This window comes from Microcebus murinus, chromosome 5, assembly GCF_040939455.1.
Source record: "Microcebus murinus isolate Inina chromosome 5, M.murinus_Inina_mat1.0, whole genome shotgun sequence".
NCBI classification, from domain to species: domain Eukaryota; kingdom Metazoa; phylum Chordata; class Mammalia; order Primates; family Cheirogaleidae; genus Microcebus; species Microcebus murinus.
The window spans coordinates 108,139,563-108,270,566 of record NC_134108.1 but is presented as its reverse complement, the minus strand read 5'-3'; the positions used below and the strand labels follow the sequence as shown (position 1 = coordinate 108,270,566).

Below are 131,004 nucleotides of genomic sequence, written 5' to 3'. Positions count from 1 at the left end.
ACGCTCCTGCCCTCTGACACACTCCTCCCCTCTGACACACTCCTCCCCTCTGGCACGCTCCTCCCCTCTGACACGCTCCTGCCCTCTGACACGCTCCTCCCCTCTGACACGCTCCTCCCCTCTGACACGCTCCTCCCCTCTGACACGCTCCTGCCCTCTGACACGCTCCTCCCCTCTGACACGCTCCTCCCCTCTGACACACTCCTCCCCTCTGACACACTCCTCCCCTCTGGCACGCTCCTCCCCTCTGACACGCTCCTGCCCTCTGACACGCTCCTCCCCTCTGACACGCTCCTCCCCTCTGACACGCTCCTGCCCTCTGACACGCTCCTGCCCTCTGACACACTCCTCCCCTCTGACACGCTCCTCCCCTCTGGCACGCTCCTCCCCTCTGACACGCTCCTCCCCTCTGACACGCTCCTCCCCTCTGACACGCTCCTGCCCTCTGACACGCTCCTGCCCTCTGACACGCTCCTCCCCTCTGACACACTCCTCCCCTCTGACACGCTCCTGCCCTCTGACACGCTCTTCCCCTCTGACACACTCCTCCCCTCTGACACGCTCCTGCCCTCTGACACGCTCTTCCCCTCTGACACACTCCTCCCCTCTGACACGCTCCTGCCCTCTGACACGCTCTTCCCCTCTGACACGCTCCTGTCCTCTGACGCACTCCTCCCCTCTGACACGCTCCTCCCCTCTGACACGCTCCTCCCCTCCGACACACTCCTCCCCTCCGACACGCTCCTCCCCTCTGACACGCTCCTCCCCTCTGACACGCTCCTCCCCTCCGACACGCTCCTGTCCTCTGACACGCTCCTGCCCTCTGACACGCTCCTCCCCTCCGACACACTCCTCCCCTCTGACACGCTCCTGTCCTCTGACACGCTCCTCCCCTCTGACACGCTCCTCCCCTCTGACACGCTCCTCCCCTCTGACACGCTCCTGCCCTCTGACACGCTCCTGCCCTCTGACACACTCTTCCCCTCTGACACACTCCTCCCCTCTGACACGCTCCTCCCCTCCGACATACTCCTGTCCTCTGACACGCTCCTGCCCTCTGACACGCTCCTCCCCTCTGACACGCTCCTCCCCTCTGACACGCTCCTCCCCTCTGACACGCTCCTGCCCTCTGACACGCTCCTGCCCTCTGACACACTCTTCCCCTCTGACACACTCCTCCCCTCTGACACGCTCCTCCCCTCTGACACGCTCCTCCCCTCTGACACGCTCCTCCCCTCTGACATGCTCCTGTCCTCTGACACGCTCCTCCCCTCCGACACACTCCTGTCCTCTGACATGCTCCTGCCCTCTGACACGCTCCTGCCCTCTGACACACTCTTCCCCTCTGACACACTCCTCCCCTCTGACACGCTCCTCCCCTCTGACACGCTCCTCCCCTCTGACACGCTCCTGCCCTCTGACACGCTCCTCCCCTCTGACATGCTCCTGTCCTCTGACACACTCCTCCCCTCTGACACGCTCCTGCCCTCTGACACACTCTTCCCCTCTGACACACTCCTCCCCTCTGACACGCTCCTCCCCTCTGACACGCTCCTCCCCTCTGACACGCTCCTGCCCTCTGACACACTCTTGCGGTAGTTCTCCACGGGTCCAGTGTCCACACAGGTGGCCCTGCCCACCCCTGGCCTCTCAGTCCCTCCCCCCATGGCCTTGCCCTTCCCCTGACCCCAGCACTGTTCCCTGTGGTCAAAGCAGAGGCTTCGCTGACGCCAAGGGCAGGCCTGGCAGCCGCGGCCACGCTAGGCCGGCTCCACCCGCCACCTGCGCTGCGGGCTCCTGCCCACGCCCCCCCGTCCCCTGCTCTCCATTGCTTTGGGCCCCTTTACCCGTCTTGTAGTTTGGGGTTTAGCAATCTCCTAGTTTCATCAAACATGGCTTTTCTGTCGCCGTCCTGATACATCGGTGTGAGGTCACTTGCCAGGGACTCTGGGGCGAAGCGCATGGGTCACCCGCTGCCGTGTGCTCGGTGGCGTGGAGCACTTCACTTGCTCATGGTTCTCTGGGCCGTGACTGGGCTTGGCTCAGTGGGCAAGTTTTCTGGTCTCACCTGCAGTCACTCACATGGTGACAGCCATCTGGTGGCTCAACTGGGGCTGGATGAATGACCCAAGACAGCTCGTTGGTGCTGGCCGTTGGTGGGCACTGTTTCTCCATGTGACCTTCTGTCTTCCAGGAGATCAGCCCGGCTTCTCCCCCGGCAGTCTCAGGGCGGAGAGAGGAGGAACGTGGAAGCTACAGGGCCTCTGGAGAGCTGGCCCAGAGCACCCACAAAGTCACTTCTGCCACGTTCTGTAGGTCACAGCACACTGTCACAAGGCCAACTCTGGTGAAGTGGGTGAGGTAGACCCTCATCTCTTGATGGGCGTTGCAGTCAAGTCTCACTGGACAGGCGTTGCAGACCGAGAGGACGGGCGTTTGTGGGTGTTACCTGCTGTCTGTCACAGGATGTTAGCTCGTGCGGCTGGGAGAGGAGTGAGCAGTTTGCTTGGTGGACTGACTGTCACTTGGACTTGATATGGCCTCCCTCCAGTGAAGCTGCGATGCTAGCACTTTCCTGGAAGAAGGTAGAAGTAAGGAATCCAAAAGGAACAGGGAAATGCGAAGTGGATTTATTGAATGTGACCTGCACGTCCCCTCCCCATTGCGTCTCCTGGAATGTCGCAGAGGGCACACCCAGCCCCAGGCGCTAGAAACACCTGGTGAGAGGCGCCGTCACCCTCGTTCGGCCCTGTGCCGGCCGGGGTAATGCGGGCAGGCCGCCGCTGAGATGGCCCCACATTTCAGCAGGAAGCCTGCGTTCTGGAGTAGCAAAGGCCAAGTGTCTGCGTTTAGTCACCAGCCACACATGGACGCTGGGGAATGGTGATCAGAATGTTTGACCGACAGGTGGTGGCCAACTGATCGTGCTATCCCTAGGAATAAAACAGATGAGCAGCCTATTAAAATATGGCTTGGGGCCCTATAGAACAGAAAAATTCCATGTCTGGTGGCCAGAAACCTTAGTTTCCATGATAATGGTCACAGTCTCTCACCCAGTTTTTGGACCTAAGGCCCTTAATTGGACTGTGGCCAGGGACCCTTTGAGATAGGATCTTGCAAAGTGTCATAAGCATGTACTGCACATCTTCTCTCAAAGGACCCTGCAGCCGTTTACTAGGGCAACTGTCTCCTGTGGAAAGTGACAGTCTCAGGCTCTTTGGAGGTTACTAGACACTGGCTTTGAATTGTCCTTGATTCCTGGAAACTGAGCAAGCCAACAGGGGCTTATAGTGGTCAGATGATAAGTGAAATTTTGGCTAAAGTCTAAAGCACAGTGAGCGCAGTAGGACCACAGCCCCCACCCCCCCCCCCGTGGTTATGTCCCTTGTTCTCGAGTGGGTACTTGGCAGTGATGGAATCCTCACACTGGCTCTCAGATCCATCGACAAAGGCTACTGTGGTATGGAGGATCCCAACAAAGGATCCAAGAACTTTCTCTCCCCTCTCTGGATAGCAAACTAAAAGCAATGGGCCCACCCAGGGAAACGCCAGGGATGAGGCTACGTGTCACACCCCATTTATCTCACTGGCTTGGTTTGTGCAGAAGGCAGGTGGCTTTTTAGAGAATATAATTTACTGTAAACATGGTCAGACAGGGACTTCAACAGCAGCTGCTGTGCCAGGTGTGACATCTTTCTGAAGCAAATCAGCAGAGCCCTGGTCCTCCAATACACCACCATAGAGCTGTCACGTGATTCTTTTCTCTGTAATAATTTGCGATTATTACCAAAGCAGTTTAATTTCACCTGGTATGCCCAACAGTTTACCTTCACAGTCTTGCCTTCAGCCTGAAAACCCTCTTGTTCTCTCATAATCTAGTCTGCAGGGTTCTAATCATCTTACTGTGTCACAGAGCGTCCTTGCATTACCATATATTGTTCTGACTGCAGCTGGTGAGCAGGTAGTGGCTAGGCCCCTGCAGGTGAGAGGGTGAAAATGAGCCTGGCCTGTCATTAATACAATATTCTGGAGCAATAGAGCCATCATTATGGGGGACGGAGTGTTCTGCTGATTTCAGGGTGGACCAACACAGCCATTTGGCTTAGAGCAGGGCTACGCAAACTATATCCCTTGGGCCAGATCTGGTCCACCATCTGATTTTTCTTTAAATTGTATTTGTTGGATAGGTATTATATGCACATGGTAGAACATTCGAAAGGGAACAACAAATATAGAGTGGGAAATAATTCTCCCTCTTTTCTTCTCCCAGCTGTCCAGTTTCCCTCCTCAGTTACACTTACTCTTACCAGATTCTGGTTACCCTCCAGAGATGGCGAGATTCAATTTATTATGCGTGTTTATTGCCTAATCCAAGGTCATGAAGGTTTACTCCTGTGTTTTCTTTAACAGGTTTAAAAGGGCCAGGTGTGGTGGCTCACACCCTCACACCTGTAATCCTAGCACTCTGGGAGGCCAAGGGAGGATTGCTTGAGGTCAGGAGTTCGAGACTAGCCAGAGTAAGCGAGAGATCCCCTCTCTACTGAAAATAGAAAAAATTAGCCGGGCATGGTGGTGCATGCCCATTGTCCCACCTACTCGGGAGGCTGAGGTAGGAGGCTCGTTTGAGCCCAGGAGTTTAAGGTTGCTGTGAGCTAGGCTGATGCCACGGCACTTTAGCCCAGCAACAGAGTGAGACTCTGTCTCAGAAAAAAAAAAATAGGTTTAAAAGAAAAACATTTACCATCTGGCCCTTTACATGAAAATATCTGCTCTCCAATTTAGGTCTTTAATTAATTTTCAGTGAATTTTTATATACGGTATGATGTAGGGGTCCAACTTCATTCTTTTGCATGTGGACATCTAGTTATCCTAGCACTATTTGTTGAAAAGATTGTTTTTTTCCCTAATGAATTGTCTTGGCACCCTTGTCAAAAATCAGATATATGGATTATTTCCGGGCACTCAGTGGTATTTGATCTACATGCCTATCCCTATGTTAGTACCACACAGCCTTGCTTGCTACAGCTTTGTAGCAAGTTTTGAAAGCAGAAGTGCGAGTTCTCAAACTTTGTTTTCTTTTTCACTATTGTTTTAGCTATTTAGGGTCCCTTGCATTTCCACGTGACTTTTTTTTTTTTCTCCCTGAGACAGAGTCTCACTCTGTTGCCCAGGCTAGAGTGAGTGCCGTGGCATCAGCCTAGCTCACAGCAACCTCAAACTCCTGGGCTCATGTGATCCTCCTGTCTCAGCCTCCTGAGTATCTGGGACTACAGGCATGCACCACCATGCCCGGCTAATTTTTATATATATTTTTAGTTGGCCGATTAATTTCTTTCTATTTTTAGTAGAGACGGGGTCTCAATCTTGCTCAGGCTGGTTTAGAACTCCTGACCTTGAGCAATCCTCCCGCCTTGGCCTCCTGGAGTGCTAGGATTACAGGCGTTTGCATTACAGGTGTGAGCCACCATGCCAGGTCTCCACGTGACTTTTATTAATAGGAGCAGCTTGTCCATTTTCACACACACACCAAAGCAGTTGAAATTTTGATAGAGACTGCATTGAATTGTAGACTAATTTGGGCAGTATCGACACCTTACTATTAAGTCTTTCACTCCATGAACACAAGATTTTTAAATTTATTTAGGTCTTATTTTAATTTTTGGGGGTGATGTTTTGTGGTTTTCAGTGCACATGTCTTGCACTTCTTCTGTTAAATTTACTCCTAAGTATTTCACCCTCTTGGATGCTATTGTGAATGGAATTGTTTTCTTAATTTTATTTTCATTTTGGATTGCCCATTGCTAGTGTATAGAAATACAACTGATTTTTGCATATTGATCTTGTATCCTGCAACTTTGCTGAACTTGTTTATTAGCTCTAATAGTTTCTGTGTGGCAAAGACCTAATTTTTGACAGGCACATGGCTGCTCATAGTATAGCTCACACTTCCAGCTTCCCTCGCAGTTCGATATGGATTAAATTCCAAAGAATTAAGTTCCGGCCACTGAACATGAGTAAAAGTGGCGTGCGCAACTCCAAGTTGTGCGGGCACATCCCTTCCTTCCTCTCCTTCTTGACTGGGACGGAGTCAGCGTGTCGGCCTGCCTTCCAAAGATCTGCCATCTGTTTTTGCAGATAGGGTTCCCTGGGATACAGGCACACCCGCTTGGTTACGTACTGTCTGTGGCTGCTCTCATGCCACAATGGACGTGCTGAGAATTTGCGACAGAGACCCTACGGCCTGCACAGCCTAAAATGCTCACCACCTGACACTTTCTAAGCCCTGGGCTCGAGGACCTCTCTGCAAATAGGATTTCATGAGCTTGTCTTTCCAGCACTGGTTCTGCAGTCAGTGGTGTTGGAAGCATCACTCACGCTCATTTCCGCTCCGGCTGCCGCGCACGGCTCCTCTCCTGCAGGCGCTCCTCGGCGCGGGGCAGCGCGCGCTGGCCGGGCTCTAATCGTGGAGAACAGCTGCCTCCTGTAACACTCCGCTGCGTTTTTTGCTTCCGAGCAGCTGAGAGCTCCGTGCTCTCCTCTCGTGTGCTCTCTGTCTGCTGATGCAGGACTCGCGGGTCTGTGCTCTGCTGCCAGGGGCCGAGCCCGTCCCCACACCGGGCAGGCGGCAGCTGCTGCCCAGCTCACCTCTCGCTCGGTTTGCATTAGAAATGGTCTTTTCTGGAAGCACAATATATGGTTTTAAATTGAATGTAGTTTACATGCAACAAAACACACTGCTATGAAGTTCCCGTTGATGAATTTTGACAATCATATACACCTGAGTGACCACCGCTCCACAGGAGCTAGGGACCGTGCCGTCTTGCGGCTCTGCAGGCAGTTCCCTCCTCCCCTCGTGGAGCCGCGCCCTCCTCAGCTGGGGAGTGCCATTTCTTGGCCGTATTCTGCAGCGTTGTGCCCTCAGCTTGTGCGGGGACCCTCGCAGCCCATGACGGGTGGGATCCCTTGACCCTCATGTCCTTATTCACGGTTGTCTTCAGTTCCAGTGTCTCCCGGGCTTCGTTGCTGGCTCCTGCGTGCATCTCAGGAGTGGCCATGCACATGTGTCCACGCCTGTCTGCACCGGGCCTCTCCTCGCCGCCCCCCCCCCCCAGCCTCTCTGGAGCAGGCAAGTTCCAGGCCGGTAACGAGGGCAGAAGCCAGGTGGAGGCCCAGGGACATTCCATGGCAGAGGGTGTGAAGCGAGAGAGATTGGGAGGAGGGAGGAGGAGCTGGGACCCCACCTGCATCGCCAAGACTGGGTGCTGTCATTATCTGGTTCTGGCCATCAGGCAAGTCTTTACTCAGTCACCTGCCTGCCTGGACTGCTCCCGTCGCTCTTCCTCTCCCCGCAGGGCAGAGCCAGGCCTGTGACTCCCAGGGTAAGGGTGGCCCCTCACCCTCTGCCCCCATTCCACTCCATCCCTCTCCCTAGCTTTAGGCCACCTGCAGGCCTGCCCCATGACTATGGTTTTTTATAGTTTTAGCTTAGCCAAGAGATCTCATCACCCAAAAAGGTTATAGAAAACTTTTTTTTTTGAGATGGGGTGGGTGGATCTCTCCACAGTCCGGTAACACTGGTTAATAGTTGTGGGGATATGTGAGCCCAGCAACGTTCTTTCCTTCTTATAGGTGATTTGGCCTGTTTGCCTGTCACTTCGAGGGAGTCTTTTTTTTTGAGACAGAGTTGCTCTGTTGCCCGGGCTAGAGTGCTGTGGCATCAGCCTAGCTCACAGCAACCTCAAACTCCTGGGCTCAAGGGATCCTCCTGCCTCAGCCTCCGCCACCATGCCCGGCTAATATTTCTATTTTTAGTAGACATGGGTCTTACTCTGGCTGGTCTTGAACTCCTGAGCTCAAGTGATCCTCCCACCTTGACCTCTTAGAGTGGTAGGATTACAGGCATGAGCCAGGGTTTCTAACCCTTATCTTAAAGTCTGGTTACTTGGCTAGTATTTGGAAGTGTTGACCATTTACACTCACTTTTACTGGGACATGGCCCTCCAAGACATAGTACACTGTATTCTCTCTTCAGAGAGAACTGCTGGAAACGGTTTCAAGGTTCTGTCTTTTAAGTCCGTTCTTTTGCTTTGCTTCCTCAGGACCTACAATCATGTATCTATTAGCTCTCTTGCTCTTTTGCTGTGTATGTCATTTCCTTTGAACTATTTGGGAAAAATAGTTTAACAGTTAAACATCCTGTTTAACTATTTTCTTTTCATTTGCCCATTCTCTCCTTTCAGTCCTCCGAATTCCCTTCTGCGTTTTCAGTGGTGTCTGTATTCCCTGTGCTACTTGCAATTTTGTCTCTCTTCTGTGTTGCTTTAACTTTTTCTCCCACTTATTTCCTGGGTTTTGCCAGCTCCCTTTTTGCTTTCTTTTCTTGTCTTGCCATTCTCATTAGTCGTTCTTACTTTCTTCTTTGTGCTCTGGTTTTATGAGAGTTTCTTTTTTTTTTCTGTTTAAAATGAAATATTTGATAGAATTTTTCACCTGCTCAGTGGTAACAATTTTCTAGTAAGTGTTCTTCAGCTTTTGTTTTGGTTTTCTTTTTTAAATCTAGAATGTGTGGTTAGAAGGTTTCTAGGTTTAGCTTGTTCCGTTCCTCTTTTTTCTTCTAGCATCTCTACCTAGACCCCCTACTGATTCCTCTTTGACTATTCACCTCTGACAGAAGTGAGTGGAGTAAGAGCCAGGGCTCTTCTCCAAGGAGAAAGTAAACACTAGGGCAGTCGTCAGATCTCAGGCTGGCTGCTGGAGCGTGCCCCAGCATGCACATGGAACCCCCTGGCGAAGACTGGGAGGCTCACTGGTTCCAGGTGATTAAGGAAAACTGTGCAATCATTAGCTGCCCACCAAGCTAACCAAGAAAAGAGTTCATGGGTCATACACAACACGGAATACAGACTTTACAGAATTAGTTCAGAAAAGTCACTAAGCAAACAACAATTATAACAAATAGCAATCATAACAAACCCTGGAGAGGGAGAAGAATCTTATTTCTAGCATTGCCATGTTATATTATTTAATATGTTCATTTTTCAACAAAAATTATAAGACACAAAAAATAATAAGAAAGTAAGGCCCACACACAGGGGGAAAAAAGCAACCAATGGAAACTATTCCTCAGGCCAGGCGTGGTGGCTCACGCCTATAATCCTAGCATTCTGGGAGGCCAAGGCTGGAGGATTGCTGAAGGTCAGGAGTTTGAGACCAGCCTGAGTAAGAGCAAGACCCCATCTCTACTAAAAATAGAAAGAAATTAATTGGCCAACTGAAAATATATAGAAAAAATTAGCCGGGCATAGTGGCGCATGCCTGTAGTCCCAGCCACTCGAGAGGCTGAGGCAGGAGGATCACTTGAGCCCAGAAGTTTGAGGTTGCTGTGAGCTAGGCTGACGCCATGACACCCTAGCCCGGGCAACAGAAGTGAGACTCTGTCTCAAAAAAAAAAAAAAAAAGAAACTATTCCTCAGGAAGTCTAGACATTGAATCTACCTACCAGAAAAAAATACTTCAAATAAGCTATTTTAAATATGTTTAGCAGGGCTCAGCGGTATGTGCCTATAATTCCAGCTACTCAGAAGTCTGAGGCAAGAGGATTGTTTGAGCTCAGGAGTTTGAGACCAGCCTGGGCAAGATAGTGAGATTCTATCTCTCCCCACTCTGTCCCCCCCAAAACAAGAAAAGAAAAAAATTTGTTTAGAGAACTAAAGAAAAACATATCTAAAAAAAGTAAATGAAAGTAAGAGAATGATGATTCACCAAATAGAGAATATCAACATAGATAGAAATTATAATAAATAATCAAATAGAAATTCTGGAATTGAAAAATATAATAACTGACATGAAAAATTCATTAAGGGGAGCTAATCAATAGATTTCAACAGACAAAAGAGAGAATGAGTGAACTTGAAGATAAGTCAATTGAGATTATTAGTTTGAGGAACAGAAAGAGGACAGAATGAAGAAAAATGAACAGAGACTTAGATCTGTAGGATATCATCAAACATACTAACATACTACACCAAATGGCAGTCCTTGAAGGAGAGGAGAGGGGGAAAGGTGCAGAAAGACTATTTGAAGAAATAATGGCCAAAAATATCCCCAATTTTTGTAAAAGACATTAATCTTTTACTTTAAGCAAGATAAACTTCAAGAGTTCCACACCTAGACACATCATTATCAAATTGTTGAAAGTCAGAGCCAAAGAGAATTTTTAAAGTAGCAAGAGAGAAGCTACTCATTACATGCAGGGATCTGCAATAAGATTCATTGCTCATTTCTCATCAGAGACTATGGCAGCCAGAAGGCAGAGGGATAATATATTCAAAATGCTGAAAGAGGGCTGAGCACAGTGGCTCACCCCTGTAATCCTAGCACTTTGGGAGGCTGAGGCATGAGATTGCTTGAGGCTAAGAGTTCAAGAGCAGCTCAGCAACATAGCAAGATCTTGTCTCTGTAAAAAATTTAAAAAATTATCCAGGCCTGGTGGCATGTGTCTATAGTCCCAGCTATTCAGGAGGTTGAGGCAGGAGGATCAATTGAGTTCAGGAGTTTGAGGTTGCAGTGGGCTAAGATGATGCCACTGCACTCTACTTGGGGCAACAGAGTGGGACTCTGTCTCAAAAAAATTAAGTTGATATTAATCCAAAGTATATAGTTATAAATTAAGATGTTAATTATAGTCCTCAAGGCAACCACTAAATACATAACTAAAAAACAAACAAGGGGCCGGGCGCGGTGGCTCACACCTGTAATCCTAGCACTCTGGGAGGCCGAGGCAAGCGGATTGCTCGAGGTCAGCAGTTCGAAACCAGCCTGAGCAAGAGCGAGACCCCGTCTCTACTATAAATAGAAAGAAATTAATTGGCCAACTAATATGTATAGAAAAAATTAGCCAGGCATGGTGGTGCATGCCTGTAGTCCCAGCTACTCAAGAGGCTGAGGCAGGAGGATTGCTTAAGCCCAGGAGTTTGAGGTTGCTGTGAGCTAGGCTGACGCCACGGCACTCACTATAGCCTGGGCAACAAAGTGAGACTCTGTCTCACTAAAAGTGAAAGAAAACATCACTGTTTGAGAGAAAGGACATTTTATAATGATAAAGAGGGTCATTCCATCAAGAAGACATAACAATTATAAACATATATGCACCAGAGAGAGAGACCCAAAATACATGAGGCAAAACTGATAGAATTGAAGGTAGAAATAGACAATTCAAAAATAATTGCTAGAGACATCAATACCATATTTTCTTTTTCTTTTTCGTTTTCTTTTTTTTTTTTGAGACAGAGTCTTGCTTTGTTGCTCAGGCTAGAGTGAGTGCCGTGGTATCAGCCTAGCTCACAGCAACCTCAAACTCCTGGGCTCAAGCAATCCTACTGCCTCAGCCTCCGGAGTAGCTGGGACTACAGGCATATGCCACCATGCCCGGCTAATTTTTTTTTCTATATATATTAGTTGGCCAATTAATTTCTTTCTATTTATAGTAGAGACAGGGTCTCGCTCTTGCTCAGGCTGGTTTTGAACTCCTGACCTCGAGCTATCCTCCCGCTTTGGCCTCCCAGAGTGCTAGGATTACAGGCGTGAGCCACCGCACCCAGCCTCATATTTTCAATAATAGAATAACTAGAAGGCCAACAAAGAAATCCACCTTGGGGGAAGGAATGGCAGGGGCAATATATGTAAGCCTAACAATATTTGTACCCCCATAATATGATAAAATTAAAAAAATTAAAAAAAATCCACCTAACAGCAGCATGTACACATTGTGTACATGAAACATTCTTCAGGATAGTCCACATATTAGGCCATAAAACAAGTGTCAATACATTTAAAATGACTTAACTCATACAAAGAATCATACAAAGTAAGTTTTCCAACCACAATGGAATGAAACTAGAAATTAATAACAAGGAAATTTGGAAAATTCACAAATATGTGGAAATTAATTAACCAACACGTTCCTAAATAACCTATAGGTCAAAGAAGAAATCACAAGGCATATTAGAAAATACTTTGAGATGAATGAAAACAAAAATGCAACATACCAAAGTATGTGGGATGCAGTGAAAATAAGCTATGAAAATAATTCATAGCTCTAAATAATTTAGAGCTATGAATGCCTATGGGTGAAAAGGAAGGTCTGAGCTGGAGCAGTGGCGCTCGCCTGTGGTCCCAGCTACTGCGGGACTGGGGATCGCTGGAGCCCAGGAGTGTGAGGCTGCGGTGAGGTATGATTGCATCTGTGAGTGGCCACTGCACTCCAGCAGCCTGGGCAACGTGGAACCTGTCTCTAAGAAAACCAAACAAAGCAATTAACCTTCTACCTTAAGAAACTAGAAAAGGAAGATCAAACTAACCTAAAGCAAACAGAAGAAATGAAGTAATAAATACCAGAGTGGAATTAAATAAAATAGACTATAGAAAAACAATATAGTATATCAATGAAGCCAGCAGTTGGGTTTTGAAAAGATCAACAGAATTGACACTGCTAAGTTACTCTTCTCTGATCACACAATCTGGTGTCTGCAAATATGGTGTTTCACTAGTGTATTGCTGTATGACAAACCACCCCAAAACTTAGTGGCTTAAACAGCAGCAACCATTTATTTGTTCAAAATTCTGTATTTCAGGCAGGGTTCAGAGGGTATGACTCAGCTCTGCCCTCCCTGGTGGGGGCTGGGATTGCAGTCGTCCAGAAGCTCAGCTGGGCCTGGGACTTCCAGGATGGCCAGTCACAGGGCTGGCAGCTGGTGCTGTTAGCTGGGGCTGCAGTTCTGGGCGGTTCCTCGTGTGGGCTCAGGCTTCCTTACAGCGTGGCAACGGGTTCCAGGAAGCAGCGAAAGTGGAAGCCCTGGTGTCTTGAAAACTAGCCTTGAGTGTCACATAGCAGCATCTCGACACAGCCTCCTGAGCATTACTTGCCACAGAGCCAGTCCAGATTCAAGGAGAGGGGACAGGCTCCAATTCTTCATGGGAGGAGTGGCAGAGAAACTGTAGCCGCCTTACTGCATCGCGTATGGCTCACCTGTGTGACTCCTCAATCGGCCCCTTCCCCTTTGTCCCCAGACCAAAGCAGATCGGGGATGTCCCTGCAGCAGCCTGTGACCTGCTCCAGTGCTGCAAGCCAGGTGTTGTTTTTATGCATTAGGGTGTGCCCCTCACCCTCAGGGCGTGGGCTGTGCTGCTGCTCGTGTGTGTATGTGTGTGCACGTGCGTGTACATGTGTGCATGCGTGTGTGTGCATGTGTGTACGTGTGTGAGTGCGTGTACGTGCGTATGTGTGCGTGTGTGTGTGTAGGGGGATGGGAAACCAGGTGGCACAGGACAGAGAGATTATGAGCACAGACTCTGAGACGAGAGATGGCCTGGGTTTGAATCCTGCCTTTGCCACCTCCTGCTGTGCGGCCTTGGGCAGCCATCACCTCCCGAGCCCCGCTTCACTGCCAGTGCTGTCACCGCCAGTGCTGTTGCCGCCAGTGCTGTCACTGTCACTGCCAGTGCTGTTGCTGTCACCGCCAGTGCCGTCACTGTCGCTGCCAGTGCTGTCGCCGCCAGTGCCGTCACCGCCAGTGCCGTTGCCGTCACCGCCAGTGCTGTCGCCGCCAGTGCTGTCGCCGCCAGTGATGTCGCCGCCAGTGCTGTCGCCGCCAGTGATGTCGCCGCCAGTGCCGTCGCTGCCAGTGCTGTCGCTGTTGCTGCCAGTGCTGTCGCTGCCAGTGCTGTCACTGTCACTGCCAGTGCTGTTGCCATCACTGCCAGTGCTGTCGCTGCCAGTGCTGTCACTGTCACTGCCAGTGCTGTCGCCGTCACTGCCAGTGCTGTCGCTGCCAGTGCCGTCGCTGTCGCCGCCAGTGTTGTCGCTGTCGCTGCCAGTGCTGTCGCTGCCAGTGCTGTCACTGCCAGTGCTGTCGCTGTCGCTGCCAGTGCTGTCGCTGTCGCCGCCAGTGCTGTCGCTGTCGCCGCCAGTGCTGTCGCTGTCACCGCCAGTGCTGTCGCTGTCAGTGCTGTCACTGCTGCTGCCAGTGCTGTCGCCGCCAGTGCTGTCGCTGCCAGTGCTGTCGCTGTCGCCGCCAGTGCTGTCGCTGTTGCTGCCAGTGCTGTCGCTGCCAGTGCTGTCTCCGCCAGTGCTGTCGCTGTTGCCGCCAGTGCTGTCGCTGTCTCCGCCAGTGCTGTCGCTGTCGCTGCCAGTGCTGTCGCTGCCAGTGCTGTCACTGCCAGTGCTGTTGCCAGCAGTGCTGTCACTGTCGCTGCCAGTGCTGTCACTGTCACTGCCAGTGCTGTCACTGTCACTGCCAGTGCTGTCGCTGCCAGTGCTGTCGCCGGCAGTGCTGTCGCTGTCACTGCCAGTGCTACGGGAGAGTTGCTGCTGCTGCCACCACAGCTGGAGCCGAGGCGCCCCGCCCTCCTGCAGTGCCTGTGACCTCTGTGCTTTCGGCAGTCACCTGTCTTAGTCCACCTCGGGATCTCAGGCAGCTTTTAGTTTATCGGAAATGGACTTTATGTTTCTGTGTCTCATGTTCCATGTTGTTTCTGGGTGATTTTTGAGATCAAGGACGAAAATGATTTTTGAGATCAGGGATGTTAATTTTATTCCGCAATGTGCATACCAGAAGTCCAACAAGAACAATTTTTGTTTTTTATTTTTATTAAAAAAATGTTCTCTGTTGGCCAGGCGCGGTGGCTCACGCCTGTAATCCTAACACTCTGGGAGGCCGAGGTGAGTGGATTGCTCGAAGTCAGGAGTTCGAAACCAGCCTGAGCAAGAGCGAGAGCCCATCTATACTAAAAATAGAAAGAAATTAATTGGCCAACTGATATATATATAAAAAATTAGCCGGGCATGGTGATGCATGCCTGTAGTCCCAGCTACTCAGGAGGCTGAGGCAGGAGGATTGCTTGAGCCCAGGAGTTTGAGGTTGCTGTGAGCTAGGCTGATGCCACGCACTCACTCTAGCCTGGGCAACAAAGCGAGACTCTGTCTCAAAAAAACCAAAAAAACAAAAAAAAAGTTCTTTGGAGATGGGATCTTATTCAGGGTGAAGTGCAGTGAGATAATCATAGCTCACTGTAGCCTTGAACTCCTGGGCTCCAGCGATCCTCTTGCCTCAGCCTCCTGAGTAGCTGGGACTACAGGTAAGTGCCACCACACCTGGACCACAAGAACAATTTTGAAGAAGAGTCATCTTGTTTCACCAGCTATCAAGACTTACTCTCAAGCTGTGGTGATTAAAACCATGGTCTCGGCACAGGGATAACTTTGTCTCTCTCTCCATCCTTCTCCCCTAATTGAACAGAACTGGCAGCCTGGAAAGAAATCCAAGAAGCTTGGCCATGGCAGAGGTGGCGTAATAGACCAGGAAGGAAAGGATGGACTAAGCAATCAGTGATGCTGAAAAGGCTAATATCAGATCCTTACCTCCCACCATACAAGGTGTATTCTAGGATTAAACACCTAAATAGCGGCCATTTAAAAATGGTGGGCTGAACATACACTCTTCCCCGTTTTGGAGCCCCTCTAAAATGACAATAAAGGAATTTTATTTATTTATTTTTTGAGACAGAGTCTCACTCTCTTGCCCAGGCTAGAGTGAGTGCCGTGGCGTCAGCCTAGCTCACAGCAACCTCAAACTCCTGGGCTCAAGCGATCCTCCTGCCTCAGCCTCCCGAGTAGCTGGGACTACAGGCACGCGCCACCACGCCTGGCTAATTTCTTTCGATTTTTAGTAGAGACGGGGTCTCTCTCTTGCTCAGGCTGGTCTCCAACTCCTGAGCACAAGCAATCCTCCCACCTTGGCCTCCCATCGTGCTAGGATCACAGGTGTGCGCCACCGCGCCTGGCCGACAGTAAAGGAATTTTAACCACTTGGGTGCGGCGACACCTGGCCGCGACACCTGGCCCACCGCCGCACTCGCAGTCCGCACGGCAGTGTGTGCCGCGCGTTGACCACGAGCCCGTGTTGCTCTTGTGTGATGAGGAAAGCTTGGAAGCACTGAAAGTGTGTTTTGCTTTACAGGCAGCTTTCCTTGTAAATCAGAACAGGTAACATAGACATATATGTTTTCATTACTTTATTTTTAAATGTTCACAATTTTATTTTGATAAATTAAAAATTAGAAAGATCATATCACGGCTGCCGGCTAAAGTCGCTGTGCGTGCCCACTGTGGCTGTCGCCTACTGCGGCCGCTGGTCGGGAAGCGGTTAGGGAAGCGTGAGGCGGGGGGTGGGGGGTGGGGTGTGTGTGTGTGTGTGTGTAAAGGATCGCGCAGGACAGGAGAAAGCGGGCGCGACGCGGCGCAGTTCGTTCTGGAAGGCGCAGGCGGAGGGCTGAGTGTAAGAGTCAGAGCAGGGAGAAGCGGCCCCTAAAGGCGAAGAGGGCTAAGCCAGCGAGAGGACAGGGTCTGTAAGGCAGGTCCCCGCGAGGCGGGAGGGGTCTGCGGGGCGTCAGGACGAGGCTGAAGGAGAAGGATTAGCTGAAGTCTCCAGGAGAGCTTCCCCGCCCCGCAGCCGGGCGGCCCCTCCGACTCCTAATGGAGCGCTGGGCTCTTTCCGGCCGCTGTGCCCACCGCTCCGGCCTGGGGACCTGGGCCGGCTCCACCGGCTGCGGAGGGAGCGGGCGCGAGTGAGCGCGGGGGGCAGGCCAGCCGGGCTTCCGCTTTCCAGACGGAGCCGGAACATTCCTCTCTGGGGAAGTGGACGGCTCAAGAGGAAAGAGCCAGAGACTCACGTGGGCTTCCCAGTGACCTTTCATAGGACAAGATGGTCAGCTTTGCCCACACGCGGGAACGTGCCAAGCAAAACGACAGCGAGATGTAGTGTCTCATAAGATGGGGCAAAATTAATAGATTTGCTAAAACCACATGGTGGTGATTCTGTGGGAAACCTGGACTCGCAGGCACGCGGGGCTGGGTGATCCGGTGCCGCTACCCGGGAGTCTGTTGCCACCTAGTGAAGCTGCAGACGCTCGAACCCCGTAGACACCTTCACACGTGGACACAGGAGGCAGGCATACAGGACAGCTACTGTGGCACTGCTTCTAAGAATGGAATATAGTTTACCAACTGGTATAGTGTGAACAGTATAATAAATGAACTATATCCATTTGAATCTAAAAAAACAATGTCGAATAAAGAAAAGTTGCAAAAGTATCACTTTTCAGCAAGGTTCTTAATTGGTCTCGAACTCCTGGCCTGAGGCGACTCTCCTGCCTTGGGCTCCGAAGCACTGGGATTACAGGTGTGGGCCACCGCGCCCGGCCCGCGGCCCTTCACGGTAAGCAACAGAAAGTGCTCTGACGTAAGCAGCGCAAGCATTCGTTGGGAGCATGTTGGGTAGTCAGAGTCACTGAGAGAGCTGAAGACCCAAGACCCGCCATCCAGGCAGTCGGGACCCAGGCCTCGGGCTGGCGTGGCCATCGCTTGCTGTTTCTGGACAGTGGCAGCAGACGCTGCCTCTGCTACCCTGGAAGCCGGCCCCACGCTGCTCCCGCCTCGGGCGCCTGCTGTTCTGCGGCGCTGGCCCGACCCAAGTCAAGGCGGGAGGGCGAGTCAGCCGGGCAGAGCCTCGGACTCGCGCCTGCCCCTCACGGCAGGCAGGCAGCCAGCGGCCTCTCAGCCACCGAGCCGCCAAAAGACGGCAAGTGGCCACACAGCTACCGCGTTTGGGAAACTTACGGATCCGCAAAGCAATACAGTGGATTGTGGATAAACACGCAGGTAGCGCAAGCACAGACCTGTCCACGGGGCTGAGACGCGCCACCTCCGGGACAGCAGGCATCTCCGGGGACTGGGGTGAAGGGAAAAGATGTGGGACTTTAGTTGTGTCCGTAATATTTATTTTCTTAAAAATAAAACCTCTGAACAAAGGTGGCTAAAATGTTCACATCTGTTTATGCTTGCTGATGGGTGCATGGGCGTCACTGTTTTCTATGTGTATCTGTATGGTAGAAATATTTCCCAATTTCAAATGCAAAAAAAATCATTTCCGTAAATGAAGAGCATGTGCCAGGTAACTCAGGTCTCTGCAGGTGTCTCCTTCTGTAACTGTTGAAATGTAAATTAACCCTGTGTCCACAAAAGGAAGTGGAGAGCCTCGCTTGCCAGCACCCACCTATCTTTCCGGTGGTTTCCAACACTCATGTGCAGTCTCTGTTAACTGAGAGCTGGCAAGGACACTCGGCTGAAACTGTGAGACTGATTAATGCTTGGCCCGGTGCTGTTTACTGGGAAGGAGTGATTCATTTCATTATCAAAATTCCAAGCCCCTTAACATGTCTCCTGAGAAGTTATCTGGTTTGGAAAATCAGAGACAAAAATGGAAGAGAGAGAGGCCGGGTGCTGTGGCTCAAGCCTGTGTAATCCTAGCGCTCTGGGAGGCTGGGGGATTGCTTGAGGTTAGGGGTTTGAGATTAGCCTGAGCAAGAGTGAGACGCCATCTCTACTAAAAATAGAAAAATCGGCAGGTCATGGTGGCGCATGCCTGTAATCCCTGCTACTCAGGTGGCTGAGGCAGGAGGATCCCTTGAGTCCAGGAATTTGAGGCTGCAGTGAGCTAAAATGATGCCACTGCACTCTACCCAGGGCAAGAGTGTGAGACTTTGTTATAAACAAACAAAAAAGGAAGCGAGAACAAGAATCTCAGAAAAGTGGGAAAGATTTTATCCACAAAAGCTTTTGTTCAGACATTGACTCTACTGTGGCCAGTAGAAGTAAATTAGTGAATCTGTTTCTATACATAATAGAATTTCTAACAATAGGAAATCAGTTGCCCCTGTCCATCCCCCCCCCCCCCAGTAAATGTTTAGCAAGTATTTAAAGACTGTGGGTTTGAAAAGTTACCAAATTGTTAGCCTGCCAGGGTTAGCAGTCTCAGTTTGGTCGTTAGCATACTTTCTGGAATATACTCTGAACTTAATCTACATTAGCTATGATTACTCAATGACCAAAAAACAAAACAAAACCCAAAAAACAAAATCCCAAATAAAGAATGGACAAAAGACTTGAACACACATTTTCCCAGAGATGATACACAAATGGTCAGTCAACAAGCACAAGAAAAGACATTCAGCACTCCTAACCGCCCGGGAAACGCAAGTCAGAAGCACAACGAGATGCCACCTCACCCCTGTTAGGATGGCCACTATGAAAACACACTGAAAAAGACAAGTGCTGGTGAGGGCGTGGAGAAGCCGGGCCTGGCACCGTTGGAGGGAGGGTCAAATGATGCAGCTGCTACAGAAACAGTGTGGTGGACCCTCAAAAAAATTAGAAGTAGAATTACCATGTGATCCAGCAATTCTACTTCTGGGGATACACCCAAAAGAATTGAAAACAGGGTCTTAAGGTGATATCTGTACACTTGTGCTCATAGCAGCATTATTCCCAATGCCAAAAGGTGGAAACACCCAAGTAGCCACCAACAACAGATGAATAGATACACAAAAGGTGATATGTACTTACAATGGATTATTCAGCCTTCAAAAATGAATTTTTCTTTTTGGTATAAACATCCTACAGTGCATTAAAAAGGAGATTCTAACAGATGCTCGAATATGCATGAACCTTGAGGACGTTATGCTAAGTGAAACAATCCACTTGGTCACAAAAGACAGCCCTGTCCGAGCGCGCTTCCGTGAGCTCCCTGGAGCAGTCCGATTCAGGGACAGCGGGACGGCGGTTGCCAGGCGGGGGAGGGCGATGGGTGCGGCTTGGCGTACAGAGTTTCAGTTTGCAGGATGAGAAACTTTTGGAGGTTAGTTGCACAATAATGTGAATACACTTAATACTGCACATTGAAATGTTAAGATGGTAAATTTTATTGTGTTTTTTATGATTAAAAATGTATAAAGCTATTTAAATAGTGGCTATTATTTTACAGGTGCGGAAACTGAGACCCCAGCGTGGAGCTGGGCCTAAGCCCATGCCCTCGTCAAATGTCAGGGGCCCCTGGCTTCCCTGGATTGAGGCGGCGGCGTTGGGGCGGGTGAGGTCACGCACGGGCGTGTGCGGCGCCGCCCGCACCAGGTCTGCGCTCGCCACGTCCGGCCACCTCGGCTGGTCGCTGGGTTCTGAGGCCCAGACTGACAGCCCGAAGGTGGCATGGTCTGTTTGTTTACTTCCTGTCATGTTTGCTAGCAACTGAAGGGCGCACAGTCTCTGTCCAGTCTCATTACAGTCTGCCCTTGTCCACAAGACATGGCTGGGGTCAGGGAAAGCTCGGGCGCCCGCACACGAGCCCTGGGTGTGTGACAGCCACAAGCTCACGCGGTGCGGCTTTCTCTGCAGGGACCAGTGCCGCAGAGGCCTGGGGCTCCCCAGAACAGTCAGGAAGTCACACCTTTCTAAGAGTGGAGTAGTTCTAATTAAGACAGACAAAAGCACAGCTTCCTTGAAACTCAATACTTCCTAGCGGCCATGCAGTAAACAAAGCGGGGCATGGCGTATCTGTCCAGCTGCCTTCTAAGTAAAAGAAACTGGGTTTTTCGCAGCTGCAGTGCAGGGGCAGTAACTGAAAAATAGACCTAAGGGCATAGCTCCCTGCTTGCTCCCCGACTTCCGCCCAGAGCGCCTCATAAGAGGGAGGCTCTGCTCCAAGGGGACTGCAGTCCTGCCACCAGAAGAAACCGTCTGGCTGGGCCCAGGGCAAGAGGGCCAGTGTAGCTCAGGGTGGGGCTGGGGACAGTCAAAACATCAGGGCATTTTTGCAGCCCAGAAGCCAGGAGAGGAGCGCAGAGGGGGAATGGTGGCCGGCAGGAGGGAAGGGCTCTGGCGGCAGAGCTGGTCCGGCTGCCGGCGCGGGTGGGCTCCAGCTCCACTCAGCCCTCCAGCAAGGCTCTGAGTGGGCAGCAAGGTGAAGAGGCAGAATTGGGTTTCCTGCCATTCCCAAAGTCCTGTCGCGGGCAGCAGCAGGTGGCAGAGGCTCTGCAGGGGCGCAGCCATTGCACGCCTCGCCACGCAGGCCCACGGAGCCCTGCCCTTCGCCTCAGTGGACACCTGGTTCCCGACAGGCCATGAATGTTAGGGGCACCAGGACCAGGAGGTGGTCCTAGAAACACTTCTAAGGAAAATGCTCCACATTTGATTAACTCTGAGTTTTAGATTTAGATCTAGATTTTTTTTTTTGAGACACAGCCTTGCTCTGTCACCTAGGCCGGAATGCAGTGGCACAACCATAGTTCACTGTGACCCCAAATTTCTGTCTTCAAGCAATCTTCCTGCCTCAGCCTCCGAGTACCTGGGACTAAAGGAGCAGATCACTATGCCCTGCTAATTTTTAAATTTTCTTTTGTAGAGACAGGGTCTCACTATGTTGCCGAGGCTGGCCTTAAACTCCTGACTTTACATGCTCTCTCACCTCAGCCTCTCAAAGTGCTGGAATTACAGGGGTGAGTCACTGTGCCTGGCCTACATCTAGATTTAAGATCAATGTAGTCTGAAGACCATGGTCTCATTTTATAGTTATGGGTTCCCAAAAGTGAAGTTGCTGCTCGTTCATCATTTGGAAAATTCAGAACACAAAATCAGGTTGCAGGGATAGCTAGAGTATCATGTGGCCTGGCCTCCATGTCTCAAGAAAAGTTACAGGATTGAAGGGATGCTGAGAGAGGAGAGGCTGCCTTAAGAGGAGGCTTACTGTCATAAGCCAATTTATTGAGCAACTAGAATGTTCTAGATTGGGCTGGTGTACGAGGTGTCAAGGGTGGTGATGAGTAAGGCAACAAATGAGTTCCTGGATCCCTCAGTGGGGGGATTGTCATGTTTTACTCACCACATTTGCTGGTGTCACCTTTAGCAAGACTTTGGTATCTACAGAGGGCGATAGTATATATACGGGTTTAAGTTTTTATTTATTTTTTCCACAACAACTCATGACATGTAAGGGGGTTAAGTTTTTAGACCAAAAAACTCAGGATTCCTTAGTGTGGACACCTGGCTGTGAGCAGACCTAATGCAAAGTCATCAAATCATTTAGTAGGATTATAGTAACCGCAACTCATCAGCACGTCGCCAAATATTCACACTAATCATTACCTTCTTGTTCTTCCCGCTTTCTGTCCTTGGTCAGAAACTTTAAGGAGATAACTTTAAGCCAAGTCACAGGCCTATACTAAGATAATGAAAGCACATTGTCCCAAAGCAGACCCAGGCTGGAATTATTATCTAATTATTTATTATTTATGTGATTCTTCAGCTGAAACAGAAGGTGATTTATTGTATACTTGCTACACTCGGCCACAACTGAGAGGACTAGTTCAGAATGTCAGGTCCAGGGCAAAGGACTAATGGGGACTGTTTTGGTAAGAGCAGGATGGGTCTCTCAGAGGTGGCCCTGGTGACGGGACGGTGTGACGAAGTTCTACATCCACTGAGAGGCAGGTTCTAGACAGTGGCGTGCAGTCCAGCAACTTGCACCAGCGTCCCCAGACTCCGGCCTTCCATGTTTCTGCTCTCGTGACCTTCACATGTGCACAAGCGAGCGGTTCACTCGGACCTCTGCTTCACCTTTCTCCTTTTGCACTTTAGTCTGCACACTCGCTTCTTCTTCCACTTGGCTCTCATGGCGTGGAGGTTTCTAGAAAGATGGCACTTAGGGTCGAGAGCCAGGCTGGAAATATTTAATACCTCAAGAAAGGACTGGACACTTGGTGTATTTGTAATGTGTCTACAAAGCCACGTTAGAAATACATGCTCCAGAATTCCTTCCCTGCATAGTTCTGTTAGCAAAGGCCACGTGACTTTGTGTCCACACAACTTTGTGGAAGACAGTGGCTCTTCACAGACGTGATCACAGTGCAGTACAGCCTTGAACTTCTGGCCTCAAGGAATCCTCCTGAGCAGCTAGAACTATTGGTGTGCACCACCATGCCCGGCCTTTGGCCTTTCCGTATTCAGGTCAGTGGAAGGAGGGTTAAGTGCCCAGCATGTGGGAGCACCATTCTGGGTCCTCCCCATTCTTAGTTCTCCAAGGCTCCCTCACCCCTAGAAGATGAATGAGTCCCAGCACCACGGACTGTGCTCTGTGCCCTTCCCCGACCTCCCACAGAAACCTCCACACCAGACGGGGAGGAGAGAAAACTCTGAAGGGAGGCACTGGGGGGTCTCCCAAAACCTTTCAAGCCATCAGAGAAGGTCCTTTTGGGTACTTTTGTCAGGCATTGCTATTCAAACACATAAGTAGTCGGTTGACGGAAAAAATATACAGCTGAGAAGTGCTGAGTTTCAGGATTTTGACTAACCAGCTCAAATCCAACAGATTTTGCCACTAATGCTGGTGACAGTCTCCCACAGTGCCAGTCCCAGGGAATACAGGGTTCTAATGCACCACGCTAAGAGGGAGGAGTTCAATGTGCTGCCAAGAAGGCCAAGTAAGTCTGGGCGAAGCTCTTCAGTGACACCCCTCAGGCTTTGGAGGGGTGCGGCTGCCTCTGCATTACCGAGATCCCAAGTTCACGGCTGGGAATCTGTCTCCGGCTCATCCTCAAGATCCCTAGAGTGATTGCTATTTGCTTAGGAAAAAAGCATGCAAATAAAGGGAATTATTTCATTACCAAATAATTTCCCAGCAGAGATGGAGGATATAATTCAAATCCAGAGATGAGGCAAAGCATTCAGAGGGAATAAAGGGCGCTGGGGCCTGTGCCAGTCTGTCTGTAGACCTCAGAGGTCCTGCTGGAGGAAGGGCGTCGTCGTCCCAACGCCGCGCCCCCTGCATCTGCAGCGTGAAAATCAGGATTCGCAGTATGCGAGACATCATCTCCTTAGGCCTTTGGAGTCTGTGATGATGAGTATCCAATGAAATATTGTGCTTAAGAAAGGAAAAGGATGCTCAATACAGAACATTGCGTGGGATATGCTTAGTTATGTTTGACATAGTTATGTTTGACATATTAAAGGACACCATTAAATTTTGTTTTATTTTTGAGACTGAGTCTCACTCTGTTGCCCTGGCTAGAGTGAGTGCCATGGCGTCAGCCTAGCTCACAGCAACCTCAATCTCCTGGGCTCAAGCAATCCTCCTGCCTCAGCCTCCCAAGTAGCTGGGACTACAGGCATGTACCACCATGCCCGGCTAATTTTTTTTTTTCTTTTTTGAGACAAGGTCTCACATTGTTGTCCAGGCTAAGAGTGAGTGCCATGGCGTCAGCCTAGCTTACAGCAACCTCAAACTCCTGGGCTCAAGCGATCCTCCTGCCTCAGCCTCCCGAGTAGCTGGGACTACAGGCATGTACCACCATGCCAGGCTAAGGTGTTTTTTTTTTTTTTTTGAGACACGGTCTCACTTTGTTGTCCAGGCTAGAGTGAGTGCCGTGGCGTCAGCCTAGCTCACAGCAACCTCAAACTCCTGGGCTCAAATGATCCTTCTGCCTCAGCCTCCCGAGTAGCTAGGACTACAAACATGTGCCACCATGCCTGGCTAATTTTTTTTCTCTCTCTCTATATATATTTTAGTTAGCCAATTAATTGCTTTCTATTTTTAGTAGAGATGGGGTCTCGCTCTTGCTCAGGCTGGTTTTGAACTCCTGATCTTGAGCAATCCTCCCACCTCGGCCTCCCAGAGTGCTAGGATTACAGGCATAAGCCACCTCGCTTGGCCCTAAATTTTATCTTATTTTTTTTTTGAGACAGAGTCTCGCTTTGTTGCCCAGGCTAGAGTGAGTGCCATGGCGTCAGCCTCGCTCACAGCAACCGCAAACTCCTGGGCTCAAGCGATCCTCCTGCCTCAGCCTCCCAAGTAGCTGGGACTACAGGCATGCACCACCATGCCCGGCTAGTTTTTTCTATATATATTAGTTGGCCAATTAATTTCTATTTATAGTAGAGACGGGGTCTCGCTCTTGCTCAGGCTGGTCTCGAACTCCTGACCTCGAGCAATCCGCCCGCCTCGGCCTCCCAGAGTGCTAGGATTACAGGCGTGAGCCACCGCGCCCGGCCCTAAATTTTATTTAACTACCTTAAAATTAAAAAGGTAAAATATCCACTGGTTTATGAAACAACAAAACTCTTTTATTTTTTGGATTATGTGGTTCATTTTAACAAAGATGCACCATTCTATTACCTTTACCCCAGTGTCAATTTTGAGTTGTATGTTAGAGCAAAGAACGCAATATTGTCTCTTGCCAATTTTCTGATGTCTCATTTCTTCAAGCTGGCCTCTACTATAGGTTTTTAACCAAAACATCTTTCCCGGCCGGGCACTGTGGCTCACGCCTGTAATCCTAGCTCTTGGGAGGCCAAGGCGGGCGGATTGCTCAAGGTCAGGAGTTCAAAACCAGCCTGAGCAAGAGCGAGACCCCGTCTCTACTATAAATAGAAAGAAATTAATTGGCCAACTGATATATATATATAAAAATTAGCTGGGCATGGTGGCGCATGCCTGTAGTCCCAGCTACTCGGGAGGCTGAGGCAGAAGGATCACTCAAGCCCAGGAGATTAAGGTTGCTGTGAGCTAGGCTGACGCCACGGCACTCACTCTAGCCTGGACAACAAAGTGAGACTCTGTCTCAAAAAAAAAAAAAAAAAAAACATCTTTCCCTGAAAATTACTTAAGTAAAACAAAAAACAATGGGAAATCACGTTTTTTTTTTTTGATTTATTTAAGGAACACAAAAAAATTGCATCTAAATGATTTTTTAAAAAAACAATTTGTTTTTAATTCATCATATACTGATTCGCCAACCCATATGCAGTCTAAAAGGTGGGTCAAAGACATCTGATTTCAACATGAATTGTTTAACATTACTGAATTTGATACAAGAACATGTGAAGTCTCTTTCTGGATGATGACAGACACCTGGATCTCATCTGCTTGGAGCCACTCACACGCTCGTCCCCGCTCCCACACACTCCTGCCAGTTCCCGGTGACCTGTGACACCCACTGGAGACAGCTGGGATCATATGAGTTTTGGAATAGTTTTGTTTGTTACCTGCAAAAATCTAACTGGCCTTTTTAGGATCAAATTTCAATCTTGGACTTATTGGAATAGTGCTCTAGTCAACAGAGCTTCAAATACCAAACAGTTTAGCAAATAAGCTTTTTTTGCTTTTCATATATCCTAGGTGAGATTAGGGCATTTTAAAGAAATAGTTCATGAAAAAAGACAAAAGTATAAATGAGAAATTAGAGAGGTTTTGGTGATCACAAAAGGAAAAAACTCACAATTTGATTCCATTTGTTCCAGGGAAAAGAAAACTGGTATGAAAGAAAATGACTTGATTTTTTCGGTTTTAAGGTGGATCCTAACCTAACAAAAGTGTTTGTTAAAACTACCATGCAAATTAAAACTAATCTAAAACATAATGCCAGTGTTCTTTAGGATTTAAAAAAGTGAGATGTTCCAGGTTTAAGCGATTGGTTCCTAGGCCTGCCAAACGCATTCCCAGAGTCCCCTAGGCTGCGGAACAGAGCGCCACGCTCAATCTCATTTACCCGTAAGGACTAAGATTCAACTACATGCACATATTTATTTTAAGACTTGACCTAGTTCAATGCTCAAGCACTGGGGATTTAGGCCAGATGTACGTGCGCGGGAAGCCGTTTTCAACTCTTTCAACTCACACCAGAACAGAGAAGGCATCAGGGCAGGAAAGAAAGCGACTGTATGTCAAACCTGCAGATAAAACCCTTAATGTAGAAGAGCAACTACTTATTTGTCAACCCTACAGATTTTGTTTTTAAAAATTAGGCTGCTTAGTAGTAAAAAGTCAAAATTTCTTTTTGCATGATAGAGGAGTGTAAATAAAGTTCCATAAACCAGTATATATATGCTTATGAGCCAGTAATTTAAAAAAAGAAGATAAAAAAGCTGCATCAGTCCTAAATGGATATGTAAGTAAATCCACTCCAGGTCAAAAATATTATAAGAACAAGTCTTATATTCTTAACAGCAAGGATTAGAATGGAAGTAAGCTGAGCAGCAGCAATGCTAGCAGGAAGTACTATGTATTTTAACATTATTTTCTAGAAGGAATAGAGGGGAAAAGCATAATTCTGATTGTTCTTTTTGCATTTCAGCATCTCAGAACTTCATCCAAAACAGGACAGGCTAATCCAGAAACTCCAGCCTGTTCACTATCATCGCTGCAGGTATTTTAGGAATGATGGATTGCCCCCCAGGGACAGGCTGGGCGTGGGGATCCCACTCTCCCGAGCAGGCTGCTAAGGAGGGAGTCTGGGAGGTGGCAAAGTCAGCAAGCAAGTGGCCTCTGAGGTTCTGGCTTTCAAGTCTGTGACACTGCTGTGGAGAGGGGGTGGACCCCTCTACTGTGGTTTCTGTTGGTTAAAAATACGACAGGTTGCATTCACAGCACTTCAGTCATTTAAAAAAAACACAACTTCATCCTCCTTGCCCACCCCACCCGCCTGTAGGAAAGGAGAAATTCATTAAGCATTTTAAAAAAGATTTCTGTAGTGCTATTAAAGTTAAAATGTAAAACCTAACAGAAGCCCCAATTGTTAGGATTATCTCAAGGGACCCTGAATTGGATGTTTAAAGTTGACATAAACTGAAATGAGCTGGACCTAAGCTGTTGGCTCAATCTCTGCACACCAACAGTCACTTCTGTGTTGTTCCACTTGGAGTGGTCCCACGCCACCCCTCAATGAACCTATTGGGCAGCAGCAGGGTGGCTGTTTTGGGGAAGCTACTGGTTTTGCCATTTGCTTCCAGAATCACATAGACTATAACAAACTTTACATTAAACACTGTTTAGTCCTGAGTTGGGTGAAAGCCCGTTGAGGAGGGGCCGAGTTCATTAGGACTCTCTTCCCTCCATGGCGTGGCGTCATACATGGCCTTCAGGTTTCTCTTCTTCCATTGCTTGATTCTCTGTTTCTTTTTCATTGGTGACCCCTTCTAAAGTCTTCTTGCCCATGGCTCTATTGGCCTCTTCCTAAGAAAGAAATAGGAAATCAAGAGGCTTAGGGAAGAAAGAACTGAAACAATTCCTGGCTCCTCCAGACTGTCTGTCAGGTCTAGGACAAGAGGATATTACAATGATTCTATTTTGGCTGCCCAGTTGGGTAGGTCAGGGCCCTGCTATCAACAGAGTGTGAAGCTGAACTTTGCTTTGGTTAAAATTACTAGCTTGCTCCACGGGACAGCTGTTGAATAATTAAGTCCATATGCTATGGGGCGTGGGGAGTGGGGTATGCCAGAGCCGAGCAGAATGAAGCTGTGGAGGCCGACTCTCTCTGAGGATAGACTGTCACCGTCCCTAGGCCAGCTCCCGCCCCAGAAGGGCACCATAGTGGGGCCCTTATAATACCCTGTTTCCTGGGGAAATCATAAGTTTCAACAAGGAAGTATTACTGGAAAAAACCCCTGATGGATTTCTAATTTTTTAAAAATAACAAAAGCTTCTGTATGTCTCAAGGAATTTACTTTTCTCATCTCTCACATGGACTTGCCAGGGCCTCACACCTTGTACCTTTGGCCAGTGACCTGCCCTACTCAACCTTTGGATCCAAACCAGCCTCCAGCCAGACTGAAAATCACGTTCCCTATTCTTCTATCTCGGGCTGTCGAACTGTCCCTGTTCCTCATGCCTAATCCTCCTTAGAACAAAAACCAAAGGGGCGAGGTCAGTTCTTGATCTAGCAGAAGGCAGTGGGTTCTGCACACACCTTTGCGTCCTGCTCTGCAAACTTCTTGAACATGTTGGCGTATATCTTGCGGTCCCGCTCGTTGTGCTCTTTGGCCTTTTTCTGGCACATGGAGATCTGCAGTCTTGCAGCCTTATTCTGGGGATTTACTTCCAACACTTTCTCGAAGTCACCCTTGGCTGACTCAAACTCATTCATGAGCAGCTGGGCTTCACCCCTCCTGTACAAGCCTTTCTCGTTGGCACTGTCCAGTCCCAGCGCCTAGGAACAGATGGTCTATAGTTTAGAAGGGATGAGTTTTAATAAGAAATTCAGTAAATAGTTTACCAAGGCTCTCTTGCCAAGGGAGATGGTAAAGGTATATTAAAAAAGTGGGGCTCAAGATAATTATATGCTACTGATCAAAATATACTACTCAAATTAATTTCTGTATTTAATGTAATTTCTAGAAAGATCCCAAGGAGGCTGGGTGTGGTGTCTCACGCCTGTAAATTCTGTAAAAGCATTTTGGGAAGCCAAGTGGGAGGATCGTTTGAGGCCAGAAGTTTGTAACTTGCCTGAGCAACATTGCAAGACCCCATGTTACCAGCTTAAAAAAATAAGCTGCATGTGGCCTAAGTGTCTTAAGGCAGCAGGTGCACCTCTCATTCTGAGTACTGTTCCAGTGCTGCTGCTAAGCGCAAGTCAATGGAATTGTTAGGACTTATTCTTCCTTCCAGTGTTTTGTGGTAGGCTGGGGATTAAGAGTATGGTGTAGTAAACTCTTAAGTAAGACTTAAGTGAATCTTATCACCACCGCTTTGTGATACTGGACAAGATATTTAGTTTCTCTAAGCCTCAGTTTTCTCATCTATAATATGGGGGAGGGACAAGATTAATACCTACTTCAAGGTTGTTGTGAGGATTAAATGAAACAATACATGTAGAGCACTTAGGTCAGCACCTGGTATGTACCTTTGATAAATATTAAATACTATCATAGTTTCATTAATAAGCACTGCTGTATTCCAGATATTTAGTAAGTTCTGTTAGGCTTTAAGTAGTGTTATAAAAATAAATAGGATATGATCCTGCTCTCTGAAAAGATAGAACATGGCTGGCCATGGTGGCTTAGGCTTGTAATCCTAGCACTTTGGGAGGCCAGGTGTGCTTATGCATGCCTGTAGTCCCAGCTACTCAGGAGGCTGAGGCAAGAGGATCGCTTGAGTCCAGGAGTTTGAGCCCACTGAGCTAGGATGATGCCACTGCACTCTAGCTCAGGCAATAGAGCAGGACCCTGTCTCAAAAAAACAAAAGAAAATAAAAAACTCATGACTAGAAAGATGACCTAAACAAATAAATAAAATAAAAACAATGAGGGAAAGCTATATGATAGACTGATAAGATGGAAAAGATATCCTTGTTTTACAAAACTATGTGTCTAAATCTATATATTCTCATTTAAAAATATGTAATTGCATGTTACTCTATGTATGGAAAAAAGGAAGAAATATGAGCCAGGTGTAGTGGCACATGCCTGTAGTCCCAGCTACCCAGGAGGCTGAGGCAGGAGGATCGCTTGAGCCCAGGAGTTTGAGGTTGCTGTGAGCTATGATGCCACTACTGCACTCCAGCATGGGTGACAGTACAAGACCCATCTCTTAAAAAAGATGAAGAAATATGTATAAAATGAAACTGACTGGTTCTGGGAGGGAGGGTCAATGAGAATTTTATGAATATACTTTCACTTTCTTGTATATTTCCACAATGTTTGAATTTTGAATTAACTATACTACTTCTACAATAAAAAAGCAGAAAGTTTAAAAACGTAATTAACCATAACATCCCTTTCTCAGGCAAAAATTTAGTGGGTTGTGATAGGAAACACTAACCCACAAAACTAAAAAAAAACCTTACAAAGAATATGCAAAATAGTTGCCGTTTATTTTTTTATTCCTTTATGTCTATGTTTAAGATGTATCAATGATAAGGTTTTACCCATCGTGTAAAATATACTGTTCACTCTAAGACAGATATCTGAAATAAAAGCATCAGGTGTTATATAAAAATATGGGAACAGTATATATGATAAAGAGTCTAGGTATCAGACAAATTTGACTAATTAGAATTTTCTGAATTTCCCAATTCACACTGAGAAACAAATAATCCCAAACATACAAGTAAACAATGCAAAGCCAAATGAAAACCCTCCAACCTGTGGCTGACAGGAAGAAAAAAGAAGAGTAAATGTGGGAGGAGAAAAGACCTGGAATGTTGACATTCTCCCTGGCAGGAGACAGCTTACCTTATCGCAGCATTCCACGGCTTTGGTGTATTCTCTGAGCTTCAGGTAGCACATGGCCAGGTTGAGAAAGGCAGCGAGCAGGAACGATTCTGAAGCCTTGGACTCCTTTTCTGACAAACCATACTCCATCTCTAGCCAGGACACTATCTTCCCATACTGAATCACTGCCTGCATGTACTTGCCTCCCTAGAAGAAAAAAGTGAGTAATTGCTTGTACTTGGCTCTGGAGGGGCACAAAAGACAACCAGACCCTTCACTGAAACAACCCCTCCCACGAACCGGCAAGGATGGTCTCTTTTTGTTCTCGGGGGCCGCTCTCCAGGCACCTCGCCCCACGCCTCTGGCAGCGCGGAGGCTGCGACTGGCTGGGGACTGGGCACCAGCACTGTCCCGTGCTGGTCTCCAAGCACCTCCGTCCTGTCCTGCTGGCACGTGTGCATCAAGGCTTCTGGGCCACATTCTTTGGTGCTAATACTCATCAGTCTTTCAAAAGGACTGTGAGCAGTGTTAGACCATGCCACTAGTGTAAGCAAGCGGGAAGTCGCTTTTCTCTTTTCTTCTGATGTTCAGCATTGCACAGTGAAGACTGTATTCTAGCAAGTGCCAGTCCCAAGCACAGCAAATCTTATCTAAACCAATCTCTATTGCAACGAATAAACTCTGTCATTTGTGGTACAAAAGCAGCTCTAGACAATATGTAAGTAAATGGGTGTGACTGTGTCTCAGTAAAACTTTACTTACAAAACAGGCAGTGGGCCACATTTGGCTCACATGCTGTGGTTTGCTGACACCTGATCTATAGCAATGGGAATATGAATAGTTGAATGGCAAAATCCAACATAAATAGTAACTATAAAACAACATAAATCACACAGGTGTCAGTTAACTATGTGAGAACAACCTTTTTCCTATTCATATTTTTGCTCCTATCTGATTAGTAGGGCTCTGACAATTGTGACGATCACATGAATGACGTATGAGCGTGTGTACATGCATGCTCTATACAAGAAACTCTGGAGTCGAAGCAGTGTGTTTACTGCCATTTTAGGTGAATGGAAGAGCTGAGTGCCAGCTGGTAAATACACAAATAAAATGGGAGTGCCGCGAGGGCTCCCTCTGCAGCAGGCGATGAGCTCAGACACAGACGGCGCGTCCTACCACATGGCAGAAGAGCAGCCAGCCCATAAGGACATTCAATTCAATGTCTAATCAACGAGCAGTGTTCAGACCGTGTCACCAGTATTTGTCACACAGCAGGGACTAGACTCACTGTAGAGCTGTCTCTCCCCACACACACTCCAACACGCACCCGGTGACTTTAAGAAGAGAAAAATCAAGGAGCAGATCTAAGAGAATGTCCCATTCTATAGACTGTCAAGGAGGTGGCATAAGAAACGAAGTCTGCCTGCAGAAAGGAGGCCATGACGTGGATTTTCTGGTGATGAAGATGCAGTAGGCCTGTTCCCACTGGAGGGCCGGGCGGAGAGAGGACTGGGACTGGGGAGGGCTACGCTGCCTCCTCCGAACAGCCTTCTCCACCAGGCACTTGTTTAGGAAAGGGCGACTCACAGAGTCCATCAGTTCTGCTGCAGGAAGGCAATGCAAAAGGATTCTGGGGTGTTAGGAAGGAGAAGGGCATTAAAATAAAAATCTGTTACGCTCTGCCTCAGGAATTTGTGACACGGGTTATTTATAAGAATATGAAAGCAGGCCCCTTCATTATACATGTCGCCCGAGCTAGAGTGCCGTGACGTCCGTCAGCCTAGCTCACAGCAGCCTCAAGCTCCTGGGCTCAAGCAATCCTCCTGCCTCAGCCTCCCGAGTAGCTGGGACTACAGGCATGCGCCACCATGCCTGGCTAATTTTTTCCATATATTTTTTAGTTGTCCAGCTAATTTTCTTTTTATTTTTAATAGAGACGGGGGTCTTGCTCTTGCTCAGGCTGGTCTCGAACTCCTGAGCTCAAACAATCCACCCGCCTCAGCCTCCCAGAGTGCTAGGATTACAGGTGTGAGCCACTGCACCTGGCCTTTTTTTTTTTTTTTTTTCCGGATAAGGTCTCACTCTGTCACGCAGGCTGGAGTGTAGTGGCATGATTGTACTTCACTGCAGCCTCCAACTCCTGGGCTCAAGCGATCCTCCTGCCTCAGCCTTCTGACTAGCTAGAACTGCCGGCGTGCGCCACCACGCCCAGCTCAGTGCTGAAATTCTTGAGGAAATTATACTTACTATGGACTGAACTGTGCTCCCCACACCAAATACATATGTTGAAGTCCTAACCCCAATGTGATGATATTTAAAGATGGGGCCTTTCTTGAGGCAATGAGGTTCAGATGAGGTCATGGGGGCCTCATGATGAGAATGGGATTAGAGCCCTTACGAGAAGAGACACCAGAGAGCTTGCTCCCCCTCCACCTGCATGTACCTCAGGAAAGGCCCTGTGAGGACGTAGCAAGAAGGGGCTACAAGCAACCCAAACAGAGGCCCTCACAAGACACTGATCCTGCTGACACCTTGATCTTAGACTTTGGTCTCCAAAGATAAATTCTGTTAGAAATAAATTCCTGTTGTTTAAGCCACCCAGTCTAAGGTATTTTGCTATGTATGGCAGCCTGAGCTGACTAAGACAATAACTTACTTTCTGTCAGTCTCAGGCCTACCATCCTTTTTTGGGCACTACAAAAAAATAAGAAAGTCCTCACCAGTTTCAGGGGTCAGCATTTTCTGTCACTGTCTTTTCTCTTGCTGGTTCGTGAGCTCTTTGAGGACAGGCAGCATATCCTATCCCTTTTGGAATATCCAGGATTTAACACAAAGAGGCTCTTAATAAAGGTTTGCTGAGTAAATATTAAAGTCAAAAGAATATAATTATGGCATCAAAACTTTTTCTATCATTTGGAGCAAAAGTGGAAGTGTGCGTGGAAATGAAAAATGTCATTTCACTTCCATTGGGTGGGAAAAACAGGCATTTCCCCGTCATGCCTAGTTCCTTCATTTTCTCTCTTCTCCTTCATCTTTAATGTACCCATTACCTTTTCTGATCATCTCCTAATATATCATTATAGGGAAAGAAAAGAAGGACAAGTAGGACACATACCTAGATCTTATCACTTTAGTAGGTTCTGAATAATCAGAATGGTAGAAGGATATGGTTTCTAAAAATACAAATAATAGATTTCAGAATTCCTTTTACATTTATAAAGCATTTTAATTTTTTGAAAGCTCTATCATATGTATCATATGTAACTTTATTCGGACTTCAGCTTACAATGAGCTGCGGTATTCTGCTTCTAAGCTGCTGAAACAGTTCTCAACTGGGGGTGATTCTGCCCCCTGGGGGACGTTTGGCAATGTTTTTAGTTGGCGCAACTGGGGGGAGGGGTGCTACTGGCAGGGTCCAGGGATGCTGCTAAACACAGGACAGCCCACACAACAAAGAAAATCCAGCCCCAAATGTCATTCATGCTAAGGTTGAAAATCCTGCACTAAAAGAATGAAGGCAGGAGAAAAACAGTAGACTCTTCTTAGGAGTCTTTTTTTAAGCCCAATTTCTTGAGTTACAGATGGCTAAATCATATTTCTGATATCTTGGTTCAGCGAGGGTGGTCACAACATGGCAAAGCTTGGTTTGTCTGAAAAGGGTTCAGCGAGTTGAATGATTCTCATTAAAAAGCTTGCTTTAGAAATGCTTTCCTCCAAGAAAAGCACAAGGGGGCGCAAGAAACCCACATTATTGTAGTGTCCTCCGCTTTCTTGCCACTTTGCTGCCAAGTCAGAGAAAAGAGAAACACTAACCAGGTGTGAAATTAATGTTCTTGTCCTACAGAATACTGTCATCTATGAGGGCAAAAACCATGTCTGTTTAACTGGCTTGCACAATGACTGGAATAATATTATGTTGTTACTTGTGCTTAATAATTATTTTCAGAGCCAAATGAAGAGTCCCCTCTTATTTTTTCTTCTCCTTAGTGTTCAGTGGTTGAAATGAGGCTTTTACAATTTAAATGGCAAGATCATTCCCATTTTAAAGCTGAGTGCAACTGAACTCTACTAAGGGGAGGGACTTTACCACTTTGGTATAAACCAAACCAACAGGTCAATGGAAACAGAGCTCTAATATGCAGATGGCAAGAAATATAGATTTTTAGTTCAGCCCATCTCTGCTCTCACCCACACATCTGGACTCTGTGCACGCACAAGATGTGCCAAGTCAAATACCCTGGAAGGACAGGCCTGGGAGGGCAGCATGGCAGATCAAAACCTGCCCTGGAAGTTTAAAAGGGAAGGGAATGTGTACAGAGACTATCTTCCAACCATTTTAAAGTCTTACAGCTAAAGCTAGGATCACTGCTGGGATCTTTTACCTATAATTATAAAGGTGCCTCCAGGGATGTTTTTAGTGGTACAAAATGTTCAGAGACATTCTGGGAGAAAAGTCTTAGGTCAGTGGTTTTGAACCTTTCATTAATTTTTCCCCAATGGACTAATGTTTTGAAAGATTTTGTCTATCAAATTGCATGTTAAAAATAATTTGTTCCATATGTGTGACTGCTGATCCAGATTTTATCCAAAGATCAGTAATTTTAAGAAGGTTCATAATATTATGAAATACACAAATCACTGTTGCAGTTGTAATGCTAATAAGCAACACAGTTAAGTAACCATACAAACACTTGAGCTCTGCTTTCTGCTACTGCTCAGTCTTCCTCACCGTCTCTCTGTATGTATTCAGGACACAGCTAAGTGACACATGGTTTCAGAACAGCATTTCATTACCAACTAAGTTCTCTGAAGTTCTGTGTCATCAGCAACCAGAGCTTCTGAATAGCTAAACTGTTTTAGTTTTACTACACTGAGTTACTATAATTCTAGTCAAATGCCAAAAGCCTCAAACTCTCCCAAACTATGAATATTCTATTAAGAAATGTTGGGAAATGTATAAAATACAGTTAAAGACTTTTATGGACTTTAGGACATAAGAAACACTGTTCAGGACCCATGGTCATAAGAGATTTTATAGAAAATTTTCTTTTTTATTTCAGGATATTGTGTATTTGGGTATACAAATAAGTAACCCATTTGGAGTCTTTCTTAAAAGGTTAAGATGTATCCAATATGCTTCAATCAGAATTTTTTAAAAAGTCAAGCTTGATCTTGAAAGTTTAGAAATGCACAGAAATTTAGGGCTGGAAAGAAACTTGGGGATCATCTAGTCTAACTCCCTCACTTTTCACATGAAAATATAATGTTTTTGGACTTTAAATGACTTTCAGTCATTTGAAGAGCCATAAAGCCCAGTTTTTCCAATTTCCAATTCAGAGTTCATTCCACCACACCCCAGTGCTTTCTGGTGATCCATACAATATTTTAATAATATATAATATTAAGGAAAAAGAAATAAATATAAGTATATAAATAATTATGTATTATCTAAACCTTTGATTTTACATTTGTTTGATTACTACCCACAGTAAGAAATATATTCTAATTTGTAATCCAGTATCTACTTGAACACAACTAAAGAAAAGTTTTACACAACAAAACTTATCCTTGTAACACACTGCAATACACTTCCACTGAGAACTGACTGAATGACCCAATAGAAAGTCTCCAGCTCACAGTTCGAACAACAAAGACCATACCTGTTGCCTTCTGGCTGCGTTGAGTGTGTGTTGACTATATACTCTCACATCATTCTAGGTGTTTCACTTGGGGTGACAATGCTACATTTACAACCTCTGGATGAGGCTGTAAACTCAATAGCATGTTACACAGTAGATGCTCCATAGAGACTTGCGTTATACTGTTGAATAACATCACCTTATTTCTGTTCATGTATTGCAGTGGCAGAAAAGAAAAAGGAAGAAAAGAAAAAAGAAAAGAATCTTGACAGAACCCCCATTCTTCCCCTAATTCTCATCACCAAGCCCTTTCCTCTTGACATGGAGAAGGCATCTATTTGGGGGTGAGGAAGCAGTGGTTGTTCTGGCTACAACTGAATAAAGTGCTGTTTCTTTTTTTTTTTACATCTGGGGGTTTAAGATCTAAGTGAGAAGAAGTCACACTCCTAGATGCTACAAGAAAGGTTTTTGAGTAGAAATGTATGATGAATATCAATTAGGGATTTCCGTAGATTCCTCACAAAAGCAAGTGTGCAGGAATCATCTTGACCATTAGAAGCAATGAATACTCTCCACCTGTCAGTTTCTTTTGAAATCTGTGCATGTTCGCTTTCTTTTTGTCATGTGCCCTAGTGACTTCACCAAAACAGTGGAAAGGAAAATGATGTTAAACTTATCCCTATGAATTCCATTACTTGCTAAGAATTATTCTATTCATTCACAAACAGTTATTGAGTGCCAACCATGTACCAAGCAAGACATTTTAGACCTTGAGCAAAACTGTGACGGTGGGCAAGCCAGACTGGTCTGCCTTTCTAGAGTAGAATGTGTAACAGAGGTTTTTGTATTCTTTTTTTATCACATTAATTCATTCTTTTCTCACCATTTCTTACACTGAAAATGGCAGACTTGTAAAAATTCTGGCTTATTCTTACCCAGAAGGGTGTTGATAGAATTCAGAGTAGGGACTATCAGCACCATTCAATGACACTTGAGTAAATTCTCTGAGGTGGAAAGGACTGTACAGGGACTCACACACCTTGAAGTATAAGGTTCCCTTCTCTTTGACAATGGCAGCCTGCTCCAATTTTTCTTTGGTATCCATCTCCCAGGATTCTTTGGCCTGTGTGTAAATTTGTGACAACAGTTAGATGAACAGAGAAGGAAAAGCATCAGTTGACGCCCATTAGAACAAAGCAACAGCTACTTCTAGAGTATAGTCAAAACTAAAAACACTCTGGCTGTTGCAATCGTTTGCCATTGCCAATTTACTGCTAGGCTAATGCTCTTTACGCTGTTTTAAGAACTCACTTTCCATGATGACCAAGCTGCAGCTTGACCCATGTTGCTCAAGAGGGAGGAGGAGGGCAAAAAACACAGGAAGGGACATGAACTGTTGAGCACTGTTAAAAAGTGCATCTTCAGAATTATAAGGTAAAGCCAAGCAAAGCCAGGGCCCCTTATTTCCCTCTTACAAATCTCTCCACTAAGTTGTTTTTCTCTAGCTCCAGTTTTCAGCTCTCAAATGAGAACATTACTGTAGTTAAGTCACAGCTATATATTCATACAGAATTTTCAAATTTCAGGTCAAGTGGTTCTCTTGCTACTCTAAAATAGCCAGATATACTAAAGCCTCTAAATTGTATCGAACCGTAGACATATACTGGGGAATTTCAAGTAAAACATAATTGGGAGGGTAAAGCTCATGCAATAATCACTTCAAAGCCACAAATAAATGACTGCATTATCATCTGCTAGTTTGTATAATAGTACGTGTACTATTAGTCTTCACCATTATAGATACAAATCTAGAAATAACTGCACTGCTGTATGAACAGCTGGATTTAGAAGGATCATAAAGAATCAAGAGAACCTGGGGTCCTTTAGGGAAAGTGACAATGGGTGTGGTCAGTGCTATTTACTGCATATGAATTAAGTTTAAGTGGGTAACTGTAAAATTGTCTTTATTCAAGAGACAATTAGTGTGTGTTCTTGGTGTAATAGCCCTCCCCAGCCCCTGCTTATTTTTAAGTGAATAATGAGAGGGTTTTTCTGGCAACCCATGTTGCTTTCTAATGTAGCAACAATTATTTAGCAACAATGTAGCTCAAGTATTTAAAAACCTAGTTACGGTTTGATCCCAGGTTTTGGCACCAACCCTCTCCCCCTGACCTAGTTCACAAGGGCCCTTTGTAATTTTTATATACCTTCAGTCTTTATGGAGTATAAATATATTCTTGATAGTATAAATATATATAATAGTATAAATATATACAATAATATAAATATATTCTTAATACTACAGGGCAGAGAATTTAATCACGATGCCTCCAACAACATCACACACCTCGTAGTTTCAAATATACCAAGCAGCATTGCATGAATCTACTCTTGGAGCGATAACAGAGCACAGGCATGTTGTGGCATACCACAGTGAGAATGTTCCTAAATAAGCAGTGTCCATTGGGCCAGGGGTGGGAAGGGGAAAGGGGGTACTTTCTAAAAATGGAAATACAGCTGGGCGTGGTGTCTTACGCTTGTAATCCTAGCTCTTTGGGAGGCCGAGGCCAGGAATTTGAGACCAGCCTGGGCAGTATGGTGAGACCTTGTCTGTACAAAAAATAAAAAATTAACCAGGCATAGTGGTATGTTCCTGTAGTCCCAGAGACTTGAGAGGCTGAGGCAGGAGGATCACATGAGCCCAGGAGTTCAAGGCTGCAGTGAGCTATGCTCATACCACTGCATTCCAGCCTGGGCAACAGAATGAGACCCTATCTCCAACCAAAAAAAAGAGGAAGGTCAAAGATCTAAACAACCATATGCTAAAGATTATTTTCTTTAACAATAAAAACACAAAATGCTAGCAGGCCTTCTGAAAAGGTTACCTGATGACCAGTGAGGGTCACAACCAGAGCATTTGTTTGCTTTGGGGAACATGAAGTGGGAGGAGTATGACTAGGAAATTACTCCTGGGGAAGATTCCAAAGCAGTCCTTCCCTTCCTTTCCCGGCCCAAAGGCACAGTACCACAGGACAGAGATGTCCTTTCTAAGTGTAACAAAATATACACAGTCGTGTTTCTAGTCAAAAGCGTGCTGCACAGAACACGGAGAAGTGTAGGGGCACCGTGTGGGAATAAAAAAGGAACACAAGATGCAGTCCTCGAGCAGCTCCAGGAAGGGCGTGTTTGGGAACGCAGGGCGCAGCTGAAGACAACGGCATGCCTCGCTCGGCACACGCTGCATGTCTGTCCAGTGCCACCGCTGCTGGAGCCTCCAGAGGCGAGCCCGCCATGCAGACACGTTCGGGGAGGTGTACCACTGCTGGAATCCAAGGTGACTGACACATTTTCTCTCTTCTCCACTTGGACAGGTATGAAAAGGCCTAGGGTTGGCAGGTTTCTTTCTTGTATCACTGGGTCACAGGGCCTGGTGGTCCCCACGGCCTTACAATTGGGAAAATAACTTGGAGCCACCATGTGGGCTTCTCCGTGGCTCCCGGGCAGGGTACAGCACGTTCAGCGCTGGAAAGCTGCACCCCACTCCCCCAAGGAGCTGCTTGGCAGAATGTGAACCTTTTTGTCCTCAACCCAGGAAAAAAAAGTACAGAAAGAACAAGTCTAGGAACAAATAAAGGAACAAGTCTTGGATTCTACCCAAAAAAGTTAAAAAAAAGAAAAAAAAGCTGACACATAGGAACAAAATAAGAACACTGAGCTCCTCGGTTGTACATCAGCTGTGCTATGTCAGTTGTCCCATACTTCAGTAGCAGTGCTGGAGACAAGAGACAAACTTGGTAATTAAAAGCACAACACACACATAAACCCTGTCTACCTACACCATCTACTGATATAAGATGCTGATTCACAGGAAGAGGATGGAGAAGAAATCTACCATGATTTTAGAGAAGTTGGTATTTTCTCACCTTTTCGAAGCTCTTTAGTGTAACTTCATATATAAGCTCAGCATTAGGTTCAATGCCAAATTTAGGCTTCCCTGCCTCTCCAAAACCGTATCTGAAATGGAGAGTAAAAAACAAAACTTTAAAAGAATTGGAGTATTTTCAGGTACTTCCTTCAGTATTTTGAATCATCATATTAGCATAACACCATTATTTGTAAGCCACATATATCAGAGCCCTGAAGACAAACCAGATGTTGATCAGGAGACACAGTGCCAAATACCACTGCTGTGGTTTTCTCAGAAACCAGGCTAGATTTCGTTTTCTTTTCTCCTTCACATTCACGTGTAATGCAACACCTGTATTCCATGGGACAGCTTGCTTAATGTGATTTTAAATGCCACTGCCTTTTTCTCTGACTTTATAGCTAGTTCTCTGTATAAAATAGCCATTATTTAGCTATGAGGAATTTCCTTTAAGCTTTATCAGCAGGAAGGACAGAGAAGACACAGCTACCGTGATTGTCACAGTGCTGTTTGTTAGAGGTGTGTTTTAATAAGCTTTTAACTTTAAAGTGCTGTCACCTTCCAGTCAGATAAATGTGGGGGGGGGTGGTGGTGGCAGGGGAGTAAGGCTAACATAACAGAAAAGAAATAAGTTTTCATAGTATTTCTGTGAGATTTTTAAAAAGCACACTAGGAAACACAAATAATATAGCAGATATATAATAAAAAATAGCAGTTCTAGCAAGCTCTAACACTATCATGAGAAATACTCTTATGGGTCTGGAGTAAGGCTAACATAACAGAAAAGAAATACGTTTTCATAGTATTTCTGTGAGATTTTTAAAAAGCACACTAGGAAACACAAATAATATAGCAGATATATAATAAAAAATAGCAGTTCTAGCAAGCTCTAACACTATCATGAGAAATACTCTTATGGGTCTGGACCTACCATATTATAAAATGCTACAACTTTAGCCAAAACTTACTGAATAAAATATCTGGGGATATATAGATTTGTTTTTTGGGGTCATTTAAGATCTCTAACAAATTAAACGTATCCAGGAAGCATATATTTACTAGAATGGAAGCTCTAGTGGAGCTCTGTCTGCAATTTCTCTGAGCAAAGGGACGAGAGTAGGAATACTCATATCTCATCGCTATACCACTTTCTTTATCCCCTGTCTGAATTTTCCAGGAAAAACAAATGCTTACTCACTCAACTCTACTGTTACACAAGAAAATGGAAGCTAGAGCCAGAGACATACAATGAAAGCTGGTAGGAATGAGGTGTGCTGGTTTTAATAGCAGGGCAAAGGGTAACTTCAGCAAAGAAATAAAAAAGGACATAATTACCAGTGGCTGATTTTTAGGAAGTGATGCCTAGTTTTCTACTTTGAGCTCATAGCTCTATATATCTCCTATTTTGTTTCTGCTATCTGGTAAATAAAGACTATTCCTTAACTGCTAGAAACTAGATAGGGAGTGAGTCCTTTCTAAGCTCGCGTTTGAGAGCATGTTATATTTGGAGTCCTGTGCTAAGCAGGTATAGATGCAACAGATGATCTAGCACTTGCCTTTGACCAGTGGCTCTTAATCAGGGTGATTTACTTATTTATTTTTTTTTTGAGACAGAGTCTCGCTTTGTTGCCCAGGCTAGAGTGAGTGCCGTGGCGTCAGCCTAGCTCACAGCAACCTCAAACTCCTGGGCTCGAGCGATCCTTCTGCCTCAGCCTCCCGAGTAGCTGGGACTACAGGCATGAGCCACCATGCCCGGCTAATTTTTTTTTATATATATATCTGTTGGCCAATTAATTTCTTTCTATTTATAGTAGAGACGGGGTCTCGCTCTTGCTCAGGCTGGTTTTGAACTCCTGACCTTGAGCAATCCGCCTGCCTCGGCCTCCCAAGAGCTAGGATTACAGGCGTGAGCCACCACGCCCAGCCAATCAGGGTGATTTTAACTCCTCCTTCCCCTAAGGAACATCTAGAGACATTTCAGGTTGTCACAATTAGGGGGGTGCTACTGGTATCTAGTGGGTAGAGGCCAGGAACACTACTGAATATCCTACAATGCACAGGACACCCCCCACAATCAAGAATTATCCAGCCCAAATGTCAACGGTGCTGAGGATGAGAAAACCTGCCTTAGAGGAACCCACAAATAGCGCCCGTGGCTGGGGATGGGAAATGTGGGGGTTGGGTCGAACGAGGCACCAAAGTGCCCCGACTATTATAGATAGGATTAAAGAGGACCAACAAAGGATATTATTTCTATCATCTCTCCTGGATTAAAATGAAGCAATTCTGTCAAGATGCATGTGGAGCATATCACCCTGGAGAGGTGTCAGCTCATACCAACTGTCCTGAGTTCCATGTCATACAGAAAGCCGTCTGACTTACGCCAGATCAGCCTGGGCAAGAAGGAACCTGGGCACACAATTCATCTAACTGAAATATAAAATACCACAAATGCAATTCCAGGACGTAACCAAAAGATAAGCTGGCCTACAGTACCAGAATGAATTCAGTATTAGTGTCCTTGAATTAACAGTTGTCTCCAGAGGCTAGAGACACAAATAATGACTATCGGTGACCATCAAGGCTTTTTGTATACAAGAAGCACTTGTACTATAAGTTCTTACAGCTCCCTTTTTACAGATGAAGAAATTGAGGCTCACAGCAAAGTGCTTCTAGAGAAGTCACATAAAGAGGCAGTGGCAGAGCCAGGATTTAAATTCATACCCTGCGTGTCCCCAGAAAATGGTTTTTTGACCCATACTGCCTCCTAATTAGACACTATCGCTCTTGGCAGCCTGTGTTTTTGTTTGGAGTTGGTGCAGGACAGAAATATAAAGAAAAGAAGCAGAAGAAAAACATTAAAACTATCCACACTTCAAGAGGCCAGCTAGTGCCTTTCTTAGGAAAGCAGCAACTTGGACTAAAATTGGGCATGCCTAACGTCTTTGGAGGACAGGGGATGCTTACTTCCTCTGCCTTCCCTTGGCTGCCTACATGTATACCACAAGTCCCTTCCGGATAGATTTCTCCTCTTATTCATATGCTGAAGTTATTGTCTTTCTTGACATAGGCCAGAGGCATTGATGTGCAGCAGGTTTTTTCAGTCATCAATTATGACCTTCCTACCAACAGGGAAAAACTATACTCAAAGAATCGGTCATGTTGGATGGTTTGGTCACAAGGGTGTGACTATTAATATGGTGAGAAAAGAAGACAAGATGACTCTGCGAGACACTGAGACCTTCTACTACACCTCCACTGGGGAGAAGTCCCTCAATGTTGCTGACTTCATCTGAGAGGGGCTGTCCTGCTACCTAGCCCCAGCCAGGGTTCAGTCTTGAGGGGGATGAGGAACAGCAGGAGGGGGAGGGAAGGGAGCCAACGGATGGACATCTTGTCATTTTTTTCCTTTGAATAAATGTCACTCTTGAGGCAAAAGAACCATGAAAAAAAAAACAAACCAAAAAAACTATCCACACTTTACCTAAAACAAAAAGATTAATCAGCCACTGTAATTAAAACAACAATAGAAAGGGAAGATACTGTCCCAATGAGAAGAGAGAAAAATGGGTTCTTTGGAAGTATTTTATGAATTTCTTACTATGAAAATATTCTGCCAACGAATCTATCAGAGCGAAAGACAAGGTGTGCCTTGGAAGTTGGCTGGAGAATGAAATACAGATGACACTAACAGCATATATTTCCAACAGTTATAGCAACACTCAGATGCAATGTTTTATGGGAGTGGGAATCTAAATAAAACAAATAAATTCATGGCATGCACTAAAAACATACTTGGTGTGTAGGAATTTTCTACATACATGTACAGTATTATGCAATGCACCTACAGTCTCATGTTGCTGAGGTACTTTACATAACTCCTCAACATACCAACAGCTTGACCAGAAAATAACATGTTCCTTTCTTAACTCTTCTAAATTATTTCCGTAAAACATAAAAAAACTTCTAAATCTAGAAATTTATGAAAACTTGTGAACTACTTTTATGCCTGAAAAAATCTGAAAAATCTACCATATGTTAAAATGGGATTTTCTCGTCTTGTGCCGAGGGTGAAACGGAAGAGGAAGACATCACAATAGCAGTAACAGTGAATGTCCTGAGGGATTGTGTGTGCCATACACTTTGCTAAGTGCATTATTTCATTTAGTCCTGCACAGGTTGACGAGGGAGGTACGTACTGTTGTTCCCATTTATAGAAGGGGAAATTGAGGCTTAGAAGAGTTAAGTGACTTGCCCAAGTACACACCACTGATGAAAGCAGAGCAGAATTTAACCACTAACGATACAACAGTTTAAACCTGCAAGGAACTATCCACATTAAAAAATATAACGAAAATTTCAGTTTCTCTTTGCCATTAAACTTGAGACATCTACCTCCACAATTGTCTTCAGCTACGTTAAAATGAAATGAACAGAATCATAAAATACTATATGCTCACAGTACATAAAGAATTTATCCTTAAGGAGCTTAAATCTGAAAACATACATTAGACATAACCTCTCCCCTATGAGTTTAGAACTACTGTAATTTTGGAATGCTGACTAAAAGTAATTAGAGATTATATGGATATGGAGGAGATAGCCTTCTCCATGCTCTACTTGATTAAAAAAAGTTCCTTCTAGAAACAGAGAATTAGCTTTACCTGAGAATGAATTGCAACTATAGAGTAAATGTAAAGAAACACATGGAAGTGGGACTATGGTAGTGGAAAAGGAATAGGGTAGAGAAAAAGAAGACATACATGAAAGGTGCTTCAGTGAAGGCTTTAGAGAGCTCAATATAGAGCATTTTGGTAGGATTTTTCAAGTGGCAATGGCATGGCTAACACATCACCTCAAAAATATGATTATGGGGCCAGGCGTGGTGGCTCACGCCTATAATCCTAGCACTCTGGGAGGCCGAGGCGGGCGGATTGCTCGAGGTCAGGAGTTCGAAACCAGCCTGAGCAAGAGCGAGACACCCATCTCTACTATAAATAGAAAGAAATTAATTGGCCAACTAATATATATAGAAAATATTAGCCGGGCATGGTGGCGCATGCCTATAGTCCCAGCTACTTGGGAGGCTGAGGCAGGAGGATCCCTTGAGCCCAGGAGTTTGCGGTTGCTGTGAGCGAGGCTGATGCCACAGCACTCACTCTAGCCTGGGCAACAAAGCGAGACTCTGTCTCAAAAAAAAAAAAATATGATTATGGATCAGGTGTCAGGGCACAGGTGAATCTGCCTCTGGATTACTACAGAAGCTACACAACAGCAAAAGACTGTAGGTGTAATACTGCCTATAGGCAAATGCAGGTCGTCAAGATTCTCAATAACTCAAAATTCTACCATCTGAAATCCATAGAGCCAGAGGGAAGGATACATGAGATAAGCAGATGTCCTTTCATGCAAACAGAATCAAAATACCCTGGTTTCTCTCTCTAGGGTCCATTTCTCAAGATAGAAGGGTTAGATAAATGGTATAATTTTAGATCTAACAATAACACCAGACATGTTTTCACAAGAGAGATTGTTAATGTCTGATAGTTCTAAGCCTGGAAGTGCTAATGGATATCCTTATAATGGGAAAAACTTAGGCAAAAAATGAGTCATCTCTGTTGTCTTCAGATCCAGGAAGAACATCCTTTTTTTAGGGACTCTATAGGAACAGGTGGCACAAATTCAAATGGTAGTAAATCATCCAAATGCTTCTTTGAGTCCCACCCTCCTATGTTTTACTGTTTCCTGCCTAATTTAAAGAAAAGGGAAAAGGGGGCAGGAGAACATGTGAGAAGGGTCAATAGCTGCCTGTCTTGGCAATCTGGCAGACAAAACAAATAATCCCAAAAAGCAAAACTGGCCTATTCTTGACACACATCAATCAAGTAAAAATGCTCACAAACCTCCAAATTTACTTGATGATGAACTATAGCCTGATTTAATTAATTGTTTCCACTGTAGTATTAACTTCACCGAAAATGCCAAAAAGTTGAATGAAGAACAAGTATATCTCTGTTCCTTAGGAAGCTTCACTGTGCTCTGACTGGTATGCTTCTTACCGTGGTCCAAGATATAAAATACATTGTTCTTCCCGCTGCATCTTCTCCAGGGCTTTGTCAATTCCAATGGGAATGTCGTGGTCTTCTCCTTCACCAACAGTGAATACCACGTTTCTGCAATCAAACATCCTTTCACCACAGCGGCCTTCCAGGTGGACTGAGGGTGAGGAGACAGGACAGTCAGCAAAGGTGCTCCTTAGGACTCACTAATTTAGTGAAGTGATAAATGAGCGGCCAACAACGTAGTAAATGCCATTTCCCCTTTCTCATTTCATCAAGAGACACGCGTGGAATGTGGTGCTGAAGCTTAGTCCTCCCAGCCTGAAAGTTTAAGAGCAACCACATTTTCTTTCTGTTTTAAGCTAAACTTATGATTACTGATAACTGTATCAGTAAGAAACCCTAGTGGGTAACAGAACAAACTGGAAACATAGGTTTAATTTAAGCCTTCTATAAGACAGAGGTTTCCTCACCTATAACAAACACAAGGTCAATAAATACTTGATTATTTACTAATAATGATTAAAATGCCACAAATTTAATATTAACTATATAATGGTTTTGCTTCAGATGCTTAGGCAAGTAAAAACAACTGTGGCTATTTCCCCAATGACATACATACAAAGATTAACTGAATATAGAAGCTCTTTAAGAGTCCTAATCTCGCTCACAAATATATTTGAATAAGAATGGAAAATCCAAAGGCAACATCAGTAACTAATTCAGCTGTATTCCTTGGTATTAACAGAAATAATAAATCCGAAATGTGAAAGAATCAATAGTCTACTGTAACTTCACAAATCAAATTCTGCATAGAAATATACTTTTTTTCTTGATCAGTTACTCTTTTTTCTAGGAAAAGCAATTATCTGAAACTTTACAACTACTTTGACTATTCAGGATTATTTATTCCTTTTTGCTTAGGTCTTTGACTCAGTAAGAAAGATGGATAGGCCGGGTGCGGTGGCTCATGCCTATAATCCTAGTACTCTGGGAGGCCGAGGCAGGTGGATCGTTTGAACTCAGGAGTTTGAGACCAGCCTGAGTAAGAGCAAGACCCCATCTCTACTAAAAACAGAAAAAATTAGCTGGGCATGGTGGCATGCACCAGTAATCTCAGCTACTGGGGAGGCTGAGGTAGAGGATCGCTTGAGCCCAGGAGTTTGAGGTTGCTGTGAGCTAGGCTGACGCCACGGCGCTCTAGCCTAGGCAACAGAGTGAGACTCTGTCTCAAAAAAAAGAAAAATAGATGGGTTGCATGATACCATAACAGTCACCAAGCAATATAATAATTTGTCTTTCATAAGAAAATTTTTTTTCTATTTCTGTTACCTAATGGCCTATATTCAAATCTATTTCATAAAATGCTTCTTTTCTTAGACTGGTTGCTTTAGAGAGGCTAAAAATCACTTGTTCTTTTATACTTACTCCACATACAGTAAGACAATTATTATTTCCCAAATAAAAGTTTGATTTCAACTTAACTCTACCTTGAACTACATAATCTTTGAAGGTCCTTGGAAGCTCTAAAATTCTGGGATTCTATGACCCAGTAATGTAACTCTCAGTATAGCCAAAAAACCAGCTTCAAAGCTAATTCCTGTAGTTAATCACTTGATTGGATTACCTTTAGCCTGGGCCTGAGAAATGAGAGAAACTGAAGAGTGAACAGCAGTGGTTTAGACACTAGGGCCAAAATGTCACCCTGGACATTTATGCTCCATAGCTCCCCTCTCTTTTCTAACCCACTAGGATTAATACCATCCTGATTTGTTCCCATCACAGACACAGAATCAAGTTTAGGAAGCTTGGGCCAAACTAGAGAGGGCCTTGACTCCTGAGTCAGCTCCTCCAGACAAGAGCTAGAACTGGACTGGGTGCAGCTGGCATATGGCATTTGGTTTTGTCTCACAATCATATATATATATATTTTTTGAGACACATTCTCACTTTTTGTTGCCTAGGCTAGAGTGAGTGCCGTGGCGTCAGCCTAGCTCACAGCAACCTCAAACTCCTGGGCTCAAGCGATCCTGCTGCCTCAGCCTCCCGAGTAGCTGGGACTACAGGCATGTGCCACCATGCCCGGCTAATTTTTTATACATATATATATATATTAGTTGGCCAATTAATTTCTTTCTATTTTATAGTAGAGATGGGGTCTCGCTCTTTGCTCAGGTTGGTTTCGAACTCCTGAACTCAAGTGATCCGCCCACCTCGGCCTCCCAGAGAGCTAGGATTATAGGCGTGTGTCTCACAATCATAAATGCAGTTGATTCTCTGTTATATCCACTTTTGGAATACTCTACATAAAATAAAAATTAACTTGGAAGAATATTAAAAGTTCTTGTGAACTGGAAAATATTTTTTAAATAAATTCAACTTTATTAATAATTTTCAAATACAGTCATGCATCATTTAAGGACGGGTATAGGTTCTGAGAATGTGTCATTAGGCAATTCCATCATCGTGCGAACATCACAGAGTGTACTTATACAAACTTAGATGGTATAGCCTATTGTTCCTGGGCTACAAACCTGTATAGCAGGTTACTCTACTGAATACCGCAGGCAACTGTAACACAATGGTAAGCATTTGTGTATCTAAACATATCTAAACATAGAAATGGTACAGTAAAAATATGGTATTATAATCTTATGGGACCACTATCATATATGTGGTCTATCATTGACCAAAATGTTGTGTGGCGCATGACTGTATATGCATACTAGAGAGGTGCTTCAGAGAGTCCAAGGCTTAAGATATTTTTACTAGAGTAAAACTGTTTCTCAAGGTCTTAAAGAATTCTTAAAAGTTTGCATTTCCAGCTTGGCGAGGTGGCTCACGCCTGTAATCTGAGGCAGGCGGATTGCTCAAGGTCAGGAGTTTGAAACCAGCCTGAGCAAGAGCGAGACCCTGTCTCTACTATAAATAGAAAGAAATTAATTGGCCAACTAATATATATAGAAAAAATTAGCCGGGCATGGTAGCGCATGCCTGTAGTCCCAGATACTTGGGAGGCTGAGGCAGAAGGATCGCTTGAGCCCAGGAGTTTGAGGTTGCTGTGAGCTAGGCTGACGCCACGGCACTCACTCTAGCCTAGGCAACAAAGCAAGACTCTGTCTCAAAAAAAAAAAAAAAAAAAAAGTTTGGATTTCCAAATATGCCCAAGAAATTTAGGCTAATGGATGGCACTTGTCATAAAGAAAAATTTGCTGAGCAAAGTGAACTTTAGTTCATATATTATGAAATGTCTTAAGTATTGAAATGTATTATCCTAATAGCTCACAACTTAGTTAACGGGTCTTTTTGTCTGAAGTTTATTGTTAAAAGTATCATCTTCCTCCCTAAAGGAAACTACATTCGGCAGGGGAGGAAATTATAAGTACATTTCTTGCGGCTTTTGGTTGATCAAGTTTGAATGTGTTTTCAAAACAGGAAATCCAGAGACTCTGCAAAGGATTCCTGCCTGTGTGTCAGTTTCCTAGGCTCGTTTTCAGCTTGATATAGGTACTTGATTGAAAATTACATAAATAATTTCAGAAGTTCTCTTTAGATGTGACAATCCATCATTAGGAAAAAAAATTGGCTACTAATAAACATGTTGGGAAAGATAAATGAAGGAAGCAAGCAAAAAAAAAAGTCAAAACTATAATAAAGGCATAATTAAGAAGGCAAAACATTAATTGCAGCTAGTCTCAGAGAGACAATAAATGATAGGACCAATGTTTGTGGCCATCTAATATGAAGGTAAAATTTTTGATGGCTCTTACATATACTTTTTAGTTTATATATGGACTCATCTGTTTTTCTGGAAAACCTAACTCTTCACAATTGGACCTGAACAAGCACTACCTGCAGTACCAAAAAAATCTCAAACTGATACGCATATACACATATACACCTCAGTTTACATGTGTATTAAAAAAATACCATCTTGGGCCAGGCGTGATGGCTCACGCCTGTAATCCTAGCACTCAGGGAGGCCGAGGCGGGTGGATCACTCAAGGTCAGGAGTTGGAAACCAGATGAGCAAGAGCGAGACCCCATCTCTACTATAAATAGAAAGAAATTAATTGGCCAACTAATATATATAGAAAAAATTAGCCAGGCATGGTGGCACATGCCTGTAGTCCCACTACTCAGGAGGCTGAGGTAGGAGGATCGCTTGAGCCCAGGAATTTGGGTTGCTCTGAGCTAGGCTGACGCCACGGCACTCACTCTAGCCTGGGCAACAAAGCGAGACTATGTCTGAAAAAAAAAAAAAAATCTTGTAATACAGACAATATCTGGAATGTCAGAGCAAAAGGAGGTTTCATAGTCTCAGGGTATATAGAGCCCACTGATTCTTTACATCTACAAGTAGTAAAGGCTATTGCTGGGTTAACTGGTTTCTAAATTTGGGACACTAGTGTGACAAGTTCTACAAGACTGCTGACAAGAACTCACACCACTTGGAGCCACAGAAAGACTGCCCACCACCACAGCAGGGCTCCCTCCGGTGACAGAATGCAGACGTGCCTTGTTTCCACAGAGCCAGTTATTCCTTTTTATTAATCATCTTAACAATTGCTACAAAACAAAACCACGGCAGCTCTGGCTGTGGAAGACCTATGGTTACTTTTGACCTGGCATCTCTTAGTGCAAATACTCACTTAATAAATATTTAATAATAACCATCATGACTCACTGGGAGCTCAGCCTCTAGGGCTCAGGAGGTCTGTTGCTAATCCCAACCAGCATGATTTATGGGAAGTAAATCATCTATGACGTGCCCAAAGAGAATAAAAGTACATACAGGATGCTTCTACTTAGGGCTTTTCTGGTAGAGAAAGAAATAAACAAGTTAAAAAGAGACAATATTTTTTTCTTGTCTTAAAATCTATGTAACTTAAAGGGGGGGAGGTCCTCCAAATCCCCCCAAAGTCAAACCAAACCAAATTACCCAAGCTTAGCTGCGCAATCCGAGTGTAACCACATCAAGTGAGCTGCAAAACATCACTTAAACTGGAGCTCTGACTTATTGTTCTCTTACTGCCCTAGAGCAATTTTGTTTTGAAGAGCACAGAACACCCTGTTCTGAATGTGGCTGGCACATGAACTCGATGTGCTGACAGCAATTTGTACTCCGATTAAAATAGGGGGAAAAAGGAAAGAGAATGCACAGCAGTAACAAAAACTGGAATGCAAGAACCTCAAAACTGTAAAATCTGTATTTTAGGAAGCAAAACTGAGAAAGAGGCTCCATAACTTAAAAAAAAAAGTGCTGTAAATGCTCCAGCCTAAAGACGTTAGCTCTGGTAAGTGTCTGTTTTTCCCTTTTCTAATTATAGTAGTTGGTGTCTGATAGCTTTGCACTCATTCTCAAAACAATTACTGGGTCATGGGGATCTGAATGGGAGTGTTGTAATGGCATTACTACTAGACAGGACTGGTCATTTGGCCAGAGAAAACCAGGTTGTGACAGGTTACTCCCACTAGGCAAGGGTTTTCTCTGCTGCCTAATTCATGCCTAATGAGTTTCTCTCTGCCTGTGTCTCCTGTTTAATAGAGCAATGCATCCAAGAGAGAGTAGGATCTTAATAACACCCTGAAAAGGCAAGCAGAGATGGATTTCTAAAAGCAGGAGAAGCATATTAATCACTGATTATAAGAGAAACAGTTCTCATCAGGCATGGTGGTCACATTTTCCCCAAACTGCCTAACTTCCTCCTCTGCACCATTTGTACTATTTACAATGAACAAACACCACTCACTCTAAGATTGCTTATGGAACCGAGGGACAGATGCTAACTGAGAACAGGTACAGAATACAATAACATTTACGCAAATGATTTCTATTCCGTAGTCCAAGCAAGAAACATATACCCAGCCACAAATTCTCCACCCAGGAAGGGTGTGGTAGTCCCCCAGATACTCGAGAGGCTGAGACAGGAGGATGCTCCGAGCCCAGGAGTTAGAGACTAGCCTGGACAACATAGTAAGACCTCAACTCTAAAATAAAATTAAAATAAATTCTCCACTAATTCCAACCCTTACCACTCTTTCCTTCAAACCAATAAAGCACTTGAGTTAGACCTGGATGCCAGTTCTATTCTACCACTTAACAACTGTGGCTTTGGGCAAGGTTAATTTAAATTATCTAAAGCTCAGTTTCTTCATCTACAGAATAGGGACACTACTACTGGCTAACTCACAACTGTTGAGAGGATTAAATTAGGTACGAAGTAGAGCTTTTAATCCAGCCCCTGACGTTCATTCGTTCATATGTTGGGGTGTCTAGCATATGAAAACACTGTTTTAAGTGTGGAGTTCAGAGATGAACTTGAGGAATGTTAGCTATGACTATCTTTCTGTAATTAGTGGTAAATTATACCAGATTAAACATGTTTTAGAATTGTGTATAATAGAACATTAATGGCTCCACACAGAAAGCTGTCAAAGGATGAATTAAATTCCTAGCAGGCAAAGAGAATGTCTTCCACTGCTTTTGTGCCTCACAGTGACCAGCACACAGTTCAGGGCCAGAAAGTAAACATTTGTTTAATGACTAATTTGAAAACAGGCCATTAAGAACAGGGTGGTAATTTTCACTAATTTATGGGAATTTCCTTTTTGAATCTATTAGTACTCCTAATTAAATTCCAGGAGGCTTTTCAAATTCTATACTGAGATGAAGCTTTTGTTTTTTAATACTATTCTAAAATAAATGATCAATTGGCTGGATTTTTTTTTTTTTGTAGCCAAAAAAGACTATTTTCTACTATGATTTTATTTCACCTGAAGACTTGGAGACACTTTTTATTTTATTTATTTATTTTTTAATTAATTTATTTTTTTTGAGACAGAGTCTCACTCTGTTTCCCAGACTAGAGTGAGTGCCGTGGCATCAGCCTAACTCACAGCGACCTCAAACTCCTGGGCTCAAGCAATCCTCCTGCCTCAGCCTCCCGAGTAGCTGGGACTACAGGCATGCGCCACCATGCCCGGCTAATTTTTTCTATATATATTAGTTGGCCAATTAATTTGTTTCTATTTATAGTAGAGACGGGGTCTCGCTCAGGCTGGTTTTGAACTCCTGACCTCGAGCAATCCACCCGCCTTGGCCTCCCAGAGGGCTAGCATTATAGGCGTGAGCCACCGCACCCAGCCTGGAGACACTTATTAGAAAACAGTAACTATATAACCCCCCCAATTTATTTTTTGTGAGAGAGGGGTCTCACTGTGTTGCAGGGGCTAGAGTGCAGTGATATCATCATAGCTCCTGGGCTCAAGAGATCCTCCTGTCTCAGTCTCCCAAGTAGCTGGGACAATAGGTATCCAATATGGGAATTACACTACCACTAACTTAGCCAGCTAAGTTTTCTATTTCTTATTGAGACAGGGTCTCGTCCTTGCTCAAGCTGGTCTAGAACTCCTGGCCTTAAGTGATCCTCCTATCTCAGATTCCCAAAGTACTAGGATTATAGGCGTGAGTCACCTAAATCCAAAATATGTGAAAGAATAAACGTGGACCATTTTAGACCAAGTGCCATACTACATTATTTTGTGAGAACACATAATAAAATGGGTTTCAAGCATTTGTGCTTTCTCCTTGGACTTATTTGCCTGGACATTCATAAATACTTCCTCTTTCCTTGATTTTCAATTTTTGGTGCCTTTTTGTTTTTGGCGTTTGATTTATAAAGAACATATAGCTAGATTTTGTTGTTCTCATGTTATGAGACCTTTTTGCCTTTAATAGGTAACATTATACCATCCATCTTTTTTGTAATCATTGGTATGAGTAGCTTTATTCTTCTTTTAGGTTTGCTATACAGTGTTTTCTTATTTTTTTCTTTATAATTTTTGCTGAATTGATGAGGTTATCCTTGTTCTTTTTTCCTCGCTCTACATAATGTGATTTGGAAGTTCTACATGCTATTCTTAGTACTTTCCATTAAATTGTGAACAAATCACTTAAAGGCATGCATATTTTTATCGATGTTAAGAATTAATGAACATAATAATCTCCTCTGGGGTAAGAAAATAATTTTAGGTAATTTTGCCTCCCCTCTTCATTTCCTACTACTCTCACCAAATTTTGTTAAAATGATCAAGAACCTAGGTCCAGACTCTTATATTATTAATATTACTTTTAACATTACAGCTCTGCCACTTCAGGGATCTTTTAGAATAAATGTATACAATATGGGAATTACTTTTTTGCCTTGAGTTGGGAATTAACTCTTATGCCTTGAGTTGCTACTTCTTGGCTTTTTTATGTTTTAGTATATCCTACAGTATTTTTTTCAAAAAAGATATGGGTCTGCATATTCCAAAAAGTGAATGTTGTTCCCATACTTACAAGGATAGTTTGAGTACAGAATTCTAGGTTCCAAATACTTATAGCTATAGACAATGCTCAAAAGCAGTCTTTAGTATTTAGTATCATGAAGATTCTTATTCTTTTGCACCCAGCTTGTTCCTTCCTGGAAGAGTTCAAAAATTTCTTTTTAGCTATGCAATAGAGAAATTTTACCAAGAGAAATCTAGGTAAAAAACACACTTCTTATTCCTACTTGCCACTATTAATTGGATCTTTCAATCTCAAGACTCTTCTATCTTCTTTAAGAAATTTTCTATTAGATGTCTGATTAGATGCCTATTGTCTCCCCTAGATTTATCATTGATGTCTAAAATTTCTTTTCCACCTTCCATCTTTTTCCCCCTCTATGTTCTGAGATTATTCTTGATTATCTTTCAGAGCATCAATTCAGATTTCAAGGACTGTCCATTTTGCTCTTCGATCTTTCCTCTGAGTTTTAATTTTGATAATCATATTCTTAATTTCCAGAAATTTTCTTGTTTTCCCTTTCCCTTTTCAGAGAAGTTGGGTTTTTGACCTATGAATTTAATGTCCTATTAACTATCTCTAAAGATAGTTATTAATAATTAGTATTTTTGAAGTTCTCTTCTATTTCTTCTGTTAGTTCATTTTAGTGCTGCTTTTCTCATGGCATTTGTTGATGATTCTTTGCTGTCTGGCCATATTATAAAGGAAGGTTTCAAAATGATCGAACGATTATAGTTACCTGGCACCATTTCCTAAGCAGTTGGACATGCTTCCAAGGCAGGCCTCCTACCAAAGGGAGGGCTGACTGTGGGGATCTACGGGTGAAGATTCCACAAATATTTATTGAGCACGGGCTTGCTATGAGCTGAGCATGATGTGCACAGGAAGGTTGGGACACCCTTGCCCACTGCTGATGTATGAAAAAGTTTTTACTTCAGGAGGAGCACATTTTAGCATTATTTACTGTTGGGAAAAGCTGTCTTTCCACTTTTTTCTCTTTAAATCTGTTTTAAAACTTTAAAGATACTTTACATTCTCACTTTCTAGTCCTAGTCCTAACAATTGGAGTCTTCTGAGGCAGATCCCTATTTTATTTTAGAAATCGGCCATACTTGTTTTAGCTTGGGAGCAAAAGTCACATCTAGACCCTAGAGTAGTAGTTTTCAGTCCTTGGCTGCAAACTAGAATCATCTCAGGAGTTTTATAAAATACTTGTGCCTGGAGTTTCATCTTTTGAGATCTGAGATGCTTATTTAATTTATTTAACTGGCCTGGGCATCAGACTTGTTAAAGCTCCCCAGGAAATTCTAAATTCAGCCAAAGTTGACAACTACTGTGTTAGAGGTTTACTGGCCCAGCTGTTCCATATTGTTTTATAACAACCTTGATGACTGCTACACAGTCTGCTTTGGCTCCCTTGCACCAGCTGACTGAGCTTGGAGTTCTGCCTGAGCTTGTTGAGAGGAACGGTATGTACCTCTGCAGAGGTCTTTACACCTGTTTTAGGTTGGGTTTGCTGAGTCTAGTTTCCATCAGTCCAATTTCATTTACTTTACGTATTCCAGAAATTCTTCATAATTTCTAATCCACTCATTGGATTCTTCCGTTTTCTAGCACTATTACTGATTTCTTCCTCTCTTTTGAAAATCCACCCCCCACCCCTGCAGCATTTCAGTGGGATTTGGAGAGGGAAAGGAGGTGAGGAGGAAGGGAGGCATTCTAACAGATCGTACTGCTGAAATTTTCACACTTAAAAATATTGCCAACTGTCTGCATTCTTTGCATTCAAATGTGGCTGAGAGAACCGGGAGGCAAAAGGACCACATATAGCCTGCAATTTGATGGGCCTTTTCCAACCACTACAGTTGACAAATCAGAAGATGTGAGAGTCTGGGAGTAGGGGAAAGAGGAAATGGTAGCTATTTAGAGACTTATGTCAGTTAAGATTGGATTTTCTAAGAAAGCAAAGCTTAAAAGTATCAATGTAGCCACGACTGGCAATTAAACTTAAGTATGATGACTAAAGCATCAGTCAATCATAATCATGTCATTTACACTACCTTAGAACACAGTGACTTTTTTTAATGGAAAGAACAATACTGAACAAAGATTTTAAGATGGTTATCTTAACTGACACGAGAAAAAGTACACTGGAACAGAGTCTAAAAATTGATTTGCAAGCATTCAGATCCTCACATAAAGAGTAAAAATCAAAATTTTTTGAGAAAGAATAAATCCCATCAAACTAACATAAGTTCCCTCTTCCACAAAGAGAAAAACAAATTATAAAAAGGTAGGAAAAGATCACAATTCAGTAAAAGTCTTTTTGATTCAGTCCATAATGTTACTCTCCAAAAAAACAAAAACCAGAGAAATATGCTTTGGATAAGAATATTATTAAGAAACTACATAATTAATTTGAAGACTCTTAGAAACAAATGAGGTCAATTGTAGTAGAGCCAAGAGAATTTGCTGATGGCATAGATCTACCAGATAAGAGAAAGGGGAGAGTCAGGGATTTATTTCCTTAAATAAATTAAAAGGAAGCAAAACGAATCATATAAATATAATATAGAGGGCAGGAAAAAGAAATTAAGTGCCCACCATGTGCTAGGCACCTTTCTTCTTAACTGTCATAATAACAACCTGTGGGGGTAAAAGATTATTATTCCTATTTTACAGATAAGAAAGCTGGATGCTCAAAGTGGTTAAGTAACTTGTGTTAAGTCATAAAAATATAAGGGAGCAATTCCAAGATTCAAAACTCAAGTCTATCGCTTCTAAAGCTTATCTTTACCCTTTCCCATATTACTTCATTGTATCTTTATACAGATATGACAAATTTAGTAACTCTTAAGTAGCTATAATGATATATTGTAATGGGTGATCAGTATCTATTGTGCTCTTTCACTTTAGAGCTTGCTTTATTTAGTTCTAGGTTTTATACTTGATATTTTAAAATTTTTTTCTACTTTATTTACTTATTTATTTTTATTTCAGCATATTACAGGGGGTACAAATGTTTAGGTTACATATATTGCCTTTGCCCCACCTGAGTTAGAGCTTCAAGCATGTCCATCCCCCAGACAGTGCACACCACACCCATTAGGTGTGTATATACCCATCCCCTCCTCCCCGTTCCCACTTGCCCGACACCTGATGAATGTTACTAATATATACTTGATTTTGAATTTAAGTGTATGAGTGATGCTACCAAGAAAAGGAAAGCCAGTAATAACTGAGAAGATTTAAAAAAGAACAAGGTGATCTTGGTTTTGGATAGGGACTACCTTTAAGGCAATCTCTATCCTCCTCCTCTACATAGCTAAATTTGTTTAAAAGACAGAAAACAGGACATCTTAACCTTGATAAATGAAGATACAATATAATAAATTTCTATAAAATTGACTTGTTCCAGAAAACCAAAAGGGCTTTTGGGAGAAAAAGTAAAAATAAACAATTTACTCTAAAATTTCCCAGGAAAGTACATTCTAACAAGATGAGAAACAAAAGATTAGTCATTGCCCTTTCTCAATAGAGACAGAAAAAAATAAAATTACATAAAGGATTATTCAAATACATTTTAAAAATTCCATCCAGTGCATGCTAGCCTTCAGGGAAAAAAAGAGAAGGGGATATAAGAAAAAAAAAATTTTTTTTTTTTTGAGACAGAGTCTCGCTTTGTTGCTCAGGCTAGAGTGCCATGGTGTCAGCCTAGCTCACAGCAACATCAAACTCCTGGGCTTAAGCAATCCTTCTGCCTCAGCCTCCCGAGTAGCTGGGACTACAGGCATGCGCCACCATGCCCGGCTAATTTTTTCTATATATTTTTAGTTGGCCAATTAATTTCTTTCTATTTTCAGTAGAGATGGGGTCTAGCTCTTGCTCAGGATAGTTTCGAACTCCTGACCTTGAGTGATCCACCCGCTTTGGCCTCCCAGAGTGCTAGAATTACAGGCGTGAGCCACTGCGCCCGGCCAAGAAAAAATTTTTTAAAAATCTTGTAGCTGCTCATTTCTGTAAAAGAAAACATAAGAAAATATAGGAAGAAAACCCAGAAATTAATGACATAAGTAATGATACTGGAGCAGGGTGGAAGTAGTGGGAAATGGGAACAGGTTAGTAGGGGTAAGGGGAAATAACACTTCTGAGAATGGTTTTTGTGTACAGTTAAGAATCACGGTAATGTTTCACATACCCCCCAAAAACAAATTAATTAAAATCAACCAGAGTGTGAGGAGAACCCCAAATGAAATACAAACAGTAACAAACAAACAAACAAACCCAATGATATATAGTTGAACAACAGAATTACACTGACGGTGAGGAAGAATTCACCTAAGCTGCAAAAGTGTTTTGAACGTATGCTATAAGGCTGATGACAAAAGAAACAACACACAAATATTTCTTACTTAGGAAGTTTGTTTTCTACAGGGGTATGGGTTAGCAATTCAAAAACCACTTTCGTATATACTAAGATTGAACAAATAAGTAATATATTGCAGATAATGAGAGCCAGGTTTTTTACTGTTGACAAAAGGAGTTGCAACTGAGCAAAAGGAGAACAAACTTACGGTATTGGATTGGAATTGGAACTGTCAGTATGTATTCATGGTTCTTTGTGTATACACACACACACACACACACACACACACAGCCTGGTATATTAATCGAAAAACATATACATGTGTGTGTATGTGTGTTGAGGTACATATACTTCCTAGCTCTGTCTGCTGAGAGGTTCTAGCAGCAATGATATCCATGTCATAGCAGGAGAATACCTAGCACCCAGATTTTAGTTTCTAAATATCATTTTCCAATAAAAAGAATCAGGGCTCCTTGGAGAAATGGTTGATTCCAAGCCTGGACAGGGACATTTTAAGATGAGCCTCGAGCATTTTGTGGTATCAGTAAGAAAATGTGAAAAACAAACAAACAAACAAACAATGGAGGTATGTTGAAAGGACATAGGAGCCAACTTAAAGGAGTTTACAATGGTCAAATCTGAGACAATTTGAGCAACAACATAAAAATAGTAATGAATAACTTATAAAAGAAATATCCATAAGTCTAGGTCCGTACTGAGATAAATTAACGGAATTAATATACAGGGGAGAAGGGGCAGCTCTTCCTTATAGTGGAATTCCAATGAACAATGTAGAAGGAACAATGGAAATAGAAATATTACCATTAGTCAAATACTACCGTAATAGCTGTTGAACTAAAAAAATCATTAAAGGATGCCAAGATGAGTGTGTGAAAGTGATGTAAAACAAGAATGTTTCTCTGCTAACAAGATACTTTGTAATTACAAAGAGAAAACAGTAACTTTGCAGTAGAGAACCATGGCGGACCCCACCATAACCCACTGATGTAGTTAACATAACCAATATGAGACACCAATATCAATATATCTCTTGATAATGATGACTCGAGAAGGGCACATCGTCATTTTGGTGGTATTTTCCCCAAATCACATCACCTCAATCTAATCATTTAAAACACTGGGCAAACCCAAACTGAGGAATATTCTACAAAATGCCAGTTGCCCTCAAAAGTACAAGTCACAAAAAACAAAGAAACATAAATACAACGCTGGATCCTGAATTTGATCCTGGACCAGAAAAGGACATTAGTGTGGTTAACTGGTGAAATTCAAATTAGATCTGTAGAGTAGTTAATAGTATTGCATCAATGTTAATTTCTTGATTTTGATAAATATACTATGGTTAGGTAAGATGTTAACATTAGGGGAAGCTGGGCAAAGCATATAAGGGAACTTTCTATACTAGTTTTGCAACTTTTCTGTAAGTCTAAAATTATTTCAAAATAAAGTTAAAAAAAATGACTCCCACCAAATATATTACTAAAAGCAAGATTTGATTTAATTTAGCCTGCTCCAAAGTCATCTCTACAGTGGTAGTTTTGTGGTACTGTCTATAATTGGAAAAAGTTTTTCTTAATTTAGTTAGCAAAAACCTCCAGCTTTAAAATATAAATTGTTGAATCTAGGGAGTTCCTGGATCATAAGAATAAACTTTTGTATATGTGCCTGAAATTTTTCATAAGAAAAATTTAAAATACATGTTATAGACAAACTTTCTAAGTGCTTTTTAATATAGTAAAGATAACTTTCTATCATTCCTATAACTTTCAGAAACATTTAAAATTCTACCATGGTTGTTTAAGGGCAAGTAGGACCTTAGAAATCAAGAAGTCCAAGCCTCCTTCACTGCACAGGAGGGAAGCTAAAGCCCAAGGTGAGGTCTAGATAGAGCCAGCTAAGGCCAGACCAGAGTCTGGAACCCAATACAGTAGTAATATGTATAACTGCTTGCAAAAACAAGAACAAAATAGTATATATGTTAAGAAACTCAACTATTTTAGTTTCATGGTTTTTTAAATTTTAACTTTTTTTTTGAGACAAGGTCTTGCTCTATCGCCCAGGACAGATCGCAGTGATGTCTTCGTAGCTCACCGCAACCTCCAACTCCTGGGCCCAGTGATTCTCCCGCCTCAGCCTCCTGAGTACCTGGGACTACAAGTGCAAGACACCTCGCCCAGCTAATTTTTGTATTTTTCGTAGAGACAGGGTCTCACTTTTGCTCAGGCTGGCCTCAAACTTCTGGCCTCATGCAATCCTCCTACCTTTGCCTCCCAGAGTGCTGGGGTTATAGGTATGGGCCACCTGGCCCAGTGCAGTTTTAAATGAACTTGTTATTTTGCTCCTTTTTCTTTTCTTTCTTTTTTGTTTAGAGATGGGTCTCACTCTGTTGCCCAGGCTGGAGTGTGCAATGGCATGATCATAGCTCACTGTAACCTTGAACTCCTGGACTCCAGCGATCCTACTGCCTCAGCCTCCTAAGTAGTGAGGACTACAGGTGCATACTACCACACCTGGCTGGGGTTACCGTTTATTTATTTTTTAGTTTGTAGAGGCTGGTAAGGGTGCATGGCATGCATGTATTGAATTAATATTTACTAAATGAAGTCATTATTAAATAAATGTTGAGTCTAAAACTATTCTTAAGATATATTCCATATATTTATTTTTATAAATAGATTTTAAAACTCTCCATTTCACCTACATAAATGGAACCAACTTTTAAGGACTAACTCCCTGTCACGGGAATACTTACTTTCCACTGTTGCTCCTTCATTTGGGTTTGAGTATCCTTCTCCTTTCCGTTTTATTCTCCGGATAATGCCTCCATCTTCAAATAAATCCTCTCCTTTGAAATCGAGGAGCTCAATCTACAAAGCAAAAAGGAATTTGGCTGAGAAAAGGCCAAATAAAGCCAATTTAACATATATAAAAGCAAGGGCAACCAATTCTTTCATTTTACAAAATAAAACTCTTTTTTAGAAAAGATATTTACCTATGCATCTCAATTATTGGAAAAGTAGGGAAAAAGAATATTACACTTTTCAATATTTAGAAGGAATTTCATTTAATGATAAACCAAAGACAAGAAATACTAGAAAAACTGCCTTGTGGGCAAAAAGCCAGAGCTACAAGGGGCTGGTTTTGCAGAGTCAGAACCATTCGTCTGTCTCTGAGAGATGACTCTGAGAGGGTTACTCTGAGACCACCCTTTTCCCATCCCCGACTTACAGAGTTACCTTCTTAAAACATAAAAATAAATCCTGTGAATCTGGCCAACAACTGACTAAAGGTACATTTTACATAGTTAGAGTGGTTCTTCAAAATCAGGCTTTGCCAATTGTGTAATTCAACACAGGATGAACACATTATTACCACTGACTGCTTCTAATGAAGTGAGACCTGTGACATTTAAACATTTATAATAGGAAAATACCTTGCAGCTTGGAATAGGCATAGTTTCACATTTATCTCTAACATTTCCAACCTGTCTTCAGGTCAGTTTTAAGTACGTCACATTCAACCCCACTAACCAGAACCTTTATTTGTCTAGTGTCCAGTCTAGTGTCTGTTGTTTATTTGGATACGATCTTTTCGAGCTAGAGACACATTTCTAAGAAAGCACTGGTACACACCCCTTGGGTTTATGGGAAACAATTCAAGAAGCCAAGCTTCAAAATAAATAAGTTGGATCTGATTCTAAAAAGTAAGCTAAGCTCCCTTTTCCATTGCCTGTTGCTTCAAAGCCATTCCTATTGTAGAGCAGATGCTGACAAGGCAACATCACACACATACTTGCCTCAAAAAAGAGAGTTGCGTTTGAGGGAATTTTAGGGAGACTGCCAGCTGAGCCATATGCATATTCTGGTTTGCACAGCAAATGGCAGACCTCTCCTTTCTTCATGGTGGCCACACCAATGTCCCATGCCTTGATAACTTGGCCTAAGAGAAAGGAAAAGGTAGTTGAAAGCTATAGGTCATATTTTAAAAGACTTAACTTTCATAAAACAAAAGTTCAAACCAACTTCCAATTCTTTATGCTATGTACTCAGCTAGAAAGCATGGACTACAAGATGACAGAACTCAGTGAAAGCTACACACAAAGAAATAAGTCATGGTTTCTTTGAAGACTATCAGAGAAGATTTCCTGCTGAGAGGGAAGAAAATAATATTATTCTTTTTTTCTTTTAAAAGCTCTGTATTTCTGCCTAAATACTGTCAAACTACTCAAAGATTAAGTCTTTGAAAAGCACCAGTAACATTATCCATGAAATGTAGCTATGTTGCAATTGTTGCTTAATTTATCATTTTGACCACAATAATAATAAGTGCATGTTTTCTAGGCAGAGACAGAACAAAAATAGTATTGAAAAATGGAGTCTGTCCTAAGGAAGCTTATAATTTAGTTGGGTAGACAAAAACAACAAGAAACAGCCAGAAAAGTATAATTTGCATAAAAGGGTCCATGAAACAAATTCCTTCTCAAAGTTTCGAATCAGAAAAATGTTTCTTTAAACAAAAAGGTACATGTCCTTTTGTTAAATTACATTAACTGCAGAATAAGAATATTTTATTTTTTGCCTACTTCCAGGAAACTAAAAGTTAAATTTACTGCTCAGCTGCAGAACTATATTAGGATATATAATTGTAATCTCAATATTTACAGTTCCTCTGATGTATATCATTAACTTTATCTTACTCTAAGTAGTCTCAAATCCTTTGGGAAACAATAGAAAATTTAGGCAATTTAAAAGAATAAAATACAAATGAGGTGCTTTGTCAATCAAAAACTTAAGTAGTCAAAGTGAGATCAGATAAGCAATGAACCCTAGACGAAGTGAATTTTTTTTTGAGCCAGAGTCTAGCTCTGTTGCCTGGGCTAGAGTGCTGTGGCATCAGCCTACCTCACAGCAACCTGAAACTCCTGGACTCAAGTCCTCAATTCCTCCTGCCTCAGCCTCCTGAGTAGCTGGGACTACAGGCGTTTGGCACCATGCCCAGCTAATTTTTCTATTTTTTGTAGAGACAGGGTCTTGCTATTGCTCAGGCTGGTCTCGAATTCCTGAGCTCAAGCAATCCTCCTACTTCAGCCTTCCAGAGTGCTAGAATTACAGGAGTAAGCCACCTCGCCCAGCCTGAAAACATGGCTTTTAATAACTACATATTATTCTATCTTTTGAGTTTATCATAATTTCATTATTCCCATTAATAAATACATAGGTTATTTCTATGTTTTCACTATTATCAAGTTTCAATAAACTTTGTGGCCAGGCACAGTGTCTCACACCTGTAATCCCAGCAATTAGGAATTAGTGAAGCCAAAGTAGGAGGACTGCTTGAGGCCAGGAGTTGGAGACCAGCCTGGGAAACATAGTGAGACCCCATCTCTACCCAAAAAAAACCCCCAAAAAACAAAAACTTTGCACGTAAATCTCTACATGAATTTCTTTGTACAGTAAAAGGCTCTAACCTGACACAATCAGGACTTGTTGGTAGGTTAAAAATATTGCTCTAAGTGAGGAATCATAAAAAATAACATATACATCCCTCAAATATTTTGCTAAAACATATTAATTCACTGTGTGTAGAAGGCCACAACCTTGTCTCTGAGTGTGGCTTCGGTGATATGACACATCATCTTTACTATATAAATTATACTCATGATACACCATTTTGCAATTTACAATGTGAGTTTCTTTACAGTGAAGCAAGAACCAGAAGATACTTGTAAAGCAATCAGTATGCAGAATACTTCTGGTAAAAATGTGTCCCAAATGGCCTATTTATTTTGCCTATATTTTACCCACCCACCCCTAATTCAATAACCATTTTAAAAGTGATTTTAGAATTTCACCTTAGCAAGTCTTTTCAAAACATTCAACCTGGTTTTCATAGAAATAATTTATTCTTTTCACACTAACTTCAGTGTTTTATATAACTAATGAAATTGTATAATCATGAAAAGTACGTGAATATAAATAGATTTCAACTGATTCTTAGTGAGACTCTAAAAAATAAAAAAATAGCCTTCAGCATTTGGAAACGGCTCAGACACAGCGAGGCCTCAGTGTTGTCTGAAGCTGGCCTGGGGCTCACAGGGAGGCCATGTTATTCTCCTGTTGGACATAAACAATCTCACAAAATATCAACATCAGACAAGGTCACTCTGAGAGTGTGTTTAAGTAAGACAAAACAAGAACACTTCAAAATTTTGTCTAAGTCCAGAAAAACAAGGTCACTGTGCACCCTGCAAACACCAAACATCCCCCTCTCCTGGCTAATATGAGTGACTGCTGCTTTAGTCTCATTCTAGTTGGCTCTCCTAACTAAGATGATTTATTAAGATACCCAAACATAGAATCACTCCACATCCTAACAGCATTCCATCCAGAACAAAGTCTTGCTTTCTTAAAACTCTCCCAAATTACCTAATGCAAGCCCCAATCCTGTAAGTGGTCCCTTCCTAACTCTTACCGAGACACTCAACAGTCCCCCATGGTGTGCATCCTCCCTCCAGGTAACCAACCAACCTGTGCAACGCAGGGGTGTTCCCAGGGGTCTGCGGCTAGGGGGCACTGACAAAACCCACTCAACTGGTGGGACGAGAGTGTCGAGACCACACCACAGAATAAGAACCCAGTCATCCCATTCAGTGTATTTACAGACAGAATGGAGGGCATCGGTTAGTCTAGATTTGGTAAAGCAAGCTTCTACTACGTATGCTTAAGTTAAATTCCTAAAAATAGAATTACTGGCCAAAAGCATAAACAAATAAGAATATATATTTGTATATTATATATAATGTAGCTATCCCTAAATTAATTAATTAATTATTTAATTTTGAGATAGGGTCTTGCTCTGCCTCCTGGGCTAGAGTACAGTGGCATGATCATATTAATAGCTCACTGCAATGTCAAACTCCAGGGCTCAAGGACTCTTGGGCTCAAGCCATCCTCTTGCCTCAGCCTCCTGAGTAGCTGGGACTACAGGAGCATGCCACCACACCTGGCTAATTTTTTCTATTTTGGTAGAGACAAGAGTCTTGCTCTTGCTCAAGCTGGTCTCGAACTCCTGAGCTCAAGTGATCCTCCTGCCTTGGCCTCCCAGAGTGCTAGGATTACAGGTGTGAGCCATCATGCCTGACCTACTTATTTTTAAGAGACAGGGTCTTGCTGTGTCTGTCGCTCAAGCTGGAGTGGAGTGGCATGATCACAGCTCACTGCAGCCTCCAACTCCTGAGCTTAAGCTATCCTTCTGTCTTCACATCCCAAGTAGCTGGTATTACAGGCATGAGCTACCACACTTGGCTAATTTTTTAAAAAAAGTTTTTGTACAGACAGGGTCTTGCTATGTTGCCCAGGCTGGTCTTGAACTCCTGGCTCAAGTGATCTTCCCACCTTGGCTTCCCAAAGTACTAGGATTATAGGCATAAGCCATTGTGCCCAGCCTATCCTTAAATTTAACTGCTTTTTATATCTATGCAACTGTTGACAATGGAAAAAATTTAAAAGTATACAAAGGCCAGTGTAAAAGCAGTGTACTATAGTTTTTCTTCCTTCTATAGTATATTTTTTCTGATTTAAAAAATTATAAAACATAATTTAAGATATAACATTTTAATTTAATCACTTAATACTTTTTTTTTTTTTTTTGGAGACAGAATCTCGCTTTGTTGCCCAGGCTAGAGTGAGTGCCGTGGTGTCAGCCTAGCTCACAGCAACCTCAAACTCCTGGGCTCAAGCAATCCTCCTGCCTCAGCCTCCCAAATAGCTGGGACTATAGGCATGTGCCACCATGCCCAGCTAATTTTTTCTATATATATTAGTTGGCCAATTAATTTCTTTCTATTTATAGTAGAGACGGGTCTCACTCTTGCTCAGGCTGGTTTCGAACTCCTGACCTTGAGCAATCCACCCACCTCGGCCTCCCAGAGTGCTAGGATTACAGGTGTGAGCCACCGCACCCGGCCAATACTTCTATTTTTTAGTAAAGACTATAGTGAATACTCTAGAACATCCTGACTATATAACTTTTTTCATGATTTAAAAAATGTTTAATTGTGGTAAAATACACATAAAATTTACCATCTTAACCATTTTTATGTGTATAGCTCAGTACTGTTAAATAAATTCACAATGTTGTGCAACAAATCTCTAGAACTTTTTCATCTTGCAAAATTGAAACTCTACATCCATTAAACAACTTCCCATTTCTTCCTTCTCCTTGCCCCTTACAACTATCATTCTGCTTTCTGACTTTATGTATTTAACTAATCTAGACGCTTCGTGTCAGTAAAATCAGACGTATTTTTCTTTTTGTGACTGGATTATTTCACTTGGCACAATGTCCTCAAGGTTCATACACGATGTAGCATCTGTCAGAATTTCCTTCCTTAAGCCTGAATAATATTCAATTGTACGTAAATATCACATTTTGTTGATCCATTTATCTATCGATGGAGTCGGGTTACTTCCACCTTTTGGTTACTGTGATAATGTTGCTAGGAACATGAATGTACAAACATCTCTTAGAGATCCTACTTTCAACTCTTCCGGGCATATACCCAGAAGTGGAATTGCTAGATCATATAGTAATCATATTTTTAATTTTTTGAGGAACTGCCATACTGTTTTTCATAGCAACTGTACCATTTTACATTCCCATCAACAATGTACAAGGGTTCCAATTTCTCCATATCTTCATCAACACTTGTTATTTTCTGTTTTTCTTTTTTGAGACAGAGTCTCGCTTTGTTGCCCAGGCTAGAGAGAGTGCCGTGGCGTCAGCCTAGTTCACAGTAACCTCAGACTCCTGGGCTCAAGCAATCCTCCTGCCTCAGCCTCCCGAGTAGCTGGGACTACAGGCATGTGCCACCATGCCTGGCTAATTTTTTCTATATATATATTAGTTGGCCAATTAATTTCTTTCTATTTATAGTAGAGACGGGGTCTCGCTGTTGTTCAGGCTGGTTTCGAATTCCTGACCTCGAGCAATCCGCCCGCCTCGGCCTCCCAGAGTGCTAGGATTACAGGAGTGAGCCACCGGCCTAATAGTACCCATTCTAATGGTCATGAGGTTAATACCTCACTGTGGTTTTGATTTACATTTCCCTAATGATTAGTGATGTTAAACATCTTTTCATATGCTTTTTGTCCATTTGTGTACCTTCTTTGGAGAAACGTCTATTCAAGTCTTTTGTGCATTTTTTAATCAGGTTATTTTGTTGTTTTTGTTGAGTTGTCAGAGTTCTTTATGTATTCTGTCTATTAAACACTCCTTATGAGATATATGACTTGCAAATCTACCCATTCCATAGGTAACCTTTCATCATTATTGCATGTTTTGGTGCAGTTTTTAATTTTGATGTAGTCCAATTTATCTATTTTTACTTTTTGCTGCCTGTGCTTTTGATGTCATACCCCAGAAATCACTGCCAAATCTAATGTCATAAAGATTTTCCTCTGTTTTTTTCTATGAATTTTATAGTTTTAGGTCTTAAATTTAGGTTTTTGGTCCATTTTGAGTTAGTACATACACATGGTGTAAGATAAGAATCCAACTTCATTCTTTTACATGTGGATACCCAGTTTTTATAACAGCATTTGTTGAAAAGACTGTCCTTTCACCACTCAATAGTCTTGGCACCCTTATTGAAAAACCACTGAATATGTAACTTTTTTTTTTAAGTATAATCTCCATTTTATGAATATGTAACTTTTGAATGTATGTTTATACATGAAATATGAGCATATTTAATATAAGATGAAAGTTATACAGTATCATAGAAAAAAATAATTTTTCACATAGGAGTAAAAAGGCAGGCAGGAAAGATAAATATTTTAATTGTAAAAGAATTTCCTTTCAAAATATAAAAGTTGGTAAACATTTAAGGTTGATCACTAATAAGCTTCAGATAAAAATGCATCTGATTCATTTCTGCTTCACTTTCATTTAAGGATTTCCAGGATCTCAACTTTAATTATTTGTATATTTACTTATATTTTATACTTAAAAAACCAAAATAAAACCTCGTATCACTGATAACATGGACATTCCTTCTTCGTTTTGCAATAAAGCAACTTACTTTTTCCTATATATTTTTCTCATAAATTTTATTTAGTCTTATTTTATTTTCTAGACAGAGTCTCACTCTGTTGCCCAGGCTAGAGTGCCGTGGCATCAGCCTAGCTCACGGCAATCTCAACCTCCTGGGCTCAAGCAATCCTTCTGCCTCAGCCTCCTGAGTATCTGGGACTATAGGCACGCACCATCATGCCCAGCTAATTTTTTCTATATATGTTTTTAGTTGGCCAATTAATTTTTTTCTATTTTTAGTAGAGACAGGGTCTCTCTCTTGCTCAGGCTGGTTTTTTTTTTTTTTTTTTTTGAGACAGAGTCTCACTTTGTTGTCCAGGCTAGAGTGAGTGCCGTGGCGTCAGCCTAGCTCACAGCAACCTCAAACTCCTGGGCTTGAGTGATCCTTCTGCCTCAGCCTCCTGAGTAGCTGGGACTACAGGCATGCGCCACCATGCCCGGCTAATTTTATATATATATATCAGTTGGCCAATTAATTTCTTTCTATTTATAGTAGAGACAGGGTCTCGCTCTTGCTCAGGCTGGTTTTGAACTCCTGACCTTGAGCAATCCGCCCGCCTCGGCCTCCCAAGAGCTAGGATTACAGGCGTGAGCCACAGCGCCCGGCCTGCTCAGGCTGGTTTTGAACTCCTGACCTTGAGTGATCCACCAGATTTGGCCTCCCAGAGTCCTAGGATCACAGGCATGATCACCATGCCCAGCCTAGTCTTATTTTAAAATGACTATAAAAGGGCTCTGATAATCATCCCCACTCAACCAAGACATGTATCACAAATGGAACAAATTGACTTATGTATACAATTCTTTTCGATTGTCCATATTTTTTATGTTACATTCTATTTTTGCCATTTCTCTAATTACTAAGAGAACTGATCACAGGATAATCTGACCCTACCCTCATGGCTTATAGTGTAAAAGACAGGGAAAGAAAACAGCTAAGGTGGCATCATCTATCCTGGGACAACCTTAAAGATCAACTCTGCCAGGCTAAATTGTTAGACACTTGAAGGCAGAGTTCTTGTCTTGATTATTCTCCTTACGAATCCTGAATACCCCTAAACTGCATGTAAAAAAAGCAAACAGATATTAAGAATGTATTTGGCCGGGCGCGGTGGCTCACGCCTGTAATCCTAGCACTTTGGGAGGCCGAGGCGGGCGGATTGCTCAAGGTCAGGAGTTCGAAACCAGCCTGAGCGAGACCCCGTCTCTACCAAAAATAGAAAGAAACTAATTGACCAACTAAAAATATATATACAAAAAATTAGCCGGGCATGGTGGCACATGCCTGTAGTCCCAGCTACTCGGGAGGCTGAGGCAATAGGATCGCTGAGCCCAGGAGTTTGAGGTTGCTGTGAGCCAGGCTGACGCCACGGCACTCACTCTAGCCTGGGCAACAAAGTGAGACTCTGTCTTAAAAAAAAAAAAAAAAAAAAGAATGTATTTGTGTGGGAGTAAGAGTATCAAAAGAAATTTAAAGGGAGCACATGGCTAAACCACCACCAACTCAGGTGAAGTTGGTCACATGTTTACCTACTAGTAAGTGTATTTCATTAGTGGTAAAATAAGAGGTGTAAAGGTATATGACAAAAATATAATGTTTCGATTAAAAGACAACTTTTAAAATTGGAATTAGGCCCACAATATCAAACACATAATAACAATAATTTTGCTTTTGATAAACCTCATTAACCATGACATATCTATCATTCCTGTAAGAAAAATGTCTTGTGTATAGCAGGGATTCAGTAAATACTGCTGACCAGGACCTACTTTGTTTTTGTATCTAGTTTGAGCTATGTTTTAAATCTTAAGATATAACACAACCTGAAAAAGATTGTCTGGGTTTGAATCCTGGCTCTACAACTTACTGTATATCTTTGGGCAAATTACTTAGCCTCTCTGTATCTTGGTCTCTTCATATGTAAACAAAAAATTCACACCAAACCAAAACAAAAATGGTTAGTTATATTAATAGTAGGTACCCAAGCCATAAAAGAAAAAAATGATCAAATGGACTTATCAAAATAAAAATTTCTGCTCCTTGAAAGACTAATTAAGAAAAGGAAAAGGCAAGCCAAAGACTAGGAGAATACACTTACCAAACAAAGTGCTTGTCTTTTTAAGTATAATACAACTCAAAAAGACAAACAGCTGTTTTTTTTTTCGTTTTGAAACAGTGTCTCGCTCTGTTGCCCAGGTGAGAGTGCAGTGGCATCATCATAGCTCACTGTAACCTCAAACTCCTATGCTCAAGTGATCCTCCTGCCTCAGCCTCCCAAGTAGCTAGGGACTATAGGTGCGTGCCACCACACTCAGCTGATTTTTCTGTTTTTTGCAGAGACGGAGTGTTATGTTGCTCAGGCTGGTTTTGAACTCTTGGCCTCAAGTGATCCTCCTGCCTCAGACTCCCAACATGCTAGGATTATAGATGTGAGCTATCATACTGAGCCAAATAACTGATTTTTAAAAAGGGCAAAAGATTTGAAAAGGCACTTTATAAAAGAATATATAAATGTCTATTAAGCACAAGAAAAGTTATCTTCAACATCACTAGTCATCAGGGAAATGGAAATGAAAACCACGATGAGATACCACTTCATATGTACCAGAATGGCTCAAGTTAAAAAGACCAACTATACTATGTGTTGGCAAGGATGTGAAAACATTAAACTCTCACACACTGCTGGTAAAGATGCAAAGTTGTACAGCCACTTTGAAAATAAGCATGGCAGTATCTTATAAAATTAAACATATACTTACCAATAAGTCTACTCCTAGGTGTTTATTTAACCAAAATAAATGACAACATAAATCCACACAAAGACATGTATGGGAATGTTTATAACAATATTATTCATAGTAGCCCCCACCTGGAAACAACCCAAATGTCCTATTTTTGAATGGATGAACAAACTGGCATTTCTATATTGTCGAGTACTACTCAGCAATTCAACAGGAATGAACTTCAAAATCATTATGCTAAGTGAAAGAAGTCAAACGAAAGACAATGTAAGATTCTATTTATATGAAATTCTAGAAAAGGCAAAACTACAGTAGCAGAAACCAGATTAGTGACTGTCTGGGGTCCCTGGTCCAGGAAAGAGAGTGACTGCAAAATGACGTAAGAAAACTTTTTAGGGTGAAGAGACTGCTTTATATTTTGATTGTGGTGGTAGTTTGGTATTACCAAAATTCATCGAACTGTATGCTTAAAAGGATGAACTTTATTATATGTAAATAATATCTCAATAAAAAACATTCACAGAGGCTTAGACACAAATGTTAATATGAGTAACAGACACCAAAACTACACTAAAGTATATGAAGAATTCAAAAAGTAATTATAAGATTGGTATGAGGATTAAATAAAATAACACACATAAGGCCCTTGGCCTGGCATTGCAAGTACTTAAAAAGTGTTAGCTATTAGTCTTTGAGCATATACTTTCCCCCTTACCTCAATGTCTTAGTGGCTAACTAAATTAACAGGTATTTTTACTAATGATCACAGACCACAATGCAATAAAAATAAGATTATACAAATGTTACAAGCAGATCACTGATATTTACTTCATTATGGTTTAATTTTAACATTAAGAGGGAAGTATAACTGTGTGAAGAATCCCAAATTATTGGTTTATTTGTTTCTCTTACTTCTCATATCTAGGAGAGGAATATAATCAATAGGATTTTTGGCTTTGTAATTCCCAAGCATGTTAGTCACATACCAAGAGCATCGAAAACAACTTAAATGAAGCAGCCTTCTATCTTTTAAGGGGTGAGTGGGGAGGGGTGAGGCTTCAGTGTTCTTGATTTACTTATAAGAACAAAGGTAGAAATATTAATAATTCCTTCATCCCCACATCTATCTCCTTCCTTCATTTTAGTGAAAATATATTTGCTGGAAGGAGGGAGGGAGGGAGGGAGGGAGGAAGGGAAGGAGGGAGGGAGGGAAGGGAAAAGACCAGAACTCTTCAGAAGTATATATAAAAATCCTCATCATTCTTACTTCAACTTCTTTTTAAATGGGTTCTGAACAATTCTAGGAATTCAGAACATGTAATATTTAGTTAAGAAAATCTACTAAGGCAAACTATCACTTCTTCATTCTAATTTCTGTAACATATTCCACAGTTCTCTTAGATTGATTCAGTTTTGGTTTTTCCCAACTTTCTGGGGCTAAAAAGGATAGGTAAGCATTGCTTCAAAAGGTTTGTATGCATGCATAGAAAATAGAGTTAGTACCCAAACTGCTACAACGCAGTTCTTACCTTTCCATTATAAAGCCAGTCAATCCTAGTACTGTAATAACAGTAATAGACATCCAAGTGCTTACTGTGTTAGGCTGAATGCTAAGAAACAGTGTGCATTATCTCCATTATCTCCTAACAGTGTGCATAATCCTCAACATAACACTATGCACTGTTATATAATAATAATAGCAATATAATAATAGTAGATTTGATTACTGTCTCTTTAGATAAAGAAAGTAAAGCATAGAATTTGAAAGATGGTATGGAGGCCAGGCGTGGTGGCACAGGCCTATAATCCTAGCACTTTGGGAGGCCGAGGCACAAGGATCACTTGAGGCCAGGAGTTTGAGACCAGCCTGTGCAATAACGAGACCCCATTTCCACAAAAGGTTTTAAAATTATCTGGTGTGGCAGGGCACACCTGTAGTCCCAGCTACTCAGGAGGCTGAGGCAGGAGGACTGCCTGAGCACAGGAGTGTGAGGCTATGATGACACCTCTGCACTCTTGCCCAGGCAATGGAGCAAGACCTTGGCGCAGGAAAAAAAATAAAAGTGATACAGAAAAAACAAAAAACACATACAATGTGTATGTAGGTATAGCTTAAATATATAGGTATACCTATGGTATGTGTATTTTTTCAATGTGATTTTTACAGACAGGCTCTGATAATTCTATTTTAAGTACTGATGTCATACTAAATTCTCCAAATTAGCATGACTTTCCATCGAAATATTTCTATTTTTTCCCTTGGGAGAGGTACGATATAAGGGATCAAGAGAGTTCAAATGCTATTTATGCTACTGTCCGTTTATATTATTTTTCTTCATTTTGATGCAGTAGCTACTTCTATAAAATCTAAGTATAAAACTATAAACTGCCTAACCAATGCTTCTTGTTTTACAGACAGCCAAACACATTATAAGATTTTTACCAGCGGTATATCACTCTACCCCAATATTTCTTTTTCTTTTCCTTTTTTTTTGAGACATAGTCTCACTCTGTTGCCCCAGGTAGAGTGCAGTGGCGTCATCATGGCTCATTGCAATCTCAAACTCCTGGGCTCAAGCAATCCTCCTATCTCAGCCTTCCAGGTAGCTGGGACTACAGGCACGCGCCACCATGCCCAGCTAATTTTTCTATTTTTAGTAGAGATGAGGTCTGGCTCTTGCTCAGGCCGGTCTCCAACTCCTGGGCTCAAGCGATCCTCCTGCCTCGGCCTCTCAGAGTACTTGGATTATAGGTGTGAGCCTACAACTTATATTTAATATTTAAAAAAAAAAGAACTCTGAAAATATTTCACTGTGCTCAAAATTCTAGGAAACATGAAGAGTCATTCACCATAGTGTTTTACTGAGAAAATCTGTGTAGAGAAGGTGGCAATATAAATTCTCAATAATTCTTAATTCTACTTGCCAAGACAGCTGCTAAGAGACTACTTATCTTAAATCCATCAACTTATTCAAGACAGAAATTTTAAGGGTAGAGTAAGGATTTAGGGGGCAGTGGGAACGAGGAGGTCTGAGAAGCCAGTCACTCTGAGGTCATCTAAATTAAATAATGATGCCATAGCCATTCTAGTAGCCCTGGAGGTTCACATCCTTAAATCAACAAAAATGAAAAAAATTATAAAATAACTCATAATTATCTGCTATGAGATTCTATATTTGATTGTGATTGCTATCTTATTCAAACACAAGATTAATATCACATGAGCCATTAACTCACTAAGAATGCAAAGGAGCACTAGAGGCAGCACTTGGAGCTGGAGTTTGGAAAGAGCACAGCTGGATAGGAAGCAGAATTCACCACCACACGCAAACGATTATGGGTAGCAAAGAGTTTAACTCCTTAGTTCCTTGCTTGCTGTTTCCTTTCCCAGATCCATGCTTAGTTAGCAATTCAACTTGATACAGAGTCAGAAGGAAAAAGGAATTAAGTCAACACAGAGCCACAGTGGTAGACAGGGAGAGTACCTCTTTTTTCCCCAACACTTAATCTAGGAATGGACTAGAAATGCTTGTTATGTCTGTGGCAGATAAGATAAAAGATGTTATATAACTCAGCCACATGGTTTACAAAGCTGATGTGTGGGCTATTATACTTACAAAATAAAAAAAAAAAGAGGGCTGGGTGAAGTGGCTCACCCCTATAATCCCAGCACTTTGGAAGGCCAAGGTGGGAGGATCACTTGAGGCCAGAAGTCTGAGACCAGCCTGGGCAATATAGTGAAACTTAGTCTCTACAGAAAATAAAAAAATGAGTCACGTGTGGCAGTGTGCACCTGTAGTCCTTCCTACTTGGGGAAGCTGAGTGGGAGGTTCACTTGAGCCCAGGAGTTCAAGGTTACAGTGAGCTATGACTATTGCACTCTAGCCTGGGCAACAGAGCAAGACTCTTGTCTCTTAAAAAAAAAAAGTAAATAAATAAAAGTAAGAATATCAAATTAACTTATTAACTAAAGATACTTAGAGGCATTTGAAAAGAAATTAGCAAAAATCACATTTTGTATTTGTAAACAGTAGTTCTCAAGCTTGTTTCCTCAGGGCTCCTTTACATCTTAAAAACTGAGGACTCTAAAGAGATTTTGTTTGGGCCGGGCGCTGTGGCTCACGCCTGTAATCCTAGCTCTTGGGAGGCCGAGGCGGGCGGATTGCTCAAGGTCAGGAGTTCGAAACCAGCCTGAGCAAGAGCGAGACCCCGTCTCTACTATAAATAGAAAGAAATTAATTGGCCAACTGATATATATATAAAAATATTAGCCGGGCATGGTGGCGCATGCCTGTAGTCCCAGCTACCCGGGAGGCTGAGGCAGAAGGATCACTCGAGCCCAGGAGTTTGAGGTTGCTGTGAGCTAGGCTGACGCCACGGCACTCACTCTAGCCTGGGCAACAAAGCGAGACTCTGTCTCAAAAAAAAAAAAAAAAAAAAAAAAAAAAAAGAGATTTTGTTTATATGACATATCTACTGATATTTACCATATATGTATTTTTTTTGAGACAGAGTCTCACTCTGTTGCCCGGGTTAGAGTGCCGTGGCGTCAGCCTAGCTCACAGCAACCTTAAACTCTTGGGCTTAAGCAATCTTTCTGCCTCAGGCTCCTGAGTATCTGGGACTACAGGCATGCACCACCATGCCCGGCTAATTTTATATATATATATTTTTTAGTTGGCCAATTAATTTCCATTTTTAGTAGAGACAGGGTCTCGCTCTTGCTCAGGCTGGTTTCGAACTCCTGAACTTGAGAGATCCTCCCGCCTCGGCATCCCAGAGAGCTAGGATTACAGGCGTGAGCCACCGTGCCTGGCCTGGTATTTACCATATTAAAAATTAAAAAGTAGTTATTTGGCCAGGCGTGGTGGCTCACACCTGTAATCTTAGCACTATGGGAGACCGAGGCAGGAAGATTGCTTGAGCTCAGGAGTTGGAGACCAGCCTGAGCAAGAGTGAAACCCTGTCTCTACTAAAAGTAGAAAGAAATTATCGAAACAACTAAAAATAGAAAAAATTATGGGCTTGGTGGTGCGTGCCTATAGTACCAGCTACCCAGGAGGTTGAGGCAGGAGGATTGCTTGAGCCCAGGAGCTTGAGGTTGTTGTGAGCTAGGCTGACGCCACGGCACTCTAACCCAAGCAAGAGTGCGACTGTCTCAAAAAAAAAAAAAAATTAAAAAGTAGTTATTTAGTAATTCATGTAAAAATAACAATTATCTCATATTAACATAAATAATTTTATATAAAAATCTTTATAATTTATATTTTCCAAACAAAAGAGTCAGGAGAAGGATGGCACTGTTTAATAATTTTACAAATGTAACATATAATACAATACAACCAGATTCTCACATCTACTTCTGCATTCATCTGTTGCAATTTTGGTTGAAGTATGTGGAAAAAATCCAAACTCACAAGGATAGTTGAAAAAGGTAGGAACACTTTAATAGCCTTTTCAGATAATTGTGAGTATAATCACCTGATACTACATCAAAACTGGACAAGTCATAAGTTTCATAAGGTCAGTTACAATGTGGAATCCAAAAGTTATCAATGAATTTTTCATATTGTATTACATTAAAATCCACTGGTCTAGCTTGTACTTTGAATGGACTGTTTACTCACACATGATCTTGCAACATATTGCATTGGTCACTGGGAAAATATTGGTTCTGAGTTATAAAGATCTTCCACATGTTGGTACATTTCACTGTGCAATATGTTAAAATCACATTCATTTTTTTTTTTTTTTTGAGACAGGGTCTCACTTTGTTGTCCAGGCTAGAGTGAGTGCCGTGGCATCAGCCTAGCTCACAGCAACCTCAAACTCCTGGGTTCAAGTGATCCTCCTGCCTCAGCCTCCCGAGTAGCTGGGACTACAGGCATGCGCCATCATGCTGGGCTAATTTTTTCTATATATATATTAGTTGGCCAATTAATTTCTTTCTATTTATAGTAGAGACGGGGTTTCGCTCTTGCTCAGGCTGGTTTTGAATTCCTGACCTTGAGCAATCCGCCTGCCTCGGCCTCCCAGAGTGCTAGGATTACAGGCGTGAGCCACTGAGCCCGGCCAAAATCACATTCATTAATACTTACTGATCTCATTAGAAAAGTCTTTTAAGTTTTGGAAAGCTGTCAAAGCTCACAAGGGCAGATATAAATTCTCTAAAACTATAATTCTCACTTGAACACTCAATGGCAGCCAGGTGCAGTGGCTCATGTCTATAATCCCAGCTACTGAGAAAGCTGAGGCAGGAGTTTGAGACCAGCCTGGACAATATAGCAAGACCCCATCTCAAGAAAACGAACAAAGAAAAACCGACCCATCTCTATGGCAACAAACATTGTCAGTTGTTTTTCCTTGAAGTCACAGCTCACCCCATTCATTTTCAGGATAAAATGCTGCCAAATACTGCATAATCAAATCTGAATAATCAGTTTGCCCTTTCAAGTAAAAATGGTGTCTCATGAAAATAATGCAGCTAGTTCAGCTCTCAACTAAAACAAGTACACAAGTGCTTTTCCTTGAGACAACATCATGCTTCTATATACAAAAGAGCTCTAATGTGGACTTCCCTTTCTGTCACAGAATATCAAAATGATGTGAAACTGAGTTTTAACAAAATTAATATTTTTACTACTACTTTGTCAAGGACATTCTTTTTTTCTTTCTTTCTTTCTTTTTTTTTTTTTTTTTGACACAGAGTCTCACTCTGTTGCTCTGGCTAGAGTGCCGTGGCATCAGCCTAGCTCACAGCAACCTCAAATTCCTGGGCTCAAGCAATCCTCCTGCCTCAGCCTCCCGAGTAGCTGGGACTACAGGTATGCGCCACCACACCCGGCTAATTTTTTCTACATATTTTTTTTTAGTTGGCCAATTAACTTCTTTGTATTTTTAGTAGAGACGGAGTCTCGCTCTTGCTCAGGCTGGTTTTGAACTCCTGACCTTAAGTGATCCACCTGCTTCAGCCTCCCAGAGCGCTAGGATTACAGGGGTGAGCCACCGCGCCCGTCTATCAAGGACTTTCTTAAGTGAATCTAGCTTTTATTCCTTATGTAAACAGGGGATGAGTGGCAGTGAAAAATACCATGACTATTGGTATAGGTGGTGCCAGTGCCTTGATGTGTTAAGCAGTCAGGTTTTTTTCGACCTTTTAATTTTTATTACTCAGAAAAGCTTTTTTATTTTTTTTAAATTTAGCTTTCTGACTCTGTGCTCCACACTTTCACAACAACTTTCTTCAATAAGGAAAACACACTGGATCCTGTCACGGACACATTTAGCACACATGGAACCACCGTAGGCCCTGCGGACATGCTTTTCTGTTTTGGACAACCTCTTAAGAACTTTAGGTCTCACAGCACAAACTCCTTGAAGTCTGCCTGGCACACTCCACATGCAGATTTCAGTGCTTTCCCAACCTTGTTGGTATAAAGGTAAACAATTCTGTTACCTGGGGTTCAGGACAACCTAGTTCTGTTAGAGGATGTATTCCTGAATGCCTGTGATGGTATGTCAAACGCCGGGCCATTCTGAGTGCTTCCTGACAACATCCTTGGAAGAAGGGGGAGCAGTGTTCACCACTGTAGCTCATGTGCCATCAGTGCAAATGTCAACACAGTAAAAAGGCAAATAACATCTCAGTGTTTTTATGAAAATAACTGACATATGGACCCCGTAAAAAAATCTCAGGGAAAATGCAGGATCCTTGGGCCATATTTTGAGTGCTAGTACTCTCTTTTGGCAAGGATAGGATCCACTGCTCCAATATAATACAAATATAGTAATAAATCTAAGCAAAGCAAAACTCAAAAAATACCCTCTTACCTTTGCCAAGACTAAAGACAAATGGTTCATTTCTATCATGACTGGAATCAAACTTCTTTCCATTTGATAATTTTCCTTTGTAATGGACATAAACTTTGTCTCCAATCATTGGCATTTCCTCACTGCTCCCCACTCTTTTGACAATCTAGAAAAGACAACATCAAGAAAAAGGAAGTGAAACTTTTTACTTATAACCAGAGAATTTAAGGTCACACAGTTCATACCAAGACACCCAGGCAGATCTGCAAATATACTACTATCCATCCTTTCCAGAGGCTTCCTTCATAATTCTCAAAATAACCATCACTGTTAGAAAATTGTCCTTTACTAATATTTTTCTGTTATATTTACTTTTATTCCTGATCACACCATTTATTCCCTCAAAAGAGTTAACCAATAAATACTGCTTCATTGGGTTAGCCCTATCCTTTTGACACTAAAATCTTTCAAAATGTAAACTTGTGAGCTAGTCCGTATATAATCTGACTTAGACCAGAAAGATTGGTGGATTTTTAAAAATGCTCAAAAAGGGCTGGGCGCGGTGGCTCACACCTGTAATCTCTCCGGGAGGCCAAGGCGGGCAGATTGCTCAAGGTCAGGAGTTCGAAACCAGCCTGAGCAAGAGCGAGACCCTTCTCTACTATAAATAGAAAGAAATTAATTGGCCAACTAATATATATAGAAAAAATTAGCCGGGCATGGTGGCGCATGCCTGTAGTCCCAGCTACTCGGGAGGCTGAGGCAGAAGGATTGCTTGAGCTCAGGAGTTTGAGGTTGCTGTGAGCTAGGCTGATGCCATGGCACTCTAGCCTGGGCAACAGAGTGAGACTCTGTCTCAAAAAAAAAAAAAGAAAGTTCAAAAAGAAGTAGAGAGCAAGGTTTCAAAGGTGTGATTTTATTTATTTCCCTCCTTTGGTAAAAATATTAGCTTCTGACTAAAGTCTCCTAGATTGTTTTAATTTCAGAAAGTTCTATTTCCTGGTATAACAGGTTACACTTCCTATTATTTGAAAAACACTCAATCTGTAACATTAGTATCATCACACAGTTTAATATGATACTGAATAACTTGTTTTCTAGTAAAGGAAATACCAAAAAAAAAAAAAAAAATCCAAGCTGAAAAGTATTCAGCTATTGTAAAATCCAGTGTATTTATTTTGTTCTTGGCAGAGCAAACTGCTAATGCAGTTGGTCAGTTCTGGGAAAAGTAAATCAAATCCAGGCATGTGGTAGTTAATTTAGTCTGTCAATTATCCATGCCAAATGAATCATTTTTAGTAGGTAAGAGAGGATGGTAGCTAAGATCCGATGAACATATTTTTGGGGGAAGTTTTTATTTAAAGAATTCAATTATTTGCTCTGAAATTTTTCTTTTGAGTTGTGTCCCCCTTCCCCCACACCCAACATAAACACTGTGGACTTAGATTCTACAACTTTCTTACTCAAAAGTCCAAACACTTTTTTTTAAGAGACAGGGTCTCACCTTGTCACCCAGGCTGGAGTACAGTGGCCCAATCATAGGCTCAAACTCTTGGGCTCAAGCAATCCTGTCTCAGCCTCCTGAGTAGCTAGGACTGCAGGCATGCTCCAGCACGCTCAGCTAATGTTTTTAAATTTTATTTTGTAGAGACTGGGTCTCACTATGTTGCTCAGACTGGTATCCAGAGATCCTTCCACCTTGGTCTCCCATAAGTGCTGGGATTGCAGGCATGAGCTACCACACCCAGCCCCTAAACACTCTCTAAAGGAAAAACATTCATTACTGCTCTTCTGGGACTTCAAAAGAAAAAAAAAAGTTAAAAATAATTAATCTAAAAGAAATCACAAGATATTCTACAAGTGCTGATGTTCATGAACTGCATGTGGTGTTTCAGAGCCTATGCCCAACTGTTAGTCCCACATTAAGGGAGTCTGCATTTCTAGGACTATAGACAAATAATTGGGGTATGGGATGAATGGCTACCAGGGAGATAGAGAGCCACCCACATCACAAGTCATGCTGTGGTCTCACTTCAGGCTTCCCCAGCAAGAAGAACCTGAATCTGGAGTTGCCTTAAGTATACAATGTAGTCTCAGTTCATTTAAAAAATGTAAGCCCAAATTGCGTCTTCCTGTGATAGTTACTGACTTTCCACACCTACCTAGGTTCTTTTATTAAAAAAATAAAATATTTAATAGGAGAGATTACTGTAGAACAGGCACTGTGCTAAGTGCTTTACCTAATCCTAGTAACTATGAGATTGGTGGTATTATTATTCTAATTTTATAAACAGGAAATTTAATCACAGAGAAGTTAAACTAAATTGCTCTAGATCACACAGTTACTAGACCTGTTTAATCTTAATCAAAAGCCCCCACGGTGAAAAATGATATGATTTAAAGGGCTTTCAATCTCAAACGTTTCTTATAAGCCTAAGAATCCTATTGTTAGATTTATTCCCTAGAATAAAGCAGAGTCTGAGGCAAGTTGAGGACCATGTTCTCTGGAATGGGCACTCTGAAAAGATGAAAGGGAAAGCCTTAAGTAGAGGTAGGGAGATGCTGAGGACAGCCTGCAGAAGCTCCACTGTCTCTAGGAACGCCCTAGAATTTGGGATGAGTGTTGTTGGGATGAGCTACAGGTTGAGAAAACTTCTGAAAGAAGGTATCATAATGTAAATCTGTAGCATAAAACCCTTATTCTATACATGCAAGTCTCCAAATTTGGCTTGGCACATAGAAAGTGAATAGCAATACACATATATTCAGAAGAGATTTAGGCAAAAAAGAAAGCCTTTCAAATAAGCAGTATTTTTTATAAAACAAAACAAACTCAAAAATTCTTATCTGCTACTACTGACACAGGAGATATTAAAACTCAACACAGTGGCAATATTTAGAATGTATAAGATAATCTTTTCAGGCAAAGCAAAACAAAACTATACAAAACTTCTATGTGTAATAATAGCACAGAAGAAATAACTACTCAGGCCAGGCATGGTGGTCACACCTGTAATCCTAGCACTCTGGGAGGCCAAGGTAGGAGAACCTCGCTTGAGCTCAGGAGTTCAAGACCAGCCTGAGCAAGAGCGAAACCCCTTCTGCACTAAAAATAGAAAGAAACTATCTGGACAACTGAAAATATATAGAGAAAAAACTAGCTGGGCATGGTGGTGCATGCCTGTAGTCCCAGCTACTCGGGAGGCTGAGGCAGGAGGATTGCTTGAGCCCAGGAGTTTGAGGTCGCTGTGAGTTAGGCTGATGCCACGGCACTATCTAGCCAGGGCAACAGAGTGAGACTCTGTCTCAAAAAAAAAAAAAAAAAAAGAAAAGAAATAACTACTTAATGTGACTGAAGCCACTAACCTCTCAGCTTCAGTTTATTTACTTGTAAGACTGAAGAATCAAGGGGTGCTCTGAATTCTGTATTTTATTGGTATCTCACACCACTGTGACTTACGAATTAAAAAATGGGAAAATGATTAACTACAGAGGCCGGGGAAGTGAATGGTTTTACCCAGAGGGCCCTGCGCCGCCTTTCTCTGCTGGCCCCAGCGCTGCTGCCTGCTCCTCCCCGGCCACGGCGTTCACGTTCGCGGCCTTTTGCTACATGCTGGCGCTGCTGCTCACCGCCGCGCTCATCTTCTTCGCCATCTGGCACATTATAGCATTTGATGAGCTAAGGCTGAACCCATAGCCCAGTGTAATACCCTGAATCCTCTTGTACTTCCAGAGTACCTCATCCATGCTTTCTTCTGTGTCGTGTTTCTTTGTGCAGCAGAGTGGCTTACACTGGGTCTCAATATGCCCCTCTTGGCATGTCATATTTGGAGGTGTATGAGTAGACCAGTGATGAGTGGACCAGGACTCTATGACCCTACAACCATCATGAATGCAGATATTCTAGCATATTGTCAGAAAGAAGGATGGTGCAAATTAGCTTTTTATCTTCTAGCATTTTTTTACTACCTCTACGGCATGATCTATGTTTTGGTGAGCTCTTAGAACAACACATAGAAGATTCGGTCCAGTTAAGTGTATGCAAAAAGCCACCAGATGAAGGGATTCTATCCAGCAAGATCCTGTTTCCAAGAGTAGCCTATGGAATCTGATCAGTTACTTTAAAAAAATGACTCATTTTTTAAATGTTTCCACATTTTTGCTTGTGGAAAGACTATTTTCATATGTTATACTCAGATAAAGAATTTAAATGGAATTATGCATAAATTAATATAAAATGATTACCTCCGGTATTGACAGGTTTGAACTTGCACTCCTTAAGGAACAGCCATAATCCTCTGAATGATTGCATTAATTATTGACTGTCCTTAGTCCATTGGAAGCTTTTGTTTATAGGAATTGGTAGGGCTCATTTTGCTTTTATTGAAACAACATCTAATTATAAATGAGCTATAGATAGAGCTCAGGTGCTTCTGATGAGCTGGAAATGTATATCTGACTCATGGGAAACTTCATGGGTTTCTTCTTCTATCATGTAGATGATTACATATGGGTACATCTACAAAAATAAGAGTAGGATTTTTTTCCCTTCAACTTGAATATTACCCCTATATATTGCATGAATGAGAGATTTCCCATATTTCCATCAGAGTAACAAATATACTTGCTTTAATTCTTAAGCATAAGTGAACATGATATAAAAATATGCTGAATTACTTGTAAAGAAGGCATTTAAAGCTATTTTAAATGTGTTTTTATTTGTAAGACATTACTTATTAAGAAATTTGTTATTATGCTTACTGTTCTAATCTGGTGGTAAAGGTATTCTTAAGAATTTGCAAGTACTTTAGATTTTCAAAACTGAACAAGAGAGAAAATTGTACAACTATCCTGCTGTTCCTTTAGTGCAATACAATAAAACTCTGAAATTAAAAAAAAAAAAAATCTCAGCCACTTGGAAAGCTGAGATGGGAGGACTGCTTGAGCCAGCCTGGGAAACACTGAGACACTGTATCTAAAACAAATAATAGTAATAACAGGCCGGGTGTTTAAGACAAGCCTGGGTAACACAGCAAGACACTATCTCTACAAAAAAAAAATTAGCCAGACATAATAGCATGTACTTGTAGTCCCAGTTACTCAGGAGGCTGAGGCAGGAGGATTGCTTGAGGCGAGGAGCTCAAGGCTGTGGTGAGCTATAATGTCACCATTGTACTCCAGCCTGGGTGACAGAACGAGACCCTGTCTCTTAAAAAATAATAATAATAATACTTGGCTGGGCAAAGCGGCTCACGCCTGTAATCTTAGCACTCTGGGAGGCCGAGGCAGAAGGACTGCTTGAGCCCAGGAGTTTGAGACCAGCCTGAGCAAGAGCAAGACTCTGTCTCTACAAAAAATAGAAAAATTAGCCAGGCACCATGGTGCACGCCTGTAGTCCCAGCTACTCAGGAGGCTGAGGCAGGAGGATAGCTTGAGTGCAGGAGCTTGAGGTTGAGTGAGACTCTGTCTCAAAAAGAAAAAAGATGATAATAAATAAAATAAATAAAAACAAAAACCTCAGAGTTATGAAGATGAAGTGAGAGTTTATATTGTTTAGCACTGAGCAAGCCTCAATAAACATTATCCACCCCCAGCTCCCCTCAAAGAAAGATTTTTATAAACAATCTTTCCAGATAGCAGATTTCCCTGCATGTCATTCAACTTTGTGGCCTCACCTTTAATACTCCTCTATCTTTTTTGGAGGTAATATCCTCTCCCTGTTCAGCAACAGTGGCTGCCGGGCTTTCTCCATTGTTCTTGGCACCTTCATCAGTAGTCATTGTCTTTTATAAGTAGAAAACCTGCCAAGAAGAAACATATTTTAGCAAGGAAAAATATCACTTCTTTATGCATCTTAAATGCCCCTAGGAACTGAGCTTTACCCAACCTAAGATTTACTTAGGGCCAGTAAGGTTAGACACTGAAAATGAAAACAAAAGCATTTGCTATGAGCAGGCACTGATGTCATCAGGTAGGGAAATAAAACATCATTCAATTCTTTAATTTCCCATCTAGTTCTGGGCCCAAATTAGAGAGTGGTACAAGTCAGATTTGGTGCTGATTACATTCCTTAACACAAATACACAGTGACAAGACGTCCTCTCAGAACTTTGAAAACATCCTTTTCCTATAGCCATATTCTTAAGAGAATTAAGAACTTCTCAGGCCATCTGATAAAGAAGTGGCAATCTATCACAGTGGTCAACAGAACAGGCTACAGAAGCTGACAGGCCTGAGTCTGAGTCCTCGTTCCAAGCTCCTGACATTAGCTATTTATTTAATCTCGTTGAGCTTTAGTTTCTCATCTGTAAAATGGACATAGTACACTGTTCATACAGTTACAGTAAAACATTAATGAGATAACATATATTAAAAGATTAGCACAGGCCGGGCGCTGTGGCTCACGCCTGTAATCCTAGCTCTTGGGAGGCCGAGGCGGGCGGATTGCTCAAGGTCAGGAGTTCAAAACCAGCCTGAGCAAGAGCGAGACCCCGTCTCTACTATAAATAGAAAGAAATTAATTGGCCAACTGATATATATATATAAAAAAAATTAGCCGGACATGGTGGCGCATGCCTGTAGTCCCAGCTACCTGGGAGGCTGAGGCAGAAGGATCACTCGAGCCCAGGAGTTTGAGGTTGCTGTGAGCTAGGCTGACGCCACGGCACTCACTCTAGCCTGGGCAACAAAGTGAGACTCTGTCTCAAAAAAAAAAAAAAAGATTAGCACAGAGTCATAACTTAAAAATATAATATATATCATCATTAGTGGGTCTTCTCTGCAAGGCCACATTTTTTATCTCCTGCCTTCCTCATGATATTCAAGGCCCTTCACAATCTGGCCCTAACTTATCTTTTGGTTCTAGCTTCCACTACTTTCTTCCATGAAACTCATGCTCTAGCCAAACTAGACCAATTCCAATGCCACACCGATAACAAGTCCGGTGCTTTCCCATAGCCCTGCTTTTGGTTACTCTCTCTTCTTCCCCAAAACATTCAACATGCCGACCATGACGCTATATATGGAGGTCATTTTGCCCTTTTAGGTACTTCCTTAGCTCTTCTCTCAATTTGTTGTCTATAATATATTCATAAGAAGACATGCCTATTAGATTTAAAAGATTCTTCAGAACAAGGGCCATGATTTGCTCATATTTAGATTCCCTAGAATGCCTTTTTTTTTTTTTTGAGACAAAGTCTCACTTTGTTGCCAGGGCTAGAGTGCCATGGCTTCAGCCTACCTCACAGTGACCTCAAACTCCTGGGCTCAAGCAATCCTATTGCCTCATCCTCCCGAGTAGCTGGGATTACAGGCATATGCCACCATGCCTGGCTAATTTTTTCTACAGGTTTAGTTGGTCAATTAATTTCTTTTCTATTTATAGTAGAGACAGGGTCTCACTCTTGCTCAGGCTGGTTTCAAACTCCTGACCTTGAGGGATCCTCCTGCCTTGGCCTTCCAGAGTGTTAGGATTACAGGTGTGAGTCACCGTACCCAGCCTAGAATGCCTCTTTTTGAATGGTAAGACAGAAAGTGTGAGGAATTTGTAATAGAATTTGGGTGTTCTTTCTCTGCTCCTTATAAGCTGTTTGTATGTTGGCTACTTTAATTTCTCTAAGGCTTCCTTCCTTACCTGTGTAATCAGAATAAAAACATCTATTTTCATGGGTGACCTCCTGGATTAAGTTGTATAATGTATATTTTAAAAGTATACTATCCAAATGTTAACTCTTATTGTCTGTCATCTGAGAGACACTTTTTCATGCAAAACAAAGCAATGTAACAAATAGGCTAATCAACAGGTTACACAAAACACACCCAGCCACTGCCATGATGAATTCCACACTGCTCCCTGATTGATCAGGGAAGACCAGGAATCAACCACTTCTAGAGCTATCAGGCTAATAACAAACTTAAGGCTGACCTCCTGGGCCCTCTTGTCTACACAGGTTTTGTACCTGTGAAAAATGCATTATTGATACAACCAATAATTCAACAACTTAAACATATATTGTAGTGTTTTAACTCATTTCCAAAGGACAACTGTTGACTTCAATGTCAACAAAGACACAAAATCAAACTGCTTTGGCCAAAAATCTTCAAAGAGAACACCAAAAACCAGGGACTAAGCCCCTGTGCTTTAGTTTCTAGTACAGTTTATACCAAACAGAAGAGATCCAAATGTTTGGTTCAGGATAAGCAAAAGGCCAGAACAAATTGTTCTCAAACAAACAACAAAAATTAAGTACCTAGGCTCTACATGATGCTGGGCAAGATAATCAGGAAAATCAGATGAACAGGGATGGAACCTACTGCTTATAACACACTTGTCTGATACACAGGAACTTGTAGAAGGCACCTCAACAACAGAGAGAAAAGGTCTTCTAAATATTTTTGGGGTCATGGACTATATCCTTGGGAAAATACATGCACACAAAAAATTTCCTGAGGCTTCACAGATATATTAACATCCATCAATAGACCCCTGGGTAAATTCTGGTTTAAAGCATTGAACCAATTAAAAACACCAGGTGTACGAGTATTGGGAAAGAACAGCCACACAGTCCCAAAGTACCACCTTACAGATTACTATTAAAAATGGATACAGCAGGCTGTAGAAGCTAATAAAAATAAGTAAAAAAAAAAATTTAAATTCTTTTCTTAAAAAAAAATTTAAAAAAGCAAAAAAACCCCAACAAAACAGAAAAAGTACCTTTCCAATGAAATGATCTGACTGATATCAGTCTAATGAGCAATCTGCATCACAATCAAACTCTGCAACAACAATGAGACAAATTGGTACCACTGTGGCTCCTGATGTGATGTAGTGGGAAATATATGTCACCTATGTGGTATTTCTATGAAAAACATTTAACCAGAAACTAATCAAGAAGAAATGACAAAATCAGATTGTAGAAGATTCTATAAGACAATTGACATAGACTTCTGAAATATGTTAATGTTATAAAGGACAAAAGAAATAAAAGAGGGGTGGGGAGAAAAAGAGACAGGAGACATGTTCTAGATTAAAGGAGACTACAGGGATATGACAACCAAATGTAACCAGTGATAATCCAGTTTGATGCTGGATTAGGGGGGCAAAAACTCAATAAAAGGACATCTTTGGGAGAATTATAAAAATTTTAGAAAAAATAGACTGTATATTAGTTTATTTTTATTATATAATGTAAGATCTGGAGTGTTATATAGTATTGTGGTTTTATGTAGAATAATATTCTTATTCTTCAGATACACATGCTTAAGTATTCATGGATGTCATGATGTCTTTCACTTGTTTTCAAATCAATCACTGAGAGAGTTTGCACATGTGCAAATGTCACAGAAAATTAAAAACAAGCATTGAGCAAACATGATCACAACACATCCAAAGACAAGGCTTTCTTTCAAATGCTCATGATTTGGAGTTCAGCTAAATTTTTAAATGAAAATATTATTGATAAAGAAACATTTTCTTTGGTTCTAACCTTACTGCTCTGGAAACAATGCCTTACTTAAATTCAAATAAATAGGAAACTTATATAAGTTGATCTGCCAGCTTTACAAAGTCCCATATGATAAAGGAACTTGCTCTTCATTTTTTGTTCCAACACTTCAAAGGATACAAGTAATTAATTGTATTAATACTTAGAAAATTCAGTTCATTTATTTCTCCAGATTCATCTGCTTTTGAAAGTTCAGAAAAGTTTGTTTTCTCATTGTTTTTATCTTTCTGTTTTAATTATTCATAGTACTTCTCTTCATATGGACTCAGTACTACTGACAAGAGCCATCCTCTAAGATTACTATGATTACTTGTGGTGTCCTTTAATATTTCCCCTTCATTTCTGTTAAGCCTTTAGGAGTATAGGTTTTTGTAAGCAAACAAAACAAGTAAGTAAAACTCCTTTTCCTTGATCGAGTGTCACATGAAAAAGACAGAAAAAACAGACAATTCCTAAAAATCTTTAGGACACACTGAGAAAGTTTCATTGTTTTCATAAGAGAGACTTTTCTTCTTTCCCTCACCCTGGATTTAAAACCACTATGTAGCTATGGATATTAATCTATGATAAAGCTTACTGTGCCAAACTGCCCAAAGGTGGAAAATTGCTACCTAGTAAGTCGGAAAGGGAACACACAGTTTGTTCTGTTATGGACATGCCAGATAAGCACAGACTCTCCAAAGTGCTAGTCAGCAAGCACCTGACACGTAACAGAAAAATGACAATATGCTTGATATTTCATTAACAGTGTACTAAAAACTTAGGTTAACGTAACTAAATTATCAGATCTCTCTAGATGAGGAGTTATCTTAAAGCCTTACCCGCTAATTCCCCGTATATATTGCAATGCTGTTGTTCTTTGTCAGAATACAGATATCTTGCATCAGATTACGTTACTGTCTAACAGAAGGGTTTTCAGAAAGAAGACGATTCTTTGGTAAACTCACTTTTCTTCTCAGCACAATTACTGAAGAAAGCAAAGCAAACAGACCAAATTTGCTTTAACTCTGACTGCTTAGTAGAATTAGTTTTTAAATAAAAAGCAGGAAGCAAAGGGCTATATTAATATCAAAACAAAAAACCTAAAAAAATCACACAATTTAAATGTTAATGTTATATAATAAAGAATGAACCTGAATATAGTTTTTCCCCTTTAATTTGATTTTACCTTATTTAGCCTCAAAAAGACAGTACTAAGTCATCAACTTTTTCTAAGATGACACTGGGATGACAAGAAAAGGTTTTTAAAATCTGTAAAACCTTAACTGAGCTGGAAAACAAAAAAAGGTGTATATCACTCAACTAGAACCCTGGGGGGATTCCTGGAAACTCACAAGCAGATGAGATCAGGGTGCAGGAAGAACAAAGAGCAAACTGCCTTCCAAACGCCAGCTGCAGAACAGCTCATCCCAGGGGAGCCTGCAGGAGCTCCAGGCCTGGGGTCAGCGTAAGAAGACAGGTGTGGGCCAGGGGAATGAACTGGAGCGCGGCGCTGAGGGGAAAGGCGCTGAGGGGACCGGCGCAGCGCTGTGTTTGGGTTAGGCAGGCCAGGTAAGTTTACTTCCCTCCAGAGCGCACACAGGCGCTCTCATATTTCCTTCTCTGGAAGACATAAGAATCTTCTTTATTCCTGGAGTTCAGACGTATCAGAAGGATATGCTGAAGTATTTGTCTTCTTTCCTTAGATCCTATACGGGTCTTGATATCCTGGCCCTTAACTGCTGAAGACAAGTCTCTGGGGAACTCCAGAAATTCTATTATTTCTTTTCCTTCAATGTCTCTGTACTCTGCTTCTAGAAGTCTCATTAGACAGACTTTGGACATTTTGGGATTTTTTAAAAATATCTGTTGGGTTTTTTTTTCTGTGCTTCCCATTGGCCAAACCTAGGGACATTTTAGCTTTATCCTTCAGATTTCTTATTAAGTATTTTTCTAAACCTGTGCTAAACATCAGAATCACCTGAGAGCCTTAAAAAAGCTACTGAAGTCTGGGCTCCACCCCCAGCAAGTCTGGATTTAATTGGTCTATGGTGGGGCCAAAGCATCAGTGTTTTTAAAAAGTGTGTTAGATGATTCTAAAGCACAGATATGGTGAGAACCACTGGGCTTTTTTCTGTTTCCATCTTTGTTTTCCTGCTTTATATTCTGAGAGATTTTCTTTGATGAAATTTTTAGATCACCAATTATTCATCAGCTATATTGAATACATTGTTTAGTCTGCTCACGGGATTTTCTAAAAAAATTCAGTAATAATGTTTTTCACTTCTACATACTCTTTTATTATCTGATTGCTCAACCTTTCTTAACACTTAGTCTTTATTTTGTGGATGCAACTACCTCTCAAATATTTCTGAGGACACTACTTAGAATAAAATGGGACATTTCCTAGGAATAAGTATTTGGCTAACAGGTTTTTTTTATAAGGAAAAAAAATCCTGATGTTTACATATCTTCACAGGGGTCCTCAAACTTTTTAAACAGGGGGCCAGTTCACTGTCCCTCAGACCGTTGGAGGGCCGTTGGAGAGCGCGGCGCACATTCCACACATGTGCACTGTGGGCCCAGGACCAGTTGGCTGCTAAGCAGGACAGGTAGCAGGCGGCAAAAACACCTGGCAGGTGGGATAAATGTTCTCCCAAAGGCTGTTGTTTGAGGACCCCTGCTAGCATCTCCAAAGGGCACTAGGCAGTGGTAAACATTGAGAAGAACTGAAAATAAGAGAAAGAGAGCATACTGTGAGCACAAAAATTAAGAAGAGGGATGTAGAAACATTAGAAAATGACAGGTGAGAAGTATGATACTTACCCTAGGGTTATAAAAGGAAAACATAAAATTCTTTGGGTGAATAAAAAGTGGAGAACAAAGGCTTAAGAAGAAATAATGAGATGTGCTTAAATGCATAGGGGAAAAGTCAAGAGTAGGAAGAATACAGGCACAGATCTGTTCACGTAAACATTTATAGATTGCTTAGTCACCACTAAATTAATTGTATAACTAAATAAAAGTATTTCAAAGTTTTCCTCAAGAGGATGGTCATGTGAATCTTTAAATTTGGAAAATACACAATATTATGTGGTCTTTGAAAAGGATGAGATAAAGTAGATATAGTAGATAATCATTTAGCTAAGAGTCTAAACACCAAAAACATCCAAACAACCAAACTGAGAAAGGATTTTGTAAATGTTCATCCATTAAAAAAGAATACCATTATAATAAATGAAGTGTATTGCTATGGTGCATGGTGCCCAGTGATGATCTGGTCCTTTGGGCCATTAAAAAAAAAGTCAGTTGATGATGTCACAATGAGATAATACATGTGACATAAACAGCTTGGTGTATCTTAATTATTTGAAGCCACCAACCATGGTTCCCAGTTGTTTGTGGATTTTGGTGGGTACAATTATTTTAGAGCACTGGATTACAATTAAGAAATATTACATGCAAAAATATCTTTTTCATCATTTTCCCCTCAAGTTAAGATACCTAAACTCTGAAAATATCACTAATATGGAACAGGTGAGGTCTTAGCCATTCCAGATAAACAATCTTCTAATACTGACACAAAAAGATGGAAAGATATCCAAGACTTACTATTAAGTGAAGGGTGAGTTGCAGATTTGTAACATGTACTATTTGTAACATGTACTATTAAGTGAAGGGTGAGTTGCAATTTGTAACATGATCCTGTTTTTAGGAGTGGGGAAAAGCATATATGTGTGTATATATTTCCTTACATATACAAGAAGTTTACAAACATAACTCACCAAACAGATACTATTAAAACAGTTGTTAACGCTAGAGAATGAGATTTGGGAGGAGTGGGGATAAGAAGGAATTTTGGCTTCTTAAATTTTATTTTTGTATTACTTAAATAGTTTAGTCAGGCGTCTTGGCACTTTGGGAGGTCAAGGTGGGAGGATCACTTGAGGCCAAGAGTTTGAAACCAGCCTGGACAACATAGCAAGGCCTTGTCTCTACAAAAAAAAAATTAGCTGGGCATGATGGTGTGCACATGTAGTCCCAACTACTCAGGAGGCTGAGATAGGAGGATCACTCGAGCCCTGGAGTTTGAGGTTACAGTGAGCTATGATTGGGCCACTGCATTCTACGATGGGTGACAGAGCAAGACACTGCCTCTAAAAAAATAAATAAATAAAAATAAATAGGTAGTTCAACACTGAACATATTACTTTCATGATCTTTTTAAACTCAGAAAAAAAGATGAAACATTTCATGGTTCCATTCATCAGGACTTTTGATTCTTTCTCTTCACTTTATTTTTATTTTATTTATTTATTTTTTTGAGACAGAGCCTCACTTTGTTGCCCAGGCTGGAGTGAGTGCCGTGGGGTCAGCCTAGCTCACAGCAACCTCTATCTCCTGGACTCAAGCGATCCTTCTGCCTCAGTCTCCCGAGTAGCTAGGACTACAGGCATGCACCACAATGCCCGGCTAATTTTTTCTATATATTTTTAGTTGGCCAATCAATTTCTTTCTATTTTTAGTAGAGATGGGTCTCGCTCTTGCTCAGGCTGGTTTTGAACTCCTGACCTTGAGCAATCCGCCCGCCTCGGCCTCCCAGAGTGCTAGGTCTCTTCACTTTAATTGAAACATTTTGGAGTACCTTTTATGGAGAGCAAGAGAACTCTGGCTGGGGCATGGTGAGCAAGGGGTGCGTGTGAAATATCCAGAAGGTAATCAGAGGGCCTGAGCTCAGGAGAGAAGTCTTGGCGACAGTTACAACTGGGGAGTCATCAGATTCTTCACAGTAATTAAGATAAAAGTATTGATGCAATTATGTACTACTAAGCAAATAAAACAGTGGTTTCCAAACTTTTAATGTTCAAGTCTCACTTCTGATTAGGTTCAGCATCCCTAACCTGAAAATCCAAAATGCTCCAAAATAAAACTTTTTAAATTCCAACATGATGCCACAAGTAGAAAATTCCATATACAACACCTTTGTTTTTAAATGGTGCAATGCGCACAAACTTTGTTTCATGCACAAAGTTATTTGAAATATTGTATAAATTACCTGTAGGCTGTGTGTATAAGGTGTGTGAATGAATTTTGTGTTTAGACTGGGTTCCCATCCCCAAGCTACTGTGTCTCATTATGTATATATATGCAAAGATTCTCAAACCTGAACAAATCCAAAATCCCAAACACTTTTGGTCCCAAGGCTTTCAAATAAGGAATACTTGACCTGTAGTACTTTTGGCAGCAGTTAAACATTTTTAAAAACTCAAACCATCCCTAAGGAAATCAGCAATATCACTACTATAGATTAAAAAGATCAACTGCACTTAGAAAGTATCTGAAGTTACCGCTCTATTCATCTCTCTGTCCTTCAGTGCCATACTATTGTTCAAATAAAACAATTTACTGCTCTTTTATCTCCTAAGGCAAGTGTCTGAATCCTTCTCTGGTACTTTCTTGACTTTATGTATAACCTCTTATCTCTCACAAACTATAGGTGGGGCTCCAAACCAGGTCATGAGACCCCTTACTCCAAAGGTACATCTGACAGACATCACTGTTAAAAGTTGTAGCAGACACTGCTAGTAATTAATTCTCAATATTCTTTTCTCCATTTCTTCCTTTAGTAATAAAACCTTTGGTTTTTTAACTGGACACGAAGTTTCCCAGAATAAAAGCCCCAGTTTCTTCCCTTACAGTTAAGTGTGGCCATGTCATTAAATTCTGGCCAATGGGATGTAAGCCAAAAAATATCCTTAAAGGAGGAGGCGGCCAGCTCTGAGAGACCACTCTACGAAAGGAATATCTGAGTTGAAAGCTGAAGGCTAAGTAGGAGCCATTCACCTATTTATTAAACAACAGAAAACAATTTCCTTCTCCATGGAACTTACATTTTAGTACAGGTAAAGACAGCAGGAATGAGCCTCTATTATTTGCCCATGTATTTGATAGAAAAGTCAAATTTCTAACTGTGATACAGTGGTAGATTATTAACTTGAGTTGATTCATTAGAGCCCAAACAATTTGGTTCCAAGTCTCCCGATGATTTATAAGAACAGGCCGACAAGGTAACATACGACAAAAGTCTATGAACGCTGTATACATAGACAATGTGTTCCTATTCATTTTTGTACCCCCACTACCTCATATAAGTAAATGGCATATAAATAGCACTCAATAAATGGTGAAATGAATTGTGATTTTCAAAAGCAGTCAATATAAAGATGGTAAAATATCATACACTAACAATCACTGCTGAAATAACATTACAGGTTGGCTATATTCCTTTTCTAAATTTAATCTGAAAAATCTAATCTTGAGAATTAACACTGTACCCAAGTGTTCAACTATAAAATAAAAATAAAATTCTCTTCTAATCAGTAGTAATAATTAAGTAAACATAATTAAAATCTATCTCTGAAGTGTTTTACATGTCTGTGCATATATAACACATAGCAGATTTATCTTACTAATTATATTTAAACATGGACAATCAAGAACAGAGAACCACAGCTATGTGTCAATCTCTGAGTATACATTATTTAGCAACTGGAGAAAGAGATGGTTCAGAGCTGGGATGCAGACAGAAGAAACCTAAGACAAAAGTTTTGTATAATATTGCATCCTCTTGTAACAGTATTGTCTCATTAAAGCACTGTAATATAAATTGTTTCCCAAAGTCAATTATTTACCCAAGAGAAAAACTGTATAAGAAGAGCATTTGGGGTCTGTATAGAAAAAAGAAAAACTCTGGCCACCTTAAATCCTCACCCCAACAGTATGAGGAAAGAAAAGAGCCAGGAAACTCAGATCTACTAGTAACTAGCTGTGGAATCTCTGGCCCTTACTCAGTTTCTCCATCTGTGAATTTCAGGAGGTTAGACTAGAATATAAGGTTTATTCCAACTCCAGTATTTTATATTTAGAATTACTTTTTAATGATTAAATACATGTTTTATTTTATAGGAAAACTAAGTTTGATACATGGAAGGAAAATAATTCCCAAGGAATGGAAAAAGTTATTTTAGTATACAGAGTTCACTTTCTATTACAACCTCTTGGCAAAACATCAATTCTGAGCTTTGCCCGCTTAGACATGGTATTAGTTTTCTAGAGCTGCCATAAAAAGTTACCACAGACTTAGTGGCTAAAATATTACAAGTTTATTACCTTATTGTTCTGGAAGTCAGAAGTCCCCACTTCAAAATCTTTAATCTTATTCACATCTGCAAAGTCCCTTCTCCTCTAGAAGGTAACAAGTTCTAGGGATTAGAATACAGACATCTTTGAGGGGCCATCATTCTACGTATCATAGATACCCCTAGTCGTCCAATCATGATTGTAAGAATTTCTCCTAAGACTGTAATTCTGTTGGCATCCTCCATTTTGTACTTGGGGCCTTACAACATTCTTCCTTTCTTTCCATTTATTTATCATCCAGTTGGATAACAATGTTTAATCTGACAGTAAAATAAAATCTAACATTTAATATTTATCATTCTGAAAATTTATTCACAATTTCAGAAAACACAAACTGATATTTGGTATTTTGATTTTATAAGAAGTTAAAATTATAAGTAAACTTGATATATGTAATGCATATGTTTACCACCTCAAACTCAATCACTAAAACATTACTTTAAAACAATACTCTAAAAATCCCTATGATTCTGAAATTTGAGCAGCATGCTATAAACATTGAAGAAAATATATAAAGTACCTTTATTTTTAAAGATTTTGAGCTATAACAATTATGTATGACAATAAATCGCACATATTTATTTATTTTTTGAGACAGTCTTGCTTTGTTCCCCAGACTAGAGTGAGTGCTGTGGCGTCAGCCTAGCTCATAGCAACCTCAATCTCCTGGGCTCAAGCAATCCTGCTGCCTCAGCCTCCCAAGTAGCTGGGACTACAGGCATGCGCCACCATGCCCGGCTAATTTTTTCTATATATATTAGTTGGCCAATTAATTTCTTTCTATTTATAGTAGAGACGGGGTCTCACCACGCCTGGCCTGATTTTGGTTTTTATCTTTAACTCATTTCATCTGTTTACTTTGGGTTTAATTTTCTCTTCTTTTTCGAGTTTCTTAAGGTGAAAGATGAGAACACTGATTTGTGACTTTACTTCTCCAAGACAGGCATTTAATGCTATGAATTTTCCTATAGGCATCTGTATTAACTATAATCCATAAATTTTGATATGATCTTCATTTAATACAAAATACATCCTAAATCTTTTTTTTCTTTTTCTTTTGAGACAGAGTCTTACTCTGTTGCCCCGGCTACAGTGCCATGGTGTCAGCCAAGCTCATAGCAACCTCAAACTCCGGGCTCAAGCGATCCTCCTGCCTCAGCCTCCGGAGTAGATGGGACTACAGGCATGCACCACCATGCCTGGATAATTTTTTCTATATATTTTTAGTTTGCCAATTTCTTTCTATTTTTAGTAGAGATGAGGTCTCGTTCTTGCTCAGCTGGTTTCGAAATGCTGACCTTGAGCGATCCTCCCGCCTCGGCCTCCCAGAGTGCTAGGATTACAGGCGTGAGCCACTGCGCCAAGCCCGAAATTCATCTTTGATTTTTTTTCTTTGGCCCATTCTTAGAAATGTGTTAGTTTCTAAATATTTGGGAGTTTTCCAGGTACCTTTCTGTTGCTGAATTTTAATTACCTTTTGGTGATTGTACATACTTTATAAAGGAAGTCACTTTAAATTTACTGGCACTGTTTTATGGACCAAAATGTGGTCTATCTTAGTAAATGTCCTACATGCAATTGAAAAGAATGTGTATTCTGCTTGTATTGGGTAGAGTATTATATAAATGTCAATTAGGTTAGTTGGTTGATAGTGTTGTTCCAGTCTTCTAAATCATCTAATTTTTTGGTCTGTTTTATCATTATTGAGAGAGAGGTGAGGCACTGAAGTTTCCAACTATAAATGTGGATCTATTTCTCCTTTCGGTTCTATCAGTTTCTGATTTACATATTTAGAAGCTCTGTTATTAGGTACATGTTTAAGACTATGAATTTCATTTGATGAATTGACCCCTTTATGATATTCCTTATTTTAAGTAATGTTCTTTGCTCTAATTTGTCTGAAATTAGTATAGCTATTCTAGCTTTCTTCTGATTGTAGTATTAGCATGAAATATCCTTTTCCAGCCTTTTACTTTTAGTCTATTTGTATCTTTTATACATACAATAGGTTTCTTGTAGGCACCATACAGTGGGCCTGGCTTTTTAATTCAATCTACTAAGTTCTGTCTTTTATTTGGAGTGTTGAAATCATTTATATTAAATGTGATTATTGATATGGTTTAGTATAAATCTGCCATCTTGCTATTTTTTTCTGTTCATCACATCTGTTCTTTGTTTCCTTTTCCCTCTTTTTCTTAGATCTCTTGGTTTATAATTACCAAATTTAGAAATTTTTTGGCCATTATTTCACCAAAAAAAAATTTTTGTACCCCCTTCTTGTTGCAAGACTATAATTAAATGTCTATTAGGCCACGTGAAGTTGTCCCGCAGCTCACTTATGCTCTAATTCATTTTTTTCCAGTCTTTTCCTTTACTCTTTGAGTTTATTTGGGATAGTTTATATAGTTATTTTGGGATGGCTTTAAGTTTTCTAATCTTTCCTCCCACACTAATTTGCTATTAATCCCATACAGTATATTTTTCTTTTCACGTATCTCTAGATGTTCAATTTGGGTTATATCTTTCATATCTGTATTTAACAGATATCTTTACTTTCCAGAACATATGGAATATAGATATAACAGTTTTAATGTCTTTGTCTACTAATTCCATCATCTGTGTCATTTCTGGGTCTTTTTCTATTGATTGATTTTCCTCTTTACAGGTTGTATTTTTCCCACTTTGCAGGCCTGATAATTCTGACCAGAGGCTAAATATAAATTTTACCTTGGTGAGTGCTAGATATTTTTGTATTCCTATAAATATTGAGCTTTGTTCTGAGATGCAGTTAAGTTACTTGGAAACAGTTTGATCCTTTCGAGGCTTTCTTTTATGTTTTGTTGGGGAGGGGGTCAGAGTAGTCTTCAGTCTAGGGCTACATTTGCCCTACTGCAGAGCCAATACCATCTGAGTACTCTACCCTATGTCCTATGACTTATGAGGTTTTTCTGATCTGGTTGGTAGAAACACAGACTATTCTTGACTCTGATAAAGAATCAAGGATTGTTCTCTCTAAGCCTTTTGGGTGATTCTTTCTCTGGTTTTGGGTAGCCTCCACAGATCATATTCACTGATCAGTACTCATCTGAAAACTTGAGGAAGACCCTTTGCAGACCTCTGATGGTCTCTCCTCGTGTAGCTCTCCCCTCTCCAAACTCTAGCCATCTTAGCCTCCCTAGACTCCAGCTCCATCTCCTAAACTCAATGAGACTGTTGGGCTCTGCATGGGGTCCTCCTTACCCTGCAGCCTGGAACTCTCCCCAGGCTGTAAGCTAGTACATATAATTATACGCTTCATCTTGTTTGTTTCTGCTTTCTCCGGACTGTCCTGTATTGCCTGTTGTTTGGGGCATGAAACTGTTGCTTCATCTATTCTGTCTGGGGCTTTTGTTTGTTTTGTGATTATAGCCAAGAGAGTAAATCCAATCTCTGTTATTCCATCTGTGCCAGAAGTGCAAGTCCATGAGTACAAGGAAGAAACAGTAAAAAGGCACAGGTTTCGTAAGTGGAGTTTCAGTAGGGAAAAAATTATCTTATAAAATAAACAATGTTTGAACAAATGTTGACAGTCTGAAATTTGAAGGGTATAGTTTTGCCATGATGCTACAAAAGTCAAAGCCTATAACTGATAATTATAAATCTCTCTCCAAAAATGGCAGGTACTTTATTTTAAAATAGTAGTCAAAGCTATGGTTTTGTGCATATTTCTGAAAGTCTAACTGCAGCATTTTATTTTATTTCTTTAATGTATATAAAAATGTCTATTTTAAACCTTTCTAGGAAATGAGAATGAAACATTGTGATTTTACATTTCAAAGGCCATTAATAAATAAATACCATAATAAAAAATCTGAGTTAACCACTGTTTTTCCCCTTCTTTTGATTAATTCAACTGAAGAATATGCAGGGGAAATCATCTTCAAAGCCACAATGCTAAAAAGTTAGCTTTGGTTGACACTGGTATTAATAGGCTTTAGCAGGTCTTTAAGTTTTTCCTTTGTTTTGGAACAAACCTCAAATGTCCACCTCGTTTTAGTTGTTATCATCACAGAAAACTCTGCTTCACAAAGATAGGACATTAGAAATGAAAGCAGGCTTTTTGGTGTTTTTGTGGCAATCTCAGGATATTCCACCTTGACTTTAATCCAGAATGTATGGAGATTTGAAGTTGTCTCAAACATACTTTTTTAAGGCCATTATCATTTAAAATCTCAGGCAGTTGATCCTCTTCTAGTACAAAGTAAATTCATTTGGCTTATTCACAAATGGATTGTGGTCCATTCCTTCCCAGTTCAGGAGTCTTTGATGGTTGGGAAGTAATGCTCAAACTCTTTTTGAGCTGGGAGAAAGGCCCTGCGCCTCAGTCTCTTTCAAAATCTCTGCTAATGTTTGAAACATGTCAAAAATCCCAATGTTCACCCATCGCCCTCATAATTCCAGTTTGGTTTTGAATGCAGCCACTTTATCTGCAGACTTGAACACAGTTGTCATTCTCCCCAGAAATGAAAGATTGAGTTCTTTGAGCAGGTTGAATATGCCGCATAAGTACGCAAGTTTCGCAACCCATTCTGTGTCACTGAAATGTGCTGCCAGTGGTGACTGTTTTTCTTAAAGAAATCTCTGGATTGGCTCTTAACTCAAAAACTGGCTAGTGATCTACCTTTAGAAAGTCATCTCACTTCTGTGTTATAAAAGAAGATGTGAGTGCTCTGCATCTATCTCCTCACAGAGCTGTGCGAACAGATGTGAGTTAAGGGCGTGTACTTTAATGTGGTTGGTAATTTTAATCACATCCTGCAAAACGTTGTATAGTTCAGGTGACATTTTTCAGCTAGCCTGCATTTCTCTATGGATGACACAGTGCATAGGCTCACATTCAGAAGCCACCTCCTTGACGTAAGTAGTGAAACCAGAAACCTGTCCAGTCATGGCAGCTGCTCTGTCCCATGCATACACTGACACAAAATGACCAATTCAGTTTCCTGATAAGTAACCATTCTAAGACTTGAACAGTAATGCAGCTATGGTGTTGGTTGACAATAAAAGTCACATAACATATCCTCATGCACACCCTTCTGAAAAACATATTGCACAAAAACAAGCGTTGTTGCCTTGCTCTCAACATTGGTAGACTCATCAACCTGGATTACCTACCATGGTGACTCATTAATCTTCTCTAACAATTGTGCCTCAATACCCTTTGCCATTTCATCAATTCAGCCAGTTATGGTGATAACGGAAAGAAGAACACGTGCCACCTTTTGAACTGTAGGCTTTCTTAAAAGTTCATAGCAAATGTCCTTAGCAGTAGCCAGGATCAGCTCTTCACCAATAGGAAAGGCTTCTTAGCTTTAGCGATGCGGTTAGCCACTAAGAATGATGCTCTCAGTGCAGACACATTTGATGAAGTGGTGGCCTTCAATAATTGCTTCTGTTCTTTGTGTTCTTGTTTTTTTCTTTTGAAAAACTCCAAAGGCTTGTCTTTTAATGCAGGGTGCTTGGTCTCCACGTGGCAAAGCAGTTTTGAAGGTTTCATGGCTTCACTGGATAGCCAGTCACCACCTATTACACAAAGCGGGTTTGGAGAACGAGAATCACCTGTTGCAATGAACTCATAATTTAAGTAGGACTCTTGGTATTTTCTTTTAAATGCAGCTTTCACTTTTTTGGCAGTCTTAGAGTCTCTTGCTGTCTCATCACTGGTTCCCCCCCCCCCCCTTCAAAGAAGCTATCCAGTGATATTTGTTTTTTACTCATTTTTGCTAAGGTTAGCTTGTGGGCTTACCAAACTATGACCAAGACAAGTATGCAGTGCAGAAAAGAGGTGTGGATGGAAGTGATAAATAAAATAATGGGCGGGACCCTCTTAGACTAAAATAAGTGTTGGATTCTGACTTAAAGCCTGCCACCACATGCAGCTTTACAATTGAAGTAAGATGGTCACTTGCTGCTACATAAAGCCTGCCACCAGATGTATCTTTTTTTTTTTGAGACATAGTCTCGCTTTGTTGCCCAGGCTAGAGTGAGTGCCGTGGCATCAGCCTAGCTCACAGCAACCCAAATTCCTGGGCTCAAGCGATCCTTCTGCCTCAGCCTCCTGAGTAGCTGGGACTACAGGCATGCGCCACCATGCTCGGCTTATTTTTTCTCTCTATTTATTAGTTGGCCAATTAATTTGTTTCTATTTATAGTAGGGATGGGGTCTCGCTCTGGCTAAGGCTGGTTTCGAACTCCTGACCTCGAGCAATCCGCCCACCTCGGCCTCCCAGAGTGCTAGGATTACAGGCGTGAGCCACCTCGCCCAGCTTCACATGTATCTTAATTGTCACTTGCCACTCACTGATAGGGTTTTTTGTTTCTTTGTTTGTTTGTTTTTTAAAACAGAGTCTTGTTCTATTGCCCGGGCTAGAGTGCTGTAGTGTCAGCCTAGCTCACAGCAACCCAAATTCCTGGGCTCAAGCGATCCTTCTGCCTCAGCCTCCTGAGTAGCTGGGACTACAGGCATGCGCCACCATGCTCGGCTAATTTTTTCTCTCTATTTATTGGTTGGCCAATTAATTTGTTTCTATTTATAGTAGAGATGGGGTCTCGCTCTGGCTGAGGCTGGTTTCGAACTCCTGACCTCGAGCAATCCGCCCACCTCGGCCTCCCAGAGTGCTAGGATTACAGGCGTGAGCCACCTCGCCCAGCTTCACATGTATCTTAATTGTCACTTGCCACTCACTGATAGGGTTTTTTGTTTCTTTGTTTGTTTGTTTTTTAAGACAGAGTCTTGTTCTATTGCCCGGGCTAGAGTGCTGTAGTGTCAGCCTAGCTCACAGCAACCTCAAACTCCTGGGCTCAAGTGATCCTCCTGAGTAGCTGGGACTACAGGAGCGCACCACCACGCCCCGCTAATTTTTTTCCCTATTTTTAGTTGCCTACCTAATTTTTTTTTCTATTTTTAATATAGACATAGTCTCGCTCTTGCTCAGGCTGGTGTTGAACTCCTGACCTCAAGTGATCCTCCTGCCTCATCCTCCCATGGAGCTAGGATTACAGGGGTGAGCCACTGCAGCTGGCCACTGATAGTATTTTTATATGAGACTGCAAGCAATTGATTTATTATGGTCTCTGTGCAGTGAAACCTCTCTGCTAATGATAATCTTGTACTTGTAGCCGCTCCCCAGCACTAGCATCACCGCCTCAGCTCCGCCTCAGATCATCGGCCGTTTGATTCTCTTAAGGAGCGCAACCTAGATCCCTTATATGTGCACTGCACAGCAGGGTTTACGCTCCTGTGAGAATCTAATGCCACCGATCTGACAGGAGGCGGAGCTCAGGCGGTGATGTGAGCAATGGGAAGTGACTTGTACATACAGATGAAGCTTCCCCTTGCTGTGTGGCCTAGTTCCTAACAGGCCACGGACTGGTACTGGTCCTTGGCCCACGGGTTGGGGACTGCAGCCTTATCAAATATGTCTTTTGCAAATATTTTCTCTCAGTCTGTGGCTTGGCTTCTCATTCTCATGAAAACAGTTCTTTTTAGCAACATTTTTTCATATACATTTTTTGTATAGTTGCCATCGGTGTACATATTTTATATTCTGCTTCTTCCAACCTAACGCTATAGACATTTAAAAACGTTACTGCTGTCCTCATTACCATAAGTTTAAAAGACTGTATTATATTCTACTGGATGATCCCCAAACTGATCAATGAAATCACTGCCAAAATCTGAGCTGGCTTTGTTGCAGAAATTAACAAGTTGATCCTAAAATTCATATGGAAATGTAAGGGACCCCAATAGCCAAAACAACCCTGAAAAGAACAAAGTGGTAGGACTCATGCTTCATGGTTTCAAAGCTTAACTGCACAAAGCTACATTAATCAAGACAGTGTGATACTAACATAAGGACAGACACATAGAGCAATGGAAAAGAACTGAGAGTCAAGAAATAAACTCTTGGCCGGGCGCAGTGGCTCACACGTGTAATCCTAGCACTCTGGGAGGTTACGCAGGTGGATCATTTGTGCTCAGGAGTTCGAGACCAGCCTGAGCAAGAGCAAGACACCGTCTCTACTAAAAAAATAGAAAGAAATTAGCTGGACAACTTAAAATATATAGAAAAATTTAGCCGGACATGGTGGTACGTGCCTGTAGTCCCAGCTACTCGGGAGGCTGAGGCAGAAGGATCACCTGAGCCCAGGAGTTTGAGGTTGCTGTGAGCTAGGCTGATGCCACGGTACTCTATCTAATAAATAAATGAAAGAAAGAAAGGAAAGAAAGGAAGGGAGGGAAGGGAAGGGAGAAAGGAAGGTCTGTCTTACATAACATTGTTGTGAACATTTTTGTGTCTACCTTTTTATTATATCATATAATTAAGAGTATGGGTTCTTGAAATAGTCTGCTTGAGTGAGAATCAGCTTGACACATGACTGTATGATCTTGAGCAAGTCACTTAACTTCAGTTTCCCCATCTAAAAAACGAGGCTAACAGTATTAACACCTCTTGGGATTCTGAGGATTAAAGTAAGTAATGCACACAACCACCGGCTTTGCATGGTGTCTGTCACATAATCAACTTTCAACATTAGTAGTAGTAGAAGCTGTTGTAATTGTCATTCTAGTTTGTATTATTTTCTTAAGATGACTTCTAGAAGTGGTATAATTGGGTCAAAAACCATGAATATTTATGCATCTGAATAATTGCACCAAACTACATCTCAAAATGGGTACACCGATTTTTGGTGCCAGTAATAAGGATATGAGAGAACAGGGTTACTATGCTATCATTATATTATAGTAAATTTATTAATAGTCATTTCATTTTAAGTCTGTATTGATTTTTGCTACTTTTACCCTTTAGCAGCTTGAAAGCCAATCATTTTCTAATTATCCTAATCAATCCTACACATCCTGAATACTTGCTGAATATGAAATGTGTGCAAGACTGTATTCTAGGGCTACAAAGGGAACTGAAATGAGTTAGCCCAAGGATTATTTGTGAGGTAAGGCAAAGGAACATTTTAATTCAAGATAATTATGAGGGGGCATAATTTCAACCAGGAGGGGTATGGCAAGAGTAAAATCAAAGCTGGTAAAAGGACACATTTCAAGACCATGTGGCTTGAGTGCAAAGTGGCTAGGATATGGAATGGTGAGAGTGCAAGAGCATGAAGAGGACCCTCTAAAGCAGCCAGTGACCACATGAGGAGAAGGGGAAGGTTCTCACAGAGCAAACTGTGCTGAAAGACACGAAGACACGAATCATCATGACCCATCCAGGGAACTGAATGTGATCCAATTTGGCTAAAGTGACGGGTACATGTGGGAAAGAAGCAGATGATGCTAAATAAACAGGCAGAGGCCTGACTATGAAGGACCTTGTGTGCCAGAATAAAGCACTTGGACTTTATTCTAAAGGACGCAGAGAACCAAAGCATTTTAAAGAAAAGAAGTAACAATCAGACTAGGTTCTCAAAAATTACTCTGGCAATACTGCAGTGGCTTCTCACCTCATGAAGAATAAAATGCGAAGTCGTATGTTTAGAACTCCACAGATGCTGATCACTGGCTATCTCCAAAATGATTTCTTATCACTCTCCCCTCACTCAGTGGCCTTCTTGCTGTCCCCTGCAATATGCCCCCCTCAGGGCCTTTGCACTTGCTGTCCCCTCCACATGGAACTCTTCCCCAAGATGGCTGTACAGCTTTGCTCCCTCACTTCCTTCAGGTCTCTGTTCAAATACTTTCTTATCAGAGAGGCTTTTCCTGTTACCTGACATAAAAGAGCAAGAAACTACTGTAATCAGCTCCACTGTTTTTTTCTCCACTTGGCACCTGGCACACATATTTAATTACAGTATTTGTCTATTGCCCGTGTTTCCTTGCTAGAATGTAAGCTCTATGACGGACCCTTTAAATAACCCCAAAATATTGGAATTGTTATTAATGCCAAGGCCAGACAGTGAAACTAAAGGACGGAGAGGTTAAGTAATTTATCCATGACATACTCCAGTGAAGAGTGGAACCAGACAGAATCACTCCTGAGCCTGCACTCTAACCGTTTCACATACTGACTCACCAGTAGTGTCACAAGGTCCCTGACTATGATTCTACACGAACTTCCTGTGAATAGACTGACAAGCACTAAGATTACAAAAACTGAATTCACACTGTGTCCTAAAAAGATTCTTATAATTTATTAGCCAAGGTTTTTAAAGCCAGGAAACATTTTTTAAATGATCAATTAAAATGCACAAGATATCTTGACTTTTATTTATCCAAAAATTAGTCATATTTTTGTTTTAGAGCTACAATATTCAAACAAGATGAAGAGATTCTATTAAACTAGAGGGAATACAACATATGATACCAAAACTACTTTTCTAAGACCCTTTTTCAAGTTTCATATTCAATTTCAGAAATAAAACTTAATTATATCTTTAAGATGAATATCAACATTTTCTGAGGTACCATTCCCAAAGAAAGAACATGGTGTCCACTAGGAAAACATCCAGTCAATATGGTATCATGTGTGGAGTAAAAAAATGAAAGTGAGGTCTCAGTAGCATTTCTCTTGATTCTTCCTCCTCCTCCTCAGATCACTTTCTTCCTTATCTTTCATCCCATCTCCCATTATCGTATCTCCTTTTCAAACTGTAGTTCTCAATCAACAGCTTCTCCCCTGTCAACCACATCATCTCAGAACTCATCCATTCTTAATTTCAACTACTACCACTATTAGGATAACTCCCAAATCTAGTCATAATTTCTCCCTTTCCCCTTCTCCAGTCTTTGATCTATTTCTAATTGCCTTGGCTATAGGTAACATCAGAATCCTTTGATTTCACTATGTTTTTTAAAAAAATTAACTTTTTCAAAATCAGCCCCTTCTCAATTTACTTTATAATCTGTATTTTCTGGCCATTCTCCAAGGTTTACAACTTTAATATAATTTTTATACATTTAATCAAAGAACCTACCAACTATGCACTGTGTTTCCTATCTTACTTTCCAATTCCATTGCTAGAACCATATTCTGAGTTGTCTTCATTTCCTTCATGAACAGTTCTCCAGCAGACCTGCCCACCTTCAGCCTACTCACTTGCTCCCACTCATTCTATATGCACTGCCAGTGACCTCTCTCACACAGTACACTCACATTATTCCCCAATTCAAGGACTTCAAAAGTTCCTGCACAACAAATCTAAACTTCTTGAACCAGCACTCAGGTCCTTCTGCCCCTTTAGAATGTCACTAGTAAATGTTTATCTTAAACATTCTAACATAAAAGCCTAGATCAAAACCAACATCTCGATCTTCCACATCTGAATCAGTACAATATACACCACAGGCCTGCAGGGGACACAGTACACCATCATCCACCCAATTTCAACGATCATATCAGACAATGGAAATACAGTCCCCAACTCACAATGGTTCACCCTAAAATTTTCGACCTTATGATGGTGTGAAAGCTAGAAACCATACTTTGAGTACCCATACAACCATTCTGTTTTTTCACTTTCAGTATTCAATAAATTACATGAGATATTCAATACTTTATTATAAAATAGACTTTGTTTTAGATGATTTTGCCCAACTATAATGTAACACTATTGTAAGTGTTCTGAGCATGTTTAAGGCAGGCTAGGATAAGCTATGATGTTTGGTAGGTTAGGTGTATTAAAAGCTTTCTTTTTTTGAAACAGAGTCTTGCTCTGTCACCCGGGCTAAAGTGCCATGTCGTCAGCTTAGCTCACAGTAACTTCAAACGCCTGAGCTCAAGCAATCCTCTTGCCTCAGCCTCCCGAGCAGCTGGGAATACAGGTGCATGCCACCATGCCCTGCTAATTTTTTCTATTTTTTATAGAGACGGAGTCTCACTCTTGTTCAGGATGGTCTCGAACTCCTGACCTCAAGCTATTTTCCCGCCTTCCAGAGTACTAGGATTAGAGGCATGAGCCACTGTGCCTGGCCTGAAAGCATTTTTGAGGTAAGATATTTTCAAATTACCATGGGTTTATCAGGATGTAACCCCACTGTAAGTCGAAGATCATCTATATACTCCTTAATCTATCATCTTCTGAATATCTCCCTTCTAATCCATAAAATTAATGTAATCTGAAAAATAACACTATACATCCTTATGAGAGTACACACTGGTACAATATTTTTAAGGGTGAATTTGCCAATATCTATAAAGAGTTTAAGTGCAAACATCCTTTAGCCCAACAATACCACTTTTAGGAAATGACTTGGAAGGTATTCTTACTGAAGCAAGCAAAAACATATGCAGAAGGCCATAAAACACAATATTGTTGAAATAATAAAAGGAAAATTTCCTTAAGAGACTGTTATATATCTCTACAGTGAAATATTATACAGCAATAAAAAATAAAGAAGCAGCTATACATGAATTGATATGGTAAGATATGTAAGAATGGCAAGAAGGGGGAAAAACAATTTCTAGAACAGAATGTAATTATTCCATTTGTATAAAGACAATGCATACACATGTGTAAATGTGGAGAAAATATCTAGAAAGAAATATCTTAAGCCATTAATAGTAGCTAGTTCTGGAGAACGGGATTAGGGAGAAGAAACAAGGAATTTTCATTTTTTGTTTGATGTATATATGTATGTATATATATATATACAGTTTATTAAATTTTCAACAAGAAAGTAAGAAAAGGCTGAGTACAGCAAAAGTTCTTAACCTTAGATGAATATAATTGATCTTGATTATTAACAGCACAGGGAATATGAGCTATTAAAAGTGTTTAATGAGGCCAGGCATGGTGGCTCACACCTGTAACCCTAGCACTTTAGGAAGCCAAGGTGGGAGGATGGCTTGAGGCCAGGAGTTCAAGACCACGTTGGGCAATAGCGAGTCTCTATCTCTACAAGAAAACACAAAAATTAGCCTGGTATGGTGGTGCATGCCTGTAGTCCCAGCTACTTGGGAGGCTGAGGCAGGAGGATCACTTAAGCCCAGGAGTTTGAGGTTGCTGTGAGCTATGATGATATCACTGTACGCTAGCCCAGGCAACAGAGCAAGATCCTATTTCAAAAAACAAACAACCTCCCCCAAAAAAAACCTGCTTAATGAGAAACTCATACATTCATTTGACAACCATTTATAGAAAACTTACTATGTGTCAAGCATTACGCCTGATGACCTAGTTCCTGCTCCCAAAGAGCTTACAGAAAGACCTTTGGTCTCTATTTTTCCTATTTCCTCTATAAGTCTGTGTTTTCACTATGCCAATTATGCGTAGGGCTCCCATAAAATAGATACAAGTTAAAAGAATCATTATATAAAAAAAAAGGCTTTAAAATGATTAGTGCCTATTTCCTCTATAATTAATTTTTAAAGTTAGTAGGAGCACAGTTTATAGAAAGAACAATTCAACAAGCACCCTTTCAAATAAACAAATGAAAAGAAGTAACCTAGATGTTAAATGAAGTTTAACAGAAATTAGCTAAAACATTCAAAAAGGAAAAAAAATCATAGGAAATTTTTATTTTCTTCGCTGACATATATCTTTACTAAATTTCTCTATAATGGGCCGGGCGCTGTGGCTCACGCCTGTAATCCTAGCTCTTGGGAGGCCGAGGCGGGCGGATTGCTCAAGGTCAGGAGTTCAAAACCAGCCTGAGCAAGAGCGAGACCCCGTCTCTACTATAAATAGAAAGAAATTAATTGGCCAACTGATATATATAGAAAAAATTAGCCGGGCATGGTGGCGCATGCCTGTAGTCCCAGCTACCCGGGAGGCTGAGGCAGAAGGATCGATCACTCGAGCCCAGGAGTTTGAGGTTGCTGTGAGCTAGGACGCCACGGCACTCACTCTAGCCTGGGCAACAGACAGAGTGAGACTCTGTCTCAAAAAAAAAAAAAAAATTTCTCTATAATGAACATGTAATACAATAATAGAGTAAAAGTTACTCTTGAAAAGAACCCTCCATTGCAACAGTAGATCAATCAGCTACTACATAAAGTCCAACTCCTTTTCCCACTATATCAGGCCCTTTATGGTCTGGCCTTATTGAAACTTCTTGTTTTTGTCAGCACAGAGCCCATTCCCCTTTCTGTAGGAAACAGTATTCTGGGACTTTCCTCTGGGAAACCACTGCTCCTCACCTCCTGGGCTGGGCGCAGCCTCCAGCTTTTGTCAGTTAGTGCTTTCTATCTCCTTAGCCACAATAACCGTTCCAGGGAACACATGACCCTAACAGTCCAAACCAAAGGCAACCCTGAAAAGAGACTAATTTTAATGAAGCTATTAAAATGATTTAAATTACTGACATAAAGTTCTTAAAAAGAACTTTCTAATAAATAGAAATTTCAACTTAATATGGCCTTTAAATGTTTTGTGTGACTATAACTGCAAATCATAACAACCGGCAGTGAAACAGTCATGGTTAAACCTCTTTTGTTAAAGCTCTTTTGTTGAGCTCAGGAGTTCAAAACCAGCGTGAGCATGAGTGGTGAGACCCCTGTCTCTGTTTAAAAATAGAAAAATTAGCTGGCTGTTGTGGGTGCTGAGGCAGGAGGATCACTTAAGCCCAAGAGTTTGAGGTTGCAGTGAGCTATGATAACACCACTGCACTATACCCAGGGTAACAGAGAGACCCTGTCTCAAAAAAAAACAAAAAAGAAAGAAAGAAATTGAAACTACTTCCCCCTTCATTTTAAATCAATAAAAAACTTCATGCTTGTCCCAAAGATATAAGAATGTTAAGTCCATATCAATCACATCCTATTAAAATAGCTAAATATAAGGTGGACATGATGGCTCATGCCTGTAATCCCAGTGCTTTGGGAGCAGGAGGATCCCTTGAGGCCAAGAGTTCAAAACAATCCTGGACAGTATACTAAGACCCCATTTCTAAAAATATTTAAAAAATTAGCTGGGTGTGGTGGTGTGCACCTATAATCCCACCTACTCAAGAGGCTGAGGCAGGAGGTTCCCTTGAGCTGAGGGTCTAAAGGCTGCAGTAAGCTATGATCGTGCCACTGCATTCCAACCCGGGTGACGCAGTGAGGCCCTGACTCAACCAACCAAACAGGAGAAACAGCTAAGTACAGAAACAGTTAAGAAAATATAGGTCCACCAGAAATATATATTAATCATATCTCCTCTGTCACAAATTTTTTAGAACTTCAAATACAAAGACTCCTATAATTAGTATTTCATGAGGCACCTCATGATAATGGCACAATACCTAAGAAAACACTTGAGCTCCACTTAATTTTTCAAAAAATTTTTTATCAACTAATCATTTTCTCAACACTAAGAAAACTATAGAGTATATTAATAGATCACAGGAAAACAAAGTTCAATTCAATTTAAGAAAATAAAACGTAACCATAAGAATTTCCTAAGTATGCAATGGGCTAACTTGTACAATAGGGGCCTCCCCTTCCTTGGAACTAAACTAAAATTCTGTAATTCTCTGAAAATAAGACATCCTTGAAGAATTCAACTGTTGTGCCAGCTGTTTTATTTCTTGAAAGAGTATGGCTGAACACATATAATAATCTGTTGCATTTTTTTCCTAGCATTGCACAATGTTCCTGGCCTACAATGCACATACTGTATCCATTATGTTTAAGCAACTGACAGCATTGTTCTAAGAATCCTTACTATTTATCTCTAACTAAATACATATATAAATTTTTCAGTCTTCAAATGATCACGGATTTCAGGAAAGAATCATATATATTTTTTCCACACAGTCTAAATACAATACATTTCCTGAACTTTTAGCTTTCAGTTTCCTGTTCGTCAATGGCTACAACTCTAGAGGCAATACATAAACACATCCTATCCATGGTATTTCCACTTTAACAACAGTGGACATGAACTTAATATGACCAAATATAATTACAGTACACATAATGATACCTGATGGCTAAAACAGCAATAGTAGAAATTTTTTAATTTATAAAAATAGAAATATAAATTATGTTCCTTATATAAGAATTCACATAACAAACCTGATTAATAACTTAGGACTCAGAAAAAGTTTCTCTCATCTGAAAAACTGATATGCTTTCTTTATCAGACAATAACCATAAAACCCATCCTGTTTCCTTTTTTTCTCTTTCTTGCCAGGAAGCTCAGAGCTAAATTTAATGTTCAAACACAGAAACTATCTTGCCTCACGTTATTGGTATAAAAATTTCTTCCTACTCCCTCATACTGCTCATTATTTCTCAAGTGATTTACACTCATTTTCTGATTTTGTTTTTAATGTTCCTGTCCTTTTTTGTTTTAATTACAAACTATCAAATCATTTTCAATGGATTAGTATTATATAAAGTAAAAGAAACTTAATGACTTAAATTTATATGTTCACATCATTGTATGACTTGTTTACGTAAAATATGGGCTCTAAAATGTATTTTCCTCTTTTAAAGTTATTTCGCATCATTCATGATTCACTTTTAGAAAAGTCAATGACAATTTTTTTAAATAAATGAATGATAAAGTGACACAAGAATCAAAACTTAAATTACTGAATTAGAGGTACCTGATTAGGAGGATTAGAAATTTTTAAATGTTTTAAATTTACTAATAAAATTGGTCTGGCAAAGCTAGATAACTGTCATAAAAATTAACTCACAGAAAGTGTATTAAATTCTCATATACTGATTATCAGCATCCTTAGCTGCAAAATAGATAATAGTTACAAAAATGTTAAAATAGTCTAAAAATCTAAGAAAAAACTCAGCCATACTTGTTTAGAAATTAAAAACACCCACATACACATGAAAACATTTAGTATTACGGTAGTACCAAAATGTTTGTTAAATGGAGACAAAAATAAAGTATTAAGTGAACAAAACCAGTATGGAGATGAAAAGAAACTACAATCCAAGCTAACAAATCTAGCCAACAAAAATATACAAATATATAAACAAAAACATCAAAATTAAACAAAAAAATCTAGACTATAATCATATTAAAAATGGAAAAGAGAAATGAATATATTTTATAACAGAGACAACAGCCTATGAGAATGCATAACATAATATTAAAGCTCCTCACAAGCTTCAGGAGACACAAAAACTAGAAAATGATAATAAATGACAGGAACAAGGTCGTCAAATAATACATATAAAATGAAAGTGACAAAAATCAATTGTCTCTTTCTCTCTCTCTCAAGATATGAGAATTGTGGGGTTAATACCTAAAGAAGTTAAATTATAAAAAGCTTAATATTCTAATAATGAAGTTAACAAATTTATTACTACATAAATTCAGAAGGAAAAGATACTAAACAACCATAAATATCCAGTTTAACATTTTTTTCTCAAACAACAATAAAATAATTTAGCATAAGAAACATATTAAAAATAGAAACAGAAGTTCCAAGACATTACATCAAGGGGCTAAGAGAAATCTAAACACATACACATACACACACACACACACACACACACACACACACGAATTCAGCCCTCAATAAAAACCCAAATCTAATTTTGAAGCATTTTTCTTCCCTCTTAATAGCATAATTAGAAGATAAAATATGTTATAAAGGGTAATCATCCAAATACAAAACAAGTCACAGATCAGAAGAGGTGGGTGGAATCCTCTTCTCCCTTCAGAAAAATGAAGACAGGAAAAAGAAACCAAACCATGAGAAATATAAGTAAGTGATCTGATACAAGGCATTGAGGATATGGGAAAAATTTTTTGTATAGACATTAGTGGATTATATAACCTCACAGTGTTTAAAAATGATTTTAAAAATTAGTATTTCAGTAAAAATGAATCTAATCCAAAAGCCTGTTTTGGAAGGAATGTGGCAGAATTTGTAGAGGTCTGGGGCATCTTTATGATACTCACGCCATTCTTTCTTTAATCATGGGAAAGAATACAGAACATGAAAAGATTACCAGCTGCAAAACAATTGCATGATGAAATAATGCTTATAAAGTGACTAAAAAGTATTTCTCTACTATGCAAATTTTCAAAATGCAGAGAGGACATCTTGCCACATAAAAACAATACATTCAAGGGAATAAAAGGATATGATAGTGAATTGGTGATTGGGAACTAACATTTATACATGAGGAAAACTACCTACTCTGTAAAAAGGGAAAGGAATATTTATTGACCAGACACAGCTTAGGGCTTTATAAATATTCTATCACGTTGTATCTAGATAGGAAAGTGAAGAAAATGCTTAAAGAAAGTTCTCAGCTTATGTGTGGCATATATTAAAATGTAAGAGACTGAAGACAGTTGGTTGGTGTAAGCTCAGAGACTACTACTGCAACAGCAGAAGTGCAGGGCCAGGGCGGTGAGGTAAAGGCCCAATGGTTCCCAACTTTCCATGCTAATAGTACTGTCCTACCAATAGCTCTGTAAAAGAACCTATGTTTCATCATGATAGAAACAAAAAGTCCACGTTTGGGAGAATACTATTTATGTTTATAACACTATTATATTTATAATTTACAACTGTAAAAATGAAAGAAAGAAACCTTTTCCTTCTCAAAGCAGATTGTGTAGTATTGGTTTTAAGCATTATTTTAAGAATAGTGATGTTCACTCAAGAAATGTAATCAGGCCGGGCGCGGTGGCTCACGCCTGTAATCCTAGCACTCTGGGAGGCCGAGGCGGGCGGATTGCTCGAGGTCAGGAGTTCGAAACCAGCCTGAGCAGCAGCGAGACCCCGTCTCTACTATAAATAGAAAGAAATTAATTGGCCAACTAATATATATAGAAAAAATTAGCCAGGCATGGTGGCACATGCCTGTAATCCCAGCTACTCGGGAGGCTGAGGCAGTAGGATTGCTTGAGCCCAGGAGATTGAGGTTGCTGTGAGCGAGGCTGACGCCATGGCACTCACTCTAGCCTGGGCAACAAAGCGAGACTGTGTCTCAAAAAAAAAAAAAGAAATGTAATCACAGGCTTCTCATTAATAAGGATGAGTTATTATATTATTCCTGGTACTAAAATTTTTTGTATTGGTGTTTAACAGCAATAGCAGAAAAATTATTGATAGCACTATAATAATTCCTACCCAGAAGGCTGAGACTCATGCTAAGATGACAGTAAAAAACAGCCCTATTTTAACCCTGAAAGGTGCAGGCTTGCTCACTAATTAGCTGTGGATCTTGTGCAGGCAACTTTACTTCCTCTACACCTCAATTTCATCATCTGTAAAACAAGATGGTTGGACTAGGGGATATTCCCCTTGCCTCTTCCCTTTGTCCCTCTCCCTGGTCCTTCCTACCTTATGGCTTTGTGATTTAGGATCTAGACTAGAGTTTTGAGGCTGCGAAGAAAAAACAGTAGCAGAAACCCACTAAATTTTGGAGAAAAGGAATAAGAATTATGTAAACAACTAGAATACACAGAAAAAGAGAAAGTTAGCCAAACATGTTTACAAAGAAATGGACAAACTAAAGAGGTACAATGGTTCACGAGAGAACATCATGAGCTTCACTGTCAAAATTAGTATGAATAGAGGTTTCAGCTATTTTGAAATCAAGAAAGACAGGGAGAAATGCTAGAGATCCGGACTTAGAAATATGATCTTTAACATGCAAGAGCCCTTGATGAATAACCCAAGAAATCTTCTCAAGTTCCCTCGGTATATGTGGAAGAGATGTCATACTCTGGCTTAACTCTGCCCCAACATAATCATTCACTATTTTCCAACAGGTTATCCCTCTAGCCAATTTGGCTTTATCATTTCAAATAAACCTAGAATATCTCCCCTTCGTTATCACTCAATGCTCTCTCTGAAATGCATTCTCCCTTCTCTGAACTTATTAATAATAATTTCTCAAGCTCTAACAGTGTCTAAGGAGCCATTCCAAGTGTTTCACATGTATTAACTCATTTAATTCTCTCAACAATCCTAGGAGGGAGGTTAAGTAGCAGAGGCTACTTAAACACAGGCAATCTGACTCCAAGGAGCCTGTCAACTTGCTCACTAGTCCTTCAAAGCTCAGGTCAAGTCTGTCACCTTCCTCATGTTCTCATCTTAGCAATATTCCTGCCTCTGGAGCCCTTAAGTAAACACTCATCTGCCACTTACCATGGCTTCTAGGTTGTTATTTATCTTTTGTGCATATGTTTTATCTTTCCTGAGAACAGGATCGTATCCTATTTATTTTAAAATATTACTTAAAACCTAACAGAACTGAATAAATATCTGGAGCACAGCAGTGCTTATTAATGAAAGTGTAATAGTATTTAGTATTTATTGAAGATATATATCAGGCGCTGACCTAAGTGCTCTTCGTGTATTGTCCCATTTAATCCTCACAACAACCTTGAGGTAGGTATTAATCTTGTCCCTTGCCCCATATTATAGATGGGGAAACTGAGGCTTAGAGAAACTAAATATCTCCTTCAATATTACAAGGTGGTAGTGATAAGATTGAGTCTTACTTAAGAGTTTACTACACCATACTCTTAAATCCCAGCCTTACCACAAAACACCTTGAAGAAAGAATCCATCCTAACAATTCCATTCAACTTGTACATACTCACTAGCAGTACTTTAGCATTACTGAATGTGGAGGATTCAGAATTAGAGGTACAGCTGCTTCCTTAAAGACACTCACAGTCCATTAAGACTTCAGGACGAAACTTACATCACTGGCAGAGTCATGATCATCATAACTTAAGACCTTAACTTATATTTTAGGAGTAAAATCAAAATAATCCTTGGAAACTCTCTTCCACACCATTCCTTCTCCCTTCAGGCTTGCCCACTCCCTTTTACCCTAGGATTCATCTCTCTAGTTGCTGTATTATAGAGTAGATGGGTCCCATTAATCCTAATAAATATTAGGATATCTGAATTTAAATCAGTGATAGCTTGGACTCAAGGGTCCATCTGATGAATTCCAGGCCCATAATGAAATATGGGTAATAAAGGACAGCTGGAAAAAGCAGCAGCAAGAAGCAGCAGAGAAATGAGATTATAAAGTCACACTGTAAAACAAAGATAACAAGAAAAACCAAGAAAGTGGATACAAATAGAAGGTGAAAATAAGGGCCTAGAAAAAATTCAGTAAAGAGACATAAAAAAAAAAAAAAAAAAGAGACATAGATAAATCCAAACCCATTTTACAAGTGCTGACTCTTTTAATCATTTCTTTTCCCAACCTTTAATGGAAACAAAAAATATGTATATGAAATAGCCACTGAAAAATCATTAACTAGGAATAGCAAATAAATTAGGAGTGTTTTCCTGAGAAACCACTTATCTTAGAATTTCAGAGCTGCAAAGGGACCTTAAGACACTATCTAAACCAACCCACCCATTTTATAATTAGAGTAAAACATGCTCAATATTATACAGCTACTTAGTAGCAACACTTGTGAATCTCATTTCAGTGTCTATTCCTACCTCACCAGGCTTCCTAAAGATAGTATATTTTTCTCCTCTTTTTTCCACCCTTAATAATCATTAAATTGATTTCTGCATAAGCATTTCAGAATCCCTGTATTGCCCTCAGTTCCCTTAGAAGAAAATAATGAGATATGCTGAGTTATCTAGGCCAATATAGGATTCCATTCTCTTATCCCCAAAGTCAGTAATCTTAAATTGGGTCTTGGTTCCCACCAGGAGGAAATTCTAACATTTCCCAGAAAAGCAGAAAGAAAAAGATCTCTATAAGCTGAACAAAAACAAGCCAAGTTGGTAAACAACCCCCCATCTGGAAAGGAATCAGGCCTGAGACCCCGAGAGGCTAGACAACCACTAGTGGGAAGTACCATTGGTATCACTTATTTTCTCCTTTCTATTTTATATCCTCCCAACTAACCTCAAGCTCTTATCTTTCTGACAAACTTCAATTCTGGAAGCCTGTAAAGAGAAGGCAAAGTAATGAAATAGAGTATCATGTCACTTTCACCAAAGGTGAATTTTTAAATGGGAACTATCTTGGTCAGGAAGTATGAGAAAAGGGCTAGGAGAAGAGACTTCAAGTGAACCCACAGACCTGTACTTTTGGCCACAAAAACTCTACAAAATCCTGAAAATGTGTTGTACACACTCACTTCAGCATTTCTCCTACTACAAAACACTCAGACATTCTGGGCTGGCAGGAAGTCATCGTGGGCCACATCTGTAGTTTAAGAAATTCTGCTGCTCAAACCCCTTGAAAAACTGTGGGCCCTGCCAGCCACCATTCACCAGGTTTGAGCTGAGTGATTTGGCAACCATCCATATCACCTTGGTTTAAATATAATTATTACCTAGGCCTTAAAAATTATGCCTCTGCCTCTATGGCTGACTGAAGCCTTCTCTAGAAGGGAAGAAATGTCCTATTTTACTTCAGGAACATTTCTTAGTCTTAATATGTATAAAGTTTTTTTACAGGTGAAGGCTAACTTCCTGCTTTAATATGTTAACCAAATTAGGACAAGTATAATAGAAATGAAAGGGACAAAAAGATAAAAGACACATTATAAAGTTAGAAACAAAGGGATTTAGTGACTCATTGAGCTTAAGAAGTAAAGGAAGAGTCAAAAATGACCCATAATAACAATGTAGTCATTAACAGCAAAAGAGGGAAGTCAGGAAGAGCAGCATTTTAGCTGGGAGGTGGGGGAGGGGAGTGGGGAGATGTTGGTATGCAGATGCTACAAAGATGGTATTAATATTTAAATAAATTTCATTTCAAGACACAGGTGAAGTTTTAGACCTCAAGTTTAGATATCGATGTAGATTTAGGGTCTAAAAAGGGGTGGAAGTTAAAGCACTGCAATGGTTGAGTTTTTAGAGGGGAAAAAAGGAGCAAAAGAATATTGAAACAACTACATTCCTCAGATACTACACTAACCTAACTATCCAGATGAGTAAGTACCTTACTCTACAGATATTCTAATGAAAAGCTTAAAATTAACATTTCTTTTTCTTTTCCAGGCTATGAATTGACAAAAAGAAAATAAAGATAAAAATACTTTCATAATTATCATTTGTCCAAAGTCAATTCTCTGAGCTAAAACACTGCTTTTTAAGTTTCTCTATAAAAAAATCTTTTGAAAAAAAAAAACAGAAAAATATGGTACACCAATATTACCACTATTTTACAATATTTGTGAGAATCCAACAGTTTAAAAATCACACTAACTAAAATGTCAATAATTAATGAATCTGGAGAATGGGTACATGGCAGTCTCATTAATAAATCTGGAAAACAGGGACAAGGAGGTTCATTATACTATTTTCTCCAGTTCTATGTGTGAAACTTTTGTGATAAAATGTCTAAAAGGCTATCTATAAGTATTTCTAAATTTCTATCTTTATTTAAGGCTGACAATTGAAAACAAAATTCTAGCAGATTAACAGATAAGTATTAATATATTTCATATGTTTTCTTTATTCTTTTTTTTTTTTTTTTTGAGACAGAGTCTTGCTCTGTTGCCCAGGCTAGAGTGCCGTGGCGTCAGCCTAGCTCACAGCAACCTCAAACTCCTGGGCTCAAGTGATCCTCCTGCCTCAGCCTCCCAAGTAGCTGTGACTACAGGCATGCGCCACCATGCCCAGCTAATTTTTTCTATATATTTTTAGTTGTCCAGCTAATTTCTTTTTATTTTTTTAGTAGAGACAGGGTCTCACTCTTGCTCAGGCTGGTCTTAAACTCCTGAGCTCAAACAATCTGCCCACCTCAGCCTCTCAGAGTGCTAGGATTACAGGCATGAGCCACCACGCCCAGTCTGTTTTCTTCATTCTTGATAGACCAATGATATCCATAATGAAATAAGGCCTAGTGTGTCCTTTTGGTGGAACAGGAACATGTTCATTAAATGAAAAAAGTTAGTACTTTTATCTCTGTTCACTGGTATTAGACATCTGTCATTCTTCAATGAAATTATGTTTTTGTTGAAAAATATATAAGCCATATAAATGTATCATTTTGATTAGTAAAAGCAAAATAAATGTTTACCTTGAATATCAATGATTAATTTGTGGGGTTTTTTTGTTTGTTTTTTGAGACATGGTCTCACTCTGTTGCCCAGGCTAGAATGCAGTGGCACAATCATAGCTCACTGCGACCTCCAATTCCTGGGCTCAAGTGATCCTCCTACCTTAGCCTCCCAAGTAGCTAGGTCTACAAGCACAAGCCAGTACACTCAGATAATTTTTGTATTTTTTTTTTTTTTTTGGTAGAGACAGGGTCTTGCTATATTGCCCAGAATGGTCTTGAATTCTCGACCTCAAGTGATCCTCCCACCTTGGCCTCCCAAAGGGCTTGGATTATAGGTGTGAGCCACTGCCAGCCTCTCAACGATTAATTTGCTGCAACATCTGATTAGCTTTCCAATTACTTCAAACATCTTTCACTGTACTAAATAAACTACTTTCTGACATAGATGAAGAAAAAGATTTTAAAAAATGAATTAATATCCATTAATTATACCTAATCCTAAATTGTTAAGAACACATATTAAAATTATATAAAATATTAGGTAGAAGGGAAAAGTTGAACTTTTTTAACAATTATCATTGTTCAAGCTATAATTTAAATAGATTTAATTCAAATCAAATCACACTATTGAGGCTATAGGAACACCAAAACTAGCAGACAGTGACAGATTCACTTTAGATTACCACTCGCTGATGATCAAGAATAGTTACATGTTAACAAGAACCAAACTTTCCTCTCTATGATAAACAGCACCACCCAAAAACAACAACCTGATTTGTTTCCCTCTTCTTCTATCTGGTAAGTCCCAGGATAGTAAAAACTATGCATGTCTGTGCAAAACCTAGCACACTGAAGGTGTGCAACTCTTAACAGGAATAATCACCACCTTCAATTCCCAGAAAGCTAGGTTTCAGTCTCATTCCCTAGGTGACCTGCACAGGATAACAAAATAAAACAGGGTTTCCTTGCTGGCAGTTCGACCTTGAATTATCTTCAGGTTCCTGTTTCTTCTAACAGAAACATGCAGTCATGAAATTTCAGTGAAAAGCAACATAAATACATGCATGCGGAAACAAATGACAGTCAACGATTCTCTTTTTCTGCATCATTATTAAACCACTGGTTAATTCCTAATGGAAGTATTTCACTTTTTTCAGATAACAAGATAATTCTCACTTTCAACAAATTTAGCTTTTTTCTTCATTAAAGTAAAATTTACACACTGTAAAATGCACCAATCTTAAGTATTCAGTAAGTTTGAACAAATGTATACAACAGTTGGTAAGTCTGGATACAGGTATATGGAAGTTCTTTATACTAGTCTTGCAAATTTTCTGTAAGTTAAAAATTATATGAAAATAAAGTTACCTGAAAAGTGTATAATTGAATTACCATTCCCCAAATCAAGTTATAGAATATTCCATCACTCCAGAAAGTTCCCTTGTACCCTCTTCCAGTCAACCACAGTCCCTACCCAGAGGTAACCACTGTCCTGATTTCTATCACCATACCTTAATTTTGCCTGTTCTTCTATATTTCATAAATGGCATCATATAGCACATACTCATCTGTGTCTGGCTTCTCTTGCTCTGAACCGTATTTCTGAGACTCATCTACGTCGTCATGTGTATCAGTGGTTCATTCCTACTGTGAAAAAAACACTATCAACATTCTGCACTAGTCTTTTTGTGGACATATACTTTATTCCTCTTGGTGCAATAAGATTTCACTGGGGAAAAAATAGTTTCACATATAAATAAGCCTGGGAAATAAGGCAGTATAGACAGATAGTTATATATACACATATATATAGTAACTATATATATCTATATAAAAATAGATATTTGATATTTATATATACATGTGTATTTGTATGTATATATGGTCACACATATATAAGCTCAAATAATTCTGAGAAGTCTACTTAGGGCCAATAAAATATTTTTTAAAACCTTATAAAAGTTCATAGTGAAAATAAATCTAAAATGGGAAAGATGACCATCCCAATTTTTCTTAGCCAGTTTATGTTGTAACCTAAGACTCATTCAAAAGAGACACAAATTTCTCTCCATGTAAATTACCATTATGCTTCAATGAAACACCTTCTTTTTATAACAAATATCTCCTACCAAACCAGAATTTCAGAACATTAACTATAATCATCTACTACATAATTTTTATGCTAGCAACAAAACCTAAAATATTTATTAAGATTATAAGACTGTTTTATTGTCTTGCTTTTTTTAAAAAAAAGTTAAATATGAAAATAATTTCATTGGTTAATATTTAACGTGGGTAAAGAACATTCCATGCTCACTCAGAATATATTCTGATAAAGACTCAATCTCTAGGATGTTTCCTCCATTCCCAAAAGTACCTTACTGCAGCATTAAGTTCTATGCTTGAGATATTGTGACTTTCAAATTCCACTGTAATATTCAGCTGACAAAAAAGGAGGTACTTTAATTTTCAGAGATAGGAACATTAAGAAACCACACACAAATCTGATGTTTGAAGAGATGTATTTGAAATTCGCAACCCTGCTTTCGATAATCAGATTGACCACTGTCATTTAGCATCATCTATAAATTGCCAAGATTGAAGCAGAATGCTACAAATGATTCTGGAAATTTACCACTGCCCGCTTAGGAAAGGTTTGCAACTACAAATGGGAAAAAACAACCCTTTTCTAGTCTTGATCTTTCTTTCTCTTCTATTCCTCCTTCCAAAAAATGAGCAATTTCAAAAACATACAATTCAAATGTACTACATTTTTAATCTTAAAAAACAGCCTTAACATTTGGTTGTTCCCTTACCTTCACAGACATGCAACTGTTTACTGAAAAACCCACTATTTCACTCTGAAAATACATCATTTTCATTTTTCTAATAATTGTACCTTTTTCTAAAAGAAAAACAGCCTTGATTAAGCCTGGATTTTGATTATAAAAATGACTGCAACTCCAAACAGTTACAATCACCAACTTCAGTATCTTTTGCCTGATTGTTTTAAAGAACGAAAATAAAATTTTATTCTTATTTTTAAAACGTTTTGCTTCCAGACCAAGTAAAAAACAAGTACACCGAACATATAAACCCCACACTCCCTCTGGTGGTCCTTTACTCTCATTAACCAAAAGTCTTCCAAAAGACTACAAGTAAATACTAAATAAAGCATAAAATGTAGGTCAATTCTCATAATAAAGTACTCTAAGAGGTGCAAATTATTTTGAGTACTGGAATTTAAGCATTCTAAATATTGCTAAAATATCCTTGTTAATCAGTTAGCTACAACCTGTTGGTGAATACAGCCCTACTATAAATTATTTTAACCTGTCTCATTTGGCAGCACTGTCTTTTACACATAAACACCTTATTTAAAATTAAATCAAAAATTAGATCATTTAAGTGGTTATTTTTTAAGTCAATAGTTATGTGATTTACATACCATCATCCACCCAATCTCAGATGAGTATAGATTTAATTTTCTTTACACTTTTGGGGATGCAATGTAAGAATTTTAAAATGTATTATAGGCCGGGCGCGGTGGCTCACGCCTGTAATCCTAGCTCTCTGGGAGGCCGAGGCGGGCGATTTGCTCGAGGTCAGGAGTTCAAAACCAGCCTGAGCAAGAGTGAGACCCCGTCTCTACTATAAATACAAAGAAATTAATTGGCCAACTGATACATATATAAAAAATTAGCCGGGCATTGTGGCACATGCCTGTAGTCCTAGCTACTTGGGAGGCTGAGGCAGTAGGATTGCTTGAGCCCAGGAGATTGAGGTTGCTGTGAGCTAGGCTGACGCCACGGCACTCACTCTAGCCTGGACAACAAAGCGAGACTCTGTCTCCAAAAAAAAAAAAAAAATGTATTATAGAAAAATTCAGAAATATAAAAAATACTAGAAAAAAATCTAATTACTAATCAGCTAGATTAGAAAGTTCACACAGGCCGGGCGCGGTGGCTCACACCTGTAATCTTAGCACTCTGGGAGGCCAAGGCGGGTGGATCGCTCGAGGTCAGGAGTTCAAAACCAGCCCGAGCAAGAGCGAGACCCTATCTCTACTATAAATAGAAAGAAATTCATTGGCCAACTAATATATATAGAAAAAATTAGCTGGGCATGGTGGCGCATGCCTGTAGTCCCAGCTACTTGGGAGGCTGAGGCAGGATCGCTTGAGCCCAGGAGTTTGAGGTTGCTGTGAGCTAGGCTGACACCTCGGCACTCACTCTAGCCTGAGCAACAAAGTGTGACACTATCTCCAAAAAAAAAAAAAAGACAGTCACATAGTTTCAAAATTATAAAATGTAGATATTTAATTGTTCAGCATAAATTTATTACAGAATTAAGTGTGCCAAAATATGTACAATACATAATCTTCTTTAGGAATTGTGAAACATTACATTAAAGGCCTATAGAGGATATTCTTAATGCCAGGTACAATATACATATTACTATTAAAGCAGTAATAATGTTTATAATAGTGTCATTTGATCTATCCTCGAATTTAACTGTTTTATTTTTTTTTTTATTTTTTTATTTTTTTTTTTTTTACCTCCAAGGTTCTGCTTGATAACTGTTTTAATATGTCTCTGGGTTTTGTAGCTTTATTCATTTAAAAATATTTATACCCCCATCCCTAAACGCAAATAGTGCTGTACCTGAGGGTAAACGACTTAAACACACTCCCCAATGTTTATTGTGTAGTGTGAGAATTCAGCTTATGCTTAATTTTGAAACTGAAATGTGGTTGATAATTTTATGATATGATCTACCACAAGTTAAAGTACATAAAAACCAGTAATTAAAATATCTAAAAACTGAAGTTTAAAATGGGCTTTTGTGTACATAAGTTTACACAAAAATATAACTTTATGATATGTGTGTGGCATGCTTACTCATCATCAAAAGATAAGGATTATAAATTCCCTAATTACAAATAGTAGTTAATATATTCCTGTACACTAAAGAGCAATTATATAAATGAGCTACAACAATGAAAGCCCCAGTCTTATAAGATTCCTTACAACTATTTATATAGAATAAACCCACTCTACATGAGGATGAGTCATTGTTCAACCAATCTACCCTCTCACTAAGCATCAAAAAGCCAACTTAGGCAGGCACTGGTGGCTCAAGCCTGTAATCCTAGCACTCTGGGAGGCCGAACGGGTGGATCCCTCAAGGTCAGGAGTTTGAAACCAACCTGAGCAAGAGCGAGACCCTGTCCCTACTAAAATAATAGAAAGAAATTACTTTGACAACTAAAAATATATAGAAAAAATTAGCCGGGCATGGTGGCACATGCCTGTAGTCCCAGCTACTGGGGAGACTGAGGCAGGAGGATCTCCTGAGTCTAAGAGTTTGAGGTTGCTGTGAACTAGGCTGACGCCACAGCACTCTAGCCCGAGCAACAGAGTGAGACTGACTCGCAAAAAAAAAAGCCAACTCAGCTTTTAACAGCAATAACTTCTACAGCTATACAAAAAGGATGTTCTGTCTTCTCTGCACTAATTCACTCTAAGCTGAGAAGCCCTTAGAAAACTAAACCCCAAATATACAATCTTTTCTAATCCAAGAATAAACAGAAAATCGAAGATTTAATTATTGCCTAATAAATATTTTAAGTTTTTCATGTTAAACTGATCAAAATTATGTCTAAAAATAATTCACCCAAAATTTCAATAACTAAAAAAATGAGATTTGTAAACATACTTGTTTTATTAAATGTTGGAAAGAGAAAGGCCTCATAACATAAGCTTGTTGTTTCAGAGAAATAAAGTAATTTTTAAGGCCATCTTTGATTTAAAAAAAAATCTCAAATAATCACAATTACTGGTTAAAGAGTTCACCTTTCAACCGTGAACTCTTATTAAGGTGAACTTGTATTAGCTATTAGCTAACTCTAATTAGCAAAATAAATAAAATGACCATTCAATGAGCCACTAATAATTAGCATAATTGAGTCAAAATGAGTAACTATATTCTTAAGTTAAACTTTATCTCTGAAGTATTAATCATATCCAATACAAATATCAAACGACGACTCATTAGAAGAAAAAAATTTAGTAAACTAAATTAAATGTTTCTCACGAATGATGTGTTATAAATAACTTTCGTCTTAAAAATGTATTTTAAAAATACAGAATCCCTATATCTTTCTATAGAGTCCCTAAATTGGTCAGGGCCGTAATTGTAGATTGTTAAGCAGAAGTCATCTGGGAGAGAGACAGACAGAAAATTGTAAATGAAAGTAGACAGAATAAAAATTTCCCACCAGAATAAAAGTATCTACAAGTCAATCCTTGATTTTTAATTCAAGCGGCTACTATAATTCTGCAAGAAACCCTGATGAGGGGAGGGGGACAGAACTCCCAGACTATTAAAAATACTTAACCAAAATATGGTTTAACTTTTCCCTTGGCCACAATCTAACAAAATGGTAAGACAATGAAAATAAACACTCCTGTCTATCCTCAGAGAGGCGAAGAAAGCTCCCATTCAATGCTAAGCCTTATTCCACTGGAAAACATACTCTTGAAAAGTAAATCCAAAACCACCAGCTCAAACTGCTTCATGCAGAATTTACTGAATGGCGGCCAAACGCTGTACAGTGTGTCCTGAACCACACTGAAGGATATCTGGAGTTCTGCATTCTCCACTTACAACTTGTACCTTGCCATGCTTTTGCCAGCACTGCAGAAAACGATTTTGGAAATGAGACTAAAATGTTCCTCCTGGCTCGTTAATTGAGAAAAGGCGATCTACGCCCTGATCCCCCAATATATATATATATATTTTTTTAGCAATGCCGATTTTTGACTCGCATACTGTCGCCAGCCCACCTTTTTAGACGGTCAGTAAAGCGGAAGCTGTTTTAACGTCCCGGGACTAAACTGGGAGCCCTAAAACAACTTTCAGCCGGCTTTTACCCGGCACGGGAAGGATCACGGAACGGCGCGGCACGGACGCCCTCAACAAGTGGCCGAGCGCGGCGGCGCTCCCGGTCCAGTCCCAGGGCGCAGGTGAGCGGGGAACGCCCATCCTCAGCGCGGCCGCCGAGCAGGCGGGCAGCGCCGGCGGCTCCGTTATCCGCGCCCGCCGGCCCGCCAGGTGCGCGCGTCTGCCCGCGTCCGCGGCGTCCCGGCTCGGCGCAGCCGGGCTCGAGTTCTCCCGCCGCCCGGGCCTGGGAAGCGAAGTTTCGCTCCCGCCGCGGCAGCGCTGCCCGGACGCCGCCGGCTCTCCGAGGGTCCCGCCGCCTGCCCCGGGCGGCCGCGGTCCCCGAGCAGCGGGCCTCGGGCGAGGCGGGGGCCGCAGACGAGAGCCCGGGCGGGACCTGTCACCCGGGCGGGAAACAAAAGCCGAGTGAGGACGAGCGGGCGCGACCGGCCTCGCCTCCGCGAGGGGGAGCGCGGCGGGGCGGGGAGGGCTCCCGCGGCCACCCGGCTCCGCGCCTCCCGCAGGGAGCGCCGGCCCCGCGGCCCAGGCGGCGCGGCGAGGGGCTCCGCGGCGGGTCCGAGGCCCCGGCGCGCCCACCGCGAGGCTTCCGCGCCCGACGCGCCGCTCCCGGGCAGGGGAGCCGCGTGAGGGGGCGGGGAGGCGGCGCGGCCGCGGCGGGACCGCGAAGGAGGGAATTCGGTTCCCGGGGCGCGCGGCCCGCCGCCCCATCCCTGCGGCCATGGCGCCGGTACCTGTCGCCGCGGGGCTCGCCGGCTCCGTGTCTCTCCGCCTGGCCCGCGCGCCGCTCCCCGTCAGCCCGCCCAGCAGGCCGCCCGCGCGCTGGACACCGCCGCCCAAGACTGGCAGCGCCCGTGTGCCGGCCCGAATCCCCCGGGCAGCGCCCGGCGCTGTCCCGCCCCCACCGGCCGCAGGACCCGCTTTCCATAGGGCCCCGGGGCTGTCAGTCCGCCCCCAAAAGGCGCGCGGGCTGTCGCTCTGCCTGTCCGGATTGGTGGCCGCGTGCCGTCCAAGGAAATGAGGCCCCGCCCCCGCTCATTTGCTTCCCCGCCTCCCCACGCCTGCCCACGTGTCTGGCCCTTGCTCTTTGTGGGGGCCTTAGAAAAGGGATGGAGGAAGCTGAGCGACCTCCCCTCACAACCCCCCCTTGCCTCCTGAGAAACTAATACCTAAACAAGCTAGTTGGCTTCACGTCTGTGTGGTCCCCCTGAAGGCTCTGCCCCGCTTGTCCGCCCACCAGGCCTGCCCTGAGGCTGCGGAGGGGCAGGCCGGGCTGTTTGTGCCTCGGGGTTAGCCTTAGGAAGCAACCCCGGGACGTCAAAGATGCCCAGTTAGGACTGGGGAATCGCAGAACCAATTTAGCACATAGCACCTCCCTCTGGACACCCAGTGACTGTGACGACCTGGCTTTCCCATGACTATCTATCTTTCAAATATGAGAGCCCAGGCGATTAAGACAGGAAAGGGCCCTGAAAACGGCTGTGTTCTACTCCAACTCCAAAGGGGAGACTCCTGAGCCAACACAACTTCAAGATGGGCCCCCTGCTTCCACCTAGATGACCACCTCTGAGTCACTCCCACCTGGGAGCACCTGGGCCTTAGAGAATCTCTAGCTCAATCCTCTCATTTTTGAGGAAACAGAAACCTAAAATCCCATAACTAGTTAACTATGTGACATAATAGTTACCTATGGAAACCTGGTGTCCCATAGCCAGATTGGAACTCATGTCTCCTGGCTCCAAAACTGTTCTCTTTGCACTATATCACACTTAAGTATTTATGAAAAGCCTCTTGCACAAATCACCATGCTGCCTTCGAGAGGTGGTGTCTGCAGAAAAGCCAAATAAAGCCAAAACTGAAGGTCAGGGGCTCTGTCTCAGTCATCTGTCTATTCTCAGTGCCTAGAAGCCTCCCTTTTTACCAGCTGCCACGGAGAGTCACTGAAACAATTTATTCATGCATTAATTCAGCAAGACCACATAGACCAAAACTACTCCGCGTACTAATGCCAGTTGATTAAGCATCAACCATGCTTAATAACAGGCGGTATTAAGCACTATGCTATGTACAGGGTATACAGAGGTGGGAAGACATTGTCCCAGCCCTCAAAATATTCAGCCTAGGAGACAGCAACATCCACATGGTATGTCAGTTTTCCTCAAGTTATAGGGGTTCTGACAGATGTCTGCATAGGCGAGGCAGGGAAGGCTTCGTTGAAGAGGTCACCTGGCAGTAGAGCTGAGTTTTAAAAGATGGAGTAGGTCAGACACAAGGGTGGATGAGGAAGGAAAGGACTCCTGGGCGGGAGGCAGTAGCATGAGTAAAAAGCATGCAGACCTGGAAAAGCCTAGTAATTGAAGGAACATCAAGGAGCAGTGTGGGCAAACTGCAGAGAGCTATGTGGACAAGTCACATGCTCTGGGACCAGGCTCTTCCAGGAGGAAGACAGAAAGGCAGGGGAGGCTGCCAGGCTGTGTTGTAACACACCGCAGCAACAACAACAGGCCCTGTAGATACAGCTACAGGCTTTTTTTCCCCCTGCACCAGAGTCTGTGGGGAACAGTCAGTTCCACAGTTCCAATGGCAGCCTGGCTAGCCCCACCCACTCCCCCCGAAAACCACTCCAGTCACTACACTTGCCCTTCTTGGCATTTGGAAACACACATGCTTGCATTTTCCCTAAACATTGCTGCCTTTCAGAATTCAAAGATGATGTGGGCCATGGCTGTGGACACCTGGGTGTGGGATGAGCAGCCCTTTCCTAACGTGCAGAACAGTTCCTTGCAGGGCCTGTCACCAACGCTGGCTTCATGGGCGTGTAACCTAAGCAGCTACTTATACAAGGGCCCTGTGCTTGGTTTAATGCTCTGCTGTCCCTGTCTTAGTAATTTTTGAACAAGGTGCCCTGCATTTTCATTTTGCACTGGGCCCTGTAAATTATGTGGCCCTGGGCATGCTTGTGGCATTGCTCAAACCACGTCTCAGTTTTAAAGCACGTGGCATTCACTAGGTTTGTTCACATGCATTTTATCACAGGACTGTCTCACAATAGCAGTGAGAGGTAGGTCCATATTACTCTTTATCCTCATTTATTGAGAAAACTGAAGTTTGGCAACTTTGCCCAGGTGGCACAGCTAGGAAGGGGCGGAGCTCGTTCTGGAACCCAGCCCACCCAAGCCCTTTCCACTCACTATGAAGCCACCTCCATCTCGGCTTCCAAGTCTTTCCACAGGCAGCGTTGTATGTTCCCAATATACTGTTTCAGGAGTCAGAGCACGTGGTAGAGTGGACATCTGTCATTTCATGGCTTTCTATCACCTTTTAAATAGTTTTTCATCAGTTTTGAACAATTATCTGCCAATACATGTTCAAATACTATTTCTGTCTGTTTCCTCTTTTTTTCTGGGGCTCCAAATGAAACACATTAGACCTTCTCACTTCATCCCTTTCTTCTAAATTTTCTATCTTTTGTCCTTCCATGCTTTGTTCTAATAAAGTTTCTTCTGATGTTTTTTTAGTTCACTAATTCTGTTTTCAGCTTTAAAAACAAATTCTCCTCTTGAACTCAAACATTGAGCTCCATTTGGTTATTCTATTTTTTAG

At 41.2% G+C, this 131,004-nt stretch overlaps 1 protein-coding gene, 1 long non-coding RNA gene, 1 other non-coding gene and 1 pseudogene across 9 annotated transcripts; 3 read left to right on the top strand and 1 right to left on the bottom strand.

Moving 5' to 3' along the window:
* Positions 1–25,622: 25,622 nt before the first annotated feature.
* On the bottom strand, positions 25,623–128,281 carry FKBP5 (FKBP prolyl isomerase 5). Of its 7 annotated transcripts, none has more exons than XM_020286977.2 (11): positions 128,136–128,281; positions 85,529–85,654; positions 79,875–80,019; positions 63,007–63,149; positions 61,963–62,077; positions 46,492–46,648; positions 40,431–40,521; positions 37,547–37,630; positions 30,887–31,072; positions 28,624–28,863; positions 25,623–27,890 (listed from the first exon to the last, which is right to left on the bottom strand). In XM_020286977.2, the coding sequence occupies exons 2-11, from the start codon at positions 85,631–85,633 to the stop codon at positions 27,783–27,785; spliced, it is 1,374 nt and encodes a 457-aa protein (XP_020142566.2). In that variant the 5' UTR covers positions 85,634–85,654; positions 128,136–128,281; the 3' UTR covers positions 25,623–27,782. The 7 variants fall into 7 exon arrangements, with proteins under 7 accessions (XP_020142566.2, XP_075859521.1, XP_075859520.1 ...); XM_076003406.1 differs by lacking the exon at positions 128,136–128,281 and adding an exon at positions 127,290–128,040; XM_076003405.1 differs by lacking the exon at positions 128,136–128,281 and adding an exon at positions 121,953–124,062.
* LOC142871283 (small nucleolar RNA SNORA67) lies at positions 43,290–43,430 on the top strand. Its single transcript, XR_012919534.1, has one exon. It is a non-coding gene; the product is annotated as a small nucleolar RNA SNORA67 (small nucleolar RNA).
* On the top strand, positions 49,281–54,525 carry LOC142870985 (uncharacterized). The gene is made up of 2 exons (XR_012919335.1): positions 49,281–49,366; positions 53,892–54,525. It is a non-coding gene; the product is annotated as an uncharacterized LOC142870985 (long non-coding RNA).
* LOC109730777 (protein cornichon homolog 1 pseudogene) lies at positions 83,095–83,983 on the top strand (annotated as a pseudogene).
* Positions 128,282–131,004: the final 2,723 nt, after the last annotated feature.

Bases quoted from the DNA above. Each gene is read 5' to 3' on its own strand.
- FKBP5 (XM_020286977.2), bottom strand. From the start codon at position 85,633: ATGACTACTGATGAAGGTGCCAAGAACAATGGAGAAAGCCCGGCAGCC. The intron at 62,078-63,006 runs GCAAGTATGTGT...TTTGCTTTGTAG, and splicing joins ACGCAACTCTCTTTTTTGAG to ATTGAGCTCCTCGATTTCAA. The intron at 40,522-46,491 runs GTAAGAAGCATA...TCTCCATTTCAG, and splicing joins ATTTTATATCTTGGACCACG to ATACGGTTTTGGAGAGGCAG.